The 144,179-nt window shown below is 40.2% G+C and overlaps 1 protein-coding gene and 1 pseudogene across 2 annotated transcripts; one reads left to right on the top strand and one right to left on the bottom strand.

Moving 5' to 3' along the window:
- The first annotated feature begins 23,611 nt into the window (after positions 1 to 23,611).
- On the top strand, positions 23,612 to 32,562 carry LOC137277499 (putative nuclease HARBI1; annotated as a pseudogene).
- Positions 32,563 to 80,482: 47,920 nt separating this feature from the next.
- On the bottom strand, positions 80,483 to 132,550 carry LOC137285021 (TWiK family of potassium channels protein 7-like). 2 transcript variants are annotated; one of them, XM_067817190.1, is made up of 3 exons: positions 132,293 to 132,550; positions 93,241 to 94,446; positions 80,483 to 81,232 (listed from the first exon to the last, which is right to left on the bottom strand). In XM_067817190.1, exons 2-3 carry the CDS (start codon positions 93,515 to 93,517, stop codon positions 80,556 to 80,558), a joined length of 954 nt encoding a protein of 317 aa, XP_067673291.1. In that variant the 5' UTR covers positions 93,518 to 94,446; positions 132,293 to 132,550; the 3' UTR covers positions 80,483 to 80,555. The 2 variants fall into 2 exon arrangements, with proteins under 2 accessions (XP_067673291.1, XP_067673301.1); XM_067817200.1 differs by lacking the exon at positions 132,293 to 132,550 and adding an exon at positions 111,809 to 111,961.
- Between the last annotated feature and the right edge of the window lie 11,629 nt (positions 132,551 to 144,179).

The raw sequence follows: 144,179 nt of genomic DNA, 5'->3' as shown, positions 1-144,179 counted from the left end.
CGATTGGAAAATGTTCTTCCTCTGGGAGGCAATGTGTTATTAATTCTTCCGTCAGGGCAATGGGCTATCTTTGTAAAAAGGTTTACTGCTTGACAAATATTAGATGAGCCAGCGCAGTGAACGCTTTTGTTACAAGCAGGCGGGGCAAGTAATCTGGGCGAATACACTTGGATGTTACACGGTAGATTGGCGATTAAGCACATGCAATACATGCTGACCGTGGCGTGAAATCAATGCTGCTACTGTTTAACACGCGTCTCTTAGAGCGATGTAGTTCAGCATGACACCATCACGACACGACACGACACGACACGACTCGCACGAGGAAATTGAACTTTTCATTATTTAGACGACAAACTGTTTCTCTCTTGTTTCAAAATTAATGTTCTGGAGGGCGTTCCCATATGTGCAAATTGGGGTCATTTGTCAGGTCGTGGGTCATCTAGTGCTTGGCACGTGTATAGTATGTATGTCTAGGTTGCAAATATACTTCTACCACTGTATTTGCAGAGGAACAATCAGCTCTAATGAGCTCTAATAGCCATCACCATTAACGTTGGCCTAATTCTAGATATTAGTAATTCTGTAACAGTCTGGATGTGGGCTGTTCCATGACGGGCCATGAAACGATCTTGACAAGGAATCATATCATACCGTTCACGTTTTGTAGCAACAGGGAAAGCACAGACACTCGTCTGTGTATTCGCAGTAGAATAACAACATAAACAATCAATGTGAAATTAAAAAGTTGTGTCCCAAGACTAAGGCATGGAACGTTTTCAGAATACCAATCATTCGTGTTTGGCTTTCACACTTAAGTATATACATAATTACACGTTTGCTCTGCATGTTCCCTAAATATGTTTCACCATCCCATGAAGGCGTGAATTTCAAGACATTGTTCAGACCTAATTCCCAGAATTAATTGTCCAAAACGTCATATTCTTATAGGATATAAGTATACATTCCATTGACAACAGTGATCTAGAATGTTTTCGGGAATGGTGTACCTGATTGAGAATGAGATTTAGGATTCCTTGAACACATGGATATCACTGACTGTAGGCACTGAGTTACAAACCTGTTATAGTTTAAAACCATTGTCACTAACCTGGTTTCAATTTTCAGAAAACCGTGGAAATGCTCAAACGCTGCTTCTAACTCCTCATTCTCAACCAGTGTGATTTATTGCTGAGTACACTGTCTGTTTACTTAATCACCTCGTGTTATCGCTTTGATTGGAGCCAAGAGTATTTGGATTCCAGAAGCTGATAAATCTCTAGACTTTCCCCCGTTTGTGATGGCTGAGACAGGGAACTATTATCAATCTCATGTCATCCCGTTTACGTTCAATCTCCTTCATCATCCGCGACGTCTTCATTGTGCTTGTGGATGCCATAAACTACTGAAACATTTTATCACTGAATTAAAGTTAAATTTCCCCACCCCGTAAGTGTCCAATACTCATTACTAAAATGCATATTAACGTAGCTTGAGCAGAACACTCGAAAGCGTTTAGCTATCATTCGATATCCTTCTCCCAGACTATTTGTAAAAGAAAATAGATTTACAGACAGTATGCTGTCTGAATAATGCCCAGTATTTAGCACATAAAGTAGTTAGAAATTCAAACCATAGTTCTAAGAAATATATGTGTTCCAGTATAACTTACTTGTCAATATTCTCGTGAATTATTAGTTTAAGATCAAATACATGTGTATTGTAATATCTACATGTAGTTGTATACATTTGGATGTAGTAAATACTTCAGATAAACACTGGCTACATCAGTGCAAAATGTCTGCAAAAAAACGAGCTAACGACTGTAGCATTGTCACTGACATTATAGATTCACAAGTAAATCGCATTCTTGAATAAATTCTTCCTACCAAAAGACGGTCTTCATAAACTGTTTCAAATGATTTTGCCTCCAGACAAACACAAATTGACGATAAGCGTTCCCGTCAATGCTCCACATATTATGGAAATTGGATGTAATGATTCCAAACGGACGTTTACAATTCAAATTTGAAATACCACACAGAAGCCCGTACTGGAAATAATAATGCAACATAGTCTCATTGTCGTAGTTCGTGTAAGATACACAGATCAAATCACGGCGATCTGCTCCTGGGTGGTTCCACAGACAGGTGTCAGCAGGTGCAAGCTGCCCGTGGACAATGTTTCGATAGATGACATGTCATTGTGACCTATGGTGGTCATTCAATCTTTTCTCGAAGTAAACTACCGTCTCTCATTTGAAAATATGCTCTCTGATAAAAATGTGTCTTATTTGTCCTAATTTGACTCGTACATATGCCGCATATTCCTTCCGTTTGTTTTTGCATGTCCTATGCCCCGATGGTGAAAGAACAGAAAAGGCTAAAACATAGACATAGACATAGACATCAAACATGTTGTTTTTCCCTATCTAAGGAATGAGTAACCGAAACATGAAGACAACGCAAAGGAACACCAAGAGCATCTTGTGGTCAATACTTCCTGGTTTGTCGAGAATCAGAAATATATGACATGCGGATTCACTAACCACGGGAGCAAATAAATCTCATTTGAGCAGATATTATTGTTATATGTCCACGACTAAGCTGTAAAACAACAGAAACACAAGCCTGACTGAAAGGATGCCACAAGCGTCTTCAGACAAAACTGGTTGGCACACAAACCTGCAACCCAGTTTTGGTACATATGTGTAACACTAAAAGACAGGTATATACATATGTCAATGACATATTATCTCAACACGATATGTTCCATTGTCATGAGGTGACTGCTAAAAGCAGGGTCCACTGTAGGATTCTACATTTAAAGGGTATGTGACAAGGCGTCCTAGAGACAATAACACCACAAAAATGTCCCAAACACAAACATAAAAGGTCGGGATGCATTAGGGAACACTGAAATGATACCACAAGCGTCTTAAGACTAAACATGTTGCTGAAAACAAGGATTCCGACTACTTAATGTTTTCCTGAATCAATAAAGCAGCGATTCTATGTGCGACTCATGTTTGCTGACACGGATCCGTCTGGGGAATGTGTCATGATTCAGTCGGAGTCAATAACAGCTTCTCCACATCAACAATGACCGCTGTATGGAGGGACAGAGCTCAAATAGACATAGTTTTGGAATGTGAACAGGATATGGTTTTTGAGTGTGAATAGCATATAGATTATTGTTAGGCCACGGTGACAACCATCCATTACACTCGCTTGTGCTGCAACACGTTCCGGTGCGTTTGGTGTGCTCTCCACGCTGTCAGACGAAATTCATTGTGATCTAACTGCAAGCACTATCACACTATTTTATCATTTTGTTTATTGTAGAATATATGAGATGAGACCGAAAGAGGGCAAGGGTAATGGGAAGGACTCCAAAATAACTCATGCTCATGCCCCGAGAATCGCGTCACAGTCGTGTTTGATCGCCCTTCGTTGACTAAACAGCAGGCAACAAAAGATAGTAGAAGGTTATGAAAGTCACAAAACGTAAGAGGCAATTACAGATATCTTATACTTAAATCGTGACGATCGTAAAAAGTCGCTACGGATCGTCGACAGATACTCACGACCAAGAGAGGGGAAAATAAACAAAATGTTCCACGATCACGAAGATCTATGCGTCGGATCAAGCTACTCGTGGCCTAGTGAAAATGCACCTTTTTGCCGAGGGATTCACACTCTGTGTTCGTATGGTTGTGAAGGAATGTTTTATTTGTCGTTTATTAACTCTGTTGTGGACCCACAGGCTTTGAAACAAGTGATTATGTCCGTCAACTTTTGAGTGTCATCACAGTGAAGAACATCATTTGTGTTCCTCGTGTTACTGTGGTTTCCATCACATGTAAAACTGTCACGCTTTGGTGCGACTGAATCTTGCTCAAAGCAGCTTTAAATCCAACTTATTAAATCGCTTGCGGTTTATCTTGCAAGTCCTTCAGGAGTGTTTCAACGTTAACTCGTTAACATGCAGCAAATAGAAGAGAGTGAATTTGGGTTAACAGTATTCTGAAAACTGGGAACAAACCTAGGAAGGGCAAACAGAACTACCAATCCAAGTTTTCTGGTGTTGAACGTTTGGCTGCCGTTCAATCTGTTGAGTAGCGGAATGCTTTCTTCCAATACAAGTTCTTTGTTCTCAGAAGCAGTAGATTACGTTCTTCCATGTACCAGGTTTTCACCATATCTAGGATGTTTGAATGCGAATTTAGAGGGATATTCCAAACCGATGACACCTTTAGAAGAATGTTGACAATGGCAATCTCCGGTGATTATATTCTTTAAGCACTGAAGTAAACCCATTTCTATTGAATGGGGCCCATTTCGAGACTGTTACATCAGAATGTTCATAAAGTACAACCACTGATGAATAGGGGATTCAATATCGATTATATCAAGTAAACTGGTTTCATCCACACAGGTTTGTCAAAGCAAACCTTATATCGTCATATCTGCAGATGAAAGCGCTTTGATATGTGAAACGTTATTGCACGTCTCAATAGAAATACATTGTAGCTTGCACAAAGCTATGTAACCACTAAACAGACAGTACACTGGCACAAAGACGGACGTTCTAAGGCTGCAATTAAAGCCCTAAGATATCCGTCAGCCATTACCTCAGCAGAACATCCATGGGCCTAATATCAAGGACATCGCAACTTGACAGTGAACAACTGCAGTGTGACTTTAGATCTGATGGGATTTGATATGACTGAAACTTTCTTCTGAACTGTATTCCCCCACACAAACTCAAGAATGAAACATTTCACTGTCTTCTGACGATAGAGTGTTTGTATTAGTTTGACTTCTCTACCTATGTATTCATCATAAAACCAAACAATGTGATGATAAATGTTGCAGCAGCGTTCTATGATTACTCGCCACCAAATTGGCATGCTTGGGCACTTGCATTTTATGTGCAGAGTAGCACTTTATAAAGACGTAAGCTGCAGCTAGTTTGGTCAACCTGACTTCAAATACGTCTTCTCGCCCACACTCTAGGATATGATCGAAATCACCATGCTGCACATCGACGTCCTCATCTGAGCAACACCACTTCCAACACTATTTCCGATATGCCATGACGTATCAGTTTAATGTTGAGTACCCTGAAATGAGGACGGATATGGGCGTTTACCACTAAAACGAAAAGCCCACTAAAATGGTGTTGACAGGCACAGAGGCACAATTAGCATTAAAGCGGATTTTAACTCGTTGTCACTGGTATCTGGCAAACGGTAGTGTCATGGATGGCATGCTATATTATGTATGACTGTGCTGCAGTAGTCGCCGTGACGCCGACAGCCATCGATGTTCAAATAGGAGTACAACGTTTCCCGTTATTTTTCCACCAAAACACTGAGTTTCTGTTAAGTAACCCATCAAATGAATTAGTTGCAGCATTCTCAAAATAATAGAAATGTAATCCATCATACTTTTTCAAATGAGAATTGAATTGCATCTCACAGTTTCAAAGTCAGTATGAATACGTTTTTCATCCAATATCCATTATATAAATTTCTGAAAATGCTGCTCAGTCAATTTAAATTCACTTATTTTTATATTTTAGAATTATGTTTCTATTTACATATATTTCAATTAATGCCCCGTCAGTCACATCACAACTTTCAGACACAAGTTCTGGAGTATTTGTAGCTGAAACGAGTGATATAAAAACGTATGGTCATGCTCTGGATGTGATACTATAAACGTCATGAAGGGAAAAACATATCCGAAATGATTCTCCCAGCTATAATTCAACGACAGACCTCGAAGTGTTCTTATTCATCATAACATGATTTGTGTGAAATAAGCTTCCAGACACATGGCACATGAGTATGGCTATTGATATCGGTATATCCGCATACCCTTCATCTTGCTGGGATAGACAAAAGTGTATTATTCTCTTTGAACATTATTGAAAGTGTAAATGTTCTTTTAAAATGCTGACCTTATTGAACACAAGCTTTATGGTCCTTGTTGGTTAAATTTGAACCCGCTGGAGTCTTCAACTGAAGGGTAATATTAGAAATCTTTACATCCACATATAATATCTCAGCGCGTCATCTCCGAGTGTGATAGAGGCAACAGACCCCTTTACACATTGCCGACTATAATATGAGCATGTGATAATGAACACATACACATGTGCGCGCACATACTTGTAAACATGCATGATTCTAGATATTCATAATAAACTTAAGTTAACAATCACTAAGTTCTTCGTGTGTCCCGATGAAGGTTCTAGAGGGTGTGTATATATTGATATATGACATCTGATTTTGAAGATTTTGAAAACCACTGCCTCTTCCAGTATTTCGATAATGTGGATTCCTGTCACTCACATCAGTTTGAAGATAGGTTTGTTTAGAATTCCATACATATCTTCAAAACTATTTAACATCTGTCATGTTTTAACCGATATGTTTAGCATTCTTTCCAGACACCAATATATAATTGAGATCTTCAAATGCCATTTTTCCATTTCCGATTTTGAAACATCAATATCATCGTGCCTATATCAGCGATATTGTCGTCATCGGATATATCAGCGATATTGTCGTCATCAGATATATCAGCGATATTGTCGTCATCAGATACATCAGCGATATTGTCGTCATCGGATATATCAGCGATATTGTCGTCATCAGATATATCAGCGATATTGTCGACATCGGATATATCAGCGATATTGTCATCAGATATATCAGCGATATTGTCGTCATCAGATAATTACGCGGCAAATGCGAGACAGCTGATATAAACATCACTTTTTTATCCCTCAAAGACGTCACTGATCGACAGATTCCTAACTTGCGTCAAGCATAATTTCCACGATCGGTTGCCTTCCGATATGATAGCATAAAATAAATATCGTTTAAACAGCGAGCTAAGCTCTTCGCACTTTGGTGCCAACACACCACCGCGTCCGTTTTTCGGGAGACTGCCTGTATAATCGTGACGTGCACTGAGAGGATTCAGACGACGGAGCCACAGATGTCTCCTTTAGCGCTAATGGTATCGTGATATAAGTGTGGTAAAGTAAGGTCAAATCCTTGCTGGACGATAGAGCATGATGGAGTTGTTGGTGTGTGTAAATTGTATATCCCGAGTTAATAACTGAACGTATGGTTCGCTGCTTCCCGTGTCTATTTGTAGATGCTACTATTTTCCCCATTAATCAGCCGCGGACCCAGACAATGTAACATTTAGACCTGTTTAATCCAGGAAGTCCTCTACAGCCTCATCATTTACACGTGTTTATACTCACAAACCATAGGCATCATGCACTGGCGAGCAATCCGGTTGATCTTCCCTGGGTCAGTGTGGAAACGCCATTTGCTCACACTTATGCATTCAAAATCATTGTACAGAAACTAGTCCAGGAGGTGAATCTCAAAAGGGGCCTAGAAATAGGATTTCGTAGCCTCCCCAGTACTGATTTGGTATGACACTATTTTCAGTTAGTATGATTTCTTGGGCTCATGTAATACTCTCAGATTGTGGTATCAGTCTTTTGTTTTCACAGGCCATTTTATGTAGTGGGGGTCTGTTAGCATTTTCATGACATTTGGTTTGCTGCCCGACAACATCTCACTTACTATTATCGATCTGATCGCTTTTATTTTTACTTTTGTGTATTGCTAAAGGATCTAGAAATTATTGGACATATTTTTGTGTTTGAGAAACATCAAAATGGCCGCCATTTTGACCGCCATCTTGAATTGTCGTGTGTTGCTTTCTCGGCATTTAAATTTACATAAACATTAACTCCGAATGTTTCCATTTACATCCAATGTTGATACTTTTGATGTTGTTTTACACTTGTCTCATATGGTGTGGTGGCTTGGGCACAAAACAAATGATTTTGTATGGTGTTGTCCTGGTAATATAGTGTTTTACAGCTTATCCTTTGAGACAGGGGATTTTAGCGATCCCCGACTTTTCATGGAAAAGTGCGGTGGTGATTTATATATTGAACGTTTACATTATTTTTGTAATTGTTTTTGTTTCCTGTTTACTTCTAGAGTGACAGCATGTAATATGGAATAATTTTATATTACCAAGAATTCAAAATTGCTTACAAGATGGCTGCCATTGTAGTTGTACTACTTATATAATTCGTTTGATGTCAAATATTGTATACAGTATAGGTAAAGAATCAATAAATTTCAATGGTATGGTTTATGAAAGCTTCACTTGCCTAAAATATTTGGTGAAAGTATTAGTATTAGAACACTATGCTTCAAGGCTGATAACTGCGTCTAAGCTCCGGTTGTACAGAACTGGGGAAGCAGGGGTACAGCTGCCCCACTATGATTTTTTTACAGATTACTTTTTATGCATAAACGTATTGATATAATACTCTATTAATGTTTATAGTGCCCCTTAATTGAGAAATGTTAACTTCGACCCTGTTGTAGCTATTCAAATTGGTCTGTCAGATAACTCTTAATCACTTTTGATACATTCAGAAGCTTACAATTACCTCTCAGGTTCAGACGATTTTAAGGTGACAAAAAAGGTTGTCTTGGGAGAGTTCATTTGACTACATACGATATTAATCCTTTGCTCGGCTCAACATGCAAGAAGCTGTGAATTATATCCTTTGGGACAACAACTCCACTTGCAATGTTCATGAGATACAGATATGACACGTCATTTATTTGGAAGACTGAGTGGATTTTCCATCCATCCTGATTAGCACGTTGACATTTCTGGTGTTCCTTTTACAATGCCTCATTCAGATGGAACATGAAAGAACACCAAATGCGGTTTGTAAGAGGAACTCTAAACGGGAAAGTTTGGCCCTTCACTGAATACTAGCAGAGGAGAGAATGCTGTCTCTTCATATAGTTAATGGAATGACAAAATTGCAAATGTGCAGAAAAGGAACTGCTTCAAAATTTGGAGACTTTGCTGATATGCATTGAGATAAATTCAGAATCGAACTGACTGCATTAGAGTTGATGCTGTTTGGGACAGGTATGCCAGACAAAAGTCCGTCAAAGTAGGGGAGCGAATCAAAGATGATCGTCAACGGCGCAAGAAGTCAGGATTGTTGGTAAAAACACACCACTACCAAGACACTGGAACAAATCAGCGGTCCTCTCAACAAGTCTAGTCTCGTCGCACATACGAACGAACGATGGAGTTCTGTTGGTAAGGCCATGCTACCTGTTGGTAGGCCTGAGGCACACCAGCGTACATTTGTAGTTCTTAGGACGTCCTGACCCTGAACAATAACTGTAAAACGAGACTGAAGGGGATAGAACGGGTATGAATTATATAAATCATGATTCTCGTTTGATCAGAAACAGTTGTCAGAATTTTTACCTCATCTGTGCCCCATCTCAAGACAGTTGATATTACGTAGAGACTGGGAAGAAATGTCACACCATGTGACCAACGTTTTTAAGCAGTTTAAACCCGTCCTTAGTCACTTTATATCCGTTATGAATTAGACCTACCCCGTTCTAACTCTTAACTCAACCAGCTCGTATTCAGACATTTCTTCCCGTTCGCACTACATTCTCACTCTGATTCTAGCGTATGCAGTGGTAATAGCAGACATGTCCTGGTTTGATTTCTATAAGTACCCCCCCCCCCCCCTCCCCCCTACTTATTTCCGTTATCAGTTTCAATATAGAAACATCGACATCACCATGCCTCCACAGAAAACTGAGGGTGGACCAAGAAAGACATCTTCCTTAATGAAGGGGTGATGCATTCACGAATTTCATCAAACATAGGTGGTGTGATTCTCAAGAAATTGTAGAAGGACTTATGATCATCAAGGCGGAGGTCCTCTATCAGCTGATGAAATGTTCCACAGCTACTGGCCTCTCAGGTTAAAGCCAGTTTCTGATCCAAGTTCTTGTTCATTGCCTCCTTTCCTGCTCTACCAACCCATTGTACTCTTGTTCTGCTTCCGATAGAAATTGCAGGAATTAACATTCAGCATGTTGGCAGCTGCAAATTTGTTCATGTTTCACCGGCAGAAATCCTTATCCCAAATGGAGAACATGTTAAAACAACGCATGTCTGTATATCCTACCGTGTCATATCGTAATGCACACAGTGTTGACATAGTAAGACCTGTGTGAGACCTACACAAACACACTAACGAGTAGAACTTAGTGAGAATCCATTGCGCTCTTTTAGAACCGAGTAGAAATGTCCTACACACTTCTTAAGAACAATTCATTTCGTTTTAAGAATATGTTTCACAGAATACCAAATTAAGAACATAATGCGGTCGAGTTTCGTCTGTCTGCGAACGGAGTTGACCTGGTGGAAACTGTGATCAGACGTATTGCAACTGATGCCCAATTATATTATAGCTGCACACATCCCCATTAAGATTGAAGTACGGCGATTCTGTTCCATCTTGGCAGCCATTTCGAATTCTGGGTAATATGAAATTATTCCATATAACATGCCGTCACTGTTTCAAGTAAACAGGAAACAAAAACAACTAGTTCTAGTTACAAGAATAATATAAACTTTTAATAAATAAATCACCACCACACTTTTCCATGAAAAGTCGGGGAATCGCTAAAATCCCCTGTCTCAAAGAATAAGCTGTGAAATATTCGATTACCAGGACAATACCATACAAAATGATTTGTTTTGTGCCAGAGCCACTGTTCTATATGAGACAAGTGTAAAATAACATTAAAAGTATCAACACTGGATGTAAATGGAAACATTCGGAGTTAATTTTTATGTAAATTTGAGTGCCGAGAAGGCAACACACAATTCAAGATGGCGGTCAAAATGGCGGCCATTTTGATGTTTCTCAAACTCAAATATCTATGTCAAATAATTTCTAGATCCTTTAGCAATACACAAAACATGGAACTGATCGGACTGATAGTAGTAAAACTATCCATGATTAACTGTGAGGTGTTGTCGGGCAGCAAACCAAATGTCATGAATATGCTCACAGACTCCCACCACATAAAATGGCCTGTGAAAAAAAACTGATACCACAACCTGAGAGTATTACAGGCCTTTTCATGAGCCCAAAACATCATACTAACTGAAAATAGTGTCAATCCAAAGCAGTACTGGGGAGGCTACAACATCAATTTTTTCAGCTGCCTGCTCCTGGACTAAACTGTCAATAATTATCTGGGAACGAAGAGTATATCAGTTTCATATTATTTGTCACCAGTGGATTGATAATAATCTCGAATAAATGAACAGTATTTGCGATCGTCCCAAAATTCGAAATACTTTTTAAATTGTCTCGAATACTCTATATCCACTGAATGCATATCTCCGCTCTTTCAGGAAGTTGAATGCAGTTGCTTCTGTTTTGTTCTGTAATTAGGGCGATTGTATGTGAGCATCATTTGCTTCATCTGTGGCGTGACGTATTCTTCAATCAGTGTAGTTCTTACACAAGGGCATCTAAAAACCTTGCCATGACATGGAGTCTTCCAGGTTTGCCAAGGTAATCATCACATTGAAAGTCCTGTAAAACATTACTGATCGAGAGATACTCAGCCAGGACAACCTATTACCTTTGGTGTTCACACGTTCTGATATATTGATGGTTGCATGTCTCCAGGACGTCCTTCCTGACTGGGAGTTGATTACACACTGTTTAGTGTCGTATTGACAGCAATGAATCATTCTGTAGTTCAGGCAGTGCAAAGTGTAAGTTGACACTGGGACACTAACTGTATCAGACATATCAGCTATATTAATAAGTGATCTCCACACTAAATGTATTTCTGTGCATTAGGTATATTCTTTCCTTGACATGAAGTGCTCATTAGCAGCTTTTCATCAGGAAACTGGAGTTTCCACCAAGCCTGACACATTAACCTGCAGTGGCCACCATTCGGGGATCCCAGCAGCTGTGAGTCAATTTCAGCATTCCCCCATACCCCCAGAAGGACGATATTGCCTCAAGAAAAGCATCAATGCTTTCATATTATGATGACATACTGAGTACAAATTAATTTTGTTTTCGTAGTGGACTTTTTCTACTTCTTACAGAAATAAGGTCTCTGTTAAACAACCGTTATTGCCATTCACTGTGAAATTCTTTTTTGTTTCTTTGTCATCTGGCAGCATGCCAGGGTCTTTGGAAAATCCGCAAAACATTTAAATATCGCCATTTAAATTGAATTCATATGAGAACTAAATTTTCCTCCATCAAGCCAATATTATGCTGTTAATAAACTGGGGTGTAAACCATTCATCCATCAGCTACATCAGGCATACATATGACTTATATGGCGCACTGACCAACTCAGCAAACCAAAGATAACAGCGAGTCAAGCTTAAACAGAAATTTCTGTCCTCATACACATTGTCTCCGTCATCTGGAGGCTGTATGTCATTGACATGGCAACTGAAATTAAACACAGGAAGTAGCAAATGTAATAGAAATGATATTCACGTTGTCGCAGAGCGTGTAAATGATTTAGGCCAAATCACGGCACTCCGGAATGTTCCGCAGACGGCTGCTGGAAACTCACACCGCTATATTGGTCTACAATGCCTCTTCCAATCGATGGCATGTTATTCTGTTCTGTAATAGGCCATTCAGAATCGCGTATTCATCTGCAGGATTCATTCATATATAAATATATTTAAAGCGAAAAGGTTAATAACACAGGCGTACTCAAATTCTCAGATCAACCCTCTAGATCCATGTCGGTAGAAAGCTAATCCCGAGACTGGTTTCAGGTATGTAGCATGTTATGGACAAACGACACGCAAGTCGTCGACATAACGTCATTCGTCGGAATATCATGTATTAATGTATCTCAAGCTAATGTTAGGCTGCAACTTCACTGTGCATTTGCTTAGTGTTAAGGTGACGTTTTCTCTTTACTTTACACCTCCCATGGCTTTAGGAAATAATTAACTGTGACTACCTTCTACCCAAACTAATTTACTTGTAACTATTATGCAAGAATACTTGTAGAACTGGTTCTTGAAGGTAACTTCAAATAAATATATAGACGGGGAGCTCTGTTTTTTCAGATTTCATTCTCAAAGTTTAGATTTTAATTACGAGTCAAATATCACGACTGAATAACGCTGTCAAAGACGGTATCACGTAATAACAACCTCGTCGGTCGTTAAAGTATTTTACGTAGTCTCGACACGATACCAATGTATTTTATCGGCACTGATGTTAGATGTACGTGACTGAAGTACATTATTCTCACGAGTGCCTAAGTACGATCCATCAGCTCTTACAAAGAAACAACACAACAGTCTAAGGACGTGGCCATGGGAGACGTATGGAGACATGGTGGCAGTTGTATAGTTTAGTATTTGGTATTGATCGATGGAATGACCTGGTCACGATGACCCGGAAACAAATGTCACGAACGACAGTTATTGCCACCTCTATGTCATTCCCGCCAACTTTGCCAATTCTTGTATTCATTGCCTACGTTTTTCAGTCTAAATCACACCCAGAACAAGACGGCCGTGAACGAGATGACCATTAGAGCTGATTGTACTTCTGAAAATAAAGTGGTGGGAACATTTTCCCCACGAAAAAATACAGACATAGTTTTTCCTTGATCGTTTCAAATGTCCTGGCATGGGAATCACTGACACATCTCGGCTTCGGAACGTCCACTTTGTGACTGTTCCTGGCTTTGTCTGACTTGTCGTTATTTATGTCCGTCCATTGTTTAACTGTGGTTGGTGATACAACTTATGTAATCGACGAATGGATGGTTCAGACCGTGCAGCACATGGATTACCCTTCTATCTTCATCTGGGGTCATTGACACTCCATCCATACATTGTGTCCATGTGGGGAATCAAACACCCTTCGTCAGCGATCTACGTTTTAATGTAAATTATTCCCATATTAATACCTCTAAGTAACAACACATTGCAGTGTGGCTTGAGCGACACATGGTAAGGAACAAATGACCATATTTTTGAGAAGGAGAATAATTTTTGATATTATTAACTTTGATATTTGACATTACCTGTACATTACTTTGAGATACTGATATTTTGATATAATGCAATACGGATATTTAGAAGGACAATATTTGGTAATGTCTCTGAGAGCACCAATAAGGACATTGGATGCCACGATTGAGCGCCAAATTCAAACGTATTATGTCCGGTAACTTTTTTATCCCCCCGGCATGTAACTCAGAAACCGTTCAATATTTTAGACCAAACTTGATAAACTGCCAGGCAAAAGAAAGGTTTCACCCTAATGTTTCCATAAAAAATGTTATAAGGGCTGATCCGGGTTTGATTCTTAGCGGGAATTATTGGACTATAGCACAGCTTTCGTAAACAGAAAACATTGCCTCAAACGCATCAAATTGAATTATGCATTTGCAAGCACGTGCAAAACGACCTTTTGAGGCATATATTGCTCGTGATGCACGTGCAGTACGGTTGCATAAATACTCCTGTTGGAAAGAGCAGACATTCAGTAGACAAAAAAACACCAACAGTATGCCAAGACTTAGACAAGAGCAACGTGACCAAGCCATCGGTATGTCCACTATGGGGGCTTCTCAACGTCAAATTGCCAGAACCTTCAACTGCAGCCAAACCACCATCAGAAAGTTGCTGATACGGTACCAGCAAAAGACAGACCAAGATCGGGAAGACCGAGGGTTACCACTGCGGCTGAAGATCGCTACATCTGGCAGATACATCTTCGGAACCGATTCGTCACGGCGACGTCAACAGCGGCCAAGTCATCAGTCCCCGAACAGCACTTCGACGACTTCGTGCAGCTGGTTTACGAGCTTACCGCCCCTTCCATGGAATGGCCCTGACCATTTTACACCGTCACCGCAGAGTGCGATGGGCACGTACAGTACGTCGGTGGCAGCGACGTGATTGGTCGAGAGTGCTGTTCACAGACGAGAGCAGGTTTTGTCTCTTCAGGAATGATTTCGAGTGCGAGTTTATCGACGAAGAGGCGAACGTCTCGCGCCAAACTGCATTAGAGAGGTTCATCCGTTTGGAGGCGGAGGCATCATGGTTTGGGGTGGGATCTGTGGCCAAACAACGACCCAGCTGATCGTATTGCGAGGTAATCTGACTGCCCAGCAATACATTGATGAGGTACTGAGACCAGTCGTCGTTCCTTTCCTCCAACGACAGCCAAGAGGATCGATATTGCAACATGACAATGCAAGACCCCATGTTGCCAGACTTACCAGAGACTACCTCGAGAACGCTAACGTCACTGTCTTGCCAGCCAACTCTCCAGACATGAACTCCATTCAACACCTGTGGGATCACCTTGACCGCCATTTGAGACAGCTGGTGCCACCTCCAGGTAACCAACAGGAACTTGAACAAGCTCTGATCAACATTTGGAACGGGATCCCTGCTTACGTCATCCGGCGCCTGACGACATCAATGCGGAGGCGTGTTCTTGCGTGCATTGATGTCCAGGGTGGTCACACTCGCTATTAATGACTCTACTCTGTGATTTCTGGGGTTGTTGTGACTTTCCATGGACATGCCAGTTGACTCTATATTTGTGCAATTTTTTATTTTGACCCCCTCTCTCTTAAATTGTCTTTTGTGGCCAACAGACTGCCGATATTTTGATGTTTATTTCAACAGGATATTGGAAAATGATTTCTGTTTATTATTCTCAATTGTCAGAATTCTCATATTTGTGTTTGTTTTTATTTTATTGACTCGAGAATTGGGTGAAACCTTTCTTTTGCCTGTTAGTTTAGATATAATAATCTCAAGTGGTATTTACAGAGTTTTGGCATTTTATATATATATATTTTTTTTGTTTTTCCATGGAACATTTTGGGCTTCGTTTCCGGAGCAGAACTGAAAATCTGTTCTATATTTTTCTGCAGAACTTGGTAGACACCCAATCAGAAGCTAAAGTGGTGCCTTTTGCTATTTACAGGTTTTTGTGATTTCTTAGTTTCTCGTTTTCCATGGAAGAGATTAGGACTTTGTCTCAAAAGTGAGAAGTGTGTTTCGTTTCTGGAGCACATGTCAAAAAGTTCCTAATATCTGTCAGCAAAACTTGGTAGATATGTGTGGCAGATCGCAATGTGGTGCCTTTTGCTATTTACAGGTTTTTGTGATGTATCATTTTCCCAGTTTCCATGAAAGCGATTCTGATTTACTCTCAAATTGAGGGATCGGCTTTGTTTCCGGAGCACAACTCGAAAACTATTCAATATCTTACAGCAAAACTTGGCAGATATTTGCGGCAGACCACAAAGTGGTGCCTTTTGCTATTTACAATGTTTTGGCATTTTTATTTTTCCTGGTTTTCATGGAAACAATTCAGACTTAGTCTCAAAATGTAGGGATAGGCTTCGATTTGATATCTTTCAACAGATCTTGGCAGATATATGAGATAGCCTTTTGCTGTTTACGGATATATGGCCTTTAAATTTTTCATGACTTCCATGGAAACGATTCAAATTAAGTCTAAGAAAACGCCAGGTAACTGTCAGATTTGGCGGGGAGGAGGGGGGAGGTTATATTTCATCTTCTGGTGACTCTTGTCATCTCCTGATGACTCTTGTTTGACAAATTATATTATGATGAGTGTGAATTGCCAGCAGGAAGATGAGTTTAAGTTCCTCATTCCCCCTAATATGCTTATTGTCAGACCAAATGGTTGTGACAAGTCTGTTTACTCTCATACGCCCTTATATTAATACATCAGCGAGCAGCTGCCTCTTGTGACGTTTCTGAAAGGGATTCCCTACGACATCATGGACGAGGATTACTTTGATGCGCGTCTACAGAACGTGTTAGAGTTGTGTGATTTCCTAGCCGAAGCAGGCGAAAAGCGTATCTTATGGCTGTTTATTCATCACAAGAATGTATTGTTACAAAATCTGTTTTCGAGAGGTAAAGAATCGAAAGACATTGCTGTGAATGCTCATTATGTTAGCCTTTTTCATTCCCCCGTAGTTAAACATGAAATCAAACGCTTCGCTAGTAGAATCTTCCCCAATCACGTATGCCCATGTATGAAAAAGCTGCTGAGTCTATGCACGACTCACCATTGATCTAAAACCCACCACCAGGGATAAGGATCGACTGCAAGTCTCTGTCACAGAAGTGACAAAGGAGCGAGTCAAAGCTCATTCTAAACTTGATCTGCCTGGGAACAAGTTGACTACAGCAGAATCTCTGTATAGTCCTCAAGAAAAGACACCGCCACAACATCAACTCACTCAAGCTGAAACCGATTCGGACACGAATAATGGGGGATCCTTTACTACGGTCACTGCGGGGTATTGGTAGATAACAGTGTTACATGCACAATCTTCAGCTACCTATCACACATTGGTATACCGCGCTGAAACCAAAGAGAAAACACCCCAGGTACGAAAGTGACGAGGAGGACAATGAGGATGATATCGTATTAACCTACCAACCACATTCAGTGATATAGAAGCCGAGGAGTGGCAAAACAGGGGCTTATAAGGCTTCTGGAATCGGGTGTATGTCACGTAACAAGATGAAACTGCAGAGAAAACAGTAAACACAGCCAAGAAGATCAGGTGAATGGATCCACAGAAAAATCAAGCATGTGGGAAAATGAATCTGCACCTCTGTGTCTAGATATTTTAGACAGCCTGGGAGATATGAATCCTTACATGGATCAGTCCGTCCTCCAAAACAAAATCAAACTCCTCCTCATGCTGAAAAAATGAAAACCATACTGACTCGTACAGATATGTCGGAAACAGAAAGTGACATTGAATCTGATAGCGTTGAAGACGATAACGGTTTTGATAACGAGAAGGATGACATGGAGCAGGGAGTTTCGGGAAATAAATACCAGCCATTAGTAAATATCAGTTTGACAGTCAGAAGAGAATGCCGCTGCATGTCTAGTCCACATGGTCCCTGGTACCTTTGTTCTGCCTTTTGTTGTTGGTGATCTATAGACCGTTTTCATGTTATATCGCCCTCTATAGTTAAACTGTTCTAGATTTAATTAGTGGTTTTAAACATGTATCTGTGATAACCAAGTTATTTTACTGTCCTTTGTTGACAGGTGCAAATAAGTTAATTTTTAATCATTATGAATCTATACCCTATCATGATACGGTTGAAACATTGCCAATGTGACTTAACTCTTAACTCACTCAATACCTGCTGCGTGTTTCAGTTTCTCCTTTACCCAAAGATACACATAAACATATAGGCTTGATTACTAGTATTTCACTCATCTTCTTTTTCTGTTTCAGTTCTTACTGGCTAATGTACAAATTACTTGATTGATTCAAATTAATTTAACTGCATCTGACGTGTGAAGAGACGCATTTTTGAAATTCGGGATCATGTTTAAAGAACATATAAGTGTTTCCTTTTTGTCGTCCTAATCGATCAACTGCACTCATCTGCATCCTTCCTGTCCTAAGTGTCAAAAAAATTATATTAACTGTTATCTTTGCCCTTAGTATGGCCAGCATTTTCCAAAATACTATTTTAAGTGTATGCTTTACTTATTATCCACAGAAGCGTCGATAATTTTCCCTGTCACGATTTGAATAAACACAAATTACATACACATACATTACATCATGGATTAAAGAAACTTTTACTGGGCACACTGACTTACAGGACAGGGATTATTACATGTCACAAAAGTGAACCCTTGCCAGGCAATAATAGGCTTACTGCAGTAGAATATATTCTCTAATTAGCACCTGCCACAAGGGGTTCACCATATGCATTTAGGTGTTTTTTCATTGCATAATTAACAATCAACAGACCATGAAATGTTGTTTAAGACTGTAGGCGAATTTGGATGTAGACAAATAGGGGACAGTCTGTGTGGGTTGAGCGTGTGGTCAGAGACAGTGTGGTTCATGACCGGGAAGACTAAAATCGTGACTCTTCCGGTTCCGTTTGCAAATTTAGTGCCGTGACAAGAGGTGTGAGAAATCCACAAATCAGAAACAGCGGAATACATCACTGACAACTCTAAGATTTTCAGTAATTTTGTATTCAGCAAAAGCAAAGGCACGATAAAAAGCAAAATTCACAGATTCACAACAGAGATTTCATGTACAATACAACGGAGTCATCTAAAGTAATGGGTGACAAATATAATGTCAACTCACTGAAGTCTTGAAGTGAGAGTGACAAACGGTGATGCGGAAGTAACACAGCGAGCGGTTGGGCAGCGGTTGTGATGATCAAGCGTTGACGGCGATTGTCAGGGTAATTTACTCCAGTCAGTCTGTGTATCCCTGACGACAACGTGGCAACTAGCCTTTATATATAAATTCAGTCATCAATTCCTTAAAGTTTGAGCACATAACGCCACTAACGTAGAATGCTCTAGAACAGTAGTAATCTCCCGGAAGAAACCAATTAATCAAGGGAGGCAACTCTAGAGCACTTCCTTAAAACCTGCTGCTAAAATACGAAACGTATGGAACATTTATGATACGGAATGTGGCCCATAATAATTATCATTCAAAACAGTAATTATTACTTAATTAATATTACAATTTACAGAAAATACACTCTCGTAACAAGTGGCTGAAAGACGGTGCGCCTCACTCAGAGGCTGTGACAAGTTACAAAGAAAACAGGTATATTGTATATTATCTTAAAACATTTGCTGCTTTTGTTACTACAATCATTTAAATGCATTTCTTCAAACCATTTCTTCAAACAGTGTCAAAGGCCTGATTACATTCTGTTCTTAAATATTCGTCTGATCTAACGGAGTAGCCAAGATTCAGGTAGAACTCCTGACATGATATGTTTCCGTCTCGCATTGTATCTTTTGGTGGTACTTCCCTACTTCGTTGGAAATTAGCTCTCAGGGGAAATCAGAAATATCAGACTTCCCGGGACACCTGAAAAACAAAATTAATTTAACCTTACCAGCACGACACCCATGGTGTCGTGCAATCCGTGTATTCTTGAAATATCATGACCTTGTTAACAGATAATTGGTTATGTTGTCTACACTAGGATGGAAGCAGGCAAAAACAAGCCAAATGACTTCCTCCTTAAAACCCTCATAATGCATCTAATTAATTTGGTACTTTACAATAATAGGTGACTAAACGTTTCATACAGTATTTATTTTAGAACACGTTGAACAAATTCTAGAGAAATCAGTGGACAAGTTCATATTACAGATGATTCCAGAGACAAATTATTTATGAGATTTTAGTTTATAAAAAAGCATTAAACTGCAAAATAAACAAACTAATCTGACCCCTAATGCTCAGGAATTACGACCACTTATATAACAATAGTTTGAGAATTTGTCAGCTCAGGAAGCCATCATTTCGATTGTTTTAGGTTCAGGACGTCAACAAGCAGTACGCTTTGAAGTTAGGGTGCTTTAGTACATAACTCATCTCCTGTGACATGTTACTACACGGCTGGTGGATGATAGAAGTGAGCATGTCTCACACGGTCACCGACCGTGTCAAAACATACACAAAATAATAATATAAGAAAACACTGAAAAGCACTGATCCAGAGAAATTCCTGTGGACTGGTTGTTGCTTTTGCTATTGATCTTCTCTGGGATGATATCAACAGAATTCTCGACTGGTTTCTGACCTCTGTTGCGCCCCCGCATGCGCAATTGACAGCATAGGTATAGACTGATCAACAAAAATGAAATCTGTTTCACTTGATAATACTTCCATCTTCATATTTGTAATAACATTTGGAAATTGAAAAATCTGCTAGTGGTAGAGGAATGAGAAATAAATGTGCGTATTTATATAGCCTGTCTTATAATCCCAATTAGTTTATTACCTTTTTTGTATGCATTTTGAAACTTAATAAAAGGTATACGATCTGCTTATATTTGTAGTCAATTTATAACATGACTGTAATATCTAGACATTTTACTGATTTGCTAACGTGAATCATTTTTCACACACGCCGTAAGTACGACCTAGAGCATGTTGTCTGTCTCCTTACACTTCACGGTGGAAAAAAAGACGCTCTTGAACGCTGCCACACTTGAATAAAAACAAACCGCAAATATTCCAAATGAAACGGACTACCGTCTGAACAATGTCTGGCTATTACCTTGTTCGATGTATGTATCCATCAATAGTGAGTGCGTTCAGTTTTACGCCGCACTCAGCAATATTCCAGCTATATGGCGGCGATCTGTAAATAATCGAGTCTGGACCAGACAATCCAGTGATCAACAACATGAGCATCAGTCTGCGCAATTGGGAACCGATGACATGTGTCAACCAAGTCAGCAAGCCTGACCACCCGATCCCGTTAGTCGCCTCTTACGACAAGCATAGTCGCCTTTTATCACAAGCATGGGTTGCTGAAGGCTTATTCTACCCCGGGACCCTTCGCAGGTCGTATCCATCAATATCCACATAAAGGAACGACAAAGACGAAGAATCATGTTCCATATCAGGTGTCTTTTAACAGTCTAATATACGAAAAAGAGAACTATTGTTTCAGCAATTTTTCATATTGGTGTATCACCCAAGATCACACACACATCTGGTAACCAATTTCATGACATCCGCCAAAGTAATTAGTTTAGTCAATATTGAGCAGTCAATCTTTTGAGGAAGGATGTTGTTCTTACATAAGTACATTAAGACAGGGTGCTATCAGTATAGATCAGTAAATCTACACACATATACACTACCTTTTGACAAATTGGCTGTACAAGATAAAAATAATTAATCAATCAGCATGTTATCAACTAATCCTTTGACCAACGCTTGTTTTCGTAGCTTATTTGAATTTTCTGCACTTCTATATATGTATTTGATTTAACGTTTGTTACGAGTGTGTATTTTCTGTATATTTTGTTATTAATTAAGTAATAATTATTATTTGGTCACAACATTTAGTGTTTTCAATAATAATTAGGATGGGTCACATTTCGTTTAATAGATGGTCAGCACTTTTAGGATTCTGGTTTTCTGGAATTTATCTGCTCTTAGTTTTCTATGTGTTTTCTTCCGGGAGACTTATTTGAGGGCATCCTACAGTGTTGTCGATATTTGTAAGTGCCCGAATTTTCGGGAAATGACTGAGTATATATAACAAAAGGCTGGTTGCCGTGTTGCGACGGATACACACTCATTCATATTTACTAGAGTTACATCGCCAACAATCCGTCAACGCCGTATCTACATCATCCGCTGTCAGACCGATCGCTGTGTTTACATTCTGCATAGTTCATTCTCTCTCACACCAAGACTTTGGTGAGTTTGCTACTAAACATATCTTGTGACCCATTGCTTAGATTTTGTCTCATTTGTATTGAATTTGTAATCGGCATTGTGACTTTTGACTTGTGACTTTGTATACCTTGCTCTCACAGTTTAGATAGAATTCATTTGACATTTGAGACCTTTTGTGAAATATATTCCAAATTTCTGCAATTTTACAGCAAGTTACTTGTTGAACCAGCAAAAAAGGTGTATGATCTTGAGAAGTTTGTATTGCCCCCTGACTCTGAGTTGAGGAAGTCAGATTTATTGCAAATTTATTCACATCTCAAACTTGATGCCAAACCTGCTATGAGGAAATTTCAAATTTTGAAAATTGTCTTGAATCACTATATTGATGAAGGGATTTTTGAAGATGATGTTTTGGAAAAGGTGCCAGAGGAATGTTCAGACCTGTTGGACATGAAAAAAAATAGAATTGAAAAGGTTGGAAATAGAAAAAGAAAAAGAGTTGGCATTGAAAAAGTTAGAGATGGAGAAGGAAATAGAAAGGGAAAGGGAAAGAGACAGAAAGGAATTAGAATTGAAGAAATTAGAAATTGACAAAGAAATTGCTCTGAAGAAACGTGAAAACCCTTCTCAGACCTCAGATTCTTCCACTTTTGACATTGCAAGGCATGCTAGACTTGTACCCCCTTTTAAGTAGAAAGAAGTAGACAAATATTTTCTACATTTTGAGATAGTTGCTGAAAATCTCAAGTGGCCTAGGGAGTCATGGACTATGCCGTTGCAAACTGTTCTGAAGGGTAAAGCTCAGGATGCTTATTCAGCTTTGTCAGTACAGCAAAGCTCAGATTATGAACTTGTCAAGAAAACAATTTTGAAAGCTTATGAGTTAGTACCTGAGGCTTATCGTCAGAAATTCAGAAAAGCTCACAAAAGGGACAATGAGACTTTTGTAGAGTTTGCTAGAGAAAAGGAAATATTATTTGATAGGTGGTGTGGATCTAAGGAGGTCACAGATTTTGATGGTTTGAGCCAGTTAGTGTTGATGGAAGATTTCAAGCAGAGTGTTCATGCTGACCTTAAGACTTATTTGGATGAACAAAAGGTTGATGACTTACCTAAGGCAGCAATGTTGGCAGATGATTATTGTTTGACTCAGAAGAGTTCTCCAGGTTATACAAAATTTTCTGGCCAAAATGGCTTTTCCCCGGTTAAGACTTCAGGACATGCAGGTTACAGTGGTGTTAGAACAGGTTCAAATTCTAGTTTTGAATTAAGTTTTGTCTTAAATCACTGCTTTATTCTTAGTCATATTCAATAAAAGTTTTAGACTTAAGTCTTGTTGTTGTTTTTTACTTAGTTCTTAAGCCTGCACCCATGTAGGCTTAAATATAGGATTTCAACTTAAGTCTAACCAAAATGGCAGCCGCACAGCGTGTATATTTACCAAGATCCAACAGATTCAATGATATGAATGATGAGGAACTACTTAGAAGATACAGACTGAATCAACAAGGTATTAGGTTTTTATTGCAACTTATTGGAGCACAAATACAGCCACTGACTGGACGGAATCATGCTATTGATGCAACAACAAAGCTCTTAGTAACTTTGAGGTTTCTGGCAACAGGCAAGTTTCAATTGTGTAATGGGGATGATCACGGGTTGAGTCAACCGAGCGTATCACGTGCGATATACACGACTGTTGAAGCCTTGTCCGCCCCTGCCATGGTGGCACGGTTTATACATTTTCCCAGTCCCGCAGTGTCAACGCAGCAAGGTGGAGTTTCACCGGACGGCGAACTTCCCAGGGGTGATCGGCGTCATTGACGGCACGCATATACAAATACAGGCACCAACTGTAAATGAGGATGTTTACGTCAATCGACATCACTACCACAGCATAAACACACAGGTATTTTCTTCACAGATTCATATATTTGTGTTCTCAAAGCTTATTTCCAAATAATCTCACAAAATTTTGAATCGTCGATTTTGTTGTAAGAAATTTGTAAACTTGCCGTGGATTTGTATTTTTCAGGTAGTGTTCGATCCCTTCGACCGTATCATTGACATCGTGGCACGCTGGCCTGGGTCCACACACGACTCAAGAATCCTCTCTCAGAGTGGTCTCTTCCGTTTAATGGAGAGCAACAACTTGCCAGCTGGGTGTCACCTTCTCGGTGATAGTGGTTATCCGTCTAAACGTTGGCTGCTTACTCCATTCCTTCGCCCAGAACCCGGCAGCCAGGCACGCTACAACCGGTAAGAACTATCCACAAAATGTTGGAGTAACCTCCCTTGCTAGTTTGTAAAAACTTGCGATCATAATTGGATACACATAATACGGAAAAAAAATAACCAAATTAAACCTTGCGTTACATGCAAGTATATATCCAACAGGTGATCATATTTATTATCATAATCATTTGAATAATAATAATATAAATTCAATGATTTGATAATAATGTGTTTCAATGTAAGAACATTAATTTGGCACTGACACAAAACACTGATCAGATCACATCAAAGTAATTTGTATCTATCTTCAACTTTTTCTAGTTTTTTTTTTCATGATAATGCACATTCTGACAATAATATACCTGAATTTTTTTTCAGTAAAATTGAATTCAAATAACATAAGAAGATTAAGGAACCCAAAATCTTACATATCTACTTAACACCTATCAATTCATGCTTCTCTTCTGTAAAGCTGTGTGAACTATTCCCTTTCCCAATGTTGCTTCAGTCCCACTGAGCATCTCTATGGAGCATATTAGGCACTAAATAAATACAATAATATCATTATTAACCCCATTCATGTTTTTCTTTTTGTTTTTTTTTTTTAAACTGGTGTGAACCAAAGTTATTTGGATATATTTTGATATTAAGACAATTATTTTCAGAGCACACAAGATCACAAGGAGTTGTGTTGAGCGTGGAATTGGCCAACTGAAGCGCAGATTTGGAGTCCTTCATGGTGAAATCAGGCAATCCCCAGAGAGAACTTGCAAGGTAAAAATGAGAGGCTAAATGACGGGATACAAATATGTCATTGAGAAATCACTCAATTTAGTAATATCTTGTAAGTGGCTGTAATAAGATGTGTCATGTTCATTGGAGATTTTGCCATTGTGTCATTTCATGTGTTTCAGATCATTATGGCCAGCGATGTTTTGCATAATATTTGCAAGGAACGTAATATTCCAATTCCACCAGCTGATGGTATACCACAGCGCAATGCAGCCGCAGTACCAGCAGTCCTGCCTCCACAAGGTTTGATGGGAGTTCGTTACAGGGAGCAGTTTGCAAGGACTCACTTTCCATGTAAGTCCGATGACATATATTATTGATTGACTGAAGCAAATATCAAAATTATTTCCAACATTTATTAGGACTGGTAGAAAAGATTAGTTTCTGAAACCAACCCAATTTTCTACAATACAGTATCAATAAGAACAGAACACATGATGCATCCCGGTATATTCTAACAATATACTAATTGCAGTGTTGAGTTATATTACATATAGCAGTTTATATATAACCAACATGGTAACATGAGAACAATGAGCACTGTTCACACACTACAGTAAAGTGTATAAATCAATGCTTATTGATAGAGCTATGTAATCATAAGTATAATTGAAACAAGTGTAGAATTGAACAAAGCTTACATACCCCTACTTCCCATGTACTAATTAGACTAACAATTTATGGAAACATTATTTTTCCTGTGGAAACCTGACATAAAATTGAAATTGACTGTCTCATGTTGCACACTTTGCAAATAAATAGTCATGTTTCCATGGAAACAGCAAAAAATCCCCAACATTTTAAAAAAAAACAAACTTCCAAATAGCAAAAGGCACATCTATCGGTAATGATTAACATGTATGTGAAGTTTGGTGAACCTAACATGTAAACTTTCAGAGATATGCTCAGGTCCAAATTTTGGGATGAAAGGATGGACGGACAGAGTGAACTCTATATACCCCCCTTACTCTGTAGAGGGGGTATAATTTACACCCTAAACATCAGACTATTAAAGTCTCTCATAAGATCATGCAATTACATTACAATTAATAAATAATTCCTTGGATGTGAAATAGTTTAACAGATTACGATTACGTAGTAGCGGATTCTTACAAAAGTTTGCACACTGGTTTTTAGTTTCATACTTCAATGCAACGAAATAAATACACAGTCAATCCTTAAACGTATTTGCTTTTCAATTCCTGTTTTCTGTTCTTATTTTATATCTTAAAAGAAGGCTTTAACTAATTTCTAATTTTACATTATGAATTCACACAGTCAGTCATGCATGTAGCCTGGGGAACTCATATAATACTATCAATAACTTATTACCTACTTTTCGAAGGATTGATCTAGCTGTAGGAGCTGTATGAAGCTTGAATCCATTGACATTGGCCCAATCCCTGTTAGGACAGTGTTATCCCTGCCAATACAGTCCACCACCGCCTCTGTGACAGTGCTTATAGGTGTTGGGGGTGGTCCACCGCCTGAAAATATAGTCAGACTTACTTTGAATTAATTATACTACTATAACATACCGCATTGGTGAGATTAAAAATATTACACAATCAACCCACAGTCACCTGCTCATATGAAATATAGATGATCAATTTTGTTCATGGCAATGAACAGATTTACCTCACACAAAACTGAAAGTTGATGTTTTTGTGATTTTATAATTCATACACAATGGTGTGATATTATACTACTTTAGGTTTTCTCCTGTGCTTTTAAAATACTTACATAACTGAAAGAAAGTCGGATTTATTATGGTGAGTAAAATTGTTATGGTCAGTGGGAAAAGTTTGGGTCAGTAGAGACATGGGAACCCCAAGGAAATTTGTTAGGCCTTATCCCAGATATATTACTCTTTGAAGGAAATTAAATCTAAAAATTACCGGTTGCAGTTGTTGAATTCTTGAATGTGCTGTAAGCACTTTTTCCGGCACTCTTCAGATTCTTCCATTTCTTAATGACCTCCTCTTTGTTTGTGACCATTTGCATTGAGGGTGTCTGTGATTTTCTAAGACAAAAATTGGTTAGCATTTGGATTAATATTACTTGGATCCTTGGTTTGAAAATAACAAATTTGGTTTTGGCATTCTTCTGTTTCAGGAGAGAACATGACAATTTTCAAATTAATGTAAAAGTATTTTTTCATTATGATTAATGATTTCTCTGATTTAGTATTTGTGTACCATTACTCAGGGACATTATAAGTTGAAGCAAACGACTTTTGGTCTGTAGAAAAGAATGTATGGAATATTTCTGTAAATAAACAATCATTACTGACAGCATAATACTTTATATTACAAGGAGGGAATTGTTGCAAATCAACCATTTTTTAAAAAATCAGTTTACACAAAAATTGATAAAATGCATTAAATGGTGCTCGTAAATTTCTATACTAATTGATGATGTTGAAGGTTCGTATATATTTCCTATTGTACAATGTACCATCAATTCATGAGGTAATTATACATAATTACGTGTTATCAAATTTATCCTGATAAGACGTTCTTTAACATGTTGAATGCACTCCTCATGTCGGTTTGCCGAAGTCACACCCGGTCCGAATCTCCCCTCTATTACAGTCTTCCTCTCCTTCACTAATTCTGCTAACAGCAGACATTCTTCTTTATGCCAGTTGGGTTTTCTTTTCTTGCTAGCATCGGTCTCGGCCATGCTGACAGATTTCTTGTCGTCTGCGTTCCGATGACAGAGGGGAATCCCCGCTTGACGTCACTTTTTATTTTCTTGCATTAAAGAGTTCCACCGGAAGTTTTCCGTTGCTGGTATTTTCCCATTAGCAACGATGCGCACGCACCGCGGCCAAGAACTTAAGTTTATGATTGACTTAACTTTCGACTCAGCTAAGTTTTTGACTAAGTCACTTTATGAATACGAACTTAAGTTTCTGACTTAGCTAAGTCAATTTTTGAAAACTTAAGACAAAACTTAAGAGAAATCTTAGACTTTTTTAGAATACCGCCCCAGGTCATTTGGTGTCTCCATGTTACAAACTCCAGTTTAAAAGTTGGCGCTGATCCTATTGTCACTGTTTCGCCGGAGAGTTCAGATAGTACAGTGAGTGAGTGAGTTTAGTTTTACGCCGCACTCAGCAATATTACAGCTATATGGCGGCGGTCTGTAAATAATCGAGTCTGGACCAGACAATCCAGTGATCAGCAACATGAGCATCGATCTGCGCAATTGGGAACCGATGACATGTGCCAACCAAGTCAGCGAGCCTGACCACCCGATCCCGTTAGTCGCCTCTTACGACAAGCTGAGTCGCCTTTTATGGCAAGCATGGGTTGCTGAAGGCCTATTCTACCCCGGGACCTTCAAGTTGGAGGATGAATTTCAGGGGATTTTTCCTTCTTGTGCAGTGGCTCGTTCAATGTTGAAAGGCATTTCTTCCAAGACTTCTTTGCAGAATGATACCATTTATGATTTGTCAGGTACTTTTATGGATCATTCTTTGTGTGAGGTGGAGACAGAGGACTTATCTTCAGAGAGTAGTAGCTCTTCGGGACTTCTTGAAAAGTCAGATAGTTTGTCAGGTAGTGAACATGTTCTTTCCAAAGAGCAGCTTATAAGTGCGTAGGGTGAGGATGTTGAAGTGCGGAAGTTGGCTAGTCAGGCTGTTTCTTTTGAGGTTAGCAAGGTTCCAGTTTGTTATTACTACAAGGATGGTGTTCTGATAAGGAAATATAGGTCGCCGGATGTTCCTGCAGAGGATAAATGGAAAGTACCGAAAGTATTTCGAAAACATGTACTTTCATTGGCACATGAAAGTTCCATGTCAGGTCATTTGGGTTTAAACAAAACTTGTGAGAAAATTTTCTCACATTTCTTTTGGCCCAGTCTGAGACATGATGTGGCTGAATTTTGTAAGACCTGTCATGCATGCGAAATTGTTGGAAAACCAAATCAGAAAATTAATTCCGATCCCTTGAAACCTATAATGGCATTTGAGGAACCTTTTAGTAGAGTTATTGTTGATTGTGTTGGTCCACTACCTACGACTAAGTCTGGTAATCAGTATTTACTCACAATCATGTGTGCTTCTACCAGATTTCCTGAAGCAATTCCGTTTTGTAGGATTGTTACCCTTTGATTGTCAAGTCTTTGATCAAGTTTTTGACCTTAGTTGGTTTGCCAGATGTTGTTCATTCTGATCGGGGCTCAAACTTTATGTCTAAGGTTTTTCAACAAGCTATGTACCAGTTAGGTATTAAACAAGTTAAGTCTAGTGCTTATCATCCAGACTCACAGGGAGCTTTAGAGACGTTTCATCAAACTTTGAAAAATATGATCAAGACTTATTGTTTTGAGACAGAGAAAGACTGGGATGAGGGTGTGCTCGCCACGGGTGCCTGATATATTGTAGTCGTGAGTTCGATTAAAAGCCGGGAAAGACAGTGTTTGTGTCTACGTGTTTCAAGATCCCAGTATATTCTTAGAACTGTCTCCACTTGTGTCAGTGCCTGGATATAAACACGGTAATGATGAAATCCAAGCTGACACGTTTGATTACCGGAAAGTGAGATCAAATGTGATTTTCCATTTCCATTCCCATATCAGGCACCCGTGGCAAGCCACCTCCTCGGGATGGGTGCTGGGTAACGCTAAGAGCTCGCCAACCCCCTGTGTGGACACTGATCAACTAGGTCCATAGCACCCAATTGCTGGTCAAATCGAATTGGACAACCTGTTTGGCGTGAGTTGTGTCCCGTGTCGGTGGAGGTCGATATTCTGGCGGTTGAGGGCAGTAGAAGACTGAACCATTTTGCTCCTATTGGTCAACACACCACTTCGGCCCTTACTTCACCTAGACGGGTGATAGAACTGGCCCAGTTCTATCAATCGGCTGGTCACGCCAAGCCCTGGGCTACAACTAAGTAATGCTCTAAATTTATAAAACTGTTAATTTGATTTTTCAAGCTTGGCATAACCATTTTGAGATTGTTATTTCAAGTGCATCATTTTATGTATGTTTTGCCTAGAGTCGTATGTACAGAAGGCGGTGGCTCATGGTCCTGGTCTGGTGAAACTATTAATCATTTAACTTTTCTGCTGGAGTATATCGTCCGGGTATCCTTGGTGCTGCAAGCTGGAGATTCGCGTGTTTTTAGCATTGTCCTTGTGATACTCCGTGGTGGGTGGGGAGCTCGGGTGATGAACCAATAAATACTAACCATGGAATACCAAACCCCTACTAAAAAGACAAAACGTCCACTTGACATTGATCCTGATAATACTGAACATAGCTCCACTAAATCAATTGACTACTGGCCACGCTTTATCGTAATTGACACTCCACCACTGAAATTGAACCATTTTGTGGTATCTAAGGGAATATAAGGAATTGCGGGTGAAGTCAAAAACATCAGACGCTTGCCTTCAGGTGATCCACTTGTTGAATGTAGTACACGGCAGCAAGCCACAAACCTGATGGCGACTGAATTGTTTGTTAACATTCCTGTGTCGGTCTCAGCACACAGAACCTTGAACACCAGTAAACGAATAGTGCGAGACCGTGATCACTTGTTTGCTGACATGACAGAATTTAATATCGTGTCAGAGATGAAGGATCAAGGAATAACTTCTGTTCAGCGCTTCACAACTCGTAGAAATATTGAAACCTTTCAAACAAACACATACCTGTTTTCCTTTTCGTGTCCTCTTGCTCCAAAATCAATAAAGGCTGGCTACTGTAACATCCTAATCCTTTAAGATGCTTTAAATGCCAAAGATACGGCCATGGTGTCAATACATGTAAATCATCTGTTACATGTGCTCATCGTAGTGAGAAAACTCACATGATGGATGACTGCAACAGCACCATCAAAAAATTACCAATTGTGAAGGAAATCACTCATCTTTCAAAATAAAATTTACACAAGACACTAGCTTTGCTGAAACCAAAGAACAAGTCCAAAATTCTGATCCTCAAGCAAATGTGAGAGACTGTCCAAAACATCTGGCGAAATCAGGAAATGTATCTTCACAAAAATGTCAGAGTGACAGACCCTCGAAAGGTTCAGCAAACAAAATCCAGCTGTTTAACAAATCTGGATCTTTGGAGGACATGGATGTGTCAGAAAACATTCCCCACAGGGCACATAGCATGTCGCCCTCTACAAAGGCAAGGGGTAGATCCCCAATAAATCCCCCGAAGAAATACTTTCTTCGAACATTCTACAGTGGAACTGCAGAGGCCTTAAAAATAACATTTATGAACTTCAGCAACTAGACCAGGATTTTCAACCATCTGCTTACAGGAAACGTATCTGAAGCAGACAGATTCTGTAAATTTACGTCAGTTCAACGCATATCATTGTTATTCTCCTCCAGGTGATAAAGCCACTGGCTTTTATCCGGCTAACTGGCATTTCTATGAAAAACTCTTAAATGTCTTAAATGGGAACATTTTATTGATGTTCCTGACGCTATCAAATGCTTTTCTGATGAACTGAATTACATAGCTGATGAGTGTATACCAAAGTCCTCTGTAGTTCCGCATATCCGGAAACCATGGTTCAACGATGAATGCAAACAAGCTAGGAAGACAAGGAAAAAGACAGAACATTATTTCCATCACCATCCTATGGTGCATAATTTAAATAAATTCAAAATTTTAAATGCTAAAGCGCGACGTACGTTTAAACAGAATAAACGCCGATCTTGGCAAAATTATGTATCCAAAATAAATTCTCGGACACCCATGCCCAAGGTATGGAACATGGTTCAGAAAATAAAAGGTGAAGGTACTAAATCTAGAGTCCGTCATCTTAACATGAAGATGAATTACATACTGATGAATCAGATATTGCGAACAAATTGGATGTAACTCTTCCTAAACACCCTTTCTCTTCTAATTATGTGCCTAAATTCCTGCAATATAAAAACAGCAAGAAAAGAGGCCTATCAATTTCAATTCAGATAATGAAGAAGATTATAATGAAATATTTTCTATCCATTAAGTTTTTACCCGCACTTCACGTTTCTGCCTCATAACAAATCCCTTAAATCTACATGCCTGAAGGCACTTGATTAATTAAAAGTTATTTCAAATTCTAAATGGGGGATCAAGCTACCCTCCTCCATCTGTATCGATCACTGGGCCCCATTTCACAAAACTCTCGTATGCCTACGATCTCGTAACTTTCCTTGTAGCATTTGCATCTCCTATGTTACAGTATGCCAGATACAAATGCTACGAGAAAAGTTACGAGATCATAGGCTTACGAGAGTTTTGTGAAACGGGCCCCTGGTTCGTTCAAAACTTGATTATGGTTCCATCGTCTATGGTGGAGAAAGCAGACTAAAAACTGTTAGATTCTGTTCACCACCAAGGACTAAGGCTTTGTCTTGGGTCCTTTAGAACCTCTCCTGTTGACAGTAGCTACGTCGAGGCAGATGAACCATCTCTTACACAACGCAGAATAAAAGTAGCTTTACAATACATCACGAAACTATACTCTAACGAATTCAATCACCTCCATGAGGATTTGCGAACCTTCTCTTGTTCCGCCTCTTGGGCTCAGAATTAAGCCATTTATTACTGCTGCTGGCACTGAGCTGGAAAATATAGCTCCTTTCCAACTTAGGTTAGGCCTCACGTTGACCTAACTACATGTAAAAAGTCAGAAACTAACGAATTACAATATAAACAGCAATATAATCAATTAATAACTAAATATAACAATTACAAATCCTTATTTACAGATGGGTCCAAGGATGGTGGCGCAGTAGCTTGTGCCACTGTCATTGGATCCAGAACAATATCTTCCAGATTACCTGATAACAGTTACCAGGTATTTTTACAGCAGAAGCTAACGTCATATTAACAGATCTTAAATATATTCAAAGAAACCCTAAGCGTAAACAATATATAATCTATTCAGACTCTCTTTCTTGTCTTCAGGCGATTAAAATGTATCATGTAAACATCCACTTTTAGTAGAAATTATTGAATTATATAATGATCTTGCTACTGGCCAATGCGACATCATCTTTTGTTGGTTACCCAGCCACGTAGGTATTTCTGGGAATACGATGGCCGATCTCGCAGCAAAAGCAGCGCTCAATACATCTGTGACACCACTTCTTATTCCATATTCAGATTACAAAGCTTGCATTAGAACGTATATCCGTGATCTAATGCAGAAGAATTAGGACACTCAAGTAGGTATCAATAAACTGCATGGGTGTCTGTCCAGATTTGAAGAGGTCGCACTGGCCGCACAAGATATGCACATGAATATTTGCTTAAAGGAGAGGATCCTCCGTTTTGTATCCATTGTGATGAAAGAATCAAGCATGTCTTGCTTGACTGTGTTGAATATTCCATCACAAGGGATACATATTTCAAATCCCGAACGATGAAAGATCTTTTTTTATTATTTTTATTATTTTTTTTATTAATAACGTCAGTTATCATTTAATTATTGCGTTTTTTAAAAGAATTACATTTATTGAATGACTTGTAAATAATTAAATATTTTATTATTGGTAGTTTAGATTAGTAACTGAGATTGTTAGTGGCAGTACCCTCAAATGGGGTTGAAGTATTGTAAAATTATTGTCCTCCTGAGAGGGTACGTAAGTCCTGAAACATTCAAAGTAAATTTAAACTTACCAGTATTTTTAAACGTAGTAATTTTATTATTTTAATTTTGGCTAAAATTTCTTACAATCGTCAGCAACTGAAGGGATGGTGTAAATCCAGCTAGGGTCCATGCAGGTAGCAAAGGCACTGTAAGTCCCCATGGTCCCTAGTGTGGTGATCTACCTTCAGTTGTTGGCAATCTATAGCCTATTTTTATATTGTGTTGTCCCTTCCAGCTAAAATGTTTTATATTCAATTACTACTTGTACATGTATATCGGTGATATTCTAGTTATTTTACTGTCCTTTGTCTACCGATTTTTAACCTATGCATATATTCCATTTAAATGTTAAATGTTCTCGTCACGATATGGTTGAGATATTGCCGATGTAACGTTAAAAAATATCTCACTCACTCACTCAATATATCAAGAATAATTACCATGTTGCCTAAATGACTATGGTGAGAGATATGGTGAACTAATTATCAGCCTATTATGAAGTGTACAACCTAAATCTAAACTCTAAATATATTCCGAGTATTCTTCTAATGCCAGTGCATACGATCTCAGCTCTGATGCCCACACAATGAGCCTAACTTCACCCTAGTCTCGAAAACAGGGAATGTTGCATACTAAATAATAACAAAAATATCAAATTGAATAATTGTTCAAATGAAGTATTGTGAAATAATTGGCACGTCTGGATTATACAGAATCCTAGATTATAAATATTCGATAATGTGTCAATAATATACGGTTTATTCTTCAGTCACCTGAAAATAACCTACACATTCTTCCAGAAGAACAGGCCTTGGTTCTAAGCTCACAGTATAATACAATACGGCCTTTACACAGCTTGGATTTTGCTGAGCGCGACGTTAAACAACAAACATTAGAAGTCATTCTTGTTCCAACATTGCTATCTCCTCCCCTGAGCAGAGTCTATGGATCTTACTTAGACACTCACGGGAATAATAACCTCCCACACGGTCATTTTCTACCTGATCCCATTACCAATAAATTTCAGCTCTAATTGGTTCCGTTTGGAGACTTCGTAAATACGTTTTGACGATCACGAAGATTACCATTCAGTTTTTGTTGATGATCAGATGGATCATTCTAGCGTCCATGACAGGATGATGTTAGGTGAATCTTCGACATGAGCTGCCTGTAAATATTCCCAGTCTATCCCAACAATCCAGCGACTGTTGAATTGACTCTACGATTCCGGGTATGTAACTAGAAGAGACGCTTTCAATCGGATCGACTCTCTCCATGACAAACTGGCTACAAGATGTTGTTGAGTTAGATCAAAAACAAGCTAGTATGATTTTACACCGCTTTCAGCAATATTCGAGCACTGCGGGGGACACCAGAAATGGACCTTGCACGTTATAACCATGTGGTAAATCGTATCCAGGTGTTTAGCATGACGAACGAACGAACGCTTAACCACTAGGATACCCAACCGCCCGGATCAAACACGGTGTAAATAATTATACTTGTAAAATATGGACCTCACAATAGCTAATAATAAAACACGAAAAACTGGATTTCCCTGGTGATGTAATCCACAATATAACATATGTTACACTTGGGAAACTTGCCAGTGGTGTTCAGACTCGTCTTATCCCACATGTTATGACTACAAATGGCATTCCTTCTACGTGCATACTACCATAGAACGATAGTACCATTCATCAGAAGCTGAACATAACATAAAACGTTTATCCACTGAGAGTATATGAATGGATAACTGAAAATCAGAAATAATCCTAAGTGTTCATAAAAAGGATGAGGGGGTCAACATGCCAGCTCATCTTTTCCAAAATCATAACAAACATCATTAGTAGAACGTAATCCAGCATTTTCTTCATTGTATTTCTGTACTTTCTCCTGACATCTGACATTTTTTCATGATTTGTTTCGGTAAGTGCATACCGAACAGTGTCAGAATCATGAGTTTTACGTTGCATGTGACCTTTAACGAACAAGTAAAACAAATGACGCGTTCTAGAATAAAACTTCAGTTTGCAATGATCAGCATGACTAAATAATGAAATTCTCCCCAACACATGCTATTCAATCATGCTCAACATACTAACATCCATCGCATTCACACAGATAATAGCAATAAAGACTTCACAACTGACTGGCGACGACAGAGGAATGTTCAAAGAATTCAGTGCATTGGACCTAACTGTAAAGTACGAACCTGCCCGCGATCTCTTTCTCCTGACAGAGGGGATTAGATACATAGGCGATACGTTGTTACGTTTTTGCTGCGCACCAGTGTCAGATGCAAACATCGATGTAATTAAATTATCAATTGGATTAAAGAAGCTCGTACAGAGTTCTCATTGATACAGAAACAAGTTGATGTCCCGGGTGAATGGACAAGTATTGTGTGCCATGATATTGTAAATATTCAAATCACCTGTACCAAGAGAGAAAACGGAATCGATTGTTTGAAGACAAAAGGGTGAAGGAGTATTTGATACAAATATCTCAAGCTATCACGTTAAATGAACTGTACAATCGTTCTAGACAGCACAGGTCTGTGTTATTCACACTATTTGATGTCAGTTACTGAAACCGTTACATGTAGATGCAGATGAAATGTTGGATCTCAGAGTATTATTACCGATTTGTTTCAACTGTGTTACGTTTGTTGGCATATATGAGTCTTCAAAAGTGATATTCACTGCATTCTGGTATCATCACTCTCAAGATGGTTTTATTCTAGACTTGCACTTGCCATACAATATCGGTATTATGCATAAAATCAACATCACTGTGTTACGAGGGTGTATTTTCTGTAATTTGTATTCTTATTGATTAAGTGATAGTTGTTATTGGGTCACAGTGTTTAGAGTTTTGAACGATAGTTATTATGGGTCACATTTCGTATCACGGTACGAGTATTTTAGTGACTTCATGATACTATATATCATATATATATATATTCCACTTTGTTTTGTTGAAGTCATACACACGGACTTAACACTCAAAGTAATACTGGAATTGTGTCATCACTCGGTCTGCCTACGTCTGCCTTCTTCTCCACTCAATACAGGCAGCAACAACAGCTGTAGACAAGGAAACTACGTGCTCAGGCATCTGAGAGTCTGGGCTGTAAAATGACGTGTCTGAAGTCTCTTCATTTATGGCTGTCTCACTTCAGGCCATCGATATTAGACATACATACCGCTGTTTCTTATTGCCGTCACTTCCATATTTTCTATTCATCAGTGTGAAGTCTAAAAATAGTCTCCTCTATTGTCGGAATTGTCTTCCTATTCATTTGCTAGACAGAGGAATATGGGGTGTGCTACTATGACAGTGCTGATTTCAAAACGTCCATGAAATACTCGAGTGCAATTGGTCTGTTGGAGTTTCGGATATGAGATGAAGATGCCTCTTCCTGGAGCAATCATTTTTGAGGGATATTTATAATGATTCAAACTGAGCCTTAAAAACTCTTATGGTCACAAGCGCTCACTTATACCAAGTTCATGACGACCATTTTCAACTTGATGTCATTTAGCAGCTACTGCATCTTTATACTTCTCAGAACGTAACCTGGTAATTTATGGTGTGTTGGTGACAGACTGAGGCAACTGGTGAAAGATTTAAATTACTGATGACACTTTGAGACAGCAGGAATAAGATTGCTTCTGACACAATTCTTAGACAAATGGTGAACTCCCCACCTGGGCACATTGTCCGAAGCTTTTTTTGTTTGGTGTCCCCAAAGTGATTTTGTCTGAATTGCTACATGAACCATAAAAAAACATTCGAACTGAGTCACAAACTGTTCCATCACAATCCTATAGAATTACAATACAGCAACATTGTGTTGTGAATCATGCTTGGCCACCTGTGATCTGTGAACGTTCAAAATACCAGTTTTATTATGTAAACAAGTCTCCTCGATAACACCATGTCCCCGTTTAACCGAAAGAAAGAACCTAAATGTTTGCAACTTTTTTCTAATTGCGCTTAAACATTTTTTTTCCAGTTTTCAAACAAAATGTATGTAAACGCTGCAAAAAACGATAGTGACAAGATATGAATAATATGAAAAAACAGAAGCATTAATGAAAGTAAAAACCTATTCCAAATTATTTTTAGCTTCACTACATTCAGCTCATAGAGAATTTACACCAAGGAATCACAACAAACTCTAGCAAACTCTATGTACTGATGAGTGCGCTCTCCCGTTACACGGCTGTACAGTTAGAGGTATCATTACAGCGGTAACTGAACCGTATACATAGTCATCAGTGAAAGAAAACTTCCACATGGTGATATTTGAAATAATTAATGATTTGATCTGAAACGTCTAACAATGGAAGAAAACAATATTTGGCATAATACTTAACTGTTGATTGGTAATTTATCTGTGGTGGTCCTTTTTCAACACAAATGTATAACATTTCAAATGTGGTAGGGATCATATAGCGGTAAATGCATTTCTCTCATCAATCTTCTTTCACCTTTCTACATGACATTAGCAAACCAAAGACTCCTTTTTGTCATCCAGATCGAGATGATTCGAAACACTGCGTTCTCTCGGAGCATTTGCTTCCACGAACAGGGCCCACTTCCTATATGTTGTAATGGAAAGTGATCAGTTTGTTCAGATTAAATCAGGTATGGTGATAAATATTCAGTGTCAGCGCTGAGTCAAACAAGCCATCAAGAAATCTCAGTTAGTGTCTCATATGAATGTGCAGCATCTACACAAAGATGTATAGCTGTTGGGACGATTTCGACTTTTCAGTCGTACATTTCTACTTTTATCCAATTACTCAAAGCTCGATACCTGCCCGGATGCTACACAGATAGTCACCTAAATTTCCATGTATTAAGTAGAACCGGATTTCTATAAATGAAAAACTCTCCAATCTTGTGAACATGAACATATTATAACATGATATTGTAATGTACTGTTCAATTACTCCATGAGTACTGTTAGAGAAACGTGAACTAGTCGAGGTATGTAATGAATCTAATCTGCTTGGTTTTTTTTTCTTTTTTTTTTTCTTTTTCTTTCTTTTGAGGGGCTCTGGGGGAGGGTGGGGGAAGAGATGGAGTTAGGGGCTGGGTTTAACGTGCGAAAAAGTATAATGTGTCCATCAAGGGGCATTCACTGTAGTTGTCCGATGGTATATCTTGAAACAGACCCGTCTCACTGAGGACCCGCATCCTCAGTACAAGTATACCGTGTGATAGTATGGTTGTATCATTACTGACAGATGCTGACAGGAGCGCATGAAGTAAACTCTCTCATCCTCTCTTCTCTCTTAGAACACATCTGCTGTCTTCCCTTTCATCTCAGTAATCACACAAAATTCTGTCACCCGCATGACTCTTCTGTACATACGTGGATATGCGCTCCATCATTTTCCTACAGTGAAAAAGGAAAACACCTCCCCAAGGATATGACCCGCACGGAAGTGACGGCTGTTAGAGCTTATTATACTCTTGTGAATAAGGTTGTAAAGGACATATTTCAAGCTTAAATAGACATAAATCTCTTTACCAAGATAGCTGTTTCCTAGGACCTGACAATCAAGGGCTATTGCCTCCCAAAAGACGACACATTTGTGAAAGGACGTTTTCAGCTTAGTATGACTCGTGATTATTTGTGATTGGCGTAATATATTTGTAATGACGCCTGATGTGGACTATGAATGAAGTGTTAGACGGATTTACACATGACCTGGTCTTCTTGCATTTCTGTCTACACCGTCCTATCATTACCATTGGATGTGTACTAGGGGAGCGTCTTCTCAGACTCATGTATTAACGTTTAGAAAACGTCCCAAGAGGTTCCTTCTCAGCGAGAGGCAACGCGCTGACCTGCAAACAAACATATGAACTAGGGATTAAGATTCATAAACGAAAAGATTTCCCAGCCAAAGTCAGCACCAGTTCCTTCAAGACAGAAACATTCGTGATGCTACTCATAATGTTACATCTTTTATCAATGAGGAAATGGGTCCTATACATTCGGTTCGAATTTGAAAATATGAATATTTGGAACATATACGTATACGCAAAGGTAAAGTGGCACTATTCCTCCAATATTTAGTTGACCATAGACTAGAACAGTTAACTTGATTAATGCGCAATCAACGCCCCTGTAATGTATCTTTACTTTCGCAAAATCTTTCTGTTTTCCGGACAGAGAGTCGACAAACATCGAGACCTGGGACAGATAAATTTCCGAGTCAGTCATTGATTTTATTATGATCCTGCCAAAAAAAATCAATCGTTATATTGCACATCTTTGAAGCTGATCTATATGTACCTGATGTAAATGGAAGTGGCTAGTTCTTGATGTTAAGAGGCACTGAATAGAAAAGAAGACTTCTCAAACACTATTTTGTAGAACTTCCTTGTTCTGTATTAGATATATCAGATACAAGAAGCAAAACGCATACTGACATTTAACGCCTTTTATTCAATTCATGTTTATAAAGGAATAACAAACCACATATTTACAATATTTAGAATGTAAAAAACAAACAAATTCAAATAACTATTATTTGATGCGGCTTACTGAGGAGAAAAAAAGAAGTTTCCTTTCAGAAGGTTAATTTGCCGTCATTGTCGGTTGAGACTGATTTCACATCCTCAAATTGTTAACACAATAGAGTAGATAGTATTTCTCAGGACAACTTACAAACTTACCATTACCCAAGAAAGACGTCCTTAACATTTACACAAAGTATTGATAATTTAAAGCAGAATTGCTCTACTTTTACAATCTGGGAATGAGCCAAATTCAGTTTCTCTGAAAAGATTTCACTTTTTAGCTTTGGTCGCCTACACTATTCCACTTGAAAAAGATGTTGACCACTCCTTGATCCTGACTTTAGTTATACAACGTGATCAACATATCAACATATCAACATATCAACATATCAACATATCAACATATCAATATATCAACATATCAACATATCAACATATCAACATATCAACATATCAATATGCAGGGGTCTACATTTCACCAAAATTAGTCTCGTGCTCTCTATGAAGACATCAGAACATCATCATACAACTTATCAAGGTTGTAACATTCAAGGTCTCGGCAAAGCTTTCAAAATGGTCTATGGAAAAGAATCGGATCACATTTTTCAAGGACACACGCTTCAATTCCATCACCCGGATTGTACGTAGGCGGATCCAGCCAACGGCAGCATAATAGTTTTGTGGATAAAACGTTTAATAGGAGATCGCTCTGCAAGAAAACTAATGACCATCTGTGATCAGCATATTTCATTGATAATACTTAGGTCATGAATCGCAAGATTGCTACAGGCATGTGCCCCATGAGAAAGGGCGGTATTTGTGGCACTGTCGAATTGAGACTGCATTATAATGTATTCGTATTTTAGACTCCTGTTGTGCAATTCTAACACACCTTTAAGTCTGCTATAAGTACGTCAACAGAGTATATGGGTGTGGAGGACGTGGTATAGACTCATGGCACGGCAACTACGGGATGGGAACCAAAGATCATAGGTTCCTGTCGTATCTAATGAATGCAACTCTGTCCATCGAATGGCGGCGTGTTGCTACCTCTTTCGTTTACACCACGATGCGTCAGATTCGTGCGAGCAAAATTGTTGTAGGACCTACACATTCACTAATTTGAATGGATTGATGTGGCCCAAACTAGATATACTTAGTGTGGTTCTTGGAGTTTGAATGATGATTACAAGTTCCTGCATTGACAAGTTGGTGTAGCTCGGCACTATGAATAATGGTAGCTTGGAATACTTCACCAAGATAAACTACTTTCATACAACAGAAATTAATGCATAACGACGTCAGACACATTTCGTATTTCACAATTTAGCAGATTTAAAGTCCTTATCGTGCCATACCACTAACAATTCAGTTGGGTTTCATTATCTGTTGTAATTGCGTAGAGAGTTTGATATCCTCTGGCATCGATTCTGTTATGGATGGGAATGGAATATCACATTTGATCTCACTTTCCGGTAATCAAACGTGTCAGCTTGGATTTCATCACTACCGTTTATATGTGTTTATATCCAGGCATTGACACAATTGAAGGCACCTCTAAGAATATATTGGGATCATGAAACACGTGGAGCACAAACACTGTCGTTTCCTGATTTAAATCGAACCCACGACTACAATATATCAAGAATAATTACCAGGTTGCCTGAATGACTATGGTGAGAGATTTCATTAGGACAATTATCAGGCTATTTTGAAGTGTACAACCTAAATCTAAATTGTAAATATATTCCGAGTATGTTTGTAAAGCCGGTGCATACGATCTCAGCTCTGATGCCCACACAATGAACCTAACTTCACCCTAGTCCCGAAAACAGGGAATGTTGCATACTAAATAATAACAAAGTTATCATCAATTGTTCAAATGAAGTATTGTAAAATAATTGTCACGTTATACAGTGTCGTAGATTATAAATATTCGATAATGTGTCAATATACAATTAATTCTTCAGTCACCTGAAAATAACCTACACATTCTTCCGTAAGAACAGTCCTTAGTTCTAAGCTCACAGTATGATACAACGCGGTCTTTACACAGCTTGAATTTCGCTGAGCGCGACATTAAACAACAAACACGAGAAGCCATTCTTGTTCCAACATTGTTATATTCTCCCCTGACCAGAGTCTATGGATCTTACTTAAACACTCACGGGAATAATAACCTCCTACACGAACATTTTCTACCTGATCCCATTACCAATAAATTTCAACTTTAATTGGTTCCGTGGGGAGACTACGTAAATGAGTTTCGACGATCACGAAGATTACCGTTCAGCTTTTGGTTTTTTTTCTGGTTTTTGTGTCAGTTATTGGATCGTGTCAATTGGCTCAAGAGATGCCTAGTCAGAGCCATAATACAGCAGGGACACCAGTAACTCGTGCCTTCATTGATTGCCAGACATTGATGGAATCTGTGCTGTGGGTTTTAACGTGAAATGCACGGTGTACTGTTTTTGTGTTTTCTTATTTTGCTTACTGATTACGGTCGAATTCCAAAGATGTCAGGTGGTTCATGCTAGCGTCCATGACAGGATGATGTTAGGTGAATCTTCGACATGAGCTGCCTGTAAATATTCCCAGTCTATCCCAACAATCCAGCGACAGTTGAATCGACTCTACGATTTTCGATGTGTGACTAGAAGAGACGCTTTCAGCCGGATCGACACGGATGACAATAGCAACTCTCCATGACAAACTGGCGACACGATTGGCTGTAGTATTCCCTATGGTCCCAATTCAAAAAGTCTTTATTTTCTAAAAAGACCATGAATCTGGTGAAAAGTGATACTTCCGCACAAGGGAATATTTAAAACTATGAAGAATGTTTTCGGGCAGTTGTCGCGTTAGATCAAAAACAAACGGAAGCGGGTATGATTTTACACCACTCTTAGCAATATTCGAGCACTGGAGTGGGGTGGGAAGTGGGAGGGACTCCAGAAATGGACCTTGCACACTGTACCAAAGTGGTGAATCGTATCCAGGTGTTTAGTATGACGAACGAACGCTTAACCACTAGGATACCCAACCGCCCGGATCAAACACGGTGTAAATAGTTATACTTGCAAAATACGACCTCACAATAGCTAATAATAAAACGCGAAAAACTTGATTTCCCTGGTGAACAGACATATACTGACAATAGTGTGAAATTGGAAATGCATTTATTCACTCGAACAGAGAGAGTTGTGAACTGTTTGATCACTGTACATAGCTGAGTTATTCATAGTCGGATGAGGATCAATCACCCTCGTCCTGTAATACAGTGGTTTATTGAAATATTCGTCTTCATGTGCCCTTTATAATGCCTAATGTATTAACCACCAAAATATGAGATCTGAATATTTACACATGGTATTTAAATTCCTTGACGAAATGAACGCATTCCAAAAGGGAAAGTATTGTGACAACTATTATAGACCTATGAATTGAGAAAGTGGTCAAACGTAACATATGTCATGAGGTTTAATTGTTGACTGTGTGTTGGCGATAAGAAGAATGACTCTGAGAGCGTGTTCGTATCCCAGAACGGAGTCCACCCAACAAAAGCACTGAAACTGTAATCCACAATATAACATATGTTACACTTGAGAAACTTGACAGTGGTGTTCAGACTCGTCTTATCCCACATGTGATGACTAGAAATGGCATTCCTTCTACGTGCATAGTACCATAGAATGATAGTACCATTCATCAGAAGCTGAACATAACATAAAACGTTTATCCACTGAGAGTATATGAATGGATAACTGAAAATCAGAGATAATCCTAACTGTTCATGAAAAGGATGAAAGCGTCATCATACTAGCTCATCTTTTCCAAAATCATAACAAACATCCTTAGTAAAACGTAATCCAGCGTAAGCATTAAAGTTTTTTCATTGTATAACTGTACTTTCTTCTGATATCTGACACCATGTGTTTATGTCCTTTCAGTGTGTGAACTGAGTCAGCGTGCCTTCAATACCGGCCATCTATTTGTACACTAGCTGTCAAGAACTAATGTCTTTGGTACTCTAGTATATGTTGATGACAAAAATTCATAAATGATCAACTTCCTTATATTCACAATAGCGACGTTTTGGCATAGCTTTGTTACCATTTTCAAGCGTGAACACAATCATGTTATCTCTATCAATGATAGTAAATGCAATTCAAGTCCTTGAATAACTCGAGTAGATAGACTTATTGAACAAATGACATTAAAGTTAATGTTAACAAGCGTGTAATAGCTTATATTCTCAGATAGACACAAACATTACACTCTCACAATTTCCGGGAGTGCAAGCACTTTAACTATGCCTTTGGTCTGCCACTAAGCGAAAATGACTGCTTCTCCGTCCAAATGGCCACCGCAGGCAGGATGTGGATATTCAAAGCACCTACAATAAGACATGAAATCGATTTCCCACAGATCACAGTCAACCTAACATGTATAGTTGTGGAGGATATTGCTGAGAGTAGAGAAAGGATATAGGGTCTGTCATATAACCAATGGCTAGGTTTCGTGATTCAGAAACACATGTTCATGATATAGTCACAAATAGACCTGTACAGATGAATCCTTCCTAGAGAATTCTCATGAATATGGACAGAGTTTTGTCACTTTTATTGCTTGATTGACCAGATCGCATCAGACGTTGTTGGTCATAACTGCGACGCATACCATTCATTAACTGCAAGAGACTCTCAGATACACAACGTGTTGTGGTAAAGGTTGAGTACAATCTTACTAAGGAGAGAAATCAAAGCAAGGATTCTGTTTTTCTGTGGGCGGCAAATTTCTGTAATCACTGGGCTTAAAGTGTATTGATATGGGGCGAACATTGCAGAAATTCATCAAAGAGTCTGGAGCTGTCATGCTGAGCCTCTGCAAGAACATAAAAGTCTCTGTTTAAATCTTAGCTTTGAACGTCCCCGGTAAGGAGACATTACCTGTTCATCCACAAAGCCGTGATCGGTTAGAATATCCATTTATCGACTGAACAGGTAATTGAAGTATGCACGAATTTCATTTTGTCGAAGCAATTGCCATGATCACCTCCATAGATATTTCAGATTTACAATGAATACATACAATCGGGGTCAGAATGGAGTTCATGTATGACTAGCTATCCAGCGTCATGGGAAGCTGAAACGATGTCCTGACACATGAGTGAAACGGAACATTGACAGGAAATACTGACAACATTGTCATAATGACTGTGACCCTGTGGTCACTACTGTTTTTGAGGCTATCCTAAATTCCCCCAGGACATGTTAAGGACGGACGCACTATGAGACGTTGTTTCCTTCTTCTAGCCCTTGTTGATTAACGTTTGTGAGGCTCAGGTAACTGATTTTGTTACGGTTGAAAATTTGCCGAGACAAACCGGTAAAAATTCGATGTTTTGTATTGAGCAGCAAACAAAAGCAAGATACAAAGATTCACAATAGAGGTTTCATGTACAATGCAACTGAATCAAATCTAAAGTAATGAGTCAGTTATACTGAATGTAACACGGTCAGGAAGCGGTCATATAGGTTAAGCGCTGACGAATGCAAGTGTGTCCCTGAGTGTGCTGTCAACATAATAACCAGCCTCTATATACAGTCACTGATTCTTGAACATTCAAGCACGATACGACCATCGGAATTAACATACAACCTTCCCGTAGTCTCCCGGAAGTCAGCAATTAATCAAAACACATCACAAATGATTAATCAAAAAGGGAGACAACTCTAAAGCTCTACCATAAATCCTGCTGCCAAAGTACTAATAGCACTGAACAGTTATGATACGAAATGTGACCCATAATAACTATCACTTAATCAGTAATGCAGTTTACAGAAAATGCTCTCTCGTAACACTTTACACTCGCATTTATGTATCATTTATTAGATATGCAATTATTCCCATTAGGTCTTGTCTGCTGTCTCTTGTAAAACATGTCCCAGGATGAAGGATTTCAACAGGTTTCATAAACATGCCAAGGATGAAGAACCTGATCACAAGGTCGAAGTTGATATGTTTGGCCAATATCAAGTCGGCTCAGGATCGGTTTTTCAACCCAGGCTCTCTCAGCCGCTGCATCGAGTTCTTGGTTTGTTCTTGTTTTAAGAATAAACGCTACAGTGTAGAGTGCTTCTCTTGAATGATTTTGCTGGTTTAAAAAAAGTGATATTTAGTGAGACTCCCCTAGTACTTGTCACTGGATGTTCAGCGTTGGCAGAAAGAGTCTTAATTCATAAGGTGTCGCGGCTTGATTACTACAGTCTTCTACATGCTTGTGCATTTAACTCAGAGGTCCATTTAAGAGATTGCCTTTAGAAAACAATAATCACACAACAGTCACAGGCACAGACGCATTCAGACAAACCTGAGCGTCATATTTTGGATACATCAAATTTATCTATTTTGATCACTGAATTTACTGTCCCTTTTGTCACGTTTCTCATCTGTAAAAATCAGATTAACATATCGTATCATACCTACATCTCCTAGGAGATGTTACCATTTCCTACCGTGTATGCGTTTGATTTTATTTGCGTATGAAAGGCAAATGCTGCACACCTGTGAGTGAGTGAGTTTAGTTTTACGCCGCACTCAGCAATATTCCAGCTATATGGCGGCAGTCTGTAAATAATCGAGTCTGGACCAGACAATCCAGTAAGCAACAACATGAGCATCGATCTGCGCAGTTGGGAACCGATTGCATACCTGTGACGTCACAGCTACTTCACAACGTAATTTGACTATTTTGCTCTACACAAGTTTTACACCCTGTGTTTCTGAACATACTGAACTGTTACTCAGGGTATTTTCAAACGAAAAGAAATTGACTTGACAGCTTCTTTATCATTCGTCATTCGTCAAAGGACGTATCTACAACAGTTTCACAAAACACTAACCAGGAAGTGGTCTTGAGTCATTTATCAGTGTTTAGTTTCTCGACAATGCGACAAAGGGGTTTTGAGAATAAAAATATATCACAGACCACGAATCTTATAATCGTATGATCGGTTCCTTTCACCGAATGTAAACATGCTTGATCTGGTATGCTCCGACTGGCTATTCTTTCCATATATCAATGCCAGAGAATAGATTCTTGGGCAAAACCGATTCCACATAGGGTCCAAGATCAATACTTAAAAAGCATGTAGGAATGGATTCCTGACAAAATCAGTGCCCTTCGCAAAATGTCACGCTAAAGGGCCATGATCCATTTCCCATTTCTTCTTCATAATATTGTTGTGATATAACTAAAGGCGGCATAAAACCTAGCTCACTCACTCACTATTTCAAGAAATGCAATAACTTGATATTTGTTAAATGAGTATCACTCTTTGCCCTTTCTTCTCTGAAGGTTTTCGTTCACTAACGTGGACGATGGCGTGGGAGATGGCGTTTCAAGACGTTAGTGTTGAATAAATGCACAGCAAAAGCGACCTAACACAGAGGCACCGCACAAGGTGTTCAAAATAATGATATCTGGGTACCGTAGAGTACAAACAAATGCAGCAAGCAAGCTTTGTTTAGCAATTTAAGAATTAAGTTGTGTTATTTGAGCGACGTATTTGCAATACAGAAACAAAATGTATCGAAAAGGTACAAATGTCTGGAGACAACTCGTATTGCCGAAAAACTGACTTGTATTTTGGTAGTTGTAACTAGGTTGAAGTAATGGTAAACGAGAAAATCACTTCCATAGTGACTGGAAACCATTGGCCAAGAGTTGAATTCACCAACAGACACCAACATTAGAAGCACGTGTCCCTGAATCAATATCAATCAGTGATGACTGCAAAGCCATAGATGCTTGCACCTGCTGACCTAAACCTGTCTGAGGAACCTCCATTGGGAATGTTTTATCATTGTATTTAAGTCTATAAAAGTCTTCTATCCCAGGAATGGCAGCAGGGGTGCTGCGTTCCGGTGATAGGCAACAAAGAAATTGTCTGCGTGTCATCTCATGTCATTGTGCCTCATGTCAGATGGACACTTTCGTACTATCTTCTAATATCAGCTTTTCTGCATATGTAGGGAGTTCCAAGCCTTTGTGATACTGTTATAGCGGGCAATCTCCAGGGATTCCTCTTGTCACAGTTTTATGAAATAAAGACTGTCATATGAGAATATTTATGCAGAAACTATATTAATATAAGGAAAATTCAAATTTATCATGCAAGACAGGTTATTTTTCAACACAAACCTGCCACAGTAAACACTGTGTCTCCATCTGCAGATAAATCAGGTCTGTTATCTGAAACCTTACTGTACATCTCAATCTCGACATCCGAAACAGTGAATGAGGGAATATGGCTTAACACCAATTTTATCAGTATTCCAGCAATATCATGGCGGGGGAAACCAGAAATGGTAAAAGTAGTAGTTAGTTTTAAATCTGAGGCTATATCGATACGCATATGTATACGGTTCAAACGATGTATTTGTAACCTTATTACAGAGGTTAGAATGATGAGATGAACTCACAATGTATTTCAGAAAGCCGTGTGTAACATGTGCTATATTTCTTGCGCCATGTTATAGAAAAGTGTAGAAAGATTCGGACCTGATATCATTTCTTTGTGACACAGCCAAAGGACACAACTCTGCACAGTGATCTGCAGATCACTGCAGAAGACGATTGTCCTGTTAATAATGTAGAGTAGCTACCAATGTTCAAATCTGAGCAGAGCAACAGCTCTTTATCACTTGCTATTCAATTACGCCTCGAATTGAAGGCTTGTAACATTCTGAATAATAAAAAGGTCTTCATTCACCATACTTCTAACACAAGAATTGAATTTAATCTCAGTGCCCCAAGTGATCCTTTGAGACTTCCATCCATGACTGAATATACTGATTGCTGAAAAGAGCAGATCTGTCAAAATAAGTTGACCATTTTCTACATATTTTATTGCCTCTGATTTTATTTAGTGTCCGTTTATATTAATAGGAAAACAGCTCTCAGCCACAGTCACATATCTGATAGAGTCATAGTAGATCGAAAATTAACAAGAACAGCATTACTCCTGCTCGTACCGTGATATAATGATAGTCATGGAAGGAAGCTTATCAGAAACTATTAGCATAGCAATTTATCAGCGACAGATCCGAATGACATTCTCATTCATCATAACATGATTTGCGAAAAAGGTTACCGGATGAAATTCATTTGAATTGGAATGAAACGTTTCAGGCGCCGTGTTATCCCATGTCCTCATTGATGCAGTCACAGACATTACCAAATACATGTCTAAATACCCGTGTTTCATTCATTCAAAATATCAATATCTTAAAGTAATGTGCCGCAATGTACATAGTTATTCTCTTTTTCAAAACTATGTTTGTTTGCTCTTTGTTAGCCACACTGCAATATGCTGTTAGTTACAGTTATAATCATAGGGATAACTTATGTTGAAACGCAGATCGGTTGGATCATCACGCTGACGTTCACGTTCGATTCCCCACCTGGATACAATGTATGGATGCAGTCCCTGGTGTCAATGACCTTTGATGAAGATGCCTTAGAGTTAGTGTTCCACCGTCTGAACCACCCATCCGTCATCTACATCAGCTGTATCACCATCCACAGTGACTCAATCCGCTGTCATAAATAACGGCAAGTCAAACCATGCCAGGGTTTACTGTCCACGTCCTTTTACCAACTGGAGAAGTGGGAGACGATGTGTCATTGATTCCCATGCCAGGACAAATAACGATCAAGAAGAAGAAGAAAATGTATGATTTTTTGAATGTACGTATGTCCATAGCACCTTATTTGCAGGTGTATAAGCAATCTAATGGCCATCGCTTTCACATTTGTCGTGTTCTGTATGTACCTCAGGCTGGAAAACCTACAGGCACTGAATACAAGATGTTGAGGACACTGACGGGAATGACATGGACCTGGTAACATGATCGTATTGAGAATCGAAAAGTATTAGGATTGAACGGTGACAACTGACTGCCTGAATGAGAGAGGTGTTCATACATCCACCAATATTAGGGAAAGATTTCACACTTCGAATCTTAGTGAGGAATCGAATCCACCTCTTCGGTGTAAGGAGCAAGCGTTTAAACGAATGGGCTCCGCTTGATAAACAGTACAATATAGGATATGTATGTATGTATGTATGTATGTATGTATGTATGTATGTATGTATGTATGGATGTATGTATGGATGTATGGATGGATGGATGGATGGATGCATGCATGCATGCGCGTGTGTGTGTGTGTATGTATGTGTGTATGTTTCTCTGTGAGTGTCTGGGTGAATGTATGTGTGTGTCCGAGTCTGTGTGCGTATGTATCTCTGCGTACGTTCATGCCTGTGTGCATGTCTCTATGTGTGTATGTCTCTATGTGAGTATGTTTCTCTCTGTGTATGTCTCAGTGTGTGTCGGTGTCTGGGCCTGTGTGTGTGTATCTGTGTGTGCGTCTGTGTGTGTATGTTTCTCTGTGAGTGTCTGTGTCTATGTGAGTGTCTGTGTGTGTATGTTTCCCTTTGAGTGTCTGTGTCTGTGTGAGTGTCTGTGTGTGTATGTCTCTCTGTGAGTGTCTGTGTCTGTGCGAGTGTCTGTGTGGGAGAGAGAGATTGGAACATTGAAAGGATCAGTTTATCTTTCAATGATACATAAAACGGCTTCCTCTCCCTATACGTGGACATTTGCTCTCGTGATTGTATCCGAACTGCACAGCTCGATGGTCAGGCTGCTGATTGTTTGGTCCAAACCCGATTATTTACATAGAAAGTTACATTTGAGAAGTTGAAACGTAGGTTCCTGTAAAGTGTTAAAGTGCTACAAGCACCTTTAATATCGGCTTCATCTGCTCTTCTGAACTGTTTCCATGCTCTTGAGTGGAGGCTTGAGATGTGTGTACACAACAGATGTAGATCCCATCACACGTTTTGGGTTCAGACAGGGCAGTGCTCTTCTTCTCTACACCTTCATCTGATAACCAGAATGTTGTTATCCTGTCTATGTTTACTGACACCTACTCAAACATTTAAATACTTTTTCTCCCCTTAATCGAAAAGTAAGTTTAACCACTTTAACATGCTGAGCGTTTTTAATCAAGATGCGGTTTTGCGTGACCTCACTAAAATGTTGATGCTTGAAACAACATCAAATATGTTCGGGTGCCTTTTTCAAATGTAGTTTGGTCTTTTTTGTGCTATCTGTCAACATTTCAGAGAGAATTTGAAATACGCGCATGAATCGGAAACACAATTCTGTTAGACACCAAAACACTTTGCCTTGATGATGCTCCCTCCAGCTTTCCACCTGGTTCGTGGTTTTTGATATCAAGATTTTACTGCCGAACTAATAACCAGCGTTATCCCTTAAGATACCATTGCCATGGCACGTCAGATATTGGCGTTACTCATTCAGTACATTCACATACATTAAGGCGGACATCTCGACATGTCGTATTCTGGGACTGAACGCTTTCCATATATGTGAAAATAAAAAAAAACATGACTGTCAAATTCCTTCCCAGCACATAAAATCATCGTTTGTTCCCTTGGATCTATAGAAATCAAGACGTATTTCCTATTAATGCAGATTGTGATTGTTTTTTGTTTGTTTGTTTGTTGTTGTTGTTTTGTGTTGTTTGTATTTTTTTTGCTGAACAGACATATGTTGACCGCACTGGTTATAATAGAGCATGTTCTTCCAACTAGAGGTCTCTTACGATCGTATCTGTCCAAAAAGGAATTTCTTATTACCGTTTTGCTTAAACTTGTCCCGAAACGTGTTGGCATAGCAGCTGTCAAATGTTATAGTTAAGTGAGTCGGTCCATTCGGTTGTCATCACTATCAAGAGTGTTTCATACTTGAGATGTCTTTCTGATAATGTTCGCCATCATTACAACAGACGATATCATCAAAGATGAGTACAGACGGGTGCTGCACAGACGGGTGCTTTAATCAGTTGTACAGATGGCGTTCCCCATCTCGAGTAAAACGGAGTTCCATATCACAAGTACAGACTGTGTTCCCCAGCACTAGTGAAAAATGTTGTTCTGCATCATAAGTACAAACAGTGTTTCCCATCACTAGTACAGACCGTGTTCACTTCACTGGTTCAATGTTGCCCCTACCTAAAACAGTAGAGCAGTCGCTGTTCCAAATAATTAACACAAAAGCGCTCCCAATCAATAGAACAGACTAAGTATGTTCCCCTTGACCAGCACGATGTTCCCCATCTCTAGTATATGTGGTGTTTCCCATCCTCATTAGCAGATAGTTTCAGCGACACTATCAACAGCACGTTCCAAATGTGTCCGTCATATTTGAATCCTGCAAGTTACGTCCGACTGATATTCAAGTACAAATACCCCATTATTAACGTAGGCGTGTACTGCCACAGTCAGACGCTTCTGACAACCAAACGACTTATATTCTGCAGTCAGTCGTGTAGACAAGGAAATTACATGCCAAGGCCTACGTCCTGATATTAAGTTGGTGTTGTCAGTTGGTGATCTGAAGTCTTATTTCATTTCTCTGTGGCTCTCTAACTTCAGAACATCTGTATGAGACCGGAATATGTTAGGAATCAGCATGCCAAGTTCCTTTTCATATTCTTCAGCGTGAAGTCTAAATATAGCCCTCTCTATTGTCTTTCTTTTCATTTGATAAACATATTGACATGTGTTACTACTTTCGATATTTTTCCAGTGTAATTGGTCTGTTGAAGTTTCGGGTCATGATGCCCCTTACTCTAACAACCTTGACTGACAATGTGAGTAATATTTATAATAATCCGCACTGAACATTACAAATTGTTATTGTGCGCCTATACCATCTTAAGAAATCACACATGAGAACCATCTTTGACTATGAACCTAGATTTCATTGATTCGATTGTATATTTCATTTCTGCTTTTCAAAAATATTTACATAATGAATGAATATGCACGTGTGCCAAGAGCATGCAAGATAATTTTGGAACTCCAGAGAATCCTGATAGATACCAATCTTGAAAATATCAAATAATTGACTATTACATTATATTTGTAAAGAGGACTTAGGTATATGTGGCCCCAGGTGCGATGGGGTAGGTCCATGGTAACAGTGGCCGATAGTCAGACCGAGGCCCACTTACGGCTCCTCACGAGGGCACACTGTCTGAAGCTTTTATCTGGTGTTTTTGTCGGAATTCGAAAAAGCTACATCAATCCAATATAACTGACATTTCAAACACATTGTTATCGAATGACAAACAGGACTGTACTCACCCATGCGTCGCAACTATTGATCCGTGAACGTCCAAATATTCATTTCATCATGTAAACAAGTTTCTTCTATAACATGTGGTCAAACCAAACACCATGCCGCTATGTCATCAGATGAAAGAACCCTAATATGTTTGAAACGTTTTTGCTCGTTTCAGTGAAACCTTTGCAAACAAAGTTAAACAAACGCCACAAAGACAAGATCAAAGACCTATGCAAAACCTAAAGAATTAATTCATTGTGAAAGTTAAAAAATGTGTATTCTAGATTTAAAAAGTTGATTCCTTAGTTTTATAAATGTCAGTTAACAGACATTTAACTGATGAACAAAACAAAATTGTTCGAAGATTTTTGTGAATGACACATGCCGGTTACCATGATTATTTACTCAGAATGAACTGTTTTACACAGTTCGATATCACTAAATACTTCTCCACGGGCTCCAATGAACAATGAAGAATTGGTCTTCAACCCATGCTCGTCATAAGAGGCTCGCTGACTTGGTTGAAACATATCATGGTATCCCAAATGCAAAGTTTGATGATCATGCTATTTATCACTGGAGCGTGTGGTCGAGAGTAGATCATTTACAGACAGTCGCCATATAGCTGTAATTTTACAGGATGTGGTGTTAAACAACAAACCAGCCAGCCAAACTTCTACGTGGAATTATTTCATATAAAATACTTGATTAATTCATTTGATACTTCACAAATGAACTAAAATAACGTTCGAGGGATATTAGCCATTGATTTTCTTCTGTTTTCTCACAAATTTCAATATGGTTGGGGTTATGTGTCTGTAAATTCATGTCTTCTCATTGAGGACGGGCTCCTCTGTGATCGATATATGTTTACACAACATTACCAGTTACCGGTTTTGATGCACTGTTGATCAATTATGATTCACTGGACATAGTCAAATTTACAGCAGTTTTTTTTTTTTTTTTTGAGTTGTCAAAAGCCAAAATTTTCTTTTACTTCACACAATTCGTTGCAGGGTTCAACTGTTATACCAATAAATCCTTGTCAAAACTTACAGACATCAATAATAAACAACTAAGTATAACCTCTTTAGATACCACAGGAGGAAATATGTGACATCTGGAATTAATTAATTAAACATGGACATTTTTAGGTATGGCTAGGAGGCTGTCTGAGACAAAAATCAAGTGTGTTTATTTCAATACTTCGCGCAATCATCCTTCGTTATCAGTTGGAAGATTACTGCTGACAGTTCAGGTTTCCCCGAAAGAGGTCACATATTGATATAGTGCAATGGAAAATGATCAGTTTTAAGATTAAAGTATCTCTACTACGAAATATCCAGATTTTCAGCTTTGAGTCGCTGAGTTTTCCGACGATATATATTTCAACAGATCTGTAGAACAAAACAATGAAAAAGCAAACAGCACCAAAAGTCAAATTTAGATTTTCATATTCATGTGTGAATCGAAACAATGGCAGTTTCTATATCAAAGTTGTAAAGGGACTAGAGGGGCGAATTTAATTTCCAATTTAGGTGGGTGATAGTATATGAACGTTCCATGAAAACCTCATCTCACAGACGACCCGCATCAACAGCACAATTACATCGTGTGATGCAACTGGATTAATACTAACATGAGCGTATGGACCAAACTGTCTCTCCCTTCACTCTGAGACTGCATCGGCTATCTTTCCTTTCATCTCAGTACATCCACAACAGTTTGTACCCGCCGCCTCCAGTCTATAGATACTAAGTAATTCTCTAGGCACCGCTGTTATTAGGAAATCGGCCCGACTTCAGGATCAGAATGAAAGCGACGGCAATTGCACCTGATTATACTCCAGTAAATACGAATGTGAAGGACATATTTCAAACTTCAACATGCATAAATCTCTTTACCAAGATAGCCATTTCTCGGGACGTGAGAATCAATGGCATCTTACATCCCAGAGGAAAAAGGATTTGTGAAAGGACGTAGACGTCAATTCTTGGCGGATCAGACTCTCTGTTATTTATGACAGTGGATTGGTTTAATATCAATGGTGATATAAGTCATAACGTCTGGAGTGGACGATGAATGAAGGGTTTAGACGAAAACCCACATGGGCTTGTTTCCCCGCCTTTCATTCCACACTGTTCTATCATTATGGTGGGATGAACTTGCTTTGACCGTAAAATACTGACTTGAGGGGAGGTAACGTTCTCTCCAACTCAAGAATTATCTTTTACAAAACGACCAGAAGTCGATAAATCATTGAAAAGGCTATCTCTCGGCTACATTCAGTAGTAGATTATGTGCGACAGAAACATTCGTGATGGTGCTCGAGAAATGACTTTGGCAATCTAATGTTTGTTGTACTGATGCAACAACTAGTCATACATTCGGTTCGAATTTGAAATATCGAATTCCTGGACCATGCGAATTACCCGCCAATTGTAACTACTCTAGCTCTAACAAGCATTCAGGTAACCATCGATTAGAATATCAGATAACACGATCTACGTCTGATCATCTGTAACTCTACCTGTAATAACTATTTTCGAGACATCCAGTCGACATGGAGGAGTTTTGGACATCGAGATCTGGAACTGAAAAATTCACTGATTCAATGTTTTATGATGCATGTACGGTTTATTGATTTGTTTATGATCCATGGAAAGCAGACCAATAATTTTGTTGTGTATCTTTGAAGTTTATCTACATGCACCTTACTTATGTGAGAAGGAGTGGTTGGATGTTGATGTGAAGAGACACAAAATAGTTTAGTTTTACGCCGCACTCAGCAATATTCCAGCTATATGGCGGCGGTCTGTGAATAATCGAGTCTGGCCAGCGAGGCTGACCACCCGATCCCGTGAGTTCCCTCCTACGACGAGCATAGTCACTTTTTATAGCAACCATGTGTTGCTGAGGGACTATTCTACCCCGGAACCTTCACGGATCAGACACAAAATAGAAACGAACATGCTCTTGAAAACTATTTTGAAAGAACAAAATGCATACAACTGATATTTTAATGAAGCTGTCAGATCAAATAAGAGAAGAAAAAGTCCAGCACTTCAGACTGCCGCATTGCATTCATGTCATTTTAACACAGGCATAACAAACTATATCTTTATGATTTCGGAATGTCAGAATCAGCAAATTCGAGGAAATATATTTGGATGTGGCTTGTTGGAGAGACACAAATATGTTTTTACAGATCTTATATTTGTTGTAATTGTCAGCTAAGATCGAAATGACATTTTAAAGCAGTGATCAAATCTCCTGAGTGGTCATTACGATGTTTGTCAAGACAACACACTGTCTTACTATAATCCTTAATTAGTACATCAAATGAGGACCTTCTTCATATTCATAAAAGAAATATTTGAGACAGGTAGATCTTGTGCATTCTCAACATTGCAAGAATTTGCTTTACTTTTAGCATCTACCTTCAGTTGCTGGTGATCTATGGTCCGTGTTTTATATTTGTATTGTCCTCTTTAATTACACTGTTTTAGGTTGACATGCTAGTTTTATGTTCACATCTGTGATAATCTAGTATTTTACTTTGTCCTTCGATGAGAGGTTTTACGTTCTCAATTTATCAAGTTTATTATTGATTGAAATATCGTCACGATATGGCTGCAATATTGCCGATGTGACGCTAAATGTGCACGTGGGAACACAGTTAAGTTCGATGTCTCAAAAGACATGACCTTTTTCGCTCATGATGAGTCCTTGATCCTGTGGGTTTAGGTACAAAACGGAACCAGTGACCTATAAATATTTATGGCTTCCAGGCAATTTGTTACAAAGAGAAGCATGGCTATTTTGACAAAACAGCTGATGGATCGAACTTAGACAATCAGGGGAATAATTACATCCTGCACGTACATTTCCTACCTGATTCAGGACCAGTAATATTCAACTTTAATTGGTTCCGTGGGGAGACTACGTAAATTAGTTTTGACAATCACGAAGATTACCATTCAGGTTTGGATTTTTTTTATTTTAGTGCTGTTGTTTTTAGCAAGTTATTGAATCGTCGCAATTGACTCATGTGATTCCCAGTCAGAACCTTAAAAATAAGGACACGGGAACAATGTTGTGTCTTCATTGCTTGTCAGATGTTAGTGGAGAATTACATTGAAAAGCACGTACCTGAAGAGTCGTGCCATGAAATCATGTACATGAGCCAAGTAAGCGTTATCTAGATAATGGAAAATGATGTGAGAAACCTGTTGTCTGTAGACTATTTCATAAACATTCAATACTGTTTTGTCACCAACAGACTCTATGTCGCCAGATTATCGGCATTCTCTGGAGCCACCGTTCCTTATGTCATCACCGGGGTACCCGTGAAGGTCCCGGGGTAGAATAGGCCTTCAGCAACCCATGCTTGCCATAAAGGGCGACTCAGCTTGTTGTAAGAGGCGACTAACGGGATCGGGTGGTCAGGCTCGCTGACTTGGTTGACACATGTCATCGGTTCCCAATTGCGCAGATCGATGCTCATGTTGTTGATCACTGGATTGTCTGGTCCAGACTCGATTATTTACAGACCGCCGCCATATAGCTGTAATATTGCTGAGTGCGGCGTAAAACTAAACTCACTCACTCACTCATCATCGGGGAAAACATTAGTTCAGTTGTTCTCAGTGATAACCTTGAAAGTTCAAATGCAAGTTCCTGCATCATCCTGAAAAGGACGCTGAATTAGAAACACCAGTCGATTAATTTGTGATCATTGCCTTTGAGAAAAGGTTTGCCATCTGACCTCATCTCTTTCATCACTGGTAACTGTTCGACACCCTATCATAGTAAGAATTAAGTCACTCCATAGCTTGCAGGAGTAAGGGTGAATTAGCATTAAGTAAACCTCAAGTGTAGTTTACTTACAAACTGAAATAAGATGTACTTATTTTGAAAGGAGAATATTTCAATATGTTTGTGGATAGTCTTCTCAATTTGCTGAATGATTACTGCCGAATTTGAAAGAAGTGAGATTTTCTATGGCAACTTTTCTAAGCTTCCTGACAATAATCACTGTCTCATCAAGACGGTAACTGATACATTTCACCAACGATCAACGATCAACGATCTACTATCACGGGTATATAAGGCTGACAATAACAAGACTTGTTTATATAACAGGATAAAGAGTATTCCTTATGACTCGCACGATGTAATTTATTGACAGTTGTAACATGTTGAGCTCACAAAGGTTTAAAATACAACACAACTAACTGAATTTACTAACTGACTAACTGAAAGGGCTAAATTTGAAATTCACTCGAAAGGGAAGGAAAATGGTCTGTTTGATCATTGCGCAGCGCATAACCGGGTTGTTTTTAGTGTGATGAGGATCAAAAAACATGATTGGATAACTGAAAACTAGTGATGATCGTCTTTTCCTAAATCTTTAAAAGTCATAAGCATAAATGACCATTAGTGTGTTACTCTTGTAGCATTAGACCTTTGAAAATGACTGATATCAGGTGTTGATGTTCTTGCGTTGTCCACATCTAGTCTACGTGTCTATAATTGGCAGTGCATTTCCTGGTCTCAATCTTTAATACACTGTTTATAGTGATCAGTTAAGACGTAGCGTCTCATGTAGCCAGGCATATACTGTCTCTGTTAATACTATTAAATCCGACTGGTAAATAATTGCACAATTGACACCAACGTTGATATTAAAAAAGCATTGAATATCTGCTATTTCCAGACAAGCAGTAGACCGCCATAGTATCAGCACGTATGAATGTAGCGTATGTCACTCATTGGCAATTGCTGCTTCTCCGGCCAAATGGCCACCTTCAGTAGCGTACTACTTCATGTTCATAACGGAACAGGAAGGGCCTTCACTTTCACAGCTCCTGCGCCAAGATGTACGTTGGGAGTAATCCGTGGAATCGATTTGTCCCGTATCACAGTCAGCCTAACATATATACTAGTTAAGGACATTTAGACAAGAGATATGGTTGTACTTAACACTCATAGAAACAATGCCCAGGTTCCTTGATTCAAAAACACATATTGTAGGAAAATGACCCGTATATTTTCTTTCATAGACTTGCATATTTACAGGGCGCTGTGACAAAGCTTCAGTATATACGTACAGTGGCGAAAAATTAAAGCAAGGTTATCTTAATCTGCAGATAGTATATTTCATTTTATCACAGGGCTTAAAGCCTTCAAGAAGGAGGTTATTTATGACTAGCTAGTCATGGTTATGGGAAACCGGAACATATAAAATGGGACCTACATTTACGCATGACCTGTTCATGGTGTCCCAGACACTTGAGTGAATCTAAACATTTACAGGAAATATTGACAAAGTTTACCCTTGAGTCACTGTGGACACTAATCTTCTTAGAGAGATCCTAAATCACACGATCTCTTCACTAGAGGATGTAACGAAAACTGTGACTATGGGACATTCTATCATTTTGCCGTGATGGTTCTAAAATTTGTTGTTGCCAAATGTTCGTGAAACTCAAGTTGACTGAATTTGCAATAGCGTTTATTTTTCATATATTTAAGTTACAATCACTCTCATTTGCTCTTGTGTTGGTCGTCTCCAACACTCATTTGTCTAGTGATTCTCTTGTAAAACATTCATGACTCACGATGAAGAATTTCCAGTTGATATGTTTAGTCCACCAAGTGACGATACATTTCAAATTGGCAGTGAACTACGGAGTGTTGAGAAGAAAAGCAACTCGGTTGAGTGATTCGCTTCGATGAAGTTGACGTATTTGAAACGTAAAATATGAGACTGTTGAACGTCTTCTCACTGGATGCTCAGCATCAGCACACAGTGTCTTAAAGCACAAGGTAGGTGTCACCTCATGGGAGGACCCAGAATATGTAGACTGCGTCCTGGAAAATAACAATCACGTTGTCATTTGGGTTCCGTTCCACAAAACGATCGTAGCGCTAAGATGCTACCTTATGATAGACTGAGGAATGAGGCCCTAATCTCCAAACAGCCTCAGACGAGCACAGTCCATAAAACTTGATTTTGTCGTTTTCAGTAAATGCAATGAAGTAATTTTGATCAACCATTAAAGGTACTTTCAGATGGCGTCACTTGCCTTACAAAACCCCAATTTGTATCCAAACTTTGTGTCAGTGCAGAACCGGAAGAAAACTTTTGAAGCTCATGGGAGCAAGCCACCCAGTTGCTTTATCCACCCAACCACTCCATCTATCCAATTGTTTCATCCATCCAATTGTTTCATCCATCCAACTTCAATGCTTTACGTCGCCTGAGTTGTGACCAGTGGGTGTACACATACCACATCTTGGGTTTGTCTGTTGGCTTATATGTTACTGAGTAGATAAGGCTGAACTGAAATATCGGTATATTATCATAGACTCACAATATATCTAACTCTGTCTACAGAGGCAGTATTAAAGAGACCGCCTAGTAACACTCCGCTGAGGTATTTGCTTGCAACCCAGTTCAGATCTTCAGTGCAAATATCATGGATTATAATAACACATTAGGTCGGTGGCGCCAGGGGTCGTGGGCATATATGTTTACGTTGATGAGGACTTTCATCTTGAACGTCTTAAATAGATAAGTTTTCCACAGTAAATACAGAGGAGCCTTAAGGTCGCATCAGCTGAACTTACCCAATGAATCCTTGCTTAAAGAAAGCAGTTATGCTGTTTCTCTTCTGAACGTTTCATCTCTATTTTGAGCATTACAGTGCAGCTCCCCATGGGTACAGTATGTGACGTTATCTTCTGATGTTTCACGTCATTTCAAATGTAGTCAGTGTAAGGTCCACTTGTGGTCTCACCAACTGCCAGGGAAGAGAAAATACAACCAACGTCCTACAACTTTACTCACTCATTACTAGCAGTCACGTATGTGGAGATGTATGCTTTTAATGTGTGCATGACAAAGTGTGGCCTTGAACACTATAAAAAAGAGGGTTTTTTTATTTTTTCTAACAAATATACAACATTAATTTGGAAACTTTATACTAATTTAGAAGACAGATATGGATACCGTTGAGAGGTCGGTGAAGCATGATGAGGCCAGATATCCCGTCTACAGTAAGCGTGCTTCATACCACAAATGCTGGGCACAAACCGGGAAGTGACCTTAAGTCATTTCCTAATTTCTGCCTTCTCGGGGGAGATGACAATGCGATTTGGGATTTTTCGGGCGTTTAAAATTTATCACAAGACATTTTACATTCTTATGATATGTATATTTCACAAGTGGTAAACGTGTTTCATCTGGTATCAGACTTGCTATAATTTCTAAACGTCATTGTCAGAGATATAGTTATTCATCGCGTCAATGGCAAATAATGAAATTTTAAAACTGGATGCTTCAAACTCAGTGACTCTGTGCGCCGCGAGCGGAGAAATACTGGTATTTATCAAAACGTCACCAAATGCGGTGTAAAGTCAAATTCACGTACTATTTCAGAAATCTGGTACCAGGATACATTGTTGTACAAGCATCGGCAGTAAAAATACGCGGCTTTGTTTAACATGTGATAGCCTGCACCCAGAGCAATCTTAATGACAAAGTGTCGAATTTACACTACAAAAACAGATTACCGCATGTGTACGCCATCATGTTGTGAGATAGCTGATGCAAGATGGGGAGGCAATTACCTCACTTCCGTTCCATTGATCTTTAATTTCCTCGTGCAGTCAGGATGTTTTCGACGCGTGTGTCTCACTTAGGGTCCTCCTTATAAAACTCACCTTTTAACTGTTCGCTTTATAAACAAAGCACTAATAATTGACCTACGAGTATTTGATCCACTGCTAAACCCTTAAGCGATACTTAATTGTGTTATTATTTTCAGGGTGCTTCAAACGCCTGCGTGAAAACAGTTCCAACAAACACACTGTGATGCAGCCACAGTGTGCAATGCCGTACAACGCAGATGCCTCGAACTTGGATATCTCTCGCTAGGTCATGCCTATTAATTCCTAGTCTACATGTAGCGGCTGTGTTGCACATTAAATATCTCACAGTATCAATGTTGGCCAATTCGACACATCGGTGTTTGTGGTCACATTTGCTATAGTCCATGAATGGCCCATCACATTTTTATACCAGGTAACCGTTTTATAGAATGCTCTTTACTACAGTTGCGAATGCTGAGTGATAAAAGTATTTGTTTTCTCTCACTGCCGTGTTGATCAGTTGATCATTATTTAAGTTACCCGTGGAGATCCAAGCTAGAATTGATCTTCAGCAAACCCATACTTGTCCTTAGAGGTGACCAACGGGATCGGGTGGTCAGACTCGCTGACTTGCTTGACATGTCATTGTATCCCATTATCGTACATCGATACTCAAAATGTTGCTCACTGGATAGTCTGGCCCAGACCGGCACCATATAGGTGGAATATTATTAATATTGAGTGTGGCGTAACACTCACTCACACACTTTAATATATTTGAATTCAAAACACTGGAAGGAGGGTTATATTATTCTTAACATAAAAAAACAAACATTCTCCCAAGTTCTCCAATTTGTAAGCTGTAATGGCCAGTGTAGAACCAATTTCCTTCTTGGAATCACCCCCAGCAAGACCGCAAGCCAGTGACCGTCGAAAAAATCATTTTGCTTCGTCACAGCCTCGTCACAAAAAAACCGTATTCCTCTAATCTCATGTCTGCTTCGAATAACCAATGTATGTCTGTATCGGCAGAACTTAGTCCTCTGTAAGGTCACAGGTACTTTTGCTTGCTTTGGTTTTAAATAAATTTCGCTCACCTGCTCCTTTTGAAGCTTTTTAATCCCACGGTGACGCCCACGGTGAATCCATCATAGAATATCGTATATTTTGGCCTCAGATGCATTTCGCTAACAGACACTTTCCCAGGGTTACCAACCGGGGCAATGAATCCATTTGAATCCAGTTGGAAGATGTCCTCAGCATCTTAATTTCTCGGTGATTTGTGTGAATGCGTATCATGGTACCTGTAATCGATGCTCACAATATCAATCACTTGATGTTCTAATCCAGATTCGAGTATTTACCGGCCGCCAACAACCACATTAACCTTTACCAAACACACGATCTCAACCCGAGGCTCATGTACAAAAGCAAACGGGTAGAAATTACCCGTTGGTTTACGTCACTGACTTCCTGGCATCTCAGCTGGGCACCTCGTCACCAGTCCAGGCAGCTACACCTGGACAAACCATTCTCAAAATGGTACAAAAACAGTCGGAAATTAAACTTCTATTTTAAGAGCGCACAGCAAATCTGCAATAGAGCCGCCTATTTCTGTACAACCTCCAGTCATATTGGTCTGTGATCTATGTCTCTGTGTTGAGTTTTACCAGCTCAGAAAGCCTTACCCTAAGGCAACTCGCCCTGGATTTTATTTAGATTATTTGCTTCCATTCTCAATGAGATATCTATATATAGGGTCCAGACAGAATCGTTCAGTTTATAATGTCATGTTGTGGTCAGAATAGAACTGAATGCTAAAGATAAAATATTTAATCGGAGTAAACACTTTGAAAATGGTTTTATACTGAATATTATTACTTGTGGCTTGTAAGAGCAGCACGCTTTCATCTATAGCACTTATTTGCGTTCGCAAAAGTCATATTAAAACTACTGAGTGCATGTTAGTGGCAATATCCATATATCACACACACACACACACACACACACACACACACACACACACACACACACACACACACACACACACACACACAAATATGAAAATATTTAAAAATTAAATGCTGATAGGCATCTGAGTTGTTGTGCCATGACAAAAACCTGTCGTATTTGAAGATTTATTGTAGTTTCAATTATCAAACACACATTCGGATTTTAAATGTTGTTTTACAGCATATTTAAAACAAACTCAATTTGCAGTCCAGTTGCATGGCGTCATCGGGGTCAAGCAATTCAGTGATCAATAACATGAGCGTCAACGCAATTGCGATACGATGACGAGTATGAACCGAGATCACCCGATCCCTTTAGTTGTCCTCTTATGCTTTGCTCAATACCAGTTCTAACCCGGACATGCACGGGTGTCAGTCTGACTTCACCTGTAAAGGCAGGTTCACATCGACTTATATCGGCTTTACGTCAACTCAAGTGAGTGAGTGAGTGAGTGAGTGAGTGAGTGAGTGAGTATGGTCTAAAAATATTCCAGAAATTTTACAGCGGAGGATACCAGAAGTGAACATAGTATCCATGTGGGGAATCGAATTGGCGTGACGCTTTAACCACAAGACCACCCACGGCCTGTAAACCTATCCATATTCCCGAATGATAATACTGAAACATAACAACAATACTGAAACATGGCGACAGTACAGAAACATACTGACGACACTGAAATATAATGATAATTCTGACACATAACTTCAATGCTGAAACATAGTGACAAAACTGAAACATGGCGACAGCACTGAAACATTATGATAATTCTTAGACATAACTACTACACTGAAGCCTAGCGACATTACTGAAGCATAAAGATTGTATCACAATGTGACGATCATGTACGGGAATATAGGTGAGTGAGTTCATGTCATGCAGTGGTTGAAACAGGCAGTTGTTGCAGATCTTGCTAAGCTTTGTCAGTTTGCTTCAATGATGAATGTGACGTATCCTCGGCAGTTCTGTTGTCCCACGTGAAAGTTCCCAATCTATCAAATGTATATTACTAAGTGCCACTGTTTCTGGGAAAATGCACCAACAATAAGTGACAAAAAATATGATATTCTTTATAAAGTGAGTTGAGTTTTACGTCACTACTGGCAATATTCCATCAATAACTCGACGGGGGACATCAGAAATGATCTTCACACAATGTAACCATGAGGAAAATCGATGAATATTCCATTTATCTTGCGAACACTTACCTTTCACTGATCGTGTAATCACACTGGGACTACTGTGTTATTTTCAAATATAGTAAAAGTTTATTCAACCAGAAAGTTCGAAACAATTACCAGAAAAATGGTTGCTACAAAGGAATGCATAAAAAATGACAGTTTATTTCTGAATAGAACAATCTCACAATTGTTGTTCACATAGATCTCGATCGCTTCCTGTTCATTTTTGTTTCTTTTTGTCTTTTTTAACCTTTCTAATATCTTCTTTTTCGTCTGTCATTAATTCCTCTCCTTGGCATTTACCCATGCTTTCTCGTCTCGCGTTATCGCTTTCTCCTCTTGTGCTATCGCTTTCTCGCCTCCAAACTTTAAGGCGAGAAAGCGATGGCCCAACTCAGCCACCATACATGTGCGATGTTATAATAGGTGGCATGGGTGAAGGAAACATCACATGAGCAATTGCTTGGTCCTTGGCTGCATGGTGACTGACGGCTTGATAATAGCTCCTTGACACTTCAGTTTTAGATAACATTTAACAAACATAATAAGCATATATGATATGTGTCGCCGTGGTTCGTGGTTCTTGTGTGAGGAGAGTGGCACGGCGCATTGCAGCAGTTTTCTTACAATGGTACCATATACTTCAATATTGTCCCTCTCTGTATAAAGACCTGAGGGCATGTCTGTCGGAGGTCACATCTCAATGACCAGTGAGAACTGTGACCATCCAATCTTAACGCGCCAAGAAGATGTCATCTTTCTAAAACCAGTCGCCTTCATTTCTATTTTGTCAAAAATATAAGCAAATGCCATCCAAAGGTTTTTGAGAAACCGGTTTGTGGAAGGTGGTAGGACTTCCTCATTGATACGACTTGTAAAGATCCGGGTTAGAATTGATTTTCCCTTGCTTGTCGTTAAAAGGGTGGTCAGGTTCACTGACTGGACACTGGTGGACACATGTCATCGTATCGCAGTTTCGTAGATTGATGTGCATGCTGCTGATCACTGGATTGTCTGGTCTTGACACGAGTATCTACAGACCGCCACCATATAGAAGGAATATGCCACGGGCGGTGGGTTAGCATAGTGGTTCGATTCCCGAAATACCCGGGTTCGATTCCCCACATCGGTACAATATGTGAAACCCATTTCTAGTGTCCTCGTGATATTGCTGGAGTATTGCTAATAGCGGTGTGAAATTCAACCCAGCAGACGTTTAGATTTTTTCATGAAACAGTGTGTGAAAAGCTGGACTCCCTCGTTGATAGTGGTTTTGAAAGGTTTGGGGTTAAGTCATTTTGACAAGCTGAAGGCACTGCGAGGTTCACTTGCTAATCCGTTTTTTATGCAAATGAATTTTGCATTGTGCTCTGATTAAGAAGGTGAAACCAAGCCTCAGGTATCTGATTTCGTTTAATATCAATTAAACAGCCAATTGCCTCCACTGAGTTATTCGTTTGAACGAGATATCAAGTAGGTCTGTGAACCCAACTCATCTATTTCATATGTAGATCAGTGTATAGGCATAAAGACGCAGAATGTCAAAGCACTCGGCACACGACTGCACATTAATACATTTGTTGTGGCATTCACTTTAAGAACATGCGGGTCACATCAGTGTACATGGCAGGTGCAAGCTAATTAAACTCGAATTTTCTTATAAAATCGTGAAAATAATAAAATTAAAAATCATGAGTACTTACACGCTTAGAGGTAGTTACTTTAACGATTTATCACTTTCCACAAGAAACAAAATGCAAAAATATATTTTAACACAATTTAACATATATGACGTTCTAGTTAAAAATCCCGTGTCGTCCAGATGTTAAGCCAAGTTTGGCAGATTGTGTTCATACGGCCATGGAGTTGGGTACCTATGTTATGTAGCATTTTACATGACTCAAGGCATGGAATAAGCCAAGTGACAGTTGTATAAATATAGTGTTTGATGTTGGATAAGAAAACTGGTGTGAGCGAAATGTTACTTTAACACTATTACACCTCACCTGTGTTACAGGTTTCAAAGCTGATGTTTTCGACTCGAAATACTTTGAACAGAAACATAATGAATATGTTTTCTGCATGAACATTGCATGCTCATGTGACGGGTGCAACCAATTGTTCACGATGCGCTCGTCTCTTTGCGAAGATCTGCTAGCATCTGAACACCTGGGGTCACTATTTGAAAATGATTCATAGCCACATACACACACATTATATATATTTTCGTCGCTTCTGTATCCGTACCAGACATTTTTCAATCAATTCCTACAGACAGTTTGTGCTATTCATGTCTGGGCTACGTTGACTTGACTATGTGCACGTCAGCATGGAGCATGGACAAGTCTCAAGTCACCGATGACACCCAGACTTTGACGTAAATGGGATATCCCATGTATTTCAGATTCGGCTACCCATCCATCGTCCGGATTAGTGCATATAAGTTGCACACGATGCTGCTGAAGCAGTCTCGTCAATAATTGGTGGTGGCTGCCTCCTAAGATGACGATAAAGAGCAAAGAGATGAATGTATATTTAAGTTGGAAATATGTTCCCCATATCCCTGTTTACAGGAGTATGATCAATTCTAATAGCTATCACTTTCACGCTTGTCTTGCTGTGGGTATTGGAAAGGCAGTAGAAACTGCGGACGGGGCTATACATCATGGGCTATGAATAGAGAAATCGTGAGGGGTGACCTCTATATGAGTTCCAGGACAGGGGATAATGCCAACGAGATATATTGGAGTGTTGTCTCTGCGCATCCTTCAGTGTTAATGGGGTAGTGGTAACTCGTAAATGTAACTTTTTATAGGTATCATTAATTTAAGTGCTTCGTGAACATTTCACATTCTGGAGCTTAAACCAGTATGTGTATATCTGCGTCTTCTCTATACATGGGCTCTCTCACTTGTGTTTGGGTCACTCATCGCGTGTTTGTCACTGTTTGTGCAATCAGTAAACACGTGTCGTTGTCACTACAGCTTGTTCAACGTGACACGATCAAGTGAATACTCCACTGCGTGACCGTGTCATAACTGGTGGGATTTGTTATTGTGAAGGGATGCGACTTTGTCAGTCGATTGTCAACTTGTCCTAACAGCCGATACAAGGTCGCTGTATAACATTCTCTGCTCTCTTATTTAATGAAGTGAACTGAAACTGCCGTTTGTGCCAATTGACCTACCTGTTCATGAATATGTAGATTAACTCAGGTCAAGCTGAACAAACTGTGGTATCCTCGTGTTTATGTCACTTAACACGTATTTGTCATTGTACAATCAGTAAACACATTGTCACTAGTATTCTAGTTGTTGCGTCATGTACCACGTGTCTGACAATCAATAGACACGTGTCAATGTAACTAGATTTCACGTGTTTGTGTCACTCAAACGTGCCTCTCATTCTGCAATCAGCACACAAGTGTTCTCGCCTCTCTGTTTCTACTCTACGTGTGTTTGTGCCATCAGTGCACACTTTTTACCTGTGGAATTTAGTCGATTACCAGTGTCTACAGCACCTGGCTTGATCGCATGTCACGCGCCCAAGGTTCGACTCCCAACAAGCACTAAGCACGTGATATTGCAGGAATTTTTCTTACAACGGCGTACAACTAAACTCACTCCAAGAAGTTGAAAGAAAATCTCCGGACTCATTGAGGGAAGATACTTATGCCCCGCCCCCGAATGACAATGATTCCTGTGTCCGGACACATAAAGGGGCATAACTCGTATGTGCTTATATTTGAGGAACATAATTCTGCTGCCATTATGGTCAGATTCCTGAACAAAAATCATCAATATTTAATACACACTCGTCCGGCTGTCCCATATACCTAATAGGATTGTTTTTCCACATGAGCAAGCTCTTTCAACAGGTCTGAATAATGTTAGAGAATAATTTCAGCTTTACAATACTTTCATAATCGATAATTGTGCCGGGTATTGCCCCATCAGGTATCATCGATCCATCCAAAGTGTGATTACACCTTTGCGTAAGATTAGAGCGTTAAGAATCTAATGTCTTTTTGCTGTTGGCAGATATTTTGAGAGCCCGGAACGACTATCTAGAGAATAACATGTCAGTCATTATCGACAATAAAACATATGCATCACTTTCCATCTGTTGTAGCCGTTTCAAAACCTCTCAGGAATCACATTCTGTTATTGTTGCGCGTGTGTGAAGCGTTTTCAAAGCGAGTTTACGACATCTCGTAAACCGTTTCTCAGACACAATACACCCATAGTTCCTTCAATGAAAGCAAGGCAGCATATGTCTTCTAGATATTGAGCACATTAACATCAGCTACTTGCCTTGAGTAGGCTTAAGTGTACATGTAGGCTGCAGATAACGAACACATATTAACTGATCATGAAACTTAAAATTGACGCAAGTGGAGTTATTACCTACTATACAGGGATATAAAACCATATTAGAATAATTACTGACGTGCACATTCTTGGCATATTCTCGTATTCGAAGACTGCAAAAGTTTTACGATTTTTTTACTCTATGCCTTTTACTTTGAATTATGCTGCGCAGTAAGCTAAGAGATATTCCATATTAAGAGGTGTGATGTTACCTTGGAAGTCATCAGTGAGTGTCAATGATGCATTGCATTAAACACAAGGGTGTAAGTTACCAGTAGAGAGCTTTGGTATTATGGGTTCAGTTTTATGTTGTACAAAAAGGAGCAGTTTGTTATGAAAATGGTGTAAGATGGTCAGTTTCAAATGGGATCTGTCTGATGGGCTGATAGTGTCCGAAGTTACGGTGAACAGGTTTGTTGACGGCGTAAAGATGAACTTTTCATACTGGGTATGATCAAAAGCTAACTCTTCCATCTGTCATACAAATAGACAGATGCCAGGTGAAAATTAAATTAAAAATTAAAAATTAAAACAAATAAAAATTATGTGTATATTGATCTGGGATGACTTATTATAAGTTTTGATGTTTCATCCTTAAAATGGTAGCAAAGAAATCTTTATTAACCCACGTCGCAGGCGACTAAAAGGGAGAGGGTGGCCAGGTCTTTTCTCTTGGTTGACGCATAGCATCTTATCCCATTTTGTAGATCGACGGTCATACTCTAGATCACTGCATTGTCTGGTCCAGACTCGGTTATATACAGACTTCCGTCAAACAGCCATAAGGCATAACATGCTGAAAGTGGCGTTCAACAACAAAACCAAACGAATATCAAGCAAGATCTGATATTCCATCAGTGATGTTTGCTTTTTATAATTTAGTGCATGACTTTCAAGAATTAGTATGAAATTATTCTTTCACTTTATCAGTCATGCTTGATATCATATTTTAACTTTACATGCTGTAATATGATATTATGATAATACTCTTAATGTCCTTCCCTTAATCAACAATACGACTTAAAATATTATAGGCGTTTATTGAAAGACTCTATTGCTTACACAATTGTTTGCTGGCAGACGACAAGAACACTCGTGATCAGAAATAAAAACGGGATCGCATACGCAAACGCACAAGCAAACCAACACACACAAACGCACAAGCAAACGCACTCGCAAAAGCAGGAAAACAGGTTCTAACTCAAGGTGTCACTCACAAGTATTTCGTATGTGTGCTTAAGGTTGTGCGTTAATGCAGCGCTTAGAGCAGGTTATGGATTTATGTGATCAAACAATCTTCAAGCAAGATTAAACCCGATTCATTTTCGTTAGAACGTTTCACTGAACAAACTATCTCCATCATATTCAAACGTCAAGCCATGACAAATACAAGCAAATAGCCATGTAAGGACGATTAAGCAAGACTGATTACTGTTGTCAAGCATGAACCCCCTTATTTACAATCACGCTTCAGCCATTAAAAGCTATTCATTATCCCATACAGTTATGCACGACGATACACCATTCATCGATCACTTATATAAAACACAATCCGACAAAATAATGAATCAAGAATGATATGAGTCTGCCGATGCGAGATGTTGCATCAATGGTGTAGTCTCCAGGCACCGGAATGTGCTAATGATGTCAGAAAATAAACCGTCTTAATTAAAGGCGTGTGTGTGTGTAGCTCATCGTACATGCATAACACATTGATTTCCCCAGCGACAAGATACTGAACCTAACAACACCCTGCCCACACAGGCATTGCACATACACAATGATTTGCTGCAATGGATTGTGTTCTGCGCTTTTCCACGTCACTAGATACTTCTACTTTCATACTAAAGTCTCATCATTTGATGAATAGCAACACAGTACGTACAAGTACAGCCGTTTATCAATATCCCCGTGCAATTTGGCCCATTCTCTCTCTCTCTCTCTCTCTCTCTCTCTGTCTCTCTCTGTCTCTCTCTCTCTCTCTCTTACTAGGTTACAAGTCAAGCAGTCAAGCTGTCTATCACATTGCCAGTCTAGATGACTAATCTATATGCCAAACTGCTGTCGATAGCTGTGCCTGTTCAGTGATTTAATCTATACATGTCACGCTGTATATCTATTTACCTTTCAGGTTGTGTATATTGTTCTTAATTTATATACCAGTTTATCTGTTTACCTCTGTTTATTTGTCAGATTGTATAAATACCACCTACACTGTCTGCATGCACCGTACCTGTGTAATTGAATACTTTCCAAGCAATCTAACAGATCGATTTACCATCTAACATGCATGAAGGCACAACAAAGACAGACTTGTGAAGAATGTGATTTATTGAGTGCAGAAAGCCCCAGGGCGGGAGACGGAGTCTACAGTCGGAGAACCAGTTTACATGGTGGCATCGTTTGGAGACAACCTAAATTGTTATGCACAGAACAGGTGACCCTTCACTGTAAACGTCTAGACACCCTTATTGTGAATCAGTTTACATAATGGTAACTGTTGTAGGCAACTTTTGTAGTTTAATGAAGGGGACACCCAACTCATCCGTGTACACTTTTGAAATATTATGTTCTTCAAACAGGCCAGGTGTAACTTGAACTGTATGAATTACGTTATGCGTTATATATAGTCTTAGATACAGGGCACGAATGAAAATGAGTACTGTTTTACGCCGTTTTAGCAATTTCCAGCAATAAAACGGTTCACGGATGGGCAGACCAGAAACGGGCTTAACACAATGTACCCATGAATCGAACCTGGGTCTTCCGTGTAACCAGCAACAGCCTAACCACTAGCTTACCCTGACGATACGTATATTGCATAACGTTATTCCTCGTGTACTGTGCTTTGCACAGTGCATACCTTATAGATAACAAAATACATTCCTTAAATGATCCGCGCCATAGCAACATTAATCTGCCTAATACATATAATGACATGAATCAGCTAGTGGTATCTCAGAGTGAAAGGGATGATAAATAAGACTAGTCTGATTTTTTTTCGATAACCGAGTTTTCTTGTCACTGTACATTGTTAACCGTGTACAGACTGACAGTTTTGTCACAGCATTGATTGTCTTACCGAGATCAGAGCCCACAGGAACAGGTGATGATATGAATATTAATAACATCATAAATAACAATTACTAAAACTTTCAAAATGCAAAATACACAACAATAATGCATAATGTACTGTACAGTGAAGATATGAATGTAACTTGTAATTGTTCTATATTTCATCTCTTGGGCACAGTTTTAGTATCTAAAGAAGTCATAAAAGTTTATGGTATGTTTAACTCCAGAAACATCACGTGCTCAACATTTTATATGTACATGGTATATATACAGCATTAAACTGGTATGATGATAGTGTGTATCTATCTGTGTTATATTCACATTTGTAGGATTGCCTCTGTGAATCAGTACACAATTATATCCCTGAATAATATTTCCACAAGGACACAATAACCGTGTCCCGCGTAGTGTAGTGGATGTGGACATGACGGCTTTCTGAGTTCGGATCTCGGGTAGGGGTCACACTCGAGACCAAAATCAGAAGCTATTCCTTAATTCACACGCAAGGTCCATACAACACAGACAACATGTGATCATTTGCAGGTGTTTCAATATACAGTGAGTAATTTCGTCCATACTGAACAATGTTCACAATAAAGCTCATTCAAATACAAAAAGCACATAAATGTACAATGGTGCTTAAGCTGTATAGAACAACATTTATGGATAAGAACTTCTTATGATAAAAGAAGTTGCTATTCATAAAGTTTGCTATTCATAAAGTTTGTGCTATATTGTACTTCCCACTTCTAAATTGCTACTCAAAGAGTGCATGAGCTGGTAGGTATCGATGTAAAAAGTGTATTAATTCTTATCAAATACACACACACACACACACATTCATTCATTCAAACATCACACACCTGAAATGTCGCATTTAAGTGCGAAAGCAAGCCAATACTAGTTTGTATGTATCCAAATACTTGATTTTGCAAACGTCACTTTTACATGGCTGCTTTTCCCATACAACAATGAAGCAGTTTTGACAGTTTTCTACTTCCGTCTCAAATTCATTGAAGCGTACCTAAATTATAAACAATGGCGAAATATTTCAACGCCAAAGGTTTTTCTTAAGAAGAATAGGGTTAACGCCGCTTATAACAATACTCCAGTAACGTCAGATTAGTCAGTGAGTTTAGTTTTACCATTCCATGTTTATGGCGGTAAGTGAGATTATGTCAGGTTAAGCCTGAAGCGATGCACGTCTCAAACGTCTATCACTTTAATTAAACCTATGATTCTATATATACCTAGGAACGTGGGGCTCGTATTGATTAGCGTAGGTTCCTGGCATGCCTAAGGGACACAACCGTTTGCAGCGGCTTAGATTTCCTTGTCGCCTGCGCCTCCCCACCCCCATCCCTTACAAATAATATACTGCGTTAATCTGTTTCACAGCAGCTTCTACGGCGACGGTGTCACTCCGACCCACTGAAACATGACTACTTACTCATTAAGTGTGAGAGTAGATTCGGAATTGCCTGAACGTTACTCGAACAAAGAAAACATTATTTTATTGTCAAACTCACTGATCGATGGCAATAAACTGCAGCCTCCGTCTGCTTGGATTAGCCCTCACTCCTGTACACAACAGATGCTCTTCCTCACCATCATTATTGATTGCACCATATAGTTTCTCAACTTGAGTCAATTTCCTTAATTTGTTAGTCTTGGGTTCTAACTCGATAATGTCTGAATTATCGATTCATATCACTCTATATTTAACATGTGCACTCTCAATAAACGACCCGAAGGCGAAATAGTTGGTTTTCAAGTTCATTTCTTCTTAAGTAAGTTCAGATTTTTAAAATGGATATCCATTATCCAATTTTGCTCCATTTTCTTTTGTGTTTCGATCCTGTTTTTTCCCGGGATTGATTAGGGTGTAATTTACCTTTTTGTCCTAAATAATCCCATTCCATTCTAGAAGCTTGCGTTTTTACCTGCTCCTGGTCAGATATTCCTGTTTTAGAGTACAGGTTTTCGCAAGCTACTTAATCCCAAATTTCGATCTGCCCAAAATAGTACAAAGCATCACTTATCAGTGTCACTGACATAGCGACTGATTTTAGTCTCTTTCTACCCTGCTATTGTCAGTGATCAGTTAGTCCAGTATTGCTTAAGATCATGCGGTTAGCTTTTATAATATCCATCACTTAATCGCTGTCTAGAATATTAGAAATTACACATAATATGTCACCATTTTCCTATAACTGCTATTCAAAAAGCAGGAATGCTGGAAGTATTTTAAGCGTGTCGTCAGCTGATAGATACCAGGGCCGATGTAGCTCGTCTGAGGAAACGTCAAGTTCAATTAGAAAGATCAATACCATCTACATGCCCAAAAGACCTGAGACCACAACGAACACAATTAACTCTCCTCGCAGTCGGCATTTAGTCCACCTCGTCTTTACAATGAACCCCAAACGTCCATTCCAGTATACAGGCCCCAAGAGAGCTGGTGGAAATATCCCAATGTTCAGCACTAAAGAACTCTGAAAAGAATTACCTTAAACACAGGAGAGCCCTCTGAAGGTTTACTGTCATCAAATGAGAGCTCCCTAAACGTTTACTCTTAGCCCACGGACACCATCTGAATGTTTACGAGAGTGGGCGTAAATTGGCTAATTCCACTGGTCGTTCTTTAACGAAGACTGAAAATGTGTTTCTGTCAAATAATAATAAGCATACTCATCCAGGGTTTTCCTAATTTGCTTGGACGCTGCAACATGTCTATGATTGGACCGCTACCAAAATAAAACTTTAAACGTACACTGCTGGACAAAAGAAAGTATTAGATTTGAAAAATATTTACGTCAAAACGTTCCTGAACGCCACGTGGCTAGAAACAGCGGGAATAACATTATGTGCATAGTGTTTAAAACACAAGAAAGTATGGCAATCGTATAACAAATACCTCCTCATTTTGTTTGTTTCATTTTCTGCCGCCATCAAACATAGGCTGAAAATGTTGTTTTCGCTTTAACGAATGTTGGATATGAAAAATCACATCGTGAAGTCATTGTTACTTGCTCAGAACCAGACGTCAGTTTTGATACTTTACTTGAATGAAGTAATATGCCAGCTATACCTACAGATGCTGTGAACCCATCCAAAACAAGAGGACTGGCAAATTTGCTCACAATCCCGCGGAAGGACAAGCGTTATACATATGTATTACCCTTCTGTCTACTTCATGATGAATAACCTTGACCTTCAGAATAATCCTAGCCTACATTGGACACTAAAAGAGTCAGAGTGACGCTACATTGATCAGCCTGGCGCCGTGTACATCCCCTCACGTACATTATTACAACATACTTGACATAATGGTTGCTGAACATACCCTAAATCACTTCAGACGAAAACCACAATTGCTATAAGAGAACTGCGAGACAGGACAGCGGTAATGCTACTGCTTGGTCGTATAAAAAGCATCGGAGCCTCGTTCTCTTCAGGACCCTGTTTACCCGGACAAAACATAGTTCGGGTTAATGAAGTTCTGAGGGTAGATGCTCTCTCTTGGGTCTTCTGCGACGTACGTTGCAATGGAATTACGCTGGGGATGGAATGTTGGTGTAGGGGATTCTGGTCCGTGACGTGGGTGAGGGGTGCGGGGTGGGGTTGTTTTGGGGGTGGGATTGGGTATAGTTTTAAAAAGCTGTCGTGGTGGATATGGCTTGTTGTACATATGGTCAATGTGTGCTGTTAGACTTAAGATGATTTTCCGCAAAATCAGTTAGGATATAAAATTAATGCTTGGAGTGAAAATCTTATCGGAATATTTTTTTTCAGTTTGTGTGTAAGTTATGATTAAGATTATTATCATTATTGTCACACCCCTCGCCTATGAAGCATAATGACAGACAGTTATTAATTTCAGAGAATGTCGTCAGGATAATATGATCTCAAAAGACTACATCCATTTCTTATTTTTCGTAGGCGAATAGTGACAAAGTTTTACTTTTATTGCTTTTAATACCTCATTTCATCTAACGTATGTTAAACAGACAGCTGTAAATAACACAACGATGCAAACGTGACAGATCACTGCGGGCATTGTTCATGATGCGAGCGTGAATGACGTCACGAATTTGCGTGTAGAGAAGTTGTTTGAGTGAAAACTATAAGATGTGATACTTATCTAGAGGTAAAGCATAATATATACACAATATTAAATAGTAAAAATAAAGCATTATACTCTAAATGGACGATATAGTCAATATACTAACATTGCATACTTTGGAAAATAAGTTCTGGCTAAAATCTGTTAGCCTCACTTTGATGGAATATTGTAAAATATACCCCGCCGTGTTGTATACATTCACATTATACAACCATTCTGAAGGATTGTAACACAGAATTCCAAATAGGAACATGAGTATTTACACCAATATATAGTTTCACGTGAGTGTTTTGGTGTAGTAATATCATCGCTTGTGATTTTTAGTTGATGACACATGGCACTGTTGTTGCTATGGTAATATTTTAAAGGATGACGTTTCCTTCTATACATTTTACTCCTTGGAGGGGAAGGTTCACGAGGAGCGCGGAGACAAATGGTCAGGTAATAAAAATATAGCTTAATGATCTATACGGAAAACTGTTTGTGAGATGGGAGTAGTTATGAGGGACAGAGGTAGAGCTGAAACTGTTGGCATAAGAGATGGATGTTTTGCTGGAGATTAGTGTCATGAGAGAGACAAAAATCGGGCTGGAAACGCATGTAATGAGAGACAAAGTTCAGTCTAGTGACGGATGTCATGAGAGAAAAGGTAAGGTTTGGCAATGGCGTCAGGAGAGAGAAACGTCAGTGTTGATACTTTTGTCATGAGAGACACAGAAGGATGTCTAGAGAGACACAGATGAGGCTATGTTGATCTAAAAATAATGACAGAAGCAAAGGCCAGGCTAGAGAGTGATGTCATGAGAGAAAAGGTAAGGTTTGGCAATGGCGTCAGGAGAGAGAAACGTCAGTTTTGATACTTTTGTCATGAGAGACACAGAAGGATGTCTAGAGAGACACAGATGAGGCTATGTTGATCTCAAAATAATGACAGAAGCAAAGGCCAGGCTAGAGAGTGATGTCATGAGACACAAAACAATCTACTTGTCAAGTCAGATGATATGAAAACAGGAATACCAAGCGGATCTGTTTACCAAGCACGACACCAGACAAACATCAGGTTTGCATCGGTGTTAGCACCCAGTGTATCTTTGGGAGTGATTTAATATCTGATTATCTTGTTAATGGCGGTTGAGGCTGTATTGCATTCAGCATTATAGCGTTATTATGCTGGAGATGTGTCCGCCTATAGTCTGGATGCCTGGAATCAGCGAGGACCTGTGATGATTATGTACCTGAACCACAGACACTCTTCAGCCGTCTATTACCACCAACTGCCATGCTGATTGCGGCGTTTGACCCAACTCACTCTGCTATCAAATATACATACTCACCGGTCTGTGTCACCATTCCTACATCCTCTGTATATGCAACAGACCTGTTGTTCAGTATAACGTGTACTGCAGCTACGCAAGTGGAACTAGTGAGTGAACGAATGAGTTTCGGTTTAGACCTGCTCGGTCTAGAGCTGATATCATATTTCAATTGAGGGGATCCGAATTGATGCTTTCATGAAGTGTTGGCCGTTCCAGATCGAGAATGGCAGGAGCAAACACAAATATATAAAACCAGGTTGAACCAGTTTAGTGTCTGGTGGAAGAACAGATGATTGAGAACGGATAGAGGAGGTCGGGCATAGCCAATAGCATATAAGATCAGGAGGTCTGATACTATTGATATTATGCCATGTCAGCACAGGAGGTTGGATACTCGAAATACATTTATAATGTCAGGTCAGGAGGTCGGATACAGGTGATATCATGTCAGGCCAGGAGGTCGGATATAGGTGACATCATGTCAGAACAGGAGAACGGATATAGGTGATAGCATGTCAGAACAGGAGAACGGATATAGGTGATAGCATGTCAGAACAGGAGAACGGATATAGGTGATAGCATGTCAGAACATGAGGTCGGATATAGGTGATAGCATGTCAGAACATGAGGTCGGATATATGTGATACCACGTCAGGCCAGGAGGTTGGATATAGGTGATAACATGTCAGAACAGGAGGTTTGATGTAGGTGATATCATGTCAGGTGAGGCTGTGAGGGGGTCGGACATAGGTGATAGCAAGTCAGTACAGGAGGTCGGATATAGGTGACATCAAGTCAGAACAGGACGTTGGATATAGGTGATATACATATCAGATCAGGAGGTCGAATATAGGTGATAGCATGTCAGAACAGGATTTCGGATATAGGTGATATACATGACAGGTCAGGAGGTTGGATACAGGTGATATCATGCCAAGCCATGAGGTCAGATATAGGTGACATCATTTCAGAACAGGAGGTCGGATATAGGTGATGTCATGTCAAGCCATGAGGTCGGATATAGGTGACATCATTTCAGAACAGGAGGTCGGATATAGGTGATGTCATGTCAGGCTAGGAGGTCGAAAATAGGTGATAGCATGTCAGAATAGGAGTTCGGATATAGGTGATACACATGTCAGATCAGGAGGTCGAGATAAGTGACACCATATGATATCATGAGATCGGGTACAGGCGATTTCACGTTAATGTTTTGTCCGTATGCGTGATAGTGTGATTTGATTGTAAAATATTTAGTTCTACTTTGTCAGGAAGTTAGCACCATGTGGCCTTTTGCGGAGACACAATGTGTCTTTTTTAGACGAAATGTATGCCAGAGTTTGCAAGTAAACATCTTCACAACTAATCATCATTTAGTCTACCACACCAAATGATACAAGATTAAAATGTTCTTACACACAGACGCTAAGACGTCATCCATGAAGCCGGAATCATTGAAAACATCCTGTTGTCATCGATCCTTACGCACACTTGTTCACTCGGGGATTCCTACTTTACTTCCGTTGTCCCTGTAAGGTTCTGTACGATCGCTGTATTTATCATCCACCACAACGCACGTGAAACTCACACGTCATATGAACTTTCGTGTTTCAAGAATCACTATACTCCACAATGAATGGACATCTCACTACTCAACCAATCAAAACAGGGTTCACAATTGAAACATCCAAGGCAAATATTACATGAAGCAAACAAATTTTGGTAACAATCATACGGGCAACCCACGTCCTTGGTAACCGTCGTTCTTGTCGACCTTAACAGTTTATAAACCATCGTGAGTGGGTTATTATCAGCCAAGGTTAATATCACCCTTGTGATTACCATCAAAGTAGGCAACCTTCATCAGTGTTACCACCTTCATGGCATGCAGTCATCACAACAGGTATCCAGGTTACCTAATGCAACAAGGAATCTCTGACACATACGTCAACTCTTAGTCAATTCTTACACAGTGGTCAATTCTTACATCTTTTAGTCTACGATACAAATATCTAAACCCTAGTCAACCATTACCCCATGTAAGGTCCATTAAGAAACCATGACACCTTGTGTCTAATCCTAGTCAACCATTTTCCCATATAACACACCCAAGAAACCACTAACATATTTTGTCAATCCCTAGTCAACCATCACTTCATGTGACCATCTCTAGGCAACACTAGCAGCATCTGCACCTTATCTATTCCTTATCCAGGATACCAAGCTTCATCCCCAGCCAGGCGAACTTGGCCCTCACTTCCTCCTGCATCAAGTTAAAGCACATGGCGATGAGAGAAAGTCCGAACACAAGATAGAACGCACAGATAATTAGTTTCTCTTGACTGTCCCAGTCATCGGCTGCCCCCGCGGCCCCGGGCACGTAGTCGCCGAAGCCGATGGTGCTGAGTGTGATGAAACAGAAGTAGGACCCAATCAAGTAGTCCCACCCCTCCCATTTGGAAAATATCAAAGCACCACCAAATATATAAATAGATATTATCATGAGACTGACAAACATTGGTACTCTCACAGGATCTTCCTTTTGAGACTTCTGTTCTTCCTCGACTACCACAGACACATCTGTCCCCTCTCCTTCTACCACAGTCTTCCCTCGAAGGGGGTTCTCTTCTTCTGAGTCACCTGACTTCCGGTATCGTATCCTGGCGGAATATGACTTTGACCGAGCTGCACGTGCTTGCGGCGGGCAACACAACCACATGAGACCGATGCAGATCTGTTTGTACAAGCACCGGAAACAATCTCCCATGAAACTCCCTAGATTGGCGAGACACAGCAACGTGAGTGGAATTCCGATCAGGGCATACACCATGGTCACCAGCTGGCCGTAGAATGTCTTGGGGGCTATGTGACCGTAGCCTGAAAAGACAGATGGTTATCAAATCAGGAAAAGTTATAATCGAGGCGTTAAACGTGACACAAATTTTCACTGAAGGTATGTCTAAAACAATCTAATTATGTATAAGAAATAAGTAATTCGAAGTCCCCATTCCAGAAACAGAAAGCGATCATAGCGCTGAGGTGGTCGTAACGCCCATACTTTAATACTAGCCCATGGTAGTTGTTAGGCTAAAATTGCTTCGTGGAACGGGGTCGTGGACAATACTTTGACGTATACTATGTATTATTATTGTTATTATGTATTAACCGCCTCCACGTTTCACTCGGATGAACGAGCCCAACACGTATTTAGGTATTATCTGTTGGCGCCAACGATTCTGGTCACACGAGCACACACATGTACTTGTGTCGCTCCCACCACCCATGTCACGCGTGTCATAAACGTTAGTGAGTGAGTGAGTTAAGTTTTACGCCACACTCAGCAATATTTCATCTATATTGTGATGGTCTGTAAATAATCGAGTCTGGAACAGGCAATCCAGTGATCAACAGCATGAGCATCGATCTGCGCAATTGGGAACCGATGACACGTGGCAACCAAGTTAGAGAGTCTGACCACACGATCCCGTTAGTGGCCTTTTACATCAAGCAAGGTTTGTTTTTTTATGGCAAGCTTGGGTTGCTGAAGGCCTATTCTACCACGGACCTTCGTTATAAGCGTCATTCACGCATGTGGTACTGTCTGTCGATGCCAGCTACGTCGACGAGAAGTCAGTTGATCCGACATATATCAAGCTCATCACAGACCATATACACATATCCATGTATATAATAGCCAGTGTGTATATAGACTCATGGGTGTAGTAGAGTATGCCGTTTCAATGGCAGGAAACAGGATTGGTTGGTTTGTTGTTTAACACCGCACTCAGCAATATTCCGGCGGTCTGTAAATACCAGTCTGGACAAGACTATCCATTGACCAACATCGTGAGCATTGATCTACGTAATTGGGACACGATGACATGAATCAAGCAAGTCAGCGAGCCTGACCCGATAGTCACCCCATATGACAGGTATGGGTTACTGAAGATCAATCTTAGCCTGGAGTCTCCACGGGTGGGTGAAACATCTACATCTGTGGATTATTCTAAATTAATTCAAAACGTTTCATCATATTGTGTTCATTTTGAACTATAGGTTCTAACCAATATGCCTAGACATCCCATGGACGAACCACCCACATACGGAGCTCCTGCACCCCTGCTCTGCATCGTCCGGACCGACCTGCACGATCAAAAGCCCGCCCATGCTATGACTCTAATTACATAGCCCAAGTCCGCCTGATCCGTCCTGACTAGACCTGTCATGTCCAGCATCACCTTGCCATCAACAGTTGTTCTGTTCTTCCAGTAATAACACCCGAATCCTACCCACGAAGGATCCACATAGCATCGCCCCATCCTGCCCCGAACCTAACCGTGCTCGCTTTTGCCGTTCAAACCAACCCTGCCCTGCCCTGCCCTGCCCTGCCCTGCCCTGCCCTGCCCTGCCCTGCCCTGCCCCTGCCCTGCCCTGCCCTGCCCTGTAAGGCGTTTACGCATTTTGGGGGGAAAACCGATGCAGATTTGAAGACCTATTACCTTTAAGAAAAGGACGCATTGCCCGATATTAAACTGCGATTAACATTCTAGGAGACATCGTGTTTTCCTAAATGCCACGTGAAGAAGTCACGTGGGAACCTGCGAATATAAGTCGAGTGGATTATTGATGGTGGTTATCAGTTTTGATCAGACCACAAGTTGATCCCGCCCGACAGAGCACGGCTGAATGGACTTGATGGATCATTAAAGACACATCAGTCCTTTTATACATCCATCAGTCTGTCCCGAGGTCACACGCGCCTATACACGCCAAAATCAATGGTAATAAACTCACATAGTTTACACAGCTATTGCCCTTTCTTTAACTTGACACCAGTTGACCGTATCTTCGTCTAAATAGGCTGATGCGGCATCAGCAATAAATTCAGCAGCAGCATTCAGCAAGATCAACAACATAGGCATCGGCACCATCAACAACATAGGCATCGGCAGCATCAACAACATAAGCAATATCCCCAGCATAGGCATCCTCAACATAAACAGCATTTGCAGCATGTTACAGCACCAACATACATCGGTATCGGCTACATTCAGCAGCATCAACATACAGCAGCATCGGCTACATTCAGCAGCATAAATATACAGCAGCATCGGCAACATAAGCCTCATCAGCAAGATAAGTAGTACGCAGCATGACATGGACGAAGCCCCATGTCGGATTGGGTGGTGGGAATATATCTGCAGCTAGCAACAGTGAAGCCCCATGTCGGATTGGGTGGTGGGAATATATCTGCAGCTAGCAACAGTGAAGCCCCATGTCGGATTGGGTGGTGGGTATATATCTGCAGCTAGCAACAGTGAAGCCCCATGTCGGATTGGGTGGTGGGAATATATCTGCAGCTAGCAACAGTGAAGCCCCATGTCGGATTGGGTGGTGGGAATATATCTGCAGCTAGCAACAGTGAAGCCCCATGTCGGATTGGGTGGTGGGAATATATCTGCAGCTAGCAACAGTGAAGCCCCACATCAGCATACACTGGTGTTTAGCAACAAAGACTTGAATCGCATTCTCTGAACTCTTCATGTCTAACTCAGCTTTGTCAGCTATCATCGCAGAAATATTTCAGTTATTCTTGGATTCTAGACGTCATCCATATCAGAGCCTGTGTCGGATATCGATACGGATTTACCACTGGGTAGACGGAAACCACTAACTATGTAAATACAGAGACTCATTCACGATTCCTTTATTTGACCGTGTCTGTCACTGAGATTACGACTCTAAATGGTAACGCTTAATTTCAGCAACTTATGGCTTTGGATACGAACACAAGTTCGCCCCATATTCCATTTTGTCAATCGTCATCACAGCACCGAGGTAGATTGTATCTAAAAATATGTTCATAGCTACGTTCAAAGACCACCAATATGGTCTCTCTGGAAACGTTTTATCTTCCACAAACAACCTTACACAGTTCATTAGAAAAGAGGTTCGGGGTTCGTTCGTCCGTTTGCTTTATGTCCGTTGTTATATACTCTTAAAAAAGTAGTGAATTTTCATTTTTTTATTTACTATCAAAAATATTTAGGAGATTTATCGGAGTCAGTCAATGTTGATATCATATTATTGAGAGTGCATCACTATTTGCACTTCCTTACAAACATAGTTATTTGGAATGTAGTCGCTTTTGAAAGATGATTGGTGCATGGTGTGTAATTTACGATGTATACGATTTTCATTTTAAAACAAACGACTAGAAACACATACTGATACAAAATGAAGTCAAAATTAATGTTCTAAGTGATTTCTTGACCTTCTTGACAAAAACGTAAAAATCAAGAATGGGACCACATGCACGTGTATGGGGTTACTGCGCTGTGTACGTGCATATAATGCGTTGTGTTTAGGGGTGGTAATAGAGGGAAATGGTAGTGCGTTCATAAGATGTCTGTCTTTGAAACGTTTGTTACACTTCCTATCCAAATTCATTATCCCCTACTTTTTTAAGAGTATATACAGCAGTAGTTCCAGCTATATCGTGGCGTTTGTAAACTATTCTAGGTTTTTTGGGGACTGATGACTGTGTAACGAAACATCCACTCAACACTTATTCCATCCACTCTATGGTTTGCTTCTCCTGTCAGTTACTTGTTGAGCGTTTACTCGTCACGCCAAAGATCCGGGTTCGATTCCTCAAATGGATAAAATACGTGAAGCAAATTTCTGGTTGCCGTTGGAGATTTATGGATTATTGGTAAAATCGGCACAAAATTAAATTGACTCATCCAATCAGTCACCTATATACAGGGATCCTTAATTTACTTAAAAACTGATTCTAACATCGAAAAGGTGTAACATTTATTCATAGCAGTCTTCAGAAAGGAGGACTTCAGATATGCGGTTAGGTAAGCATCTATATTAGCCTGCCAAAAGTCGTTTCGTCCAGTATATAAGCTCTGACATTACTAAACAGTTTATCTAATAGACTGTCATTTCTACTCTAATCTTGTTTTTCAAGACAGAAGGTGCAAAGTCAATTCTACTGTCTAGAACGCCGGCGTTCATCTCTAAATCGCATTCCCCCGACGACTGTTTACTTTCAATTTCAACCAACTTCCAGCGCTTAGACGGAACAAAACTTCCCAGAAGACTGTTCTGGGGAAATTGGTGCTATATTTAATTTCCAGCGTTTGGTTGTGTATTTGAGATTAATCTGATAGCTCTAACCTTATTCTTGACATAAACACTTGACGAAAACGAGGCGGACCGGACAAGCTAAGGCAAGCCCGTGTCGTAACCTTCATTATTTTCGCGGAAATGAAAATATAACAAGGGTCATTTTCACCAAATCTCGTACCCTCGACGAGACATCACGAGAGCTTCGTAAACAAAATGGAAACGTCTTTTTAATCTATCAATTTTTGCAGGATTTTTTTGTTCAGATGGCGGTTATTAGGTATCCCTTCAAATCGAGATAGCGTGTAGCGGGAGATCAACCTTATACTCTGGCGGTGCCAGCGATCACGTTTAAAACTGATAAACCAATCGCCAAGCTTCCTGACAGCCTAAGCACGTGTTTCAAACGTAATCAGCTGAGTTTATCGATATTTATAACTTCCCTTTTCATCTATTATCAATCACAATCGTTCACGTAACATCAAACTCGAACTATCTCGGAAACGATATATTTGGTAGCTCTTCTTCTGAATCATATTCTAAAAAGAAACTGTGTTCTAAGATTCCTATTTCTAAGGTAATTGATCTTTATATTTAGATTTCAGAATCTTCCGCATAGTGCAAGGCCGGTTTTCGGCTGATTGACATTTAAATGCTGCTTAGATATCCCGCTTAAACTGAAATTAGTATAAGTTCAAAAGATTTCAAAGCAGTCTGCAGCGAGAGGGATCTTTATAATGTGCCACTGCAATGCGGTCAAATCCAGGCGAAGACGTAAAAGTGGCCATAGATCAACGTATTGTCAAACGAGAAATTGAAAATTATCCCCATTTCTCAGCATTAAAGATCACGATAGTATTTCATTGTCGCTCTACGGGCGTATTGGTTTATGGGTAGTCCATATGTCTGGAGATATTCCGTCACGGGTTTCTTGTCCACATATTAAAGTCCGCTCCCTCTCATGTACAGTTTGACAAACATAACACACATGTGGCAGTCATATCTTATGGGAAGCTAAAAGCATGATGAGGCAGTTAGCTAAAGTAGTGGCTCGGTCGTTGACTCACTCACTCATTCTCTCACTGTGACAAACATGAAGGTTTTCATTGGCGCACTATCCACCCACTGGCCAATATTAGCACAGCTGCACCTTCTCAGGACACAGACCATATGAGGTTTCGTGGAAACTGCAGCGATTAATACTGTTCCGTCACCCACTCATTCACCACACGGTATTGACAAACATAAGGCGTTACGGTATTATTTACGAACTACGGAAATTATCGAAAGAGGCAGTTGTGATCTGATCAGTTTCCAGGGATGTTACTGAGATTCTCACTCACTCACTCACTCACTCACTCACTCACTCACTCACTCACTCACTCACTCACTCACTCACTCACTCATCCACCGAAACACCACACCACCCATCCACTCACTCACTTCTCACGAGGACAAATTCCATATGTCATGACAGTTTTGCTGTATCATCAGATATGTTCTTGGGAACATTATATTAACGAGGTTTACTGACGGCAGACTTTTTGTTCTAAGCAATCTTTATGGCATCAGAACTGTTCCCTTTATTACCATCCTTCTGATGCAAGATTTCCTTCAGGGCAGTTGTAAGGGGGATGTTTCAACGGCAGGTCAATGCAAAATTTGCTAGATAAAAGATCAGAAATCGTTAGTGATAAAATCAACAACTAAAACACCATCATGACTTTACGGTGACAAGGAAAGCCGATGTAATTCAAGATTTGACATCTCTTGACCCCAAAAGCAATAAAACCGGTGAATGGAGAAATATGTCTTGTTGATGAACATGGCGGTCATACAGCTAGCGATTACAGGGACGCTGAACACGGATGTTTCATGACGACGACGGCTCGGAACTGTAGAAATAATGTTTAAGATGTTAATCAATTTTGCTCCAGATGGAAGTTTACAGGGAACATTAGGTTCCTCCGCCGCCTCAAGGATTGAGTTTTGCCCCTCTAGACTGCAGATACAGGACTGGCAGGTCTGACTGTTTCCATGGTATCTAGAACTGGGGGGAAGCAACTACTCCTCCTCGCAGTACAGATCTGTTGGTTGGTACATCCTCAATGACGAGAAAGGACTGAGTTTTGCATCTGTCAGGGGCGTAGGTACTATAATTTTAAAGAGCCCGGGCTTAAAAATGATTGTAGCTGAAACGGTGGGCAAGCACTCAATACTATCTACATACAAAGCGTTGCAGCCTATTGGGCTTACATGAAAGAATTGGCATGCTACGTGCTTGACTGTCTCATGGGTTTGACAAGTGCAATTGCTTCGATGACTGTCCACGGTTGGTCGTTGCCATATCCATGAAGGCAATAAAGAACAGAATCAGTGTCTCGTGGACTGGGAAGGGTTTACAGATACCAGGGTCCTCACAGTGGCTGAGCAGCATGGACAACTACAACTGCTGCGAAGGAACGGATTGTTGCCACCAACTGAATGGCAAGAAGGGTATGACTATTACATCTGTCTGATAGGCTAGGTAGGACTGACTGTTGCTATCACCTCAAGAAGTGGACAGGATCAGGTGTTGGCATCACCTGACAGACCACGTTCGATTGACTGTTGCAAAAGTCAAAAGACTGGACATACGCCTCGATTTCTGGACAGCATTAAGTGTTGCTCCAAAGAAACGGACAGGATTAACTGTTTCCATCGCAAGATGGGTTTCATTCGATTGACTTCGCAACCGCCCTAAGGGATGGAGAGGACTGACTGCTTCCACAGCCTCAAGGAGTAGACAGGATTGACTGTTGCAACCACCTCGATGAGTGAACAGGATAATGCAGTCGTGACCTTTGGAACAACAGAATTAACAGCTCCCACTGTTACAGCAGGATTAACAGCTGCCATACAATTAGGGCACTGGACATTATTAACTCTCATTATCAGTACTCGTCTTCCGGAGAGCAATATCTGTTATCAGCTACAGAAGGAAAGATAAATAATTCAGCATTGGTGCCTCTAAATAATCCACTCGACTGCCACAACAGCGTCCGAAACGGCGCAGGATGGACGTGCATGTCAACGTCCAATAAGCACTACATCCAACGCAACAGCCAACTACAGTACACGGCAACTATCACTATCAGAGAATCAGCCTCGCGTGAAACCATGATTCTACCGAGATAATGCACTAATGGTACCGTCCTGCTTCAGTCGACCATCAGCTAAAACATACGATTATTTGATGGTGTTGTTACTGTAGAAATTACTTCATATTTCTTTCATAAAGCTTTAATCACTTCCGCATGCATTTCCACGCATAATACCACATGACATATGACTTAGACCAGTCTAAGCACACGCTGGACATTAATTATACGCTTGGTAGTTACATATCGCACAAATGGTTTGATGTGGATTTTAGCATTAACATCAAAGGGATGCCTAAATCACGTGACACATAGCATGGTTACCCTAATTTACAAGACGAATCAGAACTGGACTTTTTTGCAGGGAAAGTGAGGTTCTTAATTGTGTGCAGTTTACTGGCGTGAGTGCGCTTCTTGACCAGTTGATACAAATACCAAGGGAATGAGCATACTGAATAGTGTAAGGTTTAGAGGGATTCAACGCAATAACTACTCACAAAGGCTAGGCTAACTATTGTTAACAATTTTGATGATAACTACATTAACAGAAAAATTTGTTAATCAGCGAAGTGTAATATCAAATCGTGAGGCAGGGCATCTCAACGACCGCTGCATCGATGCTAATTGCAGTATGTATGCTGTCCAGTGTCAGTCACTTCACACTCGTAATTGGCAATGTGTGGTTTAGCATCAAATGAAAACATAATATTGTAGACTATGAAAGAATTTTAACGAGGCTGTCCGACACCATGTCAGCTCATACTCAGACATAGTTTCCAAAGATACATGATAGAGGGAACCGTTGTATTTACTACTGACTTCAGCATGCTAATAGTTTGACTCAGATCCAGACTGTGTTGAGGACGTCAGATAAAATAACAATAATTATTGTACTTTAATAAGAATAAGTCCGAGTACAAATTCAAAGCTTCACAAGTCAACTAACCTATATTGTCATTATTGATCCTCAACATTATTCCTTTTATTGGACTTTCTGTCTCTTGTTAGTCAAGATTCAGCAAAAATTGGCGAGTGTTTTGACTTCGCGTTGTCACGTCTGGGTTGTTCTTTGAGCCTAAGGTTAGGAACCTCCCAATATTTTAACTGACACTGAGGGAGTACCGGAGTTGACTGTAAGGAACACAAGTCTTCTGTAAAGAGAAACGACGCACTTGAATCGAGTCTAAACATTCTCCAAAGTGCTTGGTAGGCTCGACATGGGGTCACTTCTTGGAAGAAGTCTGACTCTGACTGGACAATGTGTAGAGGGGCAAGGGTCCTGAGCTGACGATGAACCAAACCAGCCTGACTGTGTCATACGTCTTACCACCACCGGACATGCGTACGGTATTCATCAGCATCACCGAACATCAAGAAAACTTAAATTACCAGGAATTGCATCATACCATGGAAACCCATCCTGCACATTCTGCTCATTGTACCAGTAACTACAGATGTCATCAATGCATCTGGCCCTGTTCACGGCATGTACCAGACATTACGACATGTACCACAATGCAACTGCCCCCGATAACGACAAGTACCATCAGGTGAACTAATCCTGATTACGACATGCACCAGCCTGTTAGACGCTATAAGTGCCTCTCGAAGGAGGCAAGAGGAACCAGGTCATCAGAGAAAGATGAAAACATATGCAATCAGTGCCAGGAACTGTCTCCCAATCCATACAGAAACAGATCAATAGCAGCTCCGGTCTGAAAGATGTTGCACCGATGCCCAATCTAACAACCACCATTATGTGTGTACTTGACTCGCGTTTTTTTTTATCTCTTTGATAGGTTACTCGAATACATCGGAACTCTCCGACAAAGCTTTCGCAAGGTTTTTGCACCACTAACGACAATTGCTACTGATTAATAGCCAATAAACACCAGTAGTAATCATGATACATGCATCTTTATAACGGCAACGTCTCATATATATCCAGAGCACTTTTTCTTCTAAGGATAGCGGACTTAGCAACGCTGGAATCAATTTACAGACGCCATAAAACACCTTTACACCTTCACAAACGCTTTACAACTATTCATAAAACGCCAGGGGAATGGAATATCTATATGTTAAAAGTGGAATAGAAATTGATGATAAGAACACCGTGGATGAGAGTTGGTGTCAAGACTATTTTTCATGTGGCACGCTTGAAGTTTTTCGTCAGTGTTAGGAGTTGATAGGAAAACGCTCTGATTTCAATATCAATTTCGTCCGCGGCGAGAACAATGGCTGTCGGAGTTTAGCCGCTATACACATGTAATAATGTCATTAAAGCACACTCTCATCGTTAGGCAACATTACACATTGCGCCACCCCAGTAGTCACAATGTTATATTTCAGACGCAAACATATTGATTAAGCAGTACTGCCTTGTTGGTTTTCTTCTCTGATAAAGGAGGTATTTTTGGAAGACTCGTAAATGTGGTACGGTGAGGGTTGGGGAAATAATTCACACAGCAATTGTAGTAACAAAAATCCGAAAGCTGCTTTGAACTATTCACAGCTCCACGTGACCCTTTGGTTCTGGCAAGCAACACTTGCAGGTCTTAAAGGTGTCCCCCCCACCCCACCCCCCCACCCCCCCACACATAGGCTTTCCACTTTCCACACTTTGACCTCATTCCTTAAGAACTCCTCTACAATGTGACCCCTTTCATTAATGACCCCTCTATAGTTTTAAGCTTTTCTTTTGTGACCCTCTATAGTTTTTCCCTCTTCCTTAGTGGCCCACCTTTATTTTCACCCCTTTCCGTAATAACCATCAACAGTCTGACCCCTTTCGATACATCACTCTCTACATTTTGAGCCTTTTCGATGTCGGCCCATCTGCACAGTACCCAAAGTGTCAACACTCGTTAAAACTAACTCAGCTGATCCAAACTGGCCTTTGAAGTAAACTCGCGTGGGTTTTGTAAACTGAGTAGCAAGCAAACAAAAGTGACATTAGGAAGAATTGCTGGAGAATGTTTCAAAGGACTACCATAAATTGCAGAGTTCGTTATAACTCCTGATTGCCTCTGCGTCCTTTATCCTTAACCTGTCGCAAGTTCTTAAGAGTCTGTTCGTGTTTTTAAGTCGTTTCCAAGTCACACTCCCCACACAGGATTCAATGCAATGCTTTTTGAACTGATATGATATGTGTGTGCGTCCGAGCATGCGTGCGTGTGTGCATAAGAGGATGGGGTGCTGCTGGTGGATAATAAAAAACTATTTCGTCACGAGCTGGAAGGTGAAGTTATCACAGGTAAATAACCCTGCCATGACTATGCTTCTCTTAAGGCTGTCAGATATTGTACGTGGATGTATGAACAAGAATCCAAGGCACATAGGACCATGCGTCATCAGGACTCGTACCTATTATTATCATTGTCATATGTTTTATCCACGGGGTATTATATAAGAATCGTGTTTCCTCAATGTGCGATCTGGTGTATTGTGTGTTATCGAACTGGACAGAGTTGATCTTCGACTAACAGGGGAATAAAAATAATTAAATAACATTTGTTTTGTGTGTGGACTTGAATGTTCATCACAATTTTTATGATTTCTGAAATTGAAATCATAACTAGTTACACCAAAGTAACTGCAACCTGATGTGAGCTGTAGCTCAGTTGACATAATACCTGTTACAAGATCAGCATTGTTTACTGTAAGTCAGTCAAATTAAAGCAGTTGCAGCTGGCTGTGTTGAACATTACCGTATTCACTAAATCAACTGAGGCGTGCTTATCACAGAACTCAATTTTTATCGTCCATACCAGCGATGTCAGATTAGTAGTTGTGAGAATGTTCGTGACAAGTAGCTAATAGGATCGGATGGTCCCGCTCTCCGATTTGGCTGACACATGTCATCGTATCCCATTTGCAAAGGTAGATGCTTAGGATGTCAGTCACAAGATTGTCTGGCCCAGACTCGATTATTTACAGACCGCCTGTCTGATATTGCTGAGAACGGCGTTAAAGTAAAACAACAAACCAAAATGTGGCTTCGCCATGTGGGTCAAGCACTAGGGGCCACGCCACCAAGCCATGGCAGCTTAAACATCAGGACCTCCCTTGCTGGAATATTGCTTAAAGTAGGGTAAAACGCAACTCACGTTGTAGCCACCTTTTGCCACCTTGGGTCATTTGATACTGTATATCTAACAACAAGCTTCCAAGGCCTGTTGCTACTGCGTCTGATTGGACCGTCAATGGCTATACTTCACGTGTTAAGAGTGGATTGGATAGCAGTTCACATACGACTTAATGATAGGCAGTTGTTTTGGATTTTTTCATCGATTCCCGTTACATGATTATGGAGACGAGGTGATACTTACGATATAACTTGTGTTAATTGTCTCAAGCATTCAACCATAAGGGATAATTACTTTCTATCAGACACTGGGATCAATATCATGAGGCTGGCTCTGGCATATATTCATTTATCTTTCCCATAGGTTCAAAATTATGTAGGAAACGTTTATCTATAAGTCACCGCCATATAATTGGAACATTACTAAGTGCGGCGCTAAATAAGAATCAATCTATCAGAAAGTCAAAGCGGTTTTAGACGTGAGTGTTATGCCTATTCAACATACAGCAGTCACTACTTACCGATTGTCGTGATGACCGTCACCGAGTAAAGAAGAGCCCCGGCAAACGACCACTGTAGTTCACCTTCCCCATCCTTGCCATCCCATCCTTTTTCTTTGGTGGCTGTGTACACCTCTTTCTGGAAAGCCTTCAACACATCATCAGCCAACTGAGTCCAGTTCTCCTCATATAGCACATTGAGATCAAGCGTCAGGTTCCACAGCGCATGCACTTGCCGCTTACGGTTAGCCGCCATATTGTTTCTTTCTACAACTTCCGATGGAGCCTCTAACTTCATGAAGATAAATCCACCCAACACTGAATAAGCCACCACTAAAGAGCACAAGCCTATATGTGAAAACACGAAAGTTGTGAAACGTTTACAACACACCAAACATGTGTCTTTCTTTCTGGACTGTTGTCTTGCCTTTCTGTCTTTCTTTGATGGACAACACAGACAACATCCGGTGCTTTGTTCGGTTCCAGAATCAGGTTCCGTTTCCGGTTCCGATTCCGTACCCGCAACCTTGTCTCCAGTTTTGCAACAGCAACAACAGCCGAAGCAACCATTACAGCACTTTTTCTTTTTTTTCTTCTTGTCCCGTTTCCGGGGTTTTCGAATGGGTCTGTTAACGGTCCCGGCATTTGGTGCCACCAATTGTTGTCGAAGAGCTCCGGGCTGCTCTACGACCGGTGTTTCGTTTCCGCTGTGATTCTCAATTTTGAATAATCTCAGGAAAAAACACTCTCACAAAAACTAGATTATACACGCACTGTGCGAGATGTTTACATGAATCACATTATGATGTATTCCATCCAAAGTGACACAAGACTTTGTTATTTCCGACACTGGACCGTAACTTCAGGCACATGTCGACAATAAAGCTCTCAGCGTTGGTCCTAAATATCCTGAGGAAAGGAAAGTTATCCTACTCACAACAAACAACACTAGTCACTGGCACGCAACGCTGTATAAATGTTTTAGTTCCTTTGGCACTGAACACTATTTTGAACCAGCATCCCTCGCGCTTACTTTCCGTTTCAAAGTTATAAATCCTTTTTCGTATCCTGGGCACGTTATCCTTTGGCTTTAATTTTGGACGATTCAATTTGACGTTACTAGCCTAACGTCCTCGTTGTCGACATCACTTTGACGTTGTTATATACGTTGTAAGCCGTGTTGTAAACGATGACGCCGTTGCTGGAGATGTTGTTGACTTCACATCCCTGAAACATGAATAGAGAGAAACTGTTACAAACAACTTCTTCATTAAGAATAATAGATGATCAACTACTCTTGACTGTACCAGTATATAAACTGAAATCTTTTGGGGCTCGATCCTTCTCACATGCAGCTGCCTCATTATGGAACTCTCTTCCATTTAACCTCAAGAGTGCACCTACGCTATCTTTGTTTAAATCTGGACTAAAAACGTATCTCTTCCAACGCTACCACTAACTGTATCCACTGTTATCCGCCCTGTGCATATGCATAGATGTCATACGCGCTTTGAGCATGTCCCTCAGTGATGTGGAACTAGCGCTTTATATATACCCTTATTATTATTATTTTACAGATTAAGATTGAAATGCAGCAGAGAGGGTTCGGGTGATCCTGGCACAGTCAGGCTGGTCAAGCTCATCATCATCTCAGGACCCTCGCCCCCTCTACACGCAGCCCAGACAACGAATGGGACTTCTCCCAGGAAACACTGCCTAGTCGAACCCACCAAGAACTTTCCGGAGAATATGGAGGCTCCCCAACACTGCAGCCTTCTGCATTACCCAGATTGTCAGAAGGGCTGTGCTCCCGGTGGAGAACCCGGGCACTCTCCTGATCTGCGCCAAGAGATCAGGAGGTACCAAACCAAGGGCACCGAGAACAATGGGGAGCCTGACGACAGTGTACTTGGGATGCAAGCGAGACATTTCAAAGGCGAGGTCCGCATATTTATCATGCTTTTCCTGAATCTTGCCAATCACATTGCTGTCAAAAGGGACAGAAAATTCTATGACATAAATAATTTCATTAGTTTTATCAAAAAGAACAAGATCAGGTTTGTTGGCTGGAATTCGTCTCAGGCTGTATATTGGCCTATTCCAGAGAAGATTAAAAGCATCATTTTCCAGGACGCCCTGGACATGTTCAGGGTCGTACCATGGATGGACCTCGGGATCAAAGCCACAGGCATGGCAGAGACGATAGTAAAAGCAGCGAGCCATGCCATCATGTCTTTTAAGATATGCTGTTTGTGCCAAGGAAGGGCATCCACTGACAAAGTGTTGGACAGTCTCTGTAAATTCATTGCAAAGACGACATTTCATATTGATGTTTTCTTTAAGAATCACGTTCTGGCGATTGCGAGTGGGAAGTGACTGGTCCTGAGCAGCAAAAAGGAAGCCCTCAGTTTCACATATGAGACCAGCCGACTTCATCCAGGCGAAGGAGTCGGTTGGATTGCTGTTCTGTTCCACACACTGCATGTAAACACGATGCAATGGCTTCTCAGAAAGCTTCTCCACAAAGGACCGACTCTGGGCAGACTTGGTGAAGGACTTCACCTGGTTTACTCCCATCACTGTACCGTCCAGCAGTACATCGCCATCAACAAAATCAACTTCAAATTTCAAATTGTGTCCAACAACGTTGGCACGCTTAAAATAGCTGTGGAATTCCTTGCTTTCATCATGAGTCTTGACGTGCATCACCAGAGGATCATCCGATAAATAAATATGTGCAAAAGTGCACAATAGAATTCTATCATGAAGAGCTTCCACATTAATCAAACCCCGACCTCCCGAATTGATTGGCATGTATAAACGATTAAGAGAGGAACGAGGGTGGTGTGCTCTGTTATCAGACATGATCCTCCTGGTCAGGCGGTCAAGACTCTGGATATTTTGTTTTGTCCAATCATCTACTCCAAAGGAATAGGAAAGGACTGGCACAGCAAAGGTATTGGTGGCTTTGATCTTGTTTCGAGCATTTAGCTCGGAGCTCCAGATTTTCTTTAAACGAGATTTATACTCGGCCCGAAGTCTATCTTGAATCTGGGCATTTTGGAGCTTGTCTCGAACTTGCATTCCAAGATAGGTGTAGGCCTGATCTTCCACGAGATGCTCAATAACTCCTCCCCCTCGTAACTTGACCGATCCATCATTAGTTACCTTGCCACGTTTCAAATGAAGAGTATTACATTTGTCGAGCCCAAAAGTCATGCCAATATCATCAGAGAAGGACTCGACAAGGAGAACCTGTTCTTTCAAATTGGTATCTCCTTTGACAAGGAGCTCGATGTCATCCATGTAGAGGAGATGAGTAAGAGGTGTTGGGGATCTGTGCTGAGGAGGTCCGGGATGGTAACCTTCCTCCCTATTGAGCAGGAAACTCAAAGGATTTAGAGACAGACAAAAAAGCAAAGGACTGAAGGAGTCCCCCTGGAAAATTCCCCTTCTGATTGGAATAGATTCCGAAGTCTGCACCTCTCCTTGCGAGTACATCTCAAGCTGAGTCGACCAGCAACTCATTAAAGACTTGAGTCGCTCAGGGAGGTCAATACACTGAAGAGACTTTAGAATCCATTCGTGAGGGACAGAGTCATATGCCTCTTTGTAGTCTATCCAGCACATGGAGAGGTTGCGGTGGTATGTTTTAGCCTCTTCCAAAATCATTTTCTGAGCTGAGTCGACCAGCAACTCATTAAAGACTTGAGTAAATCAAGTAGTCGCTCAGGGAGGTCAATACACTGAAGAGACTTCAGAATCCATTCGTGAGGGGAAAACGTTCCAAAATCATTTTCTGTACAAGAAGTTGATCCTTGCACCCCCAACATCCCTTTCTCGCCCCCTTCTGCTCTCTGTAAATTATCTCATTGGAAGAGCAGTAAGATGACACGAGGTTTGTTATTATTATTATTAGATGATATACATATACGAAACTATGGCCGCTCTCCTTTTGCACCGCACTCGACAATATACCATCTGTATTAAAGTGGCCTCGAATCTGATCCTGACAATCTAGTGATCGATATTTGGAACACCGATCGCCGAGTACACTTGATCAACTAGGCCTGATCAGCCAACTTGTCGGTTGCCTCAAAGGACTAGATTGCTCAGAACCTGTTCTAACACATATCCACGAGTTGATGGGTGTATACGACACGGTTAAATATTTAATGCCTATAGCACAATCATCTGGCTAACGACTACGATCCCGTTATTGTCCTAGTGTTCGTTGAACGAAGCGTTGATGTTCTGTACCAAGACGTAATGTGGTGAAGCGCTGGGGATGTTCCCTGATACAGTTACGATACATTATCCGTAAGCAGCAAATTGCTTTCATTAAACAACCCGTACTCCACTTGGTACAACCAAACATCGTAAATCTCTCAACATACTGACTCTGGGTTACTCGTCCGATCGAACATTATAAACTGTGAGGTACCAAGTCAACCCACCCTCGACAACATCCGAGTCGCGCTTCAACGTTAACCCTAGCAAGTCCATAAGACTATCATAAGTTTGAGTTAATCATCAAATATCATTATTGTATCTGGGGATTCTGTATCAAGTGCTTGAACTTCTTCTCGTTAAGGCCGAGTGTGCCATTCAGTTAAAGTTAATACACAACATCAATGAGAGCAAGCAATTCCAGTGTCCATTGAAAGGATCGCTGCCCGGCCGCTGGTGGTCACTTCCGTTTGGAAATCAATACAATTAGGTTGTAACTAATTCTCATCCAAGAATTACATTTCCTTTGAGCGGAACCATTTATTCGTGCAGTAGCTAGCGCGGTGTTAAAGATTACCGATCGCCTGGGCACTTGCAAGTGTATGTTTGCCGCGTAATGAAAACACGGGGCTATTAAGGAAATGTGTTAGAGTTTATAAATGCACGGTTAAACGCTTTGTAAGAAACGTATGGTGAGATGTTAAAGACTGCAGTAGTACTTGAGTGACACTAAAACATACGGATAATACACTGTAGGATTGATTGAAACGATATCTTGAGCACAGATAGACTGAAAGACTTAATGGACTGATGATACGAACTGATACACTGTTGACCTGAGTGACACGATAACATGATCACAGATTTATTGTTGCACGTTATGGACTAAAAATGTGTCTGTCTCCCGGAGATTAACTCAGATACAGTAAGTAGTTATTGCGATATATCATAGGATAAATGTACTTTAAGTTTAGACTAGCTGACACACGGACAGATATACATGTGAGATGCTACAATATGCTGATTGATATGTCTTCACTGGTCCACTGAGATAATATAGGACATAAGTGAGATAAAATGATACTAAGATATAACAAATCAAACCATAGTGATAGGTTTCACTGAGAAGATGGCTCGCCGGCAGATAGATGTACAACGCCCGTGAAGATCTAGGTTAGAAATACTCTTCAACAACCCTTGCTTGTCGTAAGAGGCCACTAACGGGATCGGGTGGTCAGACTCTCTGACTTCGTTGAAACGTGTCCCAACTGTGTATGTCGATGCTCATGCTGTTGACCACTAGATTATCTGGTCCACACTCAAGTATTTACAGACCGTCGCCATACAGATGTAACATTGCTGCGTTCACTCCGATATACTGCAGGTGTCAACTGACTCCAATTTATATAATGCATGTTTGAACCACACTGAATTGCTGATTGACGTGATATCACATGGCCACGACGCCCCAATATTTCTTTTCCTCCCCTCTGACAAAATCGTGTAAAGTTTGCAAACTTCATATTCAAGACAATGTCAAGACCATAATATCTTTGAAGTTTCTGGAACAAGATGACACGAAGCTCTACTTGATAACAACTCCTTTATTGTTTCCAATGACGCCTCCGCTCCTTCTTGGCCCTTCATCGCTTGCAAAGATCCTAGAAACAATAAAGAGGATGTTATCCATAAAAGCTCCATGCAATCAATTCGGAATAATCCATTTCATGAGGTCTTTGATGTTGGATCTTTGTTTATACTGCAAACACAACCCCAGTGTTCCCTCGTTCGTCACAATGACGTGACCGTCAGAGTTAAAGGACCAGCTCCCAACGTAACACTGTATCATACTTCGCGGAATTCAACGGGAGTGAGTCGTTAGATTACTGGTGCCACATTCCGGGTCGGTTCTTCCATGCAGGAGGTCAAGATTTCTGGAACAGGATCTGGAAGGTCATACCTTCTTGACTTAAATAAGTCATTCTCTTATGAGACGAAATCACATGAGACTCAAATCATTCATGTTTAATGAGTGTTTCAGACATTGTACTCATGTAGGCAATCGAACCCTGGTCTTCGGCGTGCCGAGCGAACGCTTTGACCACTAGACTACCACACATATGTACTTCTGTATGACATAATATACTGAGTCAAAAAAGTAACCTCACAATATGTAATTTTAAAAATAATTAATATTTTTTTCTCTAATGATAAATCTATGTATCCGAAATGAGATCCCTCTCTTTCGACTCTTGAAAAACGTTAGCGAAACCCACTCAAACCCATCCATTCGTCGTGCAAATGACGTTAGTGCCAAATCAAGTTTTGCACGTGCAGTTGATCACGTGGTCTTTGCATCGAAGTTTTCTTCAGTTGCACGTGTTTGCATTGGACTCAAGAATTGAAAAGAAACCTTTTTAAACCACAGTTCTAACGGTACGTTAAATACCACGATTGTGCACGAACGTGTATGTTGCAAGCGGGGAGATCAGTTATTGACGTCGCAAGAGCAATGGGATGTAGCCGCCGTACAGTGTATGACTTGCGAGGTCGTCTACAACAAACTGACACCACTTCTGATCGTCCAAGGTCGGGTCGTCCACGTGTGACGTCACGAACAAAAAAACAGTCAAATCGTCCTATGTCACCTACGTGACAGATTTCTCCCCGCTACACGAACCAGGGCTGAGGAGGTTTAGAGGTCCGCTGTCCTCACAGACCACTCGAAATCGGTTGCGGGCTGCCAATCTCCATTCTCGACGTCCATATTGTGACTTGACATTCTGTATACCTATGTTTTGGAACAGAGGTGTAGCCAAATGGAACTGATTGTGGCACTGTTAGTGTATCGAGTACATCACATAGATCTCAGCAATGAAATAATAACAATTTAACCATCTTACCATCTTTTGTTCTTCTATAGTGCCCTGAAGAAAGAATGTGACGTTTCTTTTTTGACTCAGTATACTATGAAAAAACCTTTGGCGGTGGTTGGGGTAGGATAGTGGGACTGTTATCACTAATGCCATGCTCTGTCGGTTCTCAAACACTGACACCAAACAATCACAAACCCCTCGGATATCTGGGAACATACAGTGAAAGATACGTTTACGTGACGAACATACGTTTTTGTTAACTTTTTATGAAGTGTAATTTGAATCCAACCACTGAAAGAGGGACGCAGTAAGCAGTAATTACTTTGGCATTGATATTTCCTTCTGAGATCTCCATTTCAATTTAAACGTCAGTTAAATATGTATATGATTACATGCATTCTACCATGTCCCTAGCGTTAACACTGTGATACACTGTCGGGCTTTCAACGGTCTTACTTGCGCTGACAATCAGTCTTGTTCCGATAGACCGCATTTCTAATATTCCACCACCTTGCACTCTACCCCCGCGGTGTTTTACATTTCAACTTTAACTTTCTTACTCCTTGTTGTATATGAAACCTATTTCTCTCGGCACTGCGCAGAGACGACGTAGGGGGTTCATGGCGGCTGTACTCGACGACAAGGACAGCGACTGTCTTGTGAATGTAAATGTAGCTTCATCAAGGTTACAGTGAGTTATGGTTATGGGAAAGTTTGGAGGCAAGCGGAAGGTTACACTTGATGGCGTCCTGTCGTGATCCCGAGACAGTTCCATTAAACAGGAAGTACATGCGCTGCCATTGTTCATAATAACGCTGTATTAGACAGCTCACGTGTGAATCTCAGTGGGGTGCATTTATACTTTAATCTATCTACAGTCCTCGCTGACGTTACCTGATGACTGCAGATCTGCAAACTTCGAGACACCTCGTCACGGGTTTCAAACTCAGCAGCATCAGTAAAAACGCATCTTGGAGACGTCCTGCACAGAAGCAGATGACTGGGATATATTGGACTATGGGAGGAATGGGAGTCAACAAGACCTCAACGTGATTTTGTCATATGTATGTATGTATGTATGTATGTATGTATGTATGTATGTATGTATGTATGTGTGTGTGTGTGTGTGTGTGTGTGTGTGTGTGAGTGAGTGATCAGTTGGTAGGTGAGTGAGTGAGCTAGCAAGTGAGCTAGCGAATGAGCGAGTTAGTAAGCAAGTAAGTGCGTGAGTTAGCGAGTTAGTGGTTGAGCGAGTGAGTTTGTGGGTAAGTGAGCGAGTGAGTGAGTGAACTAGCATGTGAGTGATCTAGCGAGTGAATGAGTTCGTGAGTGAGAGAGTTTGCAAGTGAGTGAATTAGCGAGTGAATGAGCTAGAGGGTGAGCAATCTAGCGAGTGAGCGAGCGAGCGAGTTAGTGAGTGAACGAGCTAGCAAGTGAGTGAGCTAACGAGTGAGCGAGTGAGTGAGTTAGTGAGTGAGAGAGTTTGCAAGTGTGTGAATTAGCGAGTGAGTGAGCTAGAAGGTGAGTAATCTAGCGAGTGAGCGAACGAGTGAGTTAGTGAGTGAACGAGCTAGCAAGTGAGTGAGCTAACGAGTGAGCGAGTTAGTTAGTTAGTGAGTGAGTTAAAAAGTGAGTGATCTGGCGAATGAATGAACGAAGAAAGTGATGCATGGTAGATGTTGGCACTATACTGTACTGAAGAAGCATAGGTATGATGTTGACACAGTGAGAAATACTCTCTCGGCGATTAAGGATTCGAATCCCCTGGCCCCGACTACAGATCTCAGGCACCTCCTCGTTCCCTGCTCATCCAATTTCAGTGCCTTAGAGGCCTGGATAGAGGCGATCCCTGATTCTACAAGTTAGTCAGTTATTTGAACGTACGCATGCGTCTAAGGACGCTTTATGCCAACAAACGATGGGACTATTATCTATCACAACCATCTACATATTTGAAGTGCTGAGAAGTGCTCCCGAACTCCACAATTAGATTGTTATGGATCACCAAGGATATCCAGCATTCAATACTCATCTGATTGGAAATGTAAAATCAATGTTGATCGACATTAAAAGATGGAGGTACTTTTTGTAATAAGATGCTATACAGAAGCCAGTCGATATCGCAACAGCTCGTCAGACCCCCGACCCCAGATGATACATAAAGAAAGATGTCCAGTTCTAGTATTGTATACTGATCCTGTATATCCAGCACGCCTCAGTGATGAGCACAAAGTAAGTCACATTGTGGCCTTATATCTTACACCAGGGTGACGGAAGGCAGGGGAAGGAAGGAAGAAAGGGTGCTTCAAGAGGAGAAAGGTAGCGTCTCATAAAGATGCTTGTTGACTGGTACAGGAAAGTGAACGAAAATGAGGATTAACATTGGCAAGAATACAGAAATTACAACAAATTGACGAGTTTGTCAATCTATGATCGTTGATTACTCTTCTGGATTTGATGCCGATACTTATTTTGAAAGATTGGATCGCCATTTTTCTGGAATAGGAGTGCAAACTTTTAGTGGACTGCGAAAGAAATCTCTCGGACGTGAGTTTGACAATTCACGTAAAATGTAATTCAAGTATTTGCATTGCTGCAAATCATAAAATTGAAACGTCGCCGAGATTTTAAAAAGTCACAAAAATCGTACGAATTCTTTTTTTCTATATTAGAAATGTAACCATACCGTGTAACTCCTTTACATGGTTGTGGAAGAAAGCCACAGGATCTTAAAATAGCCTTTCCTTCTCGTCACGTTTTCTAACTTCCCTGAAATCTATCGAAGGAAGTTTCAAGGCATACTCAAATATCACAGTTGCACGTATACGGGTCATGAGTCAACTAACAGACATTAAATCTTTTGAGCTATAAAACCTAAGCAAATGCTGACGTAATAGCCTTGCGTTCAGAATGAAAGAAGTACCGTATGTAAGGCATTACCACTCTGCGACAGGAAATGGCTAATGAAGGGAAAACCACATATCGTCAACACTTGTCCAGGTTGATACATGTAACCGCTCCATATCACAACATTGAGTGAGTAAGTGAGTGAGTGAGTGAGTGAGTGAGTGAGCTGATGTTTACGCCGCTTTTAGCAATATTCCAGCAATATCACTGCAGGTAACACCAGAAATGGGCTTCTCACATGGTACCCATGTAGGGAATCGAACCCGGGTCTTCGGCGTGACGCACGAACGCTTTACAAACTAGGCCACACCGTCGCCCCAAATATTTATGAAATGTGGTCACACTTCCTGGCTTAAAGTCTTATTTCTTAGTAACAGAGTGAGCATACAAAATGACACAACAAAGGCACAGTCTTACTGAATTGGTTGTGACAAAATTGATATTCCAATAGTTTTCAGCATATTAGTAGGATTTAAAAAATCACCAAAACACTGCAAATGTAAGCTCATAAAGATAGGCGTTAGTCACAACCAATACCCCTTTATAGAATAATCAGTTTATATTTCTTACCATCAACCATGAGCGTATGGGTTCATTTAGCCCGGAAAAGTAGTTTTGAAATTAGCATAAAAAACCCGTTGCTGACTTGGTAACAGATACTTGCTCCCAACCCTACTAGAACCCGAACCAGATCGCCATCTAGCACACTCACAGCACATTCACTGCATACTAACAGTATCGTCACGCGGCCAATGTGAATTCTATTTTATATTTCAAGATACTGGAAAAAGAGTCAAAGATCAACGTGGACGAAGTCGTTACTGTGAGAAATACGACGAAGATGTCGTAATATGGATTTGGGTGATAGCGGGGACGCCGGGGATGAGGAGGAGGGGGATCAGTGATGAATGAAAATGAGATTCATTTTACAGAGCAGGCGATTCATCACAGTCAAATATGTTTCAAAGCAAACGTCAGTATTGACAGCTGACCATTGAGACGTAAATGGTCTTTAAACCACATGCCCTACAACAGCAAGTGATGCTAGAGCTGCTTTTTAGGAAAGGTAGAAGCTTCTTAACTAGATGAAAAAGGAATGCAAATATATAGTAAACTGGTTTTTTAAAGAAAAGAATTATGAAATTTGATGAAATGACTGAAGTGATGGTGATGGTGGTTTGGTGAGTTCTGCTCTTCGTGTTTTGCTTTGTTTTGTGTGCTTGTTGTTAGATGCCGCGCTTAGATTTGCAAATAATCGAGTCTGGACCAGATAATCCAGTGATCAACGCCATCAGTATTGATCTACGCAACTGGTACACGGTGACGTGTCAACCAAGTCAGCGAGCCTGGCCAGCGGATCCAGTTAGTCGCCTCTTACGACAAGCATGGACTGTTGAAGACAGCTCTAACCTTGGGTCTAGATCGTTGGTGAGGGTGGTTTGGTCGCTGGTGTTGATGGAGATGGTGATGGTTTTAGTGAGGTGACGTGGAATAGGATGCAGGGTGACATTTCCATTTGTGATGCAACTAGTGTGACACAGGAAAACAGCCTCATCCATTTCACATATCGAACGTTTATGTTATGTTCGAACGCTTAAACAACTTTGTTCCCGGACACACCTTACTCAGACGCGTTCCTTTGGCATAGACGTACGTGACAATATAAGTTTATAAAAAAATCAGTTCCTCATTGGAGAGTTTAGACATAAAACACCCCATAAATCGAGAGAAACACAATTAAAATAGACTTTTCATTTTCCTAACAGTTATCAGAGAAAAGTCACCTGTTGAACCAATAATCGCGCCAACCATTCCTGCTGCCATGGTAACGTTACATCGGTAGACTCATTTCTTGCCGATATGGCGACGTTTTGCACACAATGGATCAACCACTACCTCAATATTGCACAAAGAACTATCTTTGATGTACATCATCAGGAAATCCATCGACTCCCAAGCACAACCGTTATGTCGATGATTGCAGTAAATAATACACATTACTATCAATGTTGATCACAAAGGAAGAATTTTGTTCGTGTTTGCTCTAGCTATTAAACAAATGCGTCCATAATTTTACTTTAAGAGGACAGTTGTCAATGGTAGAGTGGAAACATCGCGTCTGTGGGAACTCTTCCAGTCCAGGAATAGGTGATATACGCGAGTCTACCATACAGCCTTGCTCGCTGGACTGGGATAAACTATGGTGGCGTGTTTCCAAATAAACATATATAAGCCAAAATGGAGCTAAGGAAAAGAGTAAGAGTTCAAGCATCTCTTTGAAATGTTCCTCGGGATCCGTTATTTACTGCTAATGTACGTAGAGTGGAAATCAATAGGTTCTGATGTAGCGAGACGACGGCCATTCCGCCACGTAACTAATGAATTTCATGCATTCGACTTTGTAAAAGACAAAGGACAGCTTTGAAGTTAAATATTTTCTCAACTCTTACTAACTGTTTATGTCGGAAACGTCACCTCCCGGATTGCGAATACCCAGCGTATTTCCTCTGTGGAACGTCATTGGTTCAATTGCATTAAGACCATTTGTACGATGATTACGTCACAGATCCTTGCATATTGTTTATCACAGGAACATATAACTTTAACCAGTTATAGAGTAATATAGCATATGGTGTTGTGAGCGTGAGTTTTAACGGTTCCATATGTCGTGGAGCGGTAATTGTTATTTGTATGAATAAATTGGAGGCATTAAGATGTTTTCGTCGATGAAACACCGGGACATGTAGAAATTATATTGAGTGTTGAAAATCGTTAACATCATATCGATCCATAAAAATCAGAGAAGTAATTTGGAGCAAAAACCGCAAAAAAAGGTCTGAAAGAATGAATGCAGTTCTATCATTGGTCAGTGGTGACCTGTTTATGCATGGATTAACAATAAAAACAGCGTCCAGAACATAATTTAGAAGCAGCCCGTCAATAAATACCTAACTTCGTGTACTGTGAATGAACTGTTTCTGTTCGATATTATCGGTGGCATAATATTCATATTAACAATCATTATTTATTGTTTTTCTATCCACAACATTTCCAATTATCGATCTAAAAGCCAGACAAAACAGATCCAATATCTCGAAACATCACCCTGCAGTGCAGCGCGCCATACCGCGAGATGTAGAATTTGTACTTTGACATATCACTCACGCAATGTTGAATGCATGTCTCGATGTGGTATGTCGTTATATCGCCCTACAGTGCACAACGTCACCACAAGATGTGCACATCGACAAACACCGTTTGATATAATCGTGAAACAGACAGGTTAGATTCGGTATCTTGACATATCGCCCCACCAGGGCACCACGCTATGCAAGATATACAAGATATACACATCGACAAACACTGCGTCATGTATCCTAAGTCAAACAAGGTAGGTGGCATTGGAGGAGATGTTAAATGACAGACAGCAATTGTTCGAACCTCCATGTGGCGCCCAGAATGTCCAGTTGACAAATTTCACCTACAATATCACTGTAAAACCATTTCAAGGGAAGCCACTTCATGCGGCGAGAAAAATATTTCTCAAAATAACGCGAGTTTATGTGAAATGTGGACTTTGAACCCCAGTGCATAGAACTTCAGGGAGTCCACACAGAGGAGATAACCACGTTAATATCATTTGGTACAATTTATTGTCACGGCAGCGAAAACAATCAAATTCGTTATCAAAGCGAAAAAAATATATATTGAATTAATTCAATCAGTATGCTTGCACGGCATGAATAATACTGATTAATCCACACTCATTGACAGGAAAGAGTATCAGTTGCTCGTGTAAATAAATCAACGTGTACGCCTCATAACATCACTAAACACTATTTACTGATAATGGGATGAGCCGGTGTATGTACATCACTCTGACCAGAATGCACTTGGCTACCAGAGGTCATCAAATCAAGCAGAACAATTTCCATGCCTGCCCAATCAGCAACAACTATGTCTTGTACATGCCGCTTCACTTTACGTCATGACGACGTGAACTCGAAATTGCCAGTAGAGTTCATCCTTCTTGACATGACGGAGTACGGTTTTACGCCGCTATAGTCCAGCAATATCGCGCGGGGAACACCACAATTGGGCATTACACGTTATACCCAAGAGGGGAATCGAACCCGTGCCTTCGGCGTGACCTTAACCCCTACGTCACCGTCACCGTTCCTGACATACAAATGGTTATGACGTACCGGTTAACTTTTACCAACTTGGACCCATCGATCCTCGACCATCACTGACAGGAATCCATAGATCTGGATTCAGTCACGTGACTGCCTCATAACAATGCACGCCTTGACAGACGCTTGCGGTGTCATAATGATTGCATTTAGTAATAAAGTATGCTCTTCAATAAAAGTAGGGGAACATGAACTTTGAAGTCTGCTAGAAAGAAAACCCATTGAGGAACGTTACAATGAAATTCATCTTGTGTATGCAGCATCATTTCACGTTATCACGACACGCAAACACAATGCATGGGAATCACGTGCACAACGTGGCAGCCGCCTACATGAGCATGGGGTGTCATTATGAATCTTGGCGTTTTTCTGGCAGGTCGATAAATCACTGTAGACCATTTTTCCGATAATTTTCTTGCATCTGTGCTTGGTCTGGGTTTTCAGGGTCAAATCACACACTACTGACAGAATTGTAAACCTGAAACTTTCATGTCATACTCCAGTCACTTAACAAGGGGGATAACTGAATGAACAGCTCCTAATTTCGACAATCGTACATTGAAAGTACAATTCCCCTACTTTTGTTCGTAGTGTACATGTTAAAAACGAATAAACTCTCTTCGAAACTGAATGTTATGTCGGAGGAACTTCATGCAGCGGGAATCTTTCGTGGTGCGGTTTACCACGACGTCATCAATATCACTACACCACAGCTGCACCAGGTACCATCAAGGGGGAATCTGTCGTGGGATGGTTTACCACGTCATCAATATCACTACACCACAGCTGCACCAGGTACCATCAAGGGGGAATCTTTCGTGGTGTGGTTTACCACGACGTCATCAATATCATTACACCACAGCTGCACCAGGTACCATCAAGGGGGAATCTGTCGTGGGATGGTTTACCACGTCATCAATATCATTACACCACAGCTGCACCAGGTACCATCAAGGGGGAATCTGTCGTGGGATGGTTTACCACGTCATCAATATCATTACACCACAGCTGCACCAGGTACCATCAAGGGGGAATCTGTCGTGGGATGGTTTACCACGTCATCAATATCATTACACCACAGCTGCACCAGGTACCATCAAGGGGGAATCTGTCGTGGGATGGTTTACCACGTCATCAATATCATTACACCACAGCTGCACCAGGTACCATCAAGGGGGAATCTGTCGTGGGATGGTTTACCACGTCATCAATATCATTACACCACAGCTGCACCAGGTACCATCAAGGGGGAGTCTGTCGTGGGATGGTTTATCACGTCATCAATATCATTACACCACAGCTGCACCAGGTACCATCAAGGGGGAATCTGTCGTGGGATGGTTTACCACGTCATCAATATCATTACACCACAGCTGCACCAGGTACCATCAAGGGGGAATCTGTCGTGGGATGGTTTACCACGTCATCAATATCATTACACCACAGCTGCACCAGGTACCATCAAGGGGGAATCTGTCGTGGGATGGTTTACCACGTCATCAATATCACTACACCCCAGCTGCACCAGGTACCATCAAGGGGGAATCTGTCGTGGTGTGGTTTACCACGTCATCAATATCACTACACCACAGCTGCACCAGGTACCATGAACCGGAATTCACCAAGTGGATCCGGCGGGTCACAAAGCTCACAACAAACTGTTACTACCCCTATTAACGACGAAGTTTCAATGCTGAAACTGGATGTTTACAGTCAACCCACACCTATTCAATTGCTTCTCCACCTTCCCAGATCCCTTAATGCCCCATCCCCTTCATCAATCCGCCCCCTGCGAAGAGGTATCTGTTTAACATCACCGCTTCAACTCTGTTCACAGCGCCAACCCAGTAAGATCGACTATCAACTATAAAACAAAATATCTCGTTACCTCAGAGCGATTAACTATGATGTTCGCTAACAATGAGCTTCTAAATTCTAGATAGTGGTGAGGTTGATATTATTCACAAATTTTACTTTTTGTACTTTATTGTATTTTCTATTTCATTTTAATGATCCATTGACAGGGGTCCTTATGGCTCACTTATTCCGTGTAAATGATTCAATACACAGTGGATTCAATAAGCAATGTCAGATATCACACACCATACTGTTTTAATGGACATAATACTGGTTATTAGTTCTGCTTTTTTCAGTGATTTATAGGTCATTTGCCGTACCAAACATTCCACTTGGATATAATTGGAGTTTTGTTATGCAATTAGGCTGCTCAACTCGGATGCGATAGTGTTTAATTATGTTGGTTTGTTAAGCTGGATGCATTAATCACAATATGTAAACAGTTGCAGTATTCAGAGCATGGCCAGGTCAACGAGTCATCAACACAGTCATCCTTCACACACGGGGTTACTTGACTGAGGGAAGACACGTGGTATATAGTGCGTTCCACCTCAGCGCAGTTCTACTATACTAGCCGTTACTAGGTCTCTTAACTCGGTGTACAATGCGAGTTGCAGAGCACAAGAGAGATGTAACCTTCACATTTGACCAGGTGGCTCAGTAGGCAGTGCACCACAGTGTGTTTGATTCCTAGTGAAGAGAAGGAATAAGTGGTGCAGTTGGCCCACGTTAAAGAAATTGCTGACGTGACAATCCGTTGCAGAATAGGGGCCATTGTCAAGGTCCTTCATGCCACGTATGAACCGTGATTACCTCAATGTAAGAATGTGTCTATATGTTCAAGTCAAATTGTGAAATCAGTCATTTCGTGAAATGACTAACAATTTCAGTTACAATTTAAGAGTCATTTTCTCATCATTTTGTGTAACAACAGGCAATATACTTCAGTCGTGTCATTAAATGTCACTTAATAACATAATCTACAAAAATGGATCACAATTTCAACATCACTTAAAACTATTGTGGCAGCAACTGTTGCTGTTTAGCTTGGCTTTGAAGTCCTTACACCTGTTTATTTGATACTTGCTGTGTCCAGAGAAGCTACACCTTACAAACCCTTGAGCACAACATTGCGATGAAATGAAATGTTATGAAATCATCAGAGTATATTGATTAGTCATTTCACGAAAACACTGATTTCACAATCTGACTGTAACATGAACACGCAAATTTGACTTGCAGAGAAGTTTTAGTTATACACACAGAATGCCAGTGTTTCAGTCAAACACACCAACCTACCTGTAAATACCCGTCCTAGCTGTGTATACCCCACAGTCATGCACATCAACGAGATAACAAAAACCACTCTTTCAGTCACAAATATGAACTAGACATAGAGAATCAACGTTGCATATAAACTTGTCAGCCAGTTTACAAAGCCATTGTTACACCTATAGATGTATCAACTTGACACAGTAGACCAACGTGTAAATGAAAGGTATGGACTGGGGTCTGGTGTTTCAGTTATGCAAATCATCCAGGTGTACAGGAATGGTGTTATACTCGACTTGCCCTCCATCACTTGTCTGCAGCTGCCCCGTGTTGACATATGCCCCAATAAGTGAATGTAGCACTTTGTTACTACACGCTAAGTAATGTGTACATAACCCATGACCTATTTCTCTCCCACCTGAGGTCTGATGCTGAAAGAGGAGCGAGGCTTTCATCTGATATGACACACACACACACACATCAAACCACACACACACGCTCACACCACACACACATACATTAGATTCACGTGTATATCTTTAAAACATGCATTCGCATCACACCACATGCCTACCACATTCACCGCATATGCCTACACTCACTTCTTATACTTGCAAGCACGACATTTTTATGGATAATACGCATTGTATAGCTACTTATCTACAATATTGTATGTGCATAATACGCTTTGTATACATTTTTACAGTCATGTAATGTATGTATGTATGTATGTATGTATGTATGTATGTATGTATGTATGTATGTATGTATGTATGTATGTATGTATGTATGTATGTATGTATGTATGTATGTATGTATGCCACATCCCTCGTCCTCAAATACCAAGTGAGGCATTGTTGACGGGTATGTCATCGTACGCCGACGGCGTTGAGCAGTGCTCATAATATCAGTCACTCGATCATTTACAAACCCCCGTCACATAACGCTTGAATACTGCTGCTTTGAATTTTTTTTAGAAAAATCACACTTTGTAATATGTAAATTGCACAGACACAATAATCTGCGGTGATGTTTTAAATAGAACTAAAACAACAAAACCAATGGATGAATCCAGGCGTAAAGTATATTTGTTCATACCCATTATTCACACAGACGTGTCTACTAATAACATTGTTAGCAACTGACCAACAAATACCGGACATGCATCTGCTGCCCAAACCACATATGACTATAGGAAGGATAGGTATCAACAAACAAATTGTTAGAAATGTGTAATATTTACTGATAACATACCTTCCTGTTTGATCATATACGACTCCCCAGTCAGGTTTCCAGCGTTTGTACCCTGGCTATAAAACATGCATGTTCCAATCTGCCGTGAAAGCTTCAAGTTCACTCATCACCCTGCTGTAGTCGATCGACACCGTCGCTGTTCATACCAGGACTATATCCCTTCCGCACTGTAGTTTAGCAGGACTCTTAACAATGGACCGTCAAGTAGGGCGACTTCTACAATGCTCGATTAACTGCGCTTTTTGTGAGTGAATGGTTTGGTTATAAACACGGCAGATCGTCCTTCAGTACAGAATCTCAGACTCGAGATGACACCCTAACGTGACTCAACCTGCATGGTTTGTGTGTGGTGGTCGAGGTATATTCTCAGGTTTATAATTGAAACGATCTTTACCAACCTTTCTTTCCTTTTCATCTGTTTTGACACAATGCGTTCTTATTCCGTTATGAGTGACGTTCCAATAAGGTATTTTGGGATAGGCTTAATGCAAGTGCATTGGTTTACTTCAGTTGCAGGTGCTAAAACGTACGCTGATTTCTATTTACTTGGTCATGGAGCAGGTAAAGATCTTTAATCAGGTGCATACTTTGACTTTATGGCCCAATTCCACCATTACTGGGCTACCGATAGCAGATTTTCAGGAGAGCAAGGCCGATGATCTCATTGCTTCTGTTCAACACATACACTACTGGGTTCAATATTCTAATACATTTCGCTATCGATCTCCTCCGCGTAGAGGCAAGGCTGGTAACGTGCTATATTACCTGTCATACCCTGCATGTAATAAAATATTACATACTACGAGTCAAACTTTTACAATTATAAAGGTACCTTTTGGTCATCGCGCCAATTAATGCCACGATTAACAGAGATATTTATAATTATAATGTTTTGCGGCTACCTACTTGTCAATTCAGGCACATCTCTCAACTCATCCATATTCATAGACATATTCACTTCAATGAACACCGAATGTCCTATTGTCAGCCATACTAAAAAAGTGTCTGTAACAGAATGTAATCTGTAATGTAATGAAAGTCTTTTTCAAACGGGTCAGGTGTGGAAGGTCAAGCTCTTCGCTGACTTAGTTGATCATATCCCTATTGATTTCATCGATGATCATGATGTCAGTCATATTCGATTATTTACACACGACCGTTGCTTGGCTGGACTATTGCTAAGCGTGACGTACTCACAGATCACTGAGGAAGGAAGTGGTTACACCATAATCAACTGTGAGGTGTTTTCTTTCAAGCTCCCCCAATCTCTGTCGACTGTACTAAACATCCACCACCACCTCTGGTCAAACATTTCCACTGGTGTATTTACAGAATGTCTTTAATTGCCCCCATTGTTCAGACTAAGTGGGTGCCCTCTAAAATATCGATGAGCATGAAAGATTGTTCCAAAACATACTCAAAAAGAATTTACGGAAATACATAACTTATTTTCTCGGTGAGTGATGAAGGTATATTCATATTTTAATTGGATGTTCCTTGTACGTAGAAAATCTACGGCTCGAAATAAACACTTTTCATGTTTCTTTATAAAACAAAATATGATAATTAGAATAATTGATCCTCCCAACGGAAGACTCGGGACTAATAAGCGGGCATATAGAATTAATTGTCTTTGCAGTAAAGAACGCAAAAATAGTCTCAAGGAATAATTTGCGTACGTACCAACCGCGCTCTGCCAGGAACAAGCTGTTTGTTATTTTAATCATGAATCCGTGACCTGGTGTGTGCTTATTTCGAGATACTTTGAGCCATATATGCTGAGTCTACTTTGGAAAACTTTAAACCATTTTTGTTGAGACTATGTTCAGCACAACAGACGCCTACTTTGCGCTACAGACACCACTCGAAAAATGAAATACATGGAAATAGTTCCGGTACTTTGGTGTCCTCTTTCAAAAGAAAAAAATCTAATTTGTTTGTGTTACTTATGTTCAAGTTTTCCTATTCACCTGTTGGAAAGGAAAGGTTACGTGGCTGTGCCAAAAATGATGTAAGTGTTTGGTGACGGTTTTTTTTGTGTGTGTTTTTAAGCACCCCTTTTAACGCAAACTGTTATAAATACTCCCTAAAGTACACCAACACCCCACACCCCATCCCCCACCACCCAAAAAAACAAAACAAAACAAAACAGTTAAACAATTTTGTGCTTAATGTGGTGAAATGAAATATATCCCTACCCTCAACTAATGGGGCCAACTTGAGTGTCAGATAGAGAATAACAGTTACTTGTGTAGAGATGTTTATGTTCCACGGCCAGGCTGTGAATGTGTTTCGCTTTCTAAGCCGAACATACTGATAAGCAATTTATGGGTAAGAAACACTTCTAACTGTGTTGATCACCAATACACAATATACCTTAGATTAACCTCTGGCCAAAAATCATAACAAAGACATGACATTCATCGGAACCTACACAGTTTCAGATCACACCAGAAAGTAAGTATGTAAGTTAGGATTTGATTCCAAGAATCATTTTTAGTAGTACCAGATCAGTACTACATCATTACTAAAACAAGTCTACAATAGCAGCATGAAAGGGAAATAACAGCCATTCAACGATTTTGACAACCACTATGTCAAGTTGGATGGCAAAGTTCATTCCCATTATGACTACACCCAGTTTGACTACCCGTCCAATACACAACCTGTTCCTGTCACGTGGTTCTTAATTACTGGCTCTCTCTCCAGTCCATCCAGTAGACTGCTCCACCAGCACTTATATACATTTACAGCTGTAAATGGTTCATACAATATCAGCTCAGCTAGTTACATATGTCATTAGAAGACTTACAACTTGTCTTACATTGAATATGTTTGCTTCCCATAAAAAGTTTTGCAATTTAAAACACTCACTATATCTTTTATATGTAAATATGGATACAGCGAAGATGAATTTGTTTGCTAACTTGGGGGAACCGACTTCAAACCTTATGCGGATGCACTGCACGAGAATCATGCAACGCATTGCTGAAAAGCATGTGCAAATATCGAACATATGAACGGAATGTGGAAGTTGGAGAAATTGTGTCCAACTTTCAAAGCAAACAACCTGTACTACAAGTTTACAAAGTTATCTTCAAATGTCAAAACAAACAATGAATGGTCACAAGATCCCCGCTTCACTTGGCGTCCAATCATTATAGGTAGGTCCTTAGTCCCCCTTACAGATATATTTCAAAGAGCAGGCCAGCTAGAACTAATCAGCTGTACAGGTACAGTACATTATTAAGTGTAGAAGTGCTTCATGATATCTTTATGTTCACGAATAGTCAAACTGGGAGTAGTCGTAATGGCAGTAGTCATAATAGGAGATGTCATAATGGGAAGGTGCCGATGGCAAACAGAGGAAACTTAGTGTAGTAACAATCAGTAATAACTACCTAGGCAACATGTCACTACAGGAGAAATATGGTTGCAACAATAACTGCTTGGGCAGTATGACTGCAATGATAACTATTGGAACAGTATGGCTGCAACAATAATTACAGGAGAAATACGGTTGCAACAATAACAACTTGAGCTATATCGTTGCAGTGATAATTACTCACGCAATATGGCTGTAACATTAATTACTTGGTAATATGGTTGCAACAAAAATCACTTGGGCTATGAGGTGGTAGAATTACCTGCCTGAATAACACCATGACGAAAACAACTACATGGTCAAATTGGCAAAGGCAGCTTCTCGGGCAATTTCACAGTAACAATACCTGTCTGGGAAGTGTGAGGACATAGTCACGTCGACCTGGTCCACTTACACAAAACTGTCTTAGATGTATGACAAACTTATCTCATAAACGAAAAGCAAGATAAATGGCCCAGCAAAATCAGGCCCATTTAAGGCATTCCGGAACTGGGCCTGTACTATTTTGCACATTGGCCTTGAACTGACCCAATACAGGCAAAGAAGTATAGTCCAGTACACAGCCTTAACGGCTGCAAATTGTCAAATTGTCACATTGTTTGATGTACATTATGCTAGTACAACGGTACAGGTCAGAATGACGCCAGTACTGGCACAGTAATGTGATGGTAGCTGGGTCTATAATGTGAATAACACGACGTTATGCGGGCTCTTTCATCAGGTGAAAGGTAGGAAGCATCAGATGAATTAACGTAGTGTCATTCACAATAAAGAAGCTGACATCCATATATCTTGCTTTTCTTATGTATTCCGCTTAAAAATACCCTTCAAAGATTCAACTAATATGTACTTAGGACATGACGATTGTCGAGAGGGGCTAAGATTAACAACAGACAATAGTCATAAACCCCGATGTTTTACAGAGACTGCAAACCAAAAAAACATCCTGTTTGGATGAACGTATGGAAGAAAAAAACCATCCTGTTTGGATGAACGTATGGAAGATGACTCGATACTGACACGACAGCAGAATCCAAAATCCCGTTTTAAAATAGAAATGGATTGGGTATAAAATCGTAAACACGTTAATAAATAAGACGTTTGGATGAATACCATCCAGTCATTTATAAAATGCACTTTGGAATAGTACCGCAGGATCACAGACAGATAGGCATGCTCAGTCAACAAACGTGTTTGACCATGCAATGGAACCAATGCGGTCTGTAATACGACACAAGTTTACTTTCTCTCAACAAAACCCATTGACGCAAAATATTCTTTTGTATTGTATTTTCAACATAGCGTCGATATTCTGCTCATGTTGACCAAACCACAAAGGCTCGTTTGAGCTCTCACGCCGACAGGACGTGGATATTAGCCGCGTCTGTCAACAGATACTCTCTGCATGCACATTAATGTGTTAAAACGTCGGAACTTGAATATGCACAATGAAGAACCCGGATGTATAGGCACCGTGTCAACAGTTATCGATACAGTGTCATAATGTGCACAGAAATAGCATGTGTTTATCAACGGGACATTTGCGATAGAACAGATTATCTCTTTAAAGTAAAGCGTAAATAATTGTTTGATTACTATCAGAGGGTAATGCTGCTTGACAAATATTTGAACTGAACTGTTCCTTCCGAATGTGGCTTATCTATATTTTTTTCTACAAATATGTAATGTACGTGTGCTTCCAGTTTTTGCCCAACGTTCCATGTTAGAGTAGGTTCCGAGTGATACTGATCGCGAATGCATTGTTGCTTATGATACTAATCATCTGATTCCCTGCCCAAATACCCTCGTAATTCACAAGGTCCCGACTTGTAACTAGAGCTATAGTTTGACTCTATCAACAAACGGTTTTTTAAAATTTGATCTGATCATATTTAACCCTTAATGCCGTTTCAGAATTCTACACAAGAACTGAATGGTAAAGACAATTTGTACGTTTTAGGGGTAGTCATCGATACCTTATCTTCAACACTGCATATGACCTACCGAACATGAAATCCCAGGGTCAGGAAGCAAATTCTGAAACTCAACAAAGTTCTCAATACGAGTACCAAGCTCTTAGAATCTTCTTCAAATCTTTCTGTAAATTTCCCGTTTGTTCTGTCTTAAGAGAAATTCCATGTATATGTTTACTGACTGTAAATGATAGAATCTGGACCAAACAAGTGGTTGATATTATAAGTAACTATAATACAGCACGTTATCAGTCAATGAACTTAACCTTTGTCGCGTCATACGACCAGCATGGGCTGCTGGAGAACGCTTTTGATTTAATGGGGAAACCTGGGGTTCTGTTGTTTGTAGTGATGAGACAGAGCTGAAATCAAGGTAATGTGACGAACTCCCATTCATAATGCATCATACGCAAAATCAATTAGTCATTACCAACTCAGCAGGTAGACTGGATCGGTGTGCAACTAGCAGTCTCTAACCGCATCCTAGACTGCAGTCAGTCTAGAGATGACAGTGATCACATCAACGACTGATCAATGCTGTCGCAGCCCGATACTCATGGTCGCTTCCCATGACAGACACAGGTCCCACGGGACCAATTCTAGCGTGGAATTACCAAGTAGTTCCTGGAACTGTGGGCTGTCCTGGTAGATATGTGTATGATAGATCGAACCTTCTGAAGAACACTGCTGAGCTGGAAATCATTTGACAAAAGAATGAGGAAATACTATAACGTACCCGTTCAAATTTATTAATCCGTTAAACAATGGCATCTCTGATGCATACATACGACACGTGGTATTAAACAAGCACTAATGTGATTCTCCATATATCTGTGAATAGAAATCAATTTGACATTGTCAAATGAACGACATTTCCAGTCAGTGGCTGAGTTAGAAGACGTTACTACAGTAGACTGCGCAAGGTCATGTCCCTGATCAGATAAATTGCCACGGTGTTTCCGTTGTATATATTTTCGTTTGTTTCTCCTTATTCTTATATTTTCTACTATTTTTTTAGGTTTTGGGTGTATTTTTGGGGGAGCGGGGATGAGAGGGAGGGGTTTGGAGGGCAACGGTGAATCGCGTTTCTGGAAGAAGAATAGGATCTCTACAAGATGTCGTGGGGAGCGAGGATGAGAGGGAGGGGTGTTGGAGAGTAACGGTGAATTGCTGGAAGAAGAATAGGATCTCTACGAGTGGTCGTGGGGAGCGAGGATGAGAGGGAGGGGTGTTGGAGAGTAACGGTGAATTGCTGGAAGAAGAACAGGATCTCTACGAGTGGTCGTGGGGAGCGGGGATGAGAGGGAGGGGTGTTGGAGAGTAACGGTGAATTGCTGGAAGAAGAATAGGATCTCTACGAGTGGTCGTGGGAAGCGGGGATGAGAGGGAGGGGTGTTGGAGAGTAACGGTGAATTGCTGGAAGAAGAACAGGATCTCTACGAGTGGTCGTGGGGAGCGGGGATGAGAGGGAGGGGTGTTGGAGAGTAACGGTGAATTGCTGGAAGAAGAACAGGATCTCTACGAGTGGTCGTGGGGAGCGGGGATGAGAGGGAGGGGTGTTGGAGAGTAACGGTGAATTGCTGGAAGAAGAATAGGATCTCTACGAGTGGTCGTGGGGAGCGGGGATGAGAGGGAGGGGTGTTGGAGAGTAATGGTGAATTGCTGGAAGAAGAATAGGATCTCTACGAGTGGTCGTGCATCCTTTCTAATAGTGCCCCGGGTGGATTCGTGATAACACAATGGGGTATCAAATAATGGGTAGATTCATTACCATGATATAGCCAGCGACTTGTTTTAATCTAAGGATCAGAATCCAAATATAAACGGTCAAGTAGGTAATACGTACAGTAACTGCAAACATGACACTTGACCACTGGGAATCAACTCCTGTGAAAATTGCTGCCAAATCCATGGCCTTATCTACTCAACATCAGTGGCTGGCTAGACATATTTGAGACATCTCACATGTTTTGGTAACTTAGGAAATGATATTGCGAAGCGGATTAGCACGAAACCTGTCTTGTGGGGTGGCATATGTTTCAGTATCTGCGATCGATGACCAAGGCTGGTTAAATACAATCATTATTCATATTCATATTCATATTCCTGCTACAGAGTACTACTGCCAACCTCCATGGGTGTTAAACAGATAGCATAAACCAGTGTAAACACTTAAACAGATTGTATTTAATGGTTTTATCCAACCATTACATGTAAGTAAGATAAAGTACATTTTAAAACATTTTAAATTATATTTTGCAGATAGATTCATTTTCTCATACTCAGTAGACAGCTATAAATCAAAGAGATTTTCGCTTTTGACAAAACCATGCTAGCTGAATTTATATAACAAAGAGCAAAACTACACCTGTGCATCACCTAATTTGTCAACCTCACCCGAATTCGTGTTTGTACAGTCATAAGTGTCTGTTCCGTATTAATATTTACACATTCCAGAAGAGCGTTTGGTGTCACCCAGAGAGGTTGCGGGTAGGTATGGTGTTTTCTGTAGTTAAACATGTCAAGATAGTGTGAAACACAAGAGTTGATAGACCTATTCTATAGACGAGACTGGTGTCCCTGACCCCTGCCTCAAACACTTGGCCTTGATTTTGATGTTGCCACGCGTTGTTTCCACGTCTCACTTTCACAAAGCGATCTTAGCGCTAAGATGATAGTAAGTTCCATACACTAACATAGTCCGGTGTACGTGCCAATGGCTACCCACATCACACCTCAACTCAACCCCACCAACAAACTCTCTCTCTCTCTCGGGGTACGGGGTATCAAAAAGAGCTTCACACATTGCACCAGTCTAGGAAACCTGACCATCAATCACTATGATATGCCTCTATGCAACCATAGACTTCCTCACAGCCAGAGTGGAGTTACCATGGATTTCACACAACGTATACACAGCTATCAATAATACACTACAGCGATACCTCCAGCAGTTCAGCGTCCACAACAGCATGTTGCGACGATACATTATACACGCTTCATCCTTCTAAAGTGGCGACGAACCTCAACATGGGGAATTCATTTATTAATGACCAGCGTTATTTGTGTCGTTCAGGTCTGTTTGACACATACACTGGTCCAGTAGTCCTGGGGAATATTGGAATTATAATGTGGGACTCTGCAATTCGTTCACACAATGTTTCCATATGAGGGTGGAGCATGGATTCGAATCCCGATATTTGAGGCTCTACTGGTCCGTTATTTCTGGAGGATATTAGGGTTAAACATGGGAGTTTGTCTTTCATTATTACCACCCTGTGTCCTTGATTGGTACCTTGGAAAACCTTTGAGCATGGTTCGAATCCTGATATCACTAAAGTGTTAAACAACTGAAATCCATACAACTGTGGGCTTTCCTGGTGTTAACTACTTGGGTAAACCCTACGGGTATAGATCTGACAATCCTGGAAACATAATTTGGGTGAGTTGGGATTCGAATCAAAATCGGCGTGAATCTTATGTGCCAAAGGGACGAAACTCTGACTGAGCATTGACGCCGTTCAGTCAGGGAACGCCTGCTCTTGCTATAACCAGAAATGCCCCAGGGCTGGAAGTACTCGGTATACTATCGGCCAAAGCAGTAAAGTTGCTGACGATCTTACATTCTTAATGCATAGTTGTAACAGAGACTGAATCAGTTTGCCAGAGCGCGCTGGACCATCACCGTCAGTGTCCCACTCCATCCATGGCTTCTGCAATAATAACAGTGACTCTGACTACTCATCCGTGTCAGGGTCGAGCTGAAGTCGTCTGTATTATAGGGTAATCGTAAGGAGATAGTAGCCGACCAACGGGTCTTTTGTCACTGGTCAAAGCGCAACTCGACGTTCTGGGGTTAGCAAGGACAGATACTGAGCTGAGTCAACTCTTACTTATACGCAGGAGAATAGCTTTGCTTGGTGTGTTCAGTGCGTATACAACGGGAATAGCGTGGCATGTGTAAACATGGGAGAATAATTGTTATCCCAGTAAATATATTATAGTCCTCCACTTGTACAGTATTCACATCCTATGTTGTTCCAGTCGTTAACCAGCTTAACAGTGATAGTGCTGGGCAGGCAGGTTTTGTATAGGAACAACGGGGTCAGTGATACGCTCTTCATAAACCGACATGTTGAGTCATACGTTATATATTTACATATCCGTAATGTCAACTGTCTATGAGATCGAATGTATCAATATGTACTAAGAGTAACAGGGTCAAGAACGGAGGTGTGATGCACAGGTTTTCGTCAAACGTGCCTCAGTGACAGATATAAGGCATGAAAGTAATAGGAGTCACAGGAGAGGAGGTGAGAATAAAAGATTCTTGAGCGACAAAGAAGGGAGTTGCAGGGTTAACAGTGACTAACTAGAAGGATCTCTGGATCTAAAGTGACGAAAGGCTAGAGTTGCTAGATCCAGGGTAAACAGATATACAGTGACAAGGTCAGAGAGATTGTCATGAGTGACAAAGATTAAAGTGACGTGGTTCACAGTTACAAAGCTTAGGGTGTGCTGGGTCCAGTGACAAAGACTGGGATTGCAGGGTCCAGAGTGACTAACATTAGGGATACAGAGTCCAGAGTATAATGATTAGGTTTATAGGGTCCCGTAAATAAGGACTAAGGATACAGAGGCCAACGTGAAGGGGCCAGAAGTATATCTCAATTTTTACAGTTATAGTGAAGAGGTCAAACCCAGCCTGCCCGGTATCATTGTTGTTACACGTTCGTCATCCAATAAACATATCAGAGTCAGATCTCACATTGCTTCTGCCGAAACTGTATCACCTCTTATAACATTTCCCATCAAGCGGTTTCTTGTATGTTTCTCCCAAACATTTCTCAGTTCTTACAATTATGTTACCAACACCCTGCAAAAGCAGCACATTTCCAATATCAAAAGGTATTTGAATGCGGGCCATGAACACTTTAGGTATGAAACGTTTGTATGAAGTCTCTCCCTACAAGGCGATATAAACGTTTGTGGCGACTTCATTGGTAACAATCCCATTTCAGTTGATAGAATCTCAACAAACAGGTTTACGACAATACACTCTCGGTGTGTTCACAGGGCGTTACAGGCTGTAAGTTACATCTTGTAACAACTTGTAGTTATACCGTATTGATTGCTCGTATGTCTTAAGGCTGAGGTTGTTCTCAGTGCATTTAATACAAATCGTGGATAAAAATACAGAAGTTACGTTACGTCAGTATTTTGCATACAGATCGTACAGATCCGCATCCGATATGTGTTATGCACATACATAAAGCCAACAGTGGGTATAAATAGTACGACTGACTATCGACTGTTTGTAAGGGTATTTTGTTATTATCTCAGGGTGATTCTCGTCACACATTTACGTCAATGACGCTTGAACCTTGTGCCATTAATCACCTTCATGACTAGATAAGTAGCATCGCGTTTAATACACAAAGTGCCATTACTGTATTTTTACAATATTATTAGAGTGACAATAAAACTATGTAAATGCTGCCTGATGTGTCCCGTGAGAATTTCAAACTCAAGTGATTCTCTATAACTAGAGTTTGTCGAATGGCCCTTTTTATGGTCGAGGATTATAGAACCCAGTATCACGATGATGCTGGGAAAGAGTGACTGGTGAATGGTAAAGAGTAACTGTTGAATGGTAAAGAGTGACTGATCGCGCACTGTAGTATACTGTAGTATCCGTTGTATTGTGATGGAGATCCTGTACTACAAGAACGGAGATCACGAGTGTGCCACAATGACTGACATATTGTAGTCAGATTAAGATGATCCTATACAAGGATAATAGGGACGGAGATCTTGTACCAGGATTATGATGATAATGAAGTATATTAGATGGAGATCCTGTAGCAAACTGGCCGAGATCCAGGATTCGGCGACGTAGATCCTGTAGTAGAGTGATCAAGATCAGGTATCAGGACTGCGAGGGTCCCACAGTATACTACTGGATCTTGTACTTGGATGTCCGAGATCCTGTATCACTTGTACGGAAATGGTTACAATGAACAAGGTCTTGTTACAGGATTCTGGTGAAGTAAATTCCTTTCTAGAATGACCGAGTTGCTGTGCTATTGTGAAGTGGACATGTATTACAGTGACGGAGATCATGTCTTTCAGCCTCGGTGTACATGCAGTAGGATGACCGAGTCCCGTACTGCACTCAAAGAGATCCTGTACCAGGATTATGATGATCTTGCATGTAGATGTCTACAGTGACGGAATTCCTGCAGTGTATTTGATATAGAAACAGCATCATGGTAATACTATTAACACAAGAGCCAGGGCGTCTATGATACAGGCTTAGCATACCAAACCGCATACCAAACGATAAATATTCTTTATTTATACAATGTTACCATTGCTGTAGAGTCTGACTGATACACTACAAAAGAACAGCATACTAAACGATAAATATTCCGTTTTTAAACCGCATTACCACTGCTGTACAGTAAGGGAGGTAAGACACCAGGGAACACCACACCAAACGATAAATATTCTGTATTTAAAACTGTATTGTAAAAATCGATGCGTATGGAATAACGTGAAGATCTTCATAAATCCTGCATTATACTAATTACTTTAACACAAATCTTCGCTTATATAATCTCACACCAAACAAATCCATTGAATTGTTTTCCGGACACATGAAGATCCGATTAGGCCTTCCAGGCGGATACAGAAATAATGTTCACAAACCCATCTTCAGAAAGATGCCGTTAAACTGGGCATGATGAAAAGAGATTTTCTGCAATTGGGGATCTAGAAACATGGGTAATTTGGCAAGTGAGATTAGTGAAGGTTATGTGTCAGTGTCGTGTTTCTTCTCCAAGCCTTTGTAGTAATATCACAGTAGTCTCCCCTGCTTAGAAGATGGGTTTGTCCATCAGCCCACTGACACATAAAACGAACGGGGAATGTACATATTTCAGAGATTGGACATGCTTCAGCGATTTATCAAAGGGATACACAGCTCGATATGGCGTCGTTTCGTTACATCAAGAAAAGTGATCTGTCTGAGATGTACTTAGTGTGTATAAGTGTCTGTATATACTTCATGGCGCGACTTGAAGGGAGACGGGAGGGGTAGTGTACAATCAATCACTGGGCTGCGCGCGCGGTGAATGCTCCACTTTGTTGGTGGGTGATGAATTATGGTATTGGTTTCCCATGTAAACACATGATCCATATGATCGCAGGCAGACTGAAACCTGTTCCTCTAATGTAAAACAGATTGAGGTGATATGCGTTCTACCGTTACGCTCAAGTGAGATGCTCTCTTATAATCAGCATCTGCGTGTACGTGTGTGTGCGTGAGAGAGACAGAGAAAGAAAGAAAGTGTGTTAGGGTTAGAGGGAGGTAGAGAGTGGCAGTACTTTTTATCTAAATTTCTACAAGTTTGTAAGCATTGATCTGATACTTGTCGTAAAACCCGACTAATGGGAGCTCGCTACAATAGGCTGGCGTATTGGTATACGTTTCTATTACCGCAGTAATAAATCGGTGCACACAAGAATCTCGTTCTCTGCTCCCTTAGGCGCTTCAAGTTTAATAGTCACATCAGTATCTCGTCCTCCCGAGAACCCATTCGCGGAAGTATATTTCGAATGTAGTTACTTGCCCCGGGAGATCGCCATGTGGGCAGCATGTGCTGCACGGCCGGGCGGTACCGACCCTCCTGGAACTCTCAGGATACTGCCTCTATTACCACGTCCACGTGTAATGAAAACCCATAACCCACAAAATGATCTACAAAATGACATCCTTCGGCCTGCAAAGCTGAGCTGGAACTTCTGCTAATTCTGAACGACGAATATGTATGACACTTACAGTTGTGGAACCAGTTTGCTCCGAACGGTCTCTTCCTATCGTCACTGGGCTTAATTCTGACAACCAAGCCTTGATTATCAACCGGAACTAAAAGTTAAACATATCCATCAAAGCACTGTTGTCACACTGGTTTATCCATAAAATATTAGAAAACAGAAGGTGGTACCAAACACAAAGCACCAGCAATCCTTCAGCGCTACTGATGTGTTTTACACACTGCTCATACTAGTAGCAGATAGTCTCTGGAGTGTGCAATGAAGAAAGTGTTACTCAAATTACAAAGAATATTTAAGCTTTTGCCTCTCCGGCGATTTTTAAAACTTTGCTATGTTCTTTGATCCAATTTGTGCCCTGGCACTTTTTGCCTCTTCTGTTAAACATATGGCACATTGGACGACGTCTCAACGTCTGAAGTCTTCCACAAGCAGCTGGAACCATGGGGAAACAATTCAGGATGTCTGACACCCGGTGTTCTGTCTTTGACGGGAGGTAATCACCGTCGTCAATACCGTCTGCTCCTGGTTGCAAGCCAGACGGTCCAATCAGAATGTCGGTCAACAACGAGACATGTTCTTCAGTTAGCGGGACAGCTGAGATTAACGGTTCCTGAAAGCTTGAATAGCAGCAATTATGCGAGGCCAACATCTGAATCGGAAATGTTTGATACTGGCCAGAACTACAACGGTATTCCGTTTATAATGATTACAGATTATATGTTCATTTAATAAGCATATGTCCCTGTCACCAAATACTCCTGTTCTCCGAAACGGCTATTGGCCTTTCAATGTTTACAAATGAAAACATTACATGCTGTACATAATGAGCTAGACTCCAAAAAAACAAGGGACATATAGTGCACGTCATTGGGGAACTAGGTTGGGAAAGCTAGGAAATGTTCTCCAACTATAAGAAATGTACTGAATGATGTAATCTTCATCAAAGATGAAGGCCATTTCTGGTGTCCGAAGCTGGTGTAAACGTGCTTTAATAATGCTAAAAGCGGCCTAAAACAGAACTCACTCACTGCCTCTTCATCACGAACATACAAACATAGTTATCTCGAAGTTACTGGGACCTGCTTACATATTCGAATAACCGGTAGTTCGACTTAACCGACAAATTATGACCAAGTAATGACCATTTCTTACTTCCGTAACTCCATAAAACATCAGAGTTTGATACAACAGTGTTTGCATTGATTAAAAGATCGGTATTTTGGTTTAGAAATATACTCCAAGCCATGGTCAAATGTGCATATAAATAACACCGCATTATGTCTTCCACCTGTAGTAACCAAGGAAAAACGAAAGTAAACAGGAATTGACGGTGTTTCCGAGAATATTTATCTTCGACATAGGAGCTGTCCCACCAACCCAATGACACCTGTATCGCAGATTTAACATTCTTTAAGTGGCCAACGATGTGATGATAGAACTAAGAAGACGTAATTTCAGTTCTCTATATATCGAACATATGCGTACTCGTGTATCATCTGTTGAAAGACGTTTTCCGCAGCACATGAAGTAAATGTAAAAAATGCAAAAACATGGGCAATTTATTTACATTGTACTTCTGTATATTTCCTCTCTGTGCAGGCAAAAACAACGCAAGCTGCATTCACAGGAACAAGTCTTTTGGCGCCACCAGGTGGCAGCATACGCTACGTCATGCCCTCTGGTGGTTAAAATCCACACACAGACAAGAATCTGGATGTATTTATGCAAGGGACATTAGTATTCCTCGAAGTTGGCATGACTGCATGTATGATACGTGTCCTACTGAGTACGTCCATCAACTCAGTCGATCAACGCAAATCAACTCAGTTGTCAAGAAATACGTGGCCGAAACATACACATATTGTCTCCTTTCCGAAACTACTTATAACCTTGTAAAAAGTTATATAAATATTCAGAGCTGCAAGGAAGTCCAGGTGTGTTTGTCTAAAGAGTGTTAGCATTGTTCGTATGCACGAAGAGATGCCCTGCGATTTATTGGAAGCTACATGAGAAGATTCGTCCCTTGACTTGCCCTTAGTCACAAATTGGTGATTAGTTTCACCCATTAGAACGTAGCGTTGGCATTTGTATTGTCATGGAGATGAGAAAAACGGTAGACAACCAATACGTCTTTAACTGCATTGTACGTGAAGTAGGATTCTTAAACACACTTCCCATGGTGACTCTGATAAGTGCGTTACACTGTGCTATGTTAAAACTGTGGCATTTTGACGTTATGGCATTTCACAGTTGGGAGAGAAGCAAGAAGTGTTTTTTAAGCTCAATCGTATACTGTAAACGTACACAATATGTTTTGGGGTTGTGAAACATTGGTATGTTTTGTGCGAAATGAGAATTATCGGAAGCACTCGTTAAATCGCCCGCGTAATAAGACATTTCTGTCCGTGTATGACAATACGGATGTTGTAACGTCACAGGTTGAAATTTGTTTTAAACCTGCATTCACTTTTGTGTTTTGAGAGGCAACTGGTACAGTGGACTTATGCTGCGATGCTTCGTCAGGCTACTACTCTACCTGTTATGAGCCTTGTGGCTAAAGCAGTCATCCGGGTCCGATTTCACACATGGGTACTATGTGAAAAGTCCATTTCAGGTGTCCCGTCGTGATTTTGTTGGAATATTGTTAAAAACAACTTGAAACTAAACTCACTCACACATATCTTAAAGATCGATTGACCAAGCCAACTTCGTTAATCTCCACTTCATTAATCCAGAAACATTTCATTCCGGACATACATTGCTGGAAAGGCTTACATATAACAAAGTGCCATTACATTACTCCAAAAATATGATTCATTAATCCGTAAACCTGTAAAATGAGGACGATCACAGTTAATGTCCCGACTAGCAGGGTGTCACTCAACATCCCTCCCACACAACACAAACAATCCCATGTCAACAACATAATATCACTAAACGACATACACAAGAAAACACAATCCAGCTTATACAATAATGCCCCTCCACACTTTCATCTCATACCCAATCCTAGGAAAGATCCCCATCACAACGCCAATCCCTTCCCAGTGATCATATATCCCCATGTTCCTATTGACCCCCCTCCATCAATCCCATGCACAGTGCGACTCCAGTCAAAGCTTCAGATTGAATAAAAATACAAAGTGACTTTTGAACTGAATGGGATAATGCCCACTTTCACCGTCCAGGAGGTCCCACTGCACGAGTAGTTTGTCATGCTTCCCACCACCAAGTATTGTACCATCAAGTAAAATCACTACCTAGTTTCCCTCTTTCCTAAGTCCCACAGAATAGACGTTACCGCCCAGCAACAATACATGTAAAACGCTTCAGGCCAATCTACTCGGATCTAACTCTGAGACACCAACACCCTAACTTTATTGACACAATGGACAAATCAATACAGAAAGCAAATCATTTATACAACCATGGTTTGTGAATACTGAAAGTGAAAACTATACTGTCCATTACATAATAGAAGCGCATATACCTGCTGGGTCAGGCATCACGATCGACATGGCGCTTCGACTGTCAGCTGATGGAGATGCAGCGTCTCAGAATCCTTTGCTGAATGGCCAGGTTGAAAGTAGCTGCTTAATGACGATATTGACGCCTCCACATCATTACGCCACTCGAAAATATCGCTTTTATGTCACACAGGATTAGGATGTTTTTAGCGGGACAAATATTTATTCAGTTCAATACACCTTCACAAATACCCTTTTGCTGTCTTTCAGCGATAGTAAATATCTATATAGCGTTGACTACTTCTTTAACTAAAACATTAGAAGGATATCGTTAAAGATCATGCTATGATATTCTATTATTGTATGCAGTTGTAGAAAAAAAGTGTATCAGGAGAAACGTCGATACGCAGACGCATCTAATTAATTACGTCAATGCGTATTTTTATATGTTTTGTACAATGAGATCATGAGCTTTGTCAATTATTGGCATTTGTAATAACAGCTATCGTTTTTAAAGTATTCCAGCTTCGCGGGGTGGCTTGATGATGTTAATAGTTAATACAGTAAATCGCACCAGCCATTGTGTCAGAAATCAAAGAAATATCGATGGAGAACTAATCTATTCAGGATCCAGCATTCGAGCGTCGTGGGTTCGATTCCCAGGTTTGTACCCATGGTTTGCTGGAACCATGGCAAGGCACATGAATAGGCACGACAGCTCTGCATCACGAAAGTAAGTTGACAAGTGGTGGTAGGTCTGTACGTAGAGTGTTTCGTTTGATTATCCGACATCAGACATACCATTGTAGTGTCAATGTTACCATTGGATCAGGCAGCGACGACAGTTTTTCCTCGAAATAATTTATGTTCAATCTTACTTTTACAAAGGGTAGTATAGCATTACGCACAAAGATAGAGTCTGAGATGGGACTGGAAGATTCAGTACGTTTGAGTGCGATGAAACAGATATAGAATAATGAATTTGTTCATGAAAGATAATCATCATACTGTGGATTCGTACTAAACCTGTGGGCAAAATTTGGCATCATGGAACATAGCCATGTCAGTGACGTCACCCAATACTTTCAGATCAGGTCATCGAAGCTATGTCTGCATCTTCAATGCCTATGTCTCCATGGTGCCTGCGGGGTTAGAACAGCGTCGCTGCGTTAGAAAGGGTTAGAAAGGTGTTGTATGGGTGCTTGTGTACGCACCTACAGTATCCAAAGAGTGAAAATACAGACCAAAATTTCACTTGTGTCACACAACAAAAAGATCACCTAAAATATTTACGCACACGGCTAATAATATACATTTCACAAATTTGATATAATTGCAATATTGAATTTATCCGCCAGTCCTTGGTGTATATACTAATGTACAGGATCATAGAAACACTCCTGAAGTGACAAGTGACTGGCGAATGTGAATAATATTATATATATTGTCTTTTAAAGTATCATCACAGAGTTATAGTTATCACTATCAAAATCATGTTAAATTAATGAATATTCATTGAGCACAGAACCCACCCAATCATGGATGTTCAATGTAGTATTGTGCAGTGGATTTTTATTTTAGGTCCTAAGGGAGTCAGTTCCTGTATTCCCATCCTACCGGGTACCCACAGACTGCTGATGAAGTTTAATATGTCAAACAAGGTTGCACCCACGCATGCTGTATGTACCTTTCATCACTAAGAACAGAGTATGGAGAATGATGCTTCATTGTAGCCGTGGTATAATAATCTGGGAAACTAATGTTGAAGTGCGTCCACATGAATGAAATGAAATGAATGAACTTGGTGGTGACAACGGGTCACTAAGGGCATTTAAGGCCTTCACAAGTATCAGAACACAGGCTGAATCAAAGGCAAACATCCTTCAAAGGAATCCTCCCATTCCTTGCTTCATTTCCATACCGATGAAATGAACTGTGTTTGGACTTTAGAGCTAGACATCCCGCCAAACATCAGAAGACGACCCAGGAAGACCAGAGAGACCCAGAGTTGTATCTGACCAAGAGATGGCCAATGGGGATGTCACAGTGTATTGACTCTTCATCCAAACAGTCTAAATAGCGCCTACTAGTACGTCGTTCTGGTTTTAGTTCTAATTGTATCGTGTTTGACTGAGGATACTGGAGAAATGGTTAGGGCAGAGTAAACATGATAATGGTAGGCAGTTTGTCGATACCATGGAGATGAAGGAGGACGCCCCTGAAAGGCTTTACAGCATCAGTACCAGGTCTCACTCATATAGTGAAGTGAAGTAACAACTCCGGGAATTTTGAAGTGTCTCACAGCTACACATGGATTTAGTCGTGTTCTGGTAGCCTGAAGTTTAACATTCAGATCTTAGGATAGTGAGACCCGAGTTGCACTGGATCGTAGAGTTGAAGAATGAAGTAATGTAACACGCCGAGTCTAAGCTCTTGTTGTCACCATCACTGAACAGTACAAATATTTGTGTTGTTCACATTCTGTATTTAACCAATATGACTGCGAATAGTGTTCATGGTGTAGGTAAGGGTATTGATAAATGCAGAGCGCTGTGTTCATGCTGTTGGGTGTTTATCATTATAGCTGTCATTAGACATCACAAATAAAGAAAGCGGTCTAGCTGAAATAATGAATTTAGAGCCTTTCCATACAAATCAACAAAAACTGTTCGCGAATGATTTTAATACCGGAATATATAACCTAGTTTTTATAATAGGTAAACGTTTACGTACAAAGTGAGACAACGATAGTGTGATACGCTGTGATATTGTGAGGCTGTTGTCGCTTAGTATAGTATGATAGACTTTGGTATGGAGGTAAATAATGTGAACCTTCACAGACTGTGGTGAGTAAGGTATGATATTACATACTGTGGTGGTTGTAGATGGGTGGCAGTGGTACAGTGGTAGTTTAAAAAGACTGTTATAATTGTGGAGTTCTCTTGTCCACAAATAATATATTTATCCCATCTCAATAGGTCAAGTAGTAATTAATGATTTAACAAAACTAGTTTATGTCATTTCCAAAATCCTTTCTACCAACAGATTGCTAATGTGACGTTAAGAATTATATAAACCCCCTCCCCCCTCCCATCAACAGGCTTCACTAAGAAACCTGGCAACGTGTTCCTTTAATAAGTCGGGTTTTTTCAATAAATAAACTCCTAATGTTTGTGTAAAGTATACGTTTTCAACTTCAAATGAAGCATCGCGTACATTTTCAGATGACTAAGTTAGCGAAGATGTAGTGATGAAGAGCGTCGGGGAAGCTGAGCTACCAGGGGATCAATGATAGAGAGGAGAACGCTGCATAGTTACATGGGTGCCCATCAACTTCAGGAGTCCATGTTCACTTTGTCGGCTACATCGCACTCACGAACTTCCCAGGACAAACTAGGAAAGACTCATGCGCGCCAGCTTGACACAATTGGAAGTTTCTATCGTGAAATATCTTAACATAAACAGGAATTTCGTACATAATGCAAATATATGATGTATGGTTTCAATTAAAACTTGCTGGAGCGCGACTGTCGGGTTGACAGAGTGACGGGAATACACCCAGTTTACTACAGTTCGCGACAGTAGACGTATATGTCAGATGGGCCCATTGATCATTAACTGACAGCAACGAGCAATGTTACAACCCTGGATATATTCATGCATTTTCCCCTCCCCTCATATAGTCTACATATGAAGCAAAATAGGACGACCTGTACCCAAGCAACGAACCGTTGACAACTGTTCAAATAGGACTCCTTCAACCTCAAACACAAAATAAGAGGTATAAATGTTTCCGCATTAAATAAACTTTTTATCCTACCTGCTGATCCGGTATGTCAAATACTATACGGGTGTTCTCCGATTGCGATTGCCACAGCGTAGGTCAGTGTATCCTTCCGACCACTGGTCACTTTGGTCAATTGGAACATCACACGATTCGGTAAAACTCGTTACTTTCCGTGTTCAGGTGATTTCTGTGCATGTGTGCAGTCGCAGGTGTATAGAGCTGTACGAGTAGATCTCTCGCAATCAACACCACACAGGACGCTGGGCGCATTGGAATAGGCTCCCCTGCACTGCCTCCGTATTTCCACAAACTCTCATTTATACTGGGCCGTATTGACTTGCGTCGAGGTAGACGCAGCCATTGGGGCGGCGGGTAGCAGCTGATCCGCGCAAAGCAGCGTTAATAGTCAATCATTTCAACTAGCTTTCTACTGCAACACAAAATCTTTAAAGACGTGGGCTCGTAACAATGCATGTCGTAAATACAGGAAATATCATAACATTATTTTACACGGAGGGAAATTTGTTTTCTGTTTGTAAATATTAACTTCATTATATCCCCTGCAGGGTATGTTCCTGGATTAATACAATTTAAGTCACAATGCCGGTTTTAATATCACTATCAGAAACTAAATGCCATCCGTAATAAACATTTATGATCGGTGGCACTACATGCTATTCCGTACTGTTGAGCATTAGTCAGCAGGGATGCTTTAACTCTACTATGCATCTACATATGAGAGCATAACAGACTTGGGTTTGAACGGTAGTTCAGTTCTATCACGGCGTGTCACCTGGAAACTCCAATTAGAGGAATCACTGGGTTTCAAAACGTATTTTAAATGGTACAAATGTGGCATTTGTCAATGTGTAGAAGCACTATCATTGCGTACATTCAGGTGAAGAGAACTTTTTACAGTAAATGATATTCGAGCACCTTGCAGGAAATATCAACCACAAACCATGTTCTTGCGCCGCTATTCGCAATGTTTCAACAACATAATGGCGCCGAACACCCGGAATGGTCTTCACTCACAGTTGTGAGTGAGTATGTTTAGTTTTACGCCGCTTTTAGGAACGTTGCAGTAATATCACGACGGGAGACACCAGGAAAGGGCTTCACACATATTACCCATGTGGGAAATCGAACCCGAGTCTTCGGGCGAACGCTTTAACCACTGAGCTTCCCCATCGAGCCTAAATGAAATAGAGGATATCAACGCTATAAACAGCTTCAGTACTGTTGAATTAGAAGATATCACCATTATGAATAGCTTCAACGTTCAGTGAAATAGACCATATCAATACTATGAACAACTGCAGATGCAAATGATACGAACCATATGAACATTGCCAATAACTGCAACATTGAATGAAATGGGAGATATCGACACTGCATTCCATTACATGAATAGGAGACAGAAACTACAGAAACAGCATGAATAACTTCAACATTAAATGAAATAGAAAATAGATTCCAACACTAGAAATAGTGCAGCATTAAATGAAATAGAACAGGAAGAATAAATGCCACGTAAAGTGGACTGGTAGATTATGTCTGTTAATCAGACCGGTACATATTGTCACAGCGTGAGCGGTCCCGCAAACCGTAACTGAGAGTCAGTACCACGTTAATATTCCGTACGTTTTGACAGACCTGCAGTAGAAATCAAAGAGCATGTGCACCAAAATACGCTCTTGGCGAGGCATTGGCCCACAACTGGAACACACATACTTGTGTTGACCAGCCTCGAACCTCGATGCTCATTTCCCCGTGATTTTATCGATTTGCATCAGACATTTTCATTTCATCATTTCAAGATCATTATACGAGCATATAAAGAGCTAGAGTTTCCCTATTTCACTTAACAAAGAATGTGAAGTACTTATCCAGTTCCTATTTCTTTCATTGATTTACTCATTATGAAACGCTCAGACAATGGAGCATTTCGTAAAATTCCAGATGTGGCTGAGTAGAATTTCTACATCTGTAAACACACTAAGATGTGTGTTAAAGAGTGTACCCCAAGAGTAACACTGTAATTACTGTAGCGTGCGTGTATGTATGTATGTATGTATGTATGTATGTATGTATGTATGTATGTATGTATGTATGTATGTATGTATGTATGTATGTATGTATGTATGTATGTATGTATGTATGTATATGTGTGTGTGTGTGTGTGTATGCATGTATGCGCACGCGCGTGTGTGTGTCTGTGTGTATGCACCACGGAAAGTCTGTTTCAGTCAAAGGAGCACAACGAAGCAGAGCAATATAAGTTTAAACATGTACTGCTGAATTCTTTGAGTGGAATTCTAGAAGTTGAGTGGAAGAATATTAAGGACTTTATTACGGCTATGCAACTTCTATATTCTGTATAGGCGACGTTTCGACATAGATTCGAATGTCGTTGTGAAGCACGTATATGTTATCCACCTCTCCTACTGTATAAACAACTCATTTCACCGAATCCCTTATTTTTTGTCCAAACATCTCATGTATATATCACACCGAAAAAATTACTTCTCATGTACCACTTGTCTGACATCGACGTTAGAATCTATGTCGAAACGTTACCTAAACAGAATATAGAAGCTGTATATCCATACAAATAGTCCCCATTCTTCATATCCTAATGAAGGTGTACTTCAAATGGAGAAACCATCGATCGTGTCTTTTGAAGTCACAGATACGATCTTCACCATTCCAGGATATCTCACATATGAAGAGAGTCCACGGAATTAAACACTGAGTCTGACTCATTAATTACACACACCGTACGTAAGGAGCAAATTTGTTTTACACTCGATGTATGATCAAAATGGTGTCTAAACAAGAAAACTCGTTTTATTTTATAACAGTAGAAACGGAGCCACGTATATACCATGCAGTTGTGATATATTGTGTGTTCCGCCATATTGATATAGACGTAGACACCAAAGAAAATATCATTCCATAACATTACAGAGTTTTATTGATATGCTTGTCGATATTAGTGAGTGAGGATGGCTTTAAACTGCTTTGTGTCGATGTAGAGATACTAATGTCGGGATTATAACTGATCTACAGAGCAAAGCTCACTCACCCACTCCCTCAACAGCAATCACTGCAGCCATTTAGCTGATTGACTTTCGTCATAGGGGAAGCTGCGCCTGTGATGGCCTTTAACATGAACCTCTCAGTAGGCAAACAGAACACCCAAAGGAGATGGATTCTTTGAACAATGTAGCTCATTGTATGCATTGTCTCATTTAAGCGAATTAACAATTTATGCATGTGTCTGCAGTGTTGTTACCTGGAACAGTTAATGCTTCCTCGATCTTCCCTGTACACGTCAGAGACGCAGTGATATGTGACTGTTAGTCTGTATCTGAGTAAATGTGTACAGTCAACTAAAACGACCTGTCCACACACATATAACTACACAACGACTGCTACACAAAGAGCTGTGATTAGGACCAGGTGTCAATAGATAATTAAGAATGGGTACTGTTTTACCTCCCGTTTAGTCATTTTCAGTCAACAATTCAGACATTACACGCATACGAACAGTTTAGTCACAAGGCAAGTCCACTTATAGTCGTAAACTAATCATGTAATCAAGACAATGGGTGCTTCCAGAAACTTCCATTTTACAAAATAAACTCTTCAAAAGAGAAACGCAAAAGGAAAGTTTTGAGAAAAACTGAGAGCAAGTTTATTCCGAGTAGTTCTGTATGACCTCTGTAGGAAGAGCATCCAAAGTCTGGAAAGGTGAAGTCCACGATCACTACATGTAGGTGACGTTTAACGTCACTCAACGTCAATAACGAGCATGCCCCTCCCCACGTGAGCATCGATACGTGCTCGGCATCTCCTGCCCATGGAAGCAATGAGATTACCTATTACGAATCACAATCTGTCGAATGGCAAAGCTGCTGCAAGCTGAGATAGAGTCTGCGGTTGAGGTTGACGCCATGGCAGACGTCGGTCCAAGTCGTCCTAGAGATGTTCAATGGGGTTTAAATTTGGTGATTTGGAGGGCCAGGAAGGAACGTTGATGTTGTGGTTTCTCAAGAAGGCAGAGGTGACTACGGACGTTGTCCAGCTGAGAAAGGCCGTTGGCATTTGCCATGATGGGTTGCTTATAGGTTCTAAGAATCTCGTATCTTTGAGAAGTAAGATTCCCTTGAATATGAACAACGTCCTTTCTGGAATTGCAGGCGATAGCAGCCTATACATCATGACACTATCTCTTCCAAATCTGTCAACTGCCTGCAAACAGTTTGCGGAGCATAAAACATGCGGAGCATAAAACATGATTCATCGCTGAAGCAACTTGCCCCCATCGTAGATGAGGCCATACCCGATGTGTCCGAGTCCACAGCAGGTGCTTGACGATATTTGCTTGGTGAGAATGACGTCTGTCGCCGGACGTCGAGATCGGATTCCTGCTTCTCGTAGACGGTTGCGTACGGTCGGATCGAAAATCCTACGCAGCCATGGTATGTTCGAGGCAGCCGACGTCGTAGTGACGGTCCTATCCCTATCTTGTGGTGGCGTGGCCAAACGAGGTCAGGCGGATCTAGGACGAACACAAGTTCATCCGTGTTGGTGGTGACGATTCTATAGCCTTGTGATGGTGCTTGGGTGGACATCCAAAGCTCTGGCAACATCTGATCGAGTTTCACCTGCTTCCATGTTCCCAATGGTGTTCTTTCGTTGCGCTTCATTCAGTTTTAGATAGATTTTGCTTATGTTGCAGGTGCAGAACATAAAGATCTCTAAAACAATTTTACAGAAAAGGAAGGCGTTTAGGTGAAACATTCGATGTTTTCATTTTTTTTCAAATTTTCAGAGTGCACTACTTCTATTGTCATTTTTTCGACAGTCAGTCCCTCAACACGTGTAAAATCACGTACTATGAGCTTGTAACGTTATTCTTGTATTTCTCTTTAAAATAAAAAAGATATCCCTTTGCGTTTCTTTCTTTTGAAGACTTTAATTTAACGACGCACTTCACAAATGTACACACCTCTCATAACAGTCAGTAAAGATTGAGGACATCCCTCTATTCACTGTAAGTGACGTCATACGCCTAAGAAGTGAAAGTATGCTGTGCCATTGGTAGTTCTTGCCACAAACACATGCAAAGAAAGGTTATTTATTCACGGGAAAAAACACGAGGACATACGCTAGGCAAAACAAAGAATTGCGTCAAACATTTAGACAGTCACTGATTCAACACACTTTAAAGTTTTCTAACCATATCTAGCATGGAACGTTTCGAAAGTGCTACTGAGGCCTTCAAGCCTTCAAGAATTTGTTCTAATATTCTTTCAAATTTGTGTGCAGATGTATTAAATGAGGACCATGCATTATATTGCTGCAAAGCATGTGCAGATATGATGCATATGAACAGATACGTTTTAGTGTCAAACTTTGTTAAGAATTCTTCAAGTTTTACCGAGTTTCATCATATATTGAACCTATGACAATAACATTTTCAACGTTATGAGTTTGTTTAACAATACATCAGTTCATATGCAAACACTACCTTTCAAACAGTATGTAATATTCTGCAAAATATGGCTCGGAACAGTTGACTGAAGTAAGTGGCTACGTTTATACTTGTCTAAACCTTTGATGAATGGTATTGATTTGCACTACATTCCTGATTGAACAATGATAGAATATAGTAACTAGCACCATATTGCTCCTGCTGCTTAGTGATGTAATAAAGTACCTGAAACTATATTTTGCCAGATTCTCTGAACTTTATATTAATGAGTTGTATTGTACACTTCCCAGTTCCATCTGGTTGCAATAAATTGAATATCACTCTGCTCTTGATGCCGTGCATTGATATTTATTGATATCTATCTATGTCTATATATATTATATTATATATATATTATACATGCAACTGACATTGTCCAATTCTGCATGATGTGACCGACAGAGCATAGTGCTTTAATGACGCTTATAAACGCATTTAACGTATGTTGCTACATGTCTCATTATAACTGGAATAATGTGGCGTTAGGCAATAAAAAAGCAAACAAATCATACATTAAACAAAAAAAATCCATTTTCAATGTGTTACATTTCCCTAATCCGCAAAGCGTTCTATTTGCATAAAACCCCACGTTTTAATTTTCTAATTTGTCATTTTTCTACAAAGTGAAATTATCAACGATTTTAGTCCTACACTTCGTGGAGAGAACCTTGGACAGCACAAAACATGCTTATACTGGCACTATCACAGAACTGAGGGTTCAGTCGGCATGTAACAGTCTCACAATGTTGTTTGTCCACAATGCTCTTCATTATTAGGATGCCATTGAGATGACAGTAAGTATCTCTGTGGGGTCGAATCGCAACTTCCTGATCCCTCCCCTTGTCCGCCAATAAACATACCCCTCGTGATAGCCTTCTGTCTGGCACGAAGCACCCCTTCCATTCCCTCTTCAGTTCTTCCACAGCCATAGGCTTCATGCCAGACAGGAGACCAACGAGGAAAACTGCACATGTAAAAACAGCCCTATACACCACTCCTCATTCACCTAGGTAAATATTAGCAAACCCGGATACCACAGTGACGTACAAGGAGTCACGAGTTGATACAGTCTTGGAATTGTTCTCATATAGAGCTACATCGTGATACATTCTGCCAAAGAGCAAAAATGTGAGCTGTTTTCTGTGTTGAAAAAATAGATATCAGACAGTCGTGTCTTGGCGTGAGTTATACAAGACATATTGACCTATTGATGGGAGCCGCCAAGGCAATAATGGACAAAGCTGTTACACGGTGAGGGGTCAGTCGGTCCCGTTTTGCTATACCCATATTGTATATTATCAGTAGCTGTCTGTTTGAAGCTGAGCTGAAATCGAAAGAGAGTGCAGCGGGATCTTGGAATGTGAATACAGACCTTTGATGTTCCCTTGGATATCAAAAGCCGTTCGTCATGAAGTGGCATTGCATTGAAATATAGATACTCCAGTTTATCTCTTGCTTGTGGAAAGCGCCACGAAGGAGATTCTACCATATCAAATGAAATGTGATTTTTTTCCCATTATGACTATCCAGGTCATACCCCCACCAGACATATCTACAAATATTACGATGCGTGATATGCATGAGTGACTACGCGTGTGTATGATATTCAATCATGTGTGATTGGAAGTCCCGGTCGAAATGCCTTGCATCTCATGATTCTGTCGTCAGTTGTCGAGTCCCTGGTATTTCAGCAGATCCTGCTGAAGCATGTGAGACTGACCACACTGTCACCTTAAGGTGACACAGACGTACAAGCAATACGTATCAGTGTTGTGACACTACTCAGTGTATACAGATAGCATTACTATGTCAGTGTTGTGGCACTACTCAGTGAATACAAATAATATTAAAATTCAGTATTGTGGTACTACACGGTGTATTTAGGTACTATTAACAATCCACATCAACATCAAGTTTCATCGTTGACATTCAAGCCATGTCTTCTCGAAAAGCATTTTACAGGAAGCATTTTAACAGAAATTAGACATGGTAGACACGAATTGAATGACGCCTCTAATTTAATATCATGCCACTTCGATGAAACCACCCAATATAACGTATTCCATAGGTGTTGATGAATACTCACAAAACATCTACTGCCGTCTCACAGAGTTTCCTGCTTTTCCGTTTTTCATACACTTAGCATCTTGAGTACGCATCAGTCTCAAAACGTTCTTCTCGCCATGTCCCTTTTTCTTCCTTTATGGTCAAAGAACAAGATTTGTAAACAGTGAAGACTGGGTATTACTTTTGCATTGGTGTTTTAGATAGGTAATAACAATTGCAAGTTCTCAGACGTTATGCTTTATTGCACTTTCCACTCATCAACATCAGTCTGATTTAATCTGTTCTTCGACACTCTCCTTCAAAAACGGCAGTTTCTCTTCAAATGATGAATATGGTCTCCGGATACCGGCTGTGTAAAGCCGGATTCTATAAAACCCACGGCCCTGTGACTACACCGATCCTTAATATACACATATGTGTCCTATTTGTCTGACTTATTGAATCACTGTACAGCTATCTACGAGGCAATCAAAATAACAACACATTTTAAGCCGCTCTGATTGTGCCGACAGTTTAACCTAAACAGGACAAAGCCTCAGTTCCACTTTATCCTGTCCTACAATGAGATCTTGGTTTTCCTGAAGCCATTAACTAAACGTTTCTTAGCCGCAGGTGATAATTTCCATATCCCACCTGATGAGATACGATTGTGACACTGTTGGTTGAATGTATTCAAGTGATGTAGGTCACACAGCGCTGGCGTTTCTCAACATCAAAAGCCTTCTTTTTAATCAAGGTCAGAAGATATATATGCTCTCTCGGCTAAATGCATAGACGCGGAATAAACTGTACAAAAACCTTAAAACCCATTACCCTATAGTGGTATATATTCCCTACAGCACGTCAATCAGGGAATATATCTCTATTCAGATTATGGGCTGTTGATGCACGTTGTTGTGATTTATGTCTACACCTGTATGATACTTTTCTGTTATTGTAAACGAAGACAGACAAACTACACAGACAGTGTTAGACCTCGGAGTCAGAGTGGTTAACACTCCATAAAATCTTCGATCACGGTGTTTTGTTTTGTTTTGTTTTGTTTTGTTTTGTTTTGTTTTGTTTTGTTTTGTTATTTGTTTGAATATGGTTTCATTCCGCTTTTGGCAATATTCCAGTAATATCACCAGAACATCAGAAATGGGCCACACACACTGTACCCATGTGGGTATTCGAACCTGAGTTTCAGCGTGACGAGCAAACGCTTTAACCTCTAAGCTATTCCACCACCCCTAATCACAATGAGTTTATCTTGATAAGATTTTGCTGTTCTTAGCGTGCAAGTCATCTTTGCCTCTGAGTTGTATGGTCTTTATTGAAACTCGTGTCTAAAACAGATAATCAAAATTTTATTAAGTCAATTCTTTCATAATGAGTCACAGCTTTCTTAACACACGTTACTTCTAATATTCATTGATTTGAACTCCACCGAAGAAGGATTAAAATTTCATTTTTAAATCGATATGTACATTCCGAAATAATCAGTACAATGGGTATGTTTGCAGGTCTGCGTTGAACCAAACAGACTAAAGGCTTTAAATAAAGATAAAATCATTAAAAGCTTGCATCGTTATTTATCTGACTCAAATTTGCAGTTGAGTCAAAGACACCATTCCATATTCATAAAAGCCATAAAGAACTATCAGTAAGGTCAGCGAGTGCATTATTTGTAGAAGGTATTTCAGATGTTGTTCATCGGGCTCGGCACATACTGTGTTCTTCTGACGCAAGATCAATGCTCCTGGGTGAAGTTCTGTGTTACACCGCCTTTAAGGTGTACTGAGCTCTTACATAATACTGAGGTTTATACCAACCATTGCCACACAGACGGTGTTCCTACTTACTTGTTGATGATTAATCCGTTGTAGTGCGATCTTCAGATGAAAGTTGTTCAAGCTCCACACAGCGATGTTTGTTAAAGGTAGGGTCAGGGCAGTGATGTAACATGCTCTGCAGAGATTACGAACCCCAAGAACAATGTTCACTTAGGTCTGAAGAGGTACACATGTACAAGTTTCGAAATTTGCACACGGCATCATTTACGTTTGATGTTCGATTAGTGATTACTGAAACAATATCGTAACGTAATTGGAAATTAAACAAAGACTGTCACATCAAAAAAGTAACATCTTGTGACATAATCAGAGAAGGCGTTTACTCATTTCAGTATTCAATCCAGTGATCTAAATTTCGCCATTTATTCCGCTATAATAGCCACATTTGTATCTACACCTGTTGTAATTAACCATCTACCGTTTGTCACTATGGGCCATTCAGAAAGACTATAATCATACATTGGTCATGAGGTCAATATCTGTTTTTATGGACCCGCAAAAAACTATATTTCTTTTCACGGGTCCATAAACAGTTTTGAACTAATTCACCAATCTGTAATTGTTTTATTATGTAATTATTGACAAAAAGCTTCTAAAACCCAAACATGTCCTTTTAAGACGAAAGAAAAGTAATTTTATTTACACTACAAACCAATAACGTGGTGTCAACAATACTGTGACACGCAAACAAAAGAATGGCGTCATTACTTGACAGCAAAAACAGCTACTAATGCATAAGATAAACAACTTTAATTTAAATGTATATGATGCACTCACTGCACGGTCTGTGACAGGTATAACAGCTCATAAGATCTCTGACTGAGTATGGCTAACCAAACTCGACCTGATAATAAGTACAAGGATTTATATTCAAACATGAGAAATTACCTTCTTTAGAATAGTTTCAGAATTCTATAGTAGATATTGCCGCAGATAGGAACTACCAAGAGGTATGAAATTCACGTCATGGCACAAATGATCGTATTTCAAAGATATTGGGATTTTCCGGGCATATGATCCTATAGTGAGTGCGCATGTCAAGAGTTTACAGTTTACCGGGTTCAGTGTGAACCTTGATACGTCCAATGTTTTGTTCCACGATAGAAATGTGATATTTTGCAACGTACACATGACCTCTGAACTTTCACATTATTAACGCCCTATATAACGACGTCTAATGTCAAGATGTTCTTCACAAGTATTTTAATATATCAATAGTTAAACTAAAGTTCACATAACATTTCCAACTGGCAGTCAGTTAAAACATAATTTGCGAACTAAACTGCATTTTTAGCGTGCATCTTCAGGAATCTAACAATTAAAAAAATCAAAAAAATCAAGTCACTATAATTACTTTGGGGAACATCTTCTAAGACACAGAACACACATTGTGTAACTCCTTAATTTGTATAAGTGATTTATGACGTGCGCAACCTGTCTAATAGTTGGCGGCACGTAACATTTGTCGTAACTCTCTCCCAACTTTAGACGCCATACACTAGGACTGTATGTCACACATGTTTACATACTGATTTACTGAGCAAGAATCACGAGATTAAAAAAGGATAATATTTCCGCCCCGCATGCACAACTGCGTCATAGAACAACGGGTAGCCATACATTTTTTGTGCAAAACACGAAGAAGCTACCTCTCAAACCGAACCGTGCGCATTCTTTCGACACAGAGCACCCCGGGATACATTCGTACAATGTGTTTTGAGCTATTTGGAGCTGTTTGTTGGATGAGAATTATCTAGGTGTAACTGCTCAAGCATGCCTCGAATTCAAATATGCAATGTACAACGTCATCGCCACTTGACCGTCAGTATTGTATGTCTAACGAAGCTGCATATTAGGCGAGATTGTGTTCAGCCAATTCCATGCATCCTTAAATCCTCTGCTACACTGATCCATAAAGCCTGCAATAAGCCCATACTGTGGTATTTGTTTGAATTATTGAATTATTGTGGACTATCTTTGACCAAATCAAAACAATAGCACCTCATTAAGCCGCTCTGATTGTGTTGATAATTGAACATAGGTAGGACAAACAGTCCACTTTATCATGTTCTGAAACGCTCTTAAAACCGTTAACCGGGTACCTATTTCCACTTCCCACTAAATGAAATACGACTGTGACAGTCTTGGCTGACATTCAGGAGATGTAGGCCACTTGGCGCTTGTATTTCTCAGCTTCTAAAGCCTTTTTGATATTGTGGTCACGACATATTTGCTCACGTAGGTCTTTCCTCCATGGTGTATTTGTCTCTCGTCTAAATGCATGGACGTGGAAGTAAAGTGTATACTGTATTACAACCCACTGTCCCCGCTGACGTATATACTGCTCACAGCAAGCCTTGCAGGGAATATGCTTCAATACAAAGGTTACGTTGCCAATATCTATTGTCTCACAGTCCTTTGATAACTGCATTATCACAAACATTCGGTTGATACAAAACACAAACAGTGATTAATG

This window comes from Haliotis asinina, chromosome 1 (genome assembly GCF_037392515.1).
Source record: "Haliotis asinina isolate JCU_RB_2024 chromosome 1, JCU_Hal_asi_v2, whole genome shotgun sequence".
NCBI classification, from domain to species: domain Eukaryota; kingdom Metazoa; phylum Mollusca; class Gastropoda; order Lepetellida; family Haliotidae; genus Haliotis; species Haliotis asinina.
The sequence above is the reverse complement of the archived record's forward strand: the minus strand, read 5'-3'. Positions and strand labels throughout refer to the sequence as shown.

What these genes read in the sequence shown, in the direction of transcription:
- LOC137285021 (XM_067817190.1), bottom strand. Translation starts at nt 93,517, where the DNA reads ATGAAGTTAGAGGCTCCATCGGAAGTTGTAGAAAGAAACAATATGGCG. An exon ending in GACGGTCATCACGACAATCG is followed by an intron (nt 81,233 to 93,240) that starts GTAAGTAGTGAC and finishes CTGTCTTTTCAG; the next exon opens with GCTACGGTCACATAGCCCCC.